Raw genomic sequence first — 144,179 nt, 5'->3', positions numbered from 1 at the left:
TTGGCATTTGGAAGTCTGCATACTTGAGGATTCATTGTTTTGAGGCTCTGAGAAAGAATGAGTTAAAGCAGCCAATTTAAGCAGAGAGTACAATACAGCAGAAGCTGGTCATTGGTCAAAGGTGTTAGAAAATTTTTTGAGTCACCATTATCAATATTAGATGGACAGATTTTTGGGAAGTGCCTCCAAACTAAGTTGAGCTCAACCTTGAGTAATATTTGAAGGTAATTAGCATATGTGGGCTCCAGAGAGGTTTCTAGACGGAATTTGAAATGGTTGCCATCCCATAGGGATATAATTAGAGAGCAGAGCGGTAACTATTTGAGGAAAATAAGGAAGGACAGACCATCCAAAGTAATTTATCAACGCCATTGAGATTGAAGAACTTACTTTCTTTGAGAAGTATGAGGATTTGGAATGAACATAAAAGGGATTACAAAAACATCAGAAACACAGCAGATAGCCCTGAAGGGGGAAGGTGAGGCCTGCAGGTCAGTTTTACAGAATAGAGGAAAGAATCTGAAGGTTGGGAACAAATGGAAAATGATTGATAAAATATAGAAGTCAGGAATTAATTTGATCCTCCCTAACCAAAAGAATAAAGACTGGTAAACCAACTTATTACTTGAAGTTATTGTAAGTATGATTCTAATTACATCTCTTTGTATGGAGCTGTGCTTAGTATAATCAGTTGAATCAGAAATGTACGAAAGACTATGCAGTCAGGGTGAGAGATAGAGTGTAATGAACATTTGGATTTATATTGGTTTGAATTTACTAAATAATGGGAATTGAACTGTAGCACATTTATGTTCCTAGCCATTAAATTATTATTTTCAAGGGTATTTTTAAGTGCACATTTTGTATGTTCTGCGTGCTTCATTAATGTGTTCACTTGACCTCATCATAACAAGAAACTTGTTAATTTACGAACAAAACATGTAGCTATAAGTAAAATATATTCATAAACACAACCAAAATCCTTTCCCCTTCAACTAATTCCAGTTAAATGCTGAGAAATTTGTAAGTATATTTGGTGTTGATCTCATCCATATTCACAACACTGCGATTTGTTTCTCAAATTGGAGACCTGTGACCAGTGGTGTTCCACAGGGATCTGTGCTGGGACCACTGTTGTTTGTGATATATGTAAATGATCTGGAAGAATGTGTAGGTGGTCTGATCAGCAAGTTTGCTGATGACACTAAGATTGGTGGAGTAGCTGATTGTGAAGGGGACTGTCAGAAATCACAGCAGAATATAGATAGACTGGAGAGTTGGGCAGATAAATGGCAGATGGAGTTCAATCCAGGCAAATGCGAGGTGATGCATTTTGGAAGATCAAATTCAAGGGCGAACTATACAGTAAATGGAAAACTCCTAGGGAAAATTGATGAACAGAGAGATCTGGGTGTTCAGATCCATTGTTCCCTGAAGGTGACAACACAGGTCAATAGGGTGGTCAAGAAGGCATATGGCATGCTTTCCTTCATTGGGCTGGGTATTGAGTACAAGAGTTGGCAGGTCATGTTGCAGTTGTATAGGACTTTGGTTTGGCCACATTTGGAGTACTGTGTGCAGTTCTGGTTGCCACATTACCAAAAGGATGTGGATGCTTTGGAGAGGGTGCAGAGGAGGTTCACCAGGATGTTGCCTGGTATGGAGGGTGCTAGCTATGAAGAGAGGTTGAATTGATAAGGATTATTTTCATTAGAAAGACGGAGATTGAGGGGGGACCTGATTGAGGTCTACAAAATCATGAGGGGTATAGACAGGGTGGATAGCAAAACGCTTTTTCCCAGAGTCGGGGGCTCAATTACTAGGGGTCATGAGTTCAAAGTGAGAGAAGGAAAGTTTAAGGGAGATATGCATGAAAAGTTCTTTACACAGAGGGTGGTGTGTGCCTGGAACGCGCTGCCAGTGGAGGTGGTAGACGCAGACACGTTAGCGTCTTTTAAGATATATTTGGGCAGGTACATGGATGGGCAGGGAGCAAATGGACACAGACCATTAGAAAATAGATGACAGGTTAGACAGAGGATCTTGATCAGCGCGGCCTTGGAGGGCCGAAGGGCCTGTTCCTGTGCTGTACGTTTCTTTGTTTCTTTGCGCCCATCTGGGTTAAATACCAATTGCACAATGTTTGATCCATTCCCTCAGAGCCTTCATGTATACTTGCAGAGACCCTTTGGGGGGTGGTGGGTAGTTTTCTGCCTCAGTGGTAGACTGATGTTCTGGTCCATGTAAAGGCTGCTGAGACACTGTTGAGTCCTCTTTGTCTGCACAAACTGCCTGGCATCCCTCATTGTTGCTGACACCACTGGTTGCAAGTACACCTCCTTGCATCCAGCTCATCTGAACTCAACCACTTTAATGAATTCTATGGATTCTCTTCCTTAGTGTGCACTATTTGACGACTGTCAATGTAGAAGTTCCTTTACCTAACCCTTGGATATGAGCGGTCAGCTCTGGAAAACTGAAGAAGCAGCAGTAAGACTGTCCAATTCACAATCTGTGCTGTAACACTGGGTATTCAGCATTCTGTCCTGTTTACTTGAATTACATGCACGACTTCTTATCAATGTGCCCTCTCTGTTCTCTCTACTGCAGCTTTCCTTTATACAGCAGTAAACTTATTTGTCTGTCTTGACAGTGCCTTGCTATATGGCTCCCATATCTTAAATTCCTCCCTGTTGATATTGCTTCCAGGTCAATGGTAACTAGATCATATGAACCAGTATTTCTTCTCATTCAAAAGATCACAACTGATTCCTTGAGAATTAATACAAACGCTTAGAAGTCATTTTTAAACACTTTAAACTATCATAGATTTCACAAACATTTTAAAGAAAATATAAACGTTCTTTATTGCACTTGTTCCGGCTCAAATGTCATCACAATCTTGCCATATGTCAACTTACAGAATAAAGAAATGTGCTCACAAGTCCATCTTTGGGCTTCTGCTCAACACTGAAACAATTCTGTATCACATGAATTCTCTCTTCCATATAACCCAATTTAATTCATTCTCTGAAGGATTTGTGACTTTAAATCTTCTGGGAGGAATAATATTCTTCTACATTGTTATTGTACTTAGCCGTTGTTGTTTCTTTTATTTAAATGATTCACTTGAAAGCTGTCACAAGATCATTTTAATTATTTTGCAGATGTAGCTCATTCCTTTGCTCAGAATTGCTGCAAATTATTTTCTTTAATTACTGGATAACTGAAGGAAATAATGCTTTATCATTAATATGCTTTACTTAAGCAAGAATATTTAACTGTAAATTAAATTTGAAAGCTTCAGTGTTTCAAAATAAACTCCTGTTTTCCTGAAAATAAATATTTCAAAAGTTTGAAGATCATTGAAATGCTTTAAAATGGGTAATAGTACGTATTTTATTTTGTGCCAAGATTTTCTCCTGAAAACAATTAGCATCACATTATTAATTAATTTTAGAGATAATGGGAACTGCAGATGCTGGAGAATCCGAGATAACAAAGTGCGGAGCTGGATGAACACAGCAGGTCTAGCAGAATCTTAGGAGCACAAAAGGTGATGTTTCGGGCCTAGACCCTTCATCAGAAAAAGCTTTCAGTGTCAGGGATCTCGGCAGTGACAACAATTTCTAGTTATGGCATGTGGCACATGTCAGCCAGCATCAGATTAATGAGGTGCTATGGGGCAAGGTGTATGGTTAATGAGGCAAGTTGGGGAAATTGTACGAGAAATCTCACTAGGCTTTGTTTTTTTACAACTGAACAATTTGCTTTATACAATGTAAATGGCAAATTAGTTCCATTAGATTGTTACATGTTTAATTTTTAAAGCTACTTTTAAACTAATTCCCTTTGCTACCTAATAGCTCCTGACTGCTATATAGGCTATGAAAATGAATGAGGGCATGGAAGGAGCAGGGTACCTTAAGGGGGCATGCAAAATGTGTAGTGATTGTAGTGAGGTCAGCCAGTTGGACCCCATAGAATATGAGTTCCTTGGGAGCCCTGGCTGACAGTTATAAACAGGAGTGTCAGAGGTTCTGTTCGCACTGACAGCTGGCTCTGAGGGAGTTGCATCAGTGTCAAGGACTCTCCGTGTGTAAATAGAGGGTGATTTGGTGATGGGATATCAGCCTCTGAAAAGTTATTTCAGAATGTATCAGTTAAAAGTGGAATTTAAGGACCATGGAGACATGAGAAGTGATGGGTGGGCGGGCAAGGGTGCATGTGTAGGGGTTCAGGGTGGGATTTAGGGGCACAAATTAATTACATTGAGAGCGAAGTTACAGTACCTGAGAAGAAATGGCTTTCCAACCAACATGCTTCTGCACCTCACTCCTACTGCTCCAAACCTGCATCGTGATTCTGAACCCTGCAAGTGAAGCTCATGAGCAACTTCAGTCATAAGTAGGGTGTGTGTTTTCGAACCTTGGAAAGGACCCAGCTCATATTCACACCCCTAAATAAAATAAAACAGCATTCTGTTTCCAGCTAAGCTCCACATCATACTTAACAGAGACCAGAAAACCTCAACATCTAATTTCATTCCTGACAATCAATGAAGTAATGATTTTTGTTTAAAGACACACACACACCTTTTAATTTGCATGAATTCTGCCACATTATTAACATGCAAATTTTCACATCTAACAGTTGCAACAAAAATTGCATAATTTCTAAGGTGAGTAACAACATTTCTCATGAAATTATATAGTGGCTGAAAAAAAAGTTGTTCAAATGTAATATATTCTGATGCTGAGAATCTGAAAATGAACTTTTCAAATGCAGACAATCATTGTCTGTTTAAATTAAGCTTGTAAGGCTGGCTATCAATCATATATAATTATACCATCATTTAACATGCGTATTTATGGAAACAGTTATGCCATTAAGGCTCTCTATTATGTGTGATTAGCCATGCTCTACAAACCAAATGAAGGGCTGAGCCATAGAGTTTTTTATTGAACACCAAACTGTATTGATACACGATCAAAATTAGACGTATTTAAGTCATTACTCTTTGATGGACATATTTGATGGACAAAATAAATGGACATATTTACTACAGAATAGGTCAACATGTGATTCATTTAAAGTATTAGGTTTTAAAAGTAAGCAAAGCCTGCACTATCTTTGAAACATGTCCATAGTTTATGGGGTCAAATCTGAAGGCATTGAACTTACAGCAGTATTTCCATTTATGTAAGGACACTCATAGTTTTGTTATAAATTTTTTATTCTTTAGTTACATTTTAGCCTCTGAGTAAATCTTCCCTCGTGTTAGCCACAACCTTCTTTTCATTATGAATGATATTCGTCAGGTTTACAGGAGCACAGAGACCATTCCTTTCAAAGGGGGTTGTTTAGCTCAGTTGGCTGGATGGTGCCAATGTGGTGGCAATGGAAAGGTTGCCAACATTATCAAAGACCCATCCCACCCCGGTAATGCTATCCTACAACCTCTTCCATTGGGCAGAAGATACAGAAGCTCAAACACATGCACCAACAGGTTCAAGAACAGCTCTTCCCTGCTGTAATTAGACTGATGAATGGATTCCACAACATTAAATAATGTTGATTTTGTCAATGCTGATCTTGCCTCATGCTTGTCCTGTGTGTGTAACCTGTATGCCTCACTCTGTCCAAGCTTTTTTCATCCTGTGACCAGTCTAGGGTTAGGGTCTAACATGATACACATGGATTTCCAGAAATCATTTGTACACACTTGTGCGTGAAGCTATAGCTCATGGAATGAAGAAGACAGTAGCAAACTCGATATGAATCAACTGAGTGACACAAAACGGAGAGTAATGGTTTTTGGTTGTTTCCAGATGGGATCAACTGTTGTAGTATGTCCCTCAAGCATTGGTGAGGGACCATTGACTTTTCTGCTAGATATTGATGATTTAGATCTTAGCGCACCTTTGTGTATGATGCGACACTTGGAAATATTGTGACCCATGAAGAAAATAGTCTTGAATTTCAAAAGGACATATATGGGGTGGTGATAAGCTGTTTCTTGAACTGCTGCGTTCATGAGGTGTGGGGATAATAACAGTACTGTTAGGAAGGGAGTTCAAGGATTTTGACTCAATAGAAATAAAGACCAGATATATAGTTCCATTCTCTTTTAAGTTTAAGGAGAACTTGCAGATGCTGGTGCTCACACCCATTGGCTGCTCTTGTCCACCTAGGTGTTCATAGGTTTGGAAGGGCCTAGGTGAATTATAGCAATGCATGTTGTAAATTCTACTGCAGCAGTAGTTGTCTGTTAATGGTAAAGGAATTAAATGTTAAATCTAGTGGATACGGTGTCAAACAAGCTCTGGATGGAGTTAAGCTTCTTAAATGTTGTTGGTGCTGCTCTCATCCAGACAAGGTGAACAGCATTCCATCATGTTCCTGAATTGCACTTTGAAGATGGTGAACAGGCACCAGGGGAGTCAGGATGTAAGTTATTCACAACAGGATTGCCGCTGATCTGCTCTTGTTGCCCGCTTCATTTCTGCGTAATGGTAAACCTCAGGATATTGGTAGTGGGAGGTTCAGCAATGTTATTGACATTGAACCTCAAGGAGTAATGGATGGATTCTCTCTTGGCAGGGGTGGTCATCACCTGACACTGTGTGGCAGGAACGTTACTTGCTGCATTAAAAGCTCAAGCCTGGATATCATTCAGGTCTCACTGCATTTGGACAGGCGCTTCTTCAGTATCTGTGGTGCTGAACATTGTTCAATCATCGGTGAACAGCCTCACTTTTGATCTTATGATGTTGGGATCATCATTGTTGAAGCAGCTGAAAATGGTTGATTTGAAAACACTAACCTGAGGACATCCCACAGAGATTTCCTGGAGTTTAGATGACTGATCTCTGACAGGCATAACCATGTTCAAAGAACAAAGAATAATATAGTACAGCAACAGGCCCTTTGGCCCTCCAAGCCTGCGCTGACACATTTTGACCTTCCATGCAAAAACTGTCTTCACTTACAGGATCCATATCCCTCGATTCCTTTCCTATTCAGGCATTCATCCAGGTGCTTCTTGAATGCTGCTATTGTGTCTGCCTCCACGACCTCCTCTGGCAATGCGTTCCAGGCACTCTCCACCCTTTGTGTGAAAAACTTGCCTCATGCATTTCTTTTAAACTTGCCCCCTCACATCTTGAACCTGTGTCTGCTAGTAATTGACCCCTTCACTCTGTTAAAAAGCCTCAACTGTCCATTCTATCCATGCTATTCATAATCTTTTAAACTCTTATAAGGTCACCTTTCAACCTTCTGCATTCCAGTGAAAATAAATCTAGTCTAGCCAGCCTTTCTTCACAGTTAAAATCTCCCATACTGACCAAAATCCTGGTAAAATTTTTCTGTACCCTCTCCAGAACATCCACATCCTTCTGGTAGTGTGGTGATCAGAACTGTACACAATATTGCAAGTGTGGCCTAACGAAAGTTCTATAAAGCTTCATCATAACTCTGTCTTTATACTCAGTGTACCTTCCAATGAAGGTAAGCATGTTGTAGGCTTTTTTGAACTACCTTATCACCTTGCACTGCCACCTTCAGTGAACTGTGGAACTGCACATCCAGATCCCTCTGCATATCAATACTCCTAAGGGTCCTGCCATTCACTGTCACTTTGTAGCAGATGTGAGTCCAACCATTGAAGGCATTTACCCCTGATTCTTGTTCACTGCTGATTTGCTCAGTCTCCCTGATACTCAAATAAATCTTGAAGCCAAAGACAGACATCTTTGCCACACTTCTCTGGGGCCCTGACAAAACACTAACTCAGCATCAACGAGCAGATTATTCCTCGTCCAATGCTCTTGATAGCACTGACAATGACCCCTTCTATCATCATGCTGATCGTCAGGAGTGCACTAAGAAAGTGGTAATTAACCCTAGTTGAATTTGTCCTGCTTTTTTGTGCCCAGGCCATGTTTTTCACACTGTCAGGTAGATGCCAGCATTGTAGCTAGACCTGAACAGCTGGCTAAGGACTTGGTTAGTTCTGGAACACAAATCTTCAGAATTATGCCAGAATATTGTCAGGTCCACAGTCTTTGCAGTATCTAGTGACTGTAATCATTTCTTTATTTCACTGAGTGAATCAATGTGGTCGAAAACTGGCATTTGTGAAGCTGGGGACCACAGGAGGAGTCCAAAATGGATTGTCCACTTGGTACATGTGGCTAATCATACAAATAATTCAACCCTGTCTTTTGCACTAATGTGTCGTGCTCCCTCATCCTTAAGGATGAATACACTTGCGAAAGCTCCTCGTCTGTTAACTATTTAATTGTACTGCAACATTCATTACTAGGTGTGGCAGAAATTTTATTTATTCATTCATGAGATGTGACAATCACTGGCTAGGCTGACATTTATTGCTCATCACTGATTGCCCTTTAGAACATGGTGGTGAGCTGCATTTTGAAATACTCACTCCATTTGGTGCAGGTTTAGATCGGATCTCTTAGTTTTGAGATCATCCTGGGGATGAGGAATTTCAGTTACCTTGATACGTTGATGATGTTGGAACAGTTTTCTTCATGAAAGAGGAGATTTGAGAAACTTGAAAGAATTATTTAACATCATAAGAGATCTAGACAGAATAGCCAGAGTAGGGTAAAAATCTTCCAACTGGTGAAGGTATCAAGTGCATTATGCTCAGGTTTAAGGTAATTGGGAAGAGAAACAGTGACAACATGCAGTAGAATGTATTTACACAGTGAGTAGTGAAATGCATAGCCTCAGAGTGCAATGGCATTAAGTTCAATCAAGACATTCCAAAGTGAATTGGATTGTAATCTGAAAAGGAAGAATAAGCAGAGTTGTGAATAGACATCGGGGAATGACACTGATTGATTGAAATGCCCTTACTATCAGTAGTGCAGACATTATGGACTGAATGGCCTCCATCAGAGCTGTAATAGCTCTGTGACCATGAGGTCATTGAGGAAATGGAATATGATGATTAGACTTTTAACTAATAGTTAATAATGAGAAGCCTCAGTAGGCTAGTGAGAATACAGGTGATGAGTGAATGGGTCCTTGTGTGAATAAGGATAAAAAGAGTTGAGCCTTGGATGATCTCAGATTCATGGACAGTAGAAGATGGATTTTATTTAACTGATCAGGTTAAATGATAATAAAGCCATGAGAGATAATGGGAACTGCAGATGCTGGAGAATTCCAAGATAATAAAATGTGAGGCTGGATGAACACAGCAGGCCAAGCAGCATCTCAGGAGCACAAAAGCAATTCCTCCGCCTCCACCGCATCTGCTCCCACGATAAGACATTCCACTCCCGCACATCCCAGATGTCCAAGTTCTTTAAGGACCGCAACTTTCCCCCCACAGTGATCGAGAACGCCCTTGACCGCGTCTCCCGTATTTCCCGCAACACATCCCTCACACCCCGCCCCCGCCACAACCGCCCTAAGAGGATCCCCCTCGTTCTCACACACCACCCTACCAACCTCCGGATACAACGCATCCTCCTCTGACACTTCCGCCATTTACAATCCGACCCCACCACCCAAGACATTTTTCCATCCCCACCCCTGTCTGCTTTCCGGAGAGACCACTCTCTCCGTGACTCCCTTGTTCGCTCCACACTGCCCTCCAACCCCACCACACCCGGCACCTTCCCCTGCAACTGCAGGAACTGCCACACTTGTCCCCACACCTCCTCCCTCACCCCTATCCCAGGCCCCAAGATGACATTCCACATTAAGCAGAGGTTCACCTGCACATCTGCCAATGTGGTATACTGCATCCACTGTACCCGGTGCGGCTTCCTCTACATTGGGGAAACCAAGCGGAGGCTTGGGGACCGCTTTGCAGAACACCTCCGCTCAGTTCGCAACAAACAACTGTACCTCCCAGTCGCAAACCATTTCCACTCCCCCACCCATTCTCTAGATGACATGTCCATCATGGGCCTCCTGCACTGCCACAATGATGCCACCCGAAGGTTGCAGGAACAGCAACTCATATTCCGCCTGGGAACCCTGCAGCCATATGGTATCAATGTGGACTTCACCAGTTTCAAAATCTCCCCTTCCCCCACTGCATCCCTAAACCAGCCCAGTTCGTCCCCTCCCCCCACTGCACCACGCAACCAGCCCAGCTCTTCCCCTCCACCCACTGCATCCCAAAACCAGTCCAACCTGTCTCTGCCTCCCTAACCGGTTCTTCCTCTCACCCATCCCTTCCTCCCACCCCAAGCCGCACCCCCAGCTACCCACTAACCTCATCCCACCTCCTTGACCTGTCCGTCTTCCCTGGACTGACCTATCCCCTCCCTACCTCCCCACCTACACCCTCTCCACCTATCTTCTTTTCTCTCCATCTTCGGTCCGCCTCCCCCTCTCTCCCTATTTATTCCAGTTCCCTCTCCCCATCCCCCTCTCTGATGAAGGGTCTAGGCCCGAAACGTCAGCTTTTGTGCTCCTGAGATGCTGCTTGGCCTGCTGTGTTCATCCAGCCTCACATTTTATTATCATAAAGCCATGAGTGAGGGTTTCGACAGCGGATGAACTGAAACGGGGTGGTGATGATGCAGCAGGTGCAATTGATAGACTGAGTAATGGTGTAGGCATGTGGCTTCAGTGAAAAGGAAAAAAATCTGGCAAATGGAGTAGAACGGGAGAAAATATGGAATTGTTCACCTGAGCAGAAAAAGGAGAGGCTTAGTTAAATGCTGAAAGACTGCAAAATTCCAAGGTACAGAGGATCAAAGGTATTCTTACACATGAATCGCAAGGTGTTCAAATACAGGTACATTGAATAATTAAGGAGATTGATGGAATGCTATCCTCTTTACAAGAGGAATTGACCATAAAAATAAGGATGTTATGTTTCGGTTTTACAGAACATTACTGAGCCCATATCTTAAATATGTAGTCTTGGTCTGCTTCGAAAAGATGCGTGTAAATAATCTGGAGACAGTACATGGGAGGTTTATTGGATCTAAAGCTGGAATCAACAAGTTGCTTTCTAAGGCTGGACGTGCTAGATCTATTTCTATTGGTGTACAAAGGCTGATCAGAACCCTAAACTATTTATTGATGTCTTTCATTTTTAAGATAAGGACAGCTATAGAAAAATATACTGTGAATCTAATGCTGCACCTGTAAAGTATCAGGGAAACTTCAAACAGGGTGACATTAAGAGGAAGGAGAATGAGGGAAATGAATATCTTCTGCTCAGCAGAAAGCAATCTCTAGCAAACAGCAGTTGTGTCTAATGGGATAGTAAAATAATATTCAAAGAATTCCAAGATTTGGAATTCAAATTTAAGAAAAGGAACAGTGTGGCTTAGAGAACAAAGTGCAGACATGATTGCAGGATGGGCAATAGCAGTTTAAATCAACGTTTAACATCTAGTTAAAGCTAATGTGCAGTCTTAGTCATCAAAATACATTGTTCAATACCACATAAACTACTGCTGTCCAGATCCTGCAAGGAGATCTGTCAAAAAACAGACTACAAATTGCTTTTCAGGTGTAAACTGAAGAAACTTCTTATGCCCCAACAAGGTTCTATTGTTAAAACACAGGTCTTGTTAAAACTCTAATAACAAATCAATTCATAATCTTGCTATTCAATAGAAACTAGAGGGCTTCTCGCCCATCGCTAACGAAAATCTCAATCTTTTGCCTTTCGCAGGGGAACAAAAGAAGTACCTTTATATAATTTACATGATAAAACAGAACAAGGGTCTGTTGTCAAAGAGATAGTAGGAACTGCAGATGCTGGAGAATCTGAGGGATCAAGGTGTAGAGCAAGATGAACACAGCAGGCCAATCTCCTCTGATGCTGCTTGACCTGTTGTGTTCATCCAGCTCTACGCCTTGTTGTCTCTGTTCTTTAATCCTGCTCCCATTAAATAGCCTGCATTGGCCACAGTTGAGGCTTGCATGACTCTGATAGTCAGATGTCAGTTAGTTCAGCTAGCTGGACAGCTGGTTAGCAAGACAGACTGATGCCAACCATGTGGGTTCTATTCCTACACTGGCTGAGGCTACTGTGAAGGACTCTCCTTCTCAACCTCTCCCCTTTGCCTGACGTGTGGTAACCCTCAGGTTAGACCACCACCAGTTGTCTCTGTCTCTCTGTCTCTGTCTCTCTGTCTCTCTCTCTCTCCTTCTTGTCAAGGAGCTGCTCTTGTCTTGTAGAACAATGGTAACCTAATCTTTAAAGCTTAACAGTTCTTAGTAAAAGACAGGGTTGTGTCTTCCAGAGTAATGTGTCCAATTCCCGGAATACAGAATGGGAAAGATTCAAAAGCATTAAAGAGACTGCAGAAAAGAATTAGAAAATTGGTCAGGGTTGGAATTAATGCAGGTCCTGTAGTGGTGAAGGATTGGCCATTTCTTGACAAAGCTGCTATTGGATCCCCCTGAGCATTTTTATCAGATTCTTTTGTTTTCAAATCTTTATTTCAGATTTGCAGCTCCCCCAGTATTTTGCCTCCGTGCTGTTCCGATGTTGCACGTTAACTCTGCTTCTCTCTCCACCATCAGAAGTCACATGACACCAGGTTATAGTCCAACAGATTAATTTGAAATCAAATGAACTTTCCATGTGTAACCCCTTCGGCAAGTGAAGTGAGACGGCAGAGCACACAGATCCATGGTTTATAGGCTGAGAGATCAAATGACTAGAATAGCATGATGCATATAAGAGTCGCATGCCAAGGGTCGAATCAAAGTACTAAGTATTTCAAAACTAATTAAGATAGAGAGATCTTAACAATTTATCAATGTGATGCTGTTAAAACAGGACAGTTAGGAAGATTTTACAGACACAGAACACTACAGTGGGGTCACCTGCAGTGAACCCAAGATCACAGTTGAGGTTCATGGGCGATTGTGTTGTTGTGCATCCCTTTGTACAAGGAACCCCAAGCCTCTGTCATGACACTAACGATTTCTTACAGAAGCTCAGCACCCATGGACCAGTCAAACTAGGAACACTCCTCAACATAATGGATGTTTTGGCACTCGACACCAGCGATGACAGCATCGCTACAACAGCCACAGTACTCAATATCAACAACTGCCAATTTCTATATATCATCCTACAACTCATCTATTTCATCCTCAAGCACAATGTCTTCACCTTTGACAACCAGTTCTTCATCCAGACACACAGAACAGCCATAGGGAGCAAGTTTGCTCTCCAATAAGCTAACATTTCCATGCACAAGTTTGAGCACGAATTCTTTGCTGCACAGGACCTCAAACCCTACACACCAGATACATTGGCAACATTCTCTTCTTTTGGACTCATAGCAAGAAATCACTGAAACAACTACATAGTGGTATCAACAAGTTTCATTCCCACCACCAGACTTTCCATGGACTACTCTTCAGAATCAGTCTCATTCTAGGACATATGCGTGTCCATCAAGGATGGATACCTCAGTACCTCACTCTATTGCAAACCCATGGATAACCTCACGATGTTGCACTTGTCTAGCTCCCACCCTAAACATATTAAAGACATACATCAGAGAGGATGAAGGGTCTAGGCCCGAAACGTCAGCTTTTGTGCTCCTGAGATGCTGCTGGGCCTGCTGTGTTCATCCAGCCTCACATTTTATTATCTTAAACAGACCATTGTTTGCAGCAAACCACCCAGCCTTCAGGACAACAGTGGCAACAACAACATCACACAACCCTGCTATGACAACCTCTGTAGGATAGATCAGGTAACCAGCATGGACACTACCATCACATTTGGGAACACCACCCACCAGGTACACGACAGAAACTCATGTGAGTCAGTCAATGTTATCTATCTCAAATGCTGCAGGCAAGGATGTCCCAAGGCATGGTATATTGGTGAGACCATGCAGATGCTACAACAATGGATGTATGGATGCCACACAACATTCACCAGACAGGAATGTTCCCTCCCATTGGGGAACACTTCAGCAGTAAAGGGTATTCAGCTTGTGATCTTTGGGTAAAGGTCCCCCAAGGCAGCCTTGGAAATACACAACCATGCAGCATTGTGAAGTAGAAGCTGATAGCCATGTTCCATACCCATAAAGATGGCCTCAACCATGATCTTGGGTTCATATCACACCACAGGTGACTCCACCGCACTGTTCTGTTTTCCTTTCAGTCCTGTTTTGACAGCAACACCTTGACAAATTGCTAAGTTCTCTCTACCTTAATTAGTTTGTACAATTTTGAATAACTTATTACTTTGATTTGACTCTCAGCATGCAACATTTATACCTATGGTGTTATTCCAGTCATTTGGTTTGTCTCCAGCACCACCTTAATATTTTGTAATTACCTCTCTGCCTGACTTAATTGGATTATAGGGCATCCCTGGTTATTCAGCTGTTGACACTTTAAAATTCCATCTAACAATCTTGGTCATCTGCAAAGACTTAAGATCCGACACTCCATTCACACCACTTATATGATCGTTTGATCTCTCTGGCCTTGATCTTTCTGCCTGTAAACTCTGTGCCTATGTGCTCTGCCCTCTCACTGTACCTGACAAAGTGGCTGTGCTCTGAAAGCTTGTGCGATTTCAAATTAATCTGTTGGACTATAACCTGGTAGCGTGTCATTTCTGACTTTATCCAACCCAGTCCAACACAGGCACCTCCGCATCATCTCTGCGCAGATGCTGCCAGAACTGCTGAGTTTCTCCAGCACTTTCTGTTTTAACTTTCAGTTTCCTTTTCTTTCGAATGCTCTCTCTCTTCAATCGGGGGTCGAGTTGATTGTTGGCTCAGGAGGAATTGAACACTGACACTCTACAAAGTGGAAAGAAAGTGATATGTAGTCCTGATTGCCTACGTTTTACTTCGGCTATTTCATCAAATTGACTATAAATATAAAATCCCCATTTGTGAATATGCGTGTGTGTGTGTGAGAGAGAGAGAGAAAGCACATCGTTACGTTTCTATTGAGCTTTTGATGTACAATTAGGACGGTCGCTGTCAAAATACAGCTGTTGCCTCTTTGATCTGAAGCTCAGAGTGAATGAGTAATCGGTCCAAATCGTCCTCTATTGCTTGGACCATACATGTAATTTGTCAAAACTGACAAATTGCTGAGAGTGCTTAGGGGCGATCTGTGTGCAAATACTTGTTATCTTTTTGTGTGTGGGCATTCTGACTCATGCAGGGTGGTCGGTTGCTCGACGATCTGAACGCCCTTTGTTCCCCATATTCCTTCATTAATAGCGCTTTTAAACGCTACTGTTTCAAAACGGTTCTTTATGGAGAGAAAATTACACTTAAGTAGGGCTGAATCGATGCGGACAGGAAGAGTTTCTGCTGGCTTTGTTTGCTCTCTGTACGTCGGCGCTGACACAGCCTGATGTCCGTGCTGCTCCCAGTGTACTGGGGCTCATTGCTTGAAGTGTTCTTCACTGGTCTCACTGAATAGTGAGGCGTTTGCATTGAGGTTTCTAGCCACCCCCACCCCCCCCCCCCAATGCAAAGCAGGGAAATGCACACATCCGCTCCAAGATTTGAATTTTGTAACTTCAATAAACTTCAGTAAAGTAATATGTCCTAGCAGTTTTATGAAGTTTTCAAAGTTAATGATTAAAAAAAGACAATATATTAGACACCGGTATATATTAGCGTTGGAGATAGGGTCCTGATCCGAAACATCCACTCTCCTGGTCCTCTGATGCTGCCAGGCTTGCGGTGTTCCCCCAGCTCCACGCTGCACTGAGCATATTATCATTGGAGAGTTAGCTTAGTCAAACTTCTAATGTAGAAAGCGATATAAGGGCGTGTGAATAATATTTTGTATGCATTATTTTAAAGCAAAGTTACGCGGTTAACTGCATATTGGTGAAGCGGTTCCGTTTAAAAAACGACCTTAATCCCTACTAATATCAGTACATAATGTAAATAAGAGTTTAGGAGTGACGACTTGATACATTATCACCACGAGAGTAAATGCAACAGATCAACGTGATTTTTCGCTATCAAATAGTCACCAATTTAATCTCTTATTGTGTTTTGCTTTTGTTTGGCTCGGCTGCCAATTTTATTTTGCTCCAGGCGCATTTTCACGGCTCCGAATTAGCTCTAGGAGCCCGGTTTATGGTCATGTTTATGAGAGCGAGAGCGATCAAAAGAATAACGGAGCTGCAGCTCAAGAACAGCGTGAAATGTCATTCGCAAAAAGGAGCCCGAGAGCGCGATCTTCTCAAAGGTGCGAGCGAAAGCCCCCAGCTGGAGGAGATCACCCCTCCCTGAAAACACAGGACCTCGAGAGACACTGCGGGTCACATGTAACAAGAGAGATCTGCGGGTACGACACGAGATAGAGAAATCAGCTGGAGTCCAGTCTAGGAAACACTGCCCATGGCCACAAATCTTGGCAAAGCTGCGTCGTTGCTGGGATTCATTCCTGATGAAGAGGAATATTAAGATGCCCAGAACCAAACGAACGATTTTTAGAAGCAGAAATTGCTGGAAAAGCTCCGATTTCTCTCCACCAGACCTGTGAGCTTTTCCAGCAATTTCTGTTTTACAGCACCCGCGGCTCTTTTGAGTTTTTTTTAAATGAAGAATAATTAGAAATGATTAGAAAATGAAGAATTAGAATAATTAGAACAGCACCTCAACTGTAGCAAGGTTCCACAAACGACTGAGATAAATGGTTACAAAATCAGAAGTCGCTGGTAAAGTTCACCAGGTCTGTGATGCTGCTGAGCTTTTACCAGCAATTTCTGTTTTCGTTTTGTTTCTGATTTACAGCATCCACAGTTCTCTCAGGATAATTCGACGTAGGTTGAGGGACCCCAGGTGAAATCACACCTTCTCGTACTGTTGAAGGGGTCTCGGTTCAACCTTTCGCTGAAAGACGGCACTCTACCTTCTGACAGTGCTGCACTCCACCAGTACTGCACCCAAGCACTCAAACCGCTGCAGCGCGGATTCGAGCCCAGAGCCAGCTCTCTCGCGGTGTTACCTGCAAAAAAAAACCACAGCTCCGAAACAATGACCATGCCAGTGCCCAAGATCTGTCGGGCAGCCACCGTTTCAGCTATTTCTAAGAACTGAAAGTGCTGGAGAAACTCAACCTTCTCTCGTCATATTTCAGTTTGGTAGCATCTCCGCAGTATTTCACTTATTATAAATCGAAGAAGTCAGCTGTATCAGTCTAAATCGATTGTGCCAATGAACATGTTACTTCTCTCAAATTGAAACGAAGCAGAGAAATGCTGGGAATACTCAGCAGGCCCGGCAGCATCTATGGACGAAACAAAACCGGTTTAATGTTTCTGCTGAAAATGATTCATATAATGTGAATTTTCTCTCGCCTCAGGCCAGGTGACAATGCTTTCCGTTTTCTTCCAGGAAGACAATGGTCTCTTGCATGCTTGTTGCAAAGCTGCGTGGTTGAGCTGGGCAGAAGAACCCAAACAGAAAGCACACCATCTGCTGAACAGTATTTCTACAGAAGGGTCCAGCTTACCTGCTCCTCTGATGCTGCTGTGTTCATCCAGCTCTACACCTTGTTATCTCAAACTCTAGCATCGGCAGTTCCTACTATCTCACCGACTGCTGTGGGTTGGGAATGGGGAGCAACAGTTAATTCAAAGCATACTCTATCATAGACGTTATTAAAACAGGTATTTAGCTATTTATGACGGAGCCCTTTTCCCTAAGGGGTGGAAATAGCCAGCATTAGAGAAAACTCGGCTGTCCTGCAGAATGTGACACACTGTAAAGATCAACGCTGACATCGAGCAACTACGACTGACATTCCGAAATCAGAGGGAAAATGAGGTGCTGAATGAGGACACTTTGTAGCCCTCTAGTCTGTGCCTGTGGGTGCGTGTGATATGTTACAAACCCGAGTTCAATATTCATATATGGCTGAGGAGTACAAGAGTATAACAGTCATAGGTAATTCAAAATGAAGGGATCTTATCCATTTAGTGCAGTTCAACTTCGAGGGATTTCTGTATTCATCATTTAGTATCAATTACTATGGATTACATTGTCGATTGATCAATTGGACAATTATTTTTGGTAATAACAGCAGTCCCTTACTATATTTGGTTTGCAAATTACCTTCATTTTCCAAGCGCTCATACTGGCATCAAGTATTTGTTTAGCACGTTGCAAGCTGTGTACACAGCAAAGGTTTCCCGACGTCTCATCACTTTTAATCTGGCGCTGTGCATCCGAAACTGTATCTGCTTTAATGAAGGCGAACCAATGCAAAGGCAGCAAAGAATAAAAGAGCTTGCAGTCAGATGGCATCTTTCACGGCCTTGGGCTATTGAAAGCTCTTCAGAATACAGGAAAGAGATAGAGTGCTTGGTGGCTGCTGTCAAGGTAACAATCTCTTTCACAACGTCGGAAAAAAAAACACGAAAGAGCTGGTCATTGACTTCAGGAAGCAAGATGGACCGCACGTCCCGATCTACATCAGTGGAGCTGAGGTGGAGATGGTCAGGTATACCATGTTCCCAGGAGTGGTGATCACCAACAATCTGCGCTGGCCTACCCACGTTGATATGAGGTCAAGAAAGTACAACAACTCCACTATTTCCTCAGGAGGCTGAGGAAATTCGGCATGACTGTAAAGACTCATCAAATTTTTATAGATGCACCAAGAGAAAGCAATCTATCTGGGTGTATCAAACTTAGTACAGCAACTGCTCTACCCAGGACCGGAAGAAACTACAGAGAGTTGTGAATATAGCCCAGTCCATCCCACAAGCCAACCTTCAATCCATTGACTCCATCTGTACCTCCTCTTGGGAAGGCAGCCAACATAATTAAAGACCCCGCCCACCCCAGTTACAATCTCTTCCAACCTCCTCCATTAGGCAGAAGATTCAAGAGCTTAAAACACACATACCAACAAATTTGAGAACAACTTCTTTCCCACTGTTCTTAGACTTTTGAATTGATCTCTCAAATTTCAAATCTATAGTTAACTTCGCTCTCTGTGCACCTTCTCTGTCGCTGTAACATGATAATCCTGGCTCTGTTATATAACCTAATGCACCTTGTATGGTATGCCCTGCCTATACTGCATGCAAAACCAAACTTTTCAATGCTCCCAGATACACAAGACAATAATAAATCAAATCAAATCACAATCAATAAATTATTCACCAAATCACCATCTCCAACACCATTCACGACCTCATCACCTCAGGGGACCTCCTACCCACAGCCTCCAACCTCATTGTTTCCCAGCCTCGCACGGCCCGTTTCTATCTCCTTCCCAAAATCCACAAACCTGCCTGCCCTGGTTGACCCATCGTCTCAGTCTGCTCCTGCCCCACCGAACTCATCTCCACCTATCTGGACTCCATTTTCTCCCCTTTGGTCCAGGAACTCCCCACCTACATCTGTGACACCACCCATGCCCTCCACCTCCTCCAGGGCTTCCAATTCCCTGGCCCCCAACACCTCATATTCACCATGGACGTCCAGTCCCTATACACCTGCATTCCGCATGCAGATGACCTCAAGGCCCTCCGCTTCTTCCTGTCCCGCAGACCCGACCAGTCCCCCTCCACTGACACTCTCATCCGCCTAGCTGAACTCGTCCTCACCCTCAACAACTTCTCTTTTGACTCCTCCCACTTCCTACAGACTAAGGGGGTGGCCATGGGCACCCGCATGGGCCCCAGCTATGCCTGCCTCTTTGTAGGTTACGTGGAACAGTCCCTCTTCCACACCTACACAGGCCCCAAACCCCACCTCTTCCTCCGGTACATTGATGACTGTATCGGCGCCGCCTCTTGCTCCCCAGAGGAGCTCGAACAGTTCATCCACTTCACCAACACCTTCCACCCCAACCTTCAGTTCACCTGGGCCATCTCCAGCACATCCCTCACCTTCCTGGACCTCTCAGTCTCCATCTCAGGCAACCAGCTTGTAACTGATGTCCATTTCAAGCCCACCGACTCCCACAGCTACCTAGAATACACCTCCTCCCACCCACCCTCCTGCAAAAATTCCATTCCCTATTCCCAATTCCTCTGCCTCCACCGCATCTGCTCCCACGATAAGACATTCCACTCCCGCACATCCCAGATGTCCAAGTTCTTTAAGGACCGCAACTTTCCCCCCACAGTGATCGAGAACGCCCTTGACCGCGTCTCCCCTATTTCCCGCAACACATCCCTCACACCCTGCCCCCGCCACAACCGCCCTAAGAGGATCCCCCTCATTCTCACACACCACCCTACCAACCTCCGGATACAATGCATCATCCTCCGACACTTTCGCCATTTACAATCCGACCCCACCACCCAAGACATTTTTCCATCCCCACCCCTGTCTGCTTTCCGGAAAGACCACTCTCTCCGTGACTCCCTTGTTCACTCCACACTGCCCTCCAACCCCACCACACCCAGCACCTTCCCCTGCAACCGCAGGAAATGCTACACTTGCCCCGCACCTCCTCCCTCACCCCTATCCCAGGCCCCAAGATGACATTCCACATTAAGCAGAGGTTTACCTGCACATCTGCCAATGTGGTATACTGCATCCACTGCACCCGGTGTGGCTTCCTCTACATTGGGGAAACCAAGCGGAGGCTTGGAGACCGCTTTGCAGAACACCTTCGCTCAGTTCGCAACAAACAACTGCACCTCCCAGTCGCAAACCATTTCCACTCCCCCACCCATTCTCTAGATGACATGTCCATCATGGGCCTCCTGCACTGCCACAATGATGCCACCCGAAGGTTGCAGGAACAGCAACTCATATTCTGCCTGGGAACCCTGCAGCCTAATGGTATCAATGTGGACTTCATCAGTTTCAAAATCTCCCCTTCCCCTACTGCATCCCTAAACCAGCCCAGTTTGTCCCCTCCCCCCACTGCACCACGCAACCAGCCCAGCTCTTCCCCCCCACCCACTGCATCCCAAAACCAGTCCAACCTGTCTCTGCCTGCCTAACCGGTTCTTCCTCTCACCCATCCCTTCCTCCCACCCCAAGCCGCACCCCCATCTACCTACTAACCTCATCCCACCTCCTTGACCTGTCCGTCTTCCCTGGACTGACCTATCCCCTCCCTACCTCCCCACCTATACTCTCTCCACCTATCTTCTTTACTCTCCATCTTCCGTCCACCTCCCCCTCTCTCCCTATTTATTCCAGTTCCCTCTCCCCATCCCCCTCTCTGATGAAGGGTCCAGGCCCGAAACGTCAGCTTTTGTGCTCCTGAGATGCTGCTTGGCCTGCTGTGTTCATCCAGCCTCACATTTTATTATCTTGGATTCTCCAGCATCTGCAGTTCCCATTATCTCCAATAAATTATTCTTGAAGTGCAGCCACTGCTATTAAATTAGGCATTGTTAGCAGCCCAAAAGCATTGAGAGAATGACCAACTGGTTTTAGCTGTTGTTGTTTGAGGGATAAGTATAGCACTGTACACAGGAAGAACTCTCTTGTCAAAATAAAATTATGCAGTCTTCTGGGCAATTGCTGAGGATAATTACAATTCCATTTTAATGTTATTTCTGAAAGAAGGCATCTGCAACATTGCAGCACTCTCTCAGCACAACTCTGTACTGTCAGAAAGAATCAAATGCTCAAATGTCTACCTTTGTCTGAAATAATAATCTTCTGACTCAGAGAGTGATGTCCCCCCAGATCACCAAGAACTGACATCGTGAACTAGTCTCACTGACAAAATAATTAATCTTAAAAAAACAAAAGTTATTTTAGTTTTATGAATTTGAAGGCATGCTGTACCTTATATCCAATAATCTAAATATCACTGTGTAGTGCACTATTTCAAAATTCAACATTAATTACACAGCAGTAAAATTCAACTGCTGACATTGTGACATTAATAATCTAGGTGTGCTCTCTGCTGCATTTCATTAAATCACCTTGAAACTTATGTACCACATTCAGTCTCACAAATTTTTTTTGGAAAGGTGGATTTTGGGGAGAAATGTTTTCTCCCTACACAATTTTCTAACCAATTTTTATAGATGCACCATAGAAAGCATCCTATCCAGATGCATCACAGCTTGGTATGGCAGCTACTCTGCGTAAGAGCACAAGAAATTGCAGAGAGCTGTGAAAGCAACCCAATCCATCACAAAAACCACCTTCCCTTCATTGACTCCATCTATACGTCCCCCTGACTTGGGAAAGCAGCCAATATAATCAAAGACCCTTATCACCCTGGCTATATTCTCTTCCACCCTCTTCCATCGGGCAGAAGATACAAGAGTTTGAAAACATGAACCGTTAGATTCAAGAACATCTTCTTCCCTGTTGTGATCAGGGAACAACCTCTCATAGATTAAAGTTGATCTTTCACTGCACCTTCTCTATAGCTGTAACACTATTTTCCACATTCTGTTCTGATACCTTGAAGTACTTATGTATGGTGTAATTTCCCTGGATAGCATGCAAAACAGTACTTTTTACTGAATCTCAGCACATATGACAATAAAAAAGACACACCAAATCAAAAATTGCCTGAAGTTTTATGAAACAAACCATACCCTTTAAACTCAATTATCCATTAACTCACTCCAGCAAGTTAAGGTTAATACTTAATAGTGTAAGGATCCTTTGAGTGATGAAATTTGTATTCACTCAAAGTTATTTAACCTCTCCTTCCAGAAAGGAATCAATTGGAACTGTGGAGTCTCATTTTTGCATGTAGCAATTTGATCTTAGAGACTTTTAAAATTAATATTTTGCATCTTTTCTTACTCTTTTCCCTTTTCTTAGTCCTATTACTCCTCCCTCCTTGTATTTCTTTATCTTGGTGTCTCTCAAATTGACCATACTTCCTTTTTGTTATTCTCCCATTTCTCAATTCTTAAATCAATTGGGTAAAGAGACGCATCATCCTCCGACACTTCCGCCATTTACAATCCGACTCCACCACCCAAGACATTTTTCCATCCCCACCCCTGTCTGCTTTCCGGAGAGATCACTCTCTCCGTGACTCCCTCGTTCGCTCCACACTGCCCTCCAACCCCACCACACCCGGCACCTTCCCCTGCAACCGCAGGAAATGCTACACTTGCCCCCACACCTCCTCCCTCACCCCTATCCCAGGCCCCAAGATGACTTTCCATATTAAGCAGAGGTTCACCTGCACATCTGCCAATGTGGTATACTGCATCCACTGTATCCGGTGTGGCTTCCTCTACATTGGGGAAACCAAGCGGAGGCTTGGGGACCGCTTTGCAGAACACCTCCGCTCGGTTCGCAATAAATAACTGCACCTCCCAGTCGCAAACCATTTCCACTCCCCCTCCCATTCTTTAGATGACATGTCCATCATGGGCCTCCTGCAGTGCCACAAAGATGCCACCCGAAGATTGCAGGAACAGCAACTCATATTCCGCTTGGGAACCCTGCAGCCCAATGGTATCAGTGTGGACTTCACCAGCTTCAAAATCTCACCTTCCCCCAATGCATCCCAAAACCAGCCCAGTTCGTCCCCTCCACCCACTGCATCCCAAAACCAGTCCAACCTGTCTCTGCCTCCCTAACCTGTTCTTCCTCTCACCCATCCCTTCCTCCCACCCCAAGCCGCACCTCCATCTCCTACCTACTAACCTCATCCCACCTCCTTGACCTGTCCGTCTTCCCTGGACTGACCTATCCCCTCCCTACCTCCCCACCTATACTCTCCTCTCCACCTATCTTCTTTTCTCTTCATCTTCGGCCCGCCTCCCCCTCTCTCCCTATTTATTCCAGAACCCTTACCCCATCCCCCTCTCTGATGAAGGCTCAAGGACCGAAACGTCAGCTTTTGTGCTCCTGAGATGCTGCTGGGCCTGCTGTGTTCATCCAGCCTCACATTTTATTATCTTGGGTAAAGAGACGGACTGTTTGTCCTGTGATATGCCAAGTTCCCTTAAGAGCTGTTTCTCTTGCTTTTCCATCACTAGCTTTTAATTGCAACAATTTACAGGCAGCGATATTTCGAACTTAAGGTTTCCAGAAAAGGTATAAATCATGGGGTTGCTACTGCAAACTCTGCACCAATGGTCTAATGATAGTACATGTCGATGATATCCTTGAGATCTGATTGAAACTGACTGTCAATGTATGGAAATATGGCTGCGATTATAGAACAACTTATTCGTATCCATTAAATTTTTTAGCACTTGGGCAGCAGAACCAAACTAGATGTTGTGAGTATAACCATTTAATCATTTAATGGCATATTGTTAGGCTCAAAATACCTTACAGGCTCTTTAAGGTCTGATCAAAATTACCACATGAGCATATTAATATGAATCAAATTTATTAACTTAAACTATTTAATATATGTTAGAGACCTATGCGAACTTATGAGTGAATCTATTAGCTTAAACAATTTTCTGAAAAAGGGTCTAGGCCCGAAACGTCAGCTTTCCTACTCCTGTGATGCTACTTGACCTGCTGTGTTCATCCAGCTCTACATCTTGATAGCTTAGCTTAAACAACATAATGTATATATATATAAAGACAAATGAATCTCACACTGCCTTCTATCCATAGGCTACTTGAGTGACGGTGGCACTTAGAGTTCTATTTCAGAATACATGGCATTGGACTTGTGAACTCCAGCCCAATGGTAAGAAATCTGATGAGTGGGGCAAAGTCCCCGATATTAATACAATTCTGAATCTAGATGATTTGCTGAATGTCCATTTCGTTACGACTGCAGTGCTTTTCCAACCTTCAAAACAGTCGAGGAAACAAATCCAAGTGAGCCGGTGTGGTACTACATTAGAACAGTTCTCACAGTGTTTTGTGCTTACCTCCCAGTCAAAACAGACAGTTTTTGCAATAGGTCTGCTGCTTTTTAATTCACTTTTCCACTTTATTTCAATTGCTCATTGTCAAGCCCAATTAACACTTAATAATCAATCATTTATGGTCTAATTTGAAGATATCATTTTTAGCCCAACTCTTCACACTATTCTTTGATATCTTCAAAGCAGATGTTCAAAACTTTATGCAAGCCCATATATATTGTTCTTTAGCTACAACTGATTACACATTTTATGCAGTTAACTAGCCATCAGACAGAAGAAACAAGCAATTAATAATAGCACAACAAATGTAGGCCAAAAGAGTGACAGTGCTGTTGAAACCTCAGGTGACCACCCCTTAAATATGTTCCATCAGTTATATACAGTGAGTTCTTAAATTCTCTGCTATTTGGACCATTTGATCACATCTGTTCCATCGCCAAATGAGATGGCTGTGCAAGGAATGTCCTCAATTTCTTAAATGTTTCATAGAGAGGAACCCTACTCAATCAACTGGTAGCGCAATATATGGTTATCACCTGCCATTCTTTAATTATGTAGGGTTTATATACAATTGCATCATAGATAATATAAATTTTGTCCTTTCATAAGTTGATGGGCGTTTTCTCATTAATAGACAGTATGAGTGCTGGTCACACGCACGTGGTTAGGACCAATTTCATGAATGATTAAATCATTGAATGGTAATTTCTTCCATATGCAACTACCTCTATTCTGCTGCAATATACACAGTTCAAAGGTAGGGCTATGAAAGGGGCAAACTAGGCCTTCTAGCCATTGTCCACAATCATTTTCCTGATGATTTTGGTTATTATCATAAAACAAAGGCATTTGGATGGCTATAAATGGGTTAAATTCATACCATTACATCAAACCATATACCTCTAACAATTGCAACGCATTCATCTAGTGTTGGCACAAAGATCCATTGGGGCATAATACATTTCCCAGATTTTGGTATTAGCAAACATCCAAACCATGTTGGTGAGAAAACAATTTGCTAAATATCTGTGTGCTAATGTATGGCCCACACTGCAGATAATTTCATCACTTTCCGAGTTATTTTCCCATGTTATGAACCAGACCAGACTTCCTCAAAATATTTTAAGAAGGTAGTCTGCACCTTGACATTTTCTTATTTTAAAAGGTAGATGTGAATTGCTATGTTCCAGATGCAATGCAACTGGTCAAACTACTCAACATTAAGCAAAACAATTTATTTAGGCACTATAGTTAAAATACAAAAAAAGGAAGAATTTAGAATAACAACTGTTGGAAAACTTAACCAAATAATAGACATTGTACCTATTATTAATTAGCTGTTTCAATGTAGTAACATCCCTTTGCAAAAAGGCAAATTCTTACACAGATTCTCTTGTGCAGTTCTCCAATTCAGGAGGGAAAAAAATAAAAGAAAATTCAGGGAAAGTAGCATCTAGGAGGCATTCAATGAAGGTCCAACTATTTTAAGATCCCATAGGCTTTTGATTGAAACTAAACCTAAAGACTGAAAAAAAGACCAGAACATCTGGTCTGAGAGAGCTGGCCACACCCAGGTATTTCCATTGTTTCAACTTTAAAAAAATATCCAAGGCCTGTAAATTGTTTATTTTCTTAGAGACAGTTCAGTACTTCTGCCTTACAACCTCTCATCAAAAAAAATCTGGGACAAAATGACCTCCTAAAGTGACAGCATCATCACACCAACCTTTGCAATCTTATTTTATAGTGTCTCAGTATCGATAAAATTGAGTGCACCCGTGACTGCTTTCGGTAAAGCAGCAGATATGTCCATTTGTGTACCTTCTACTTACGTTTTCTGCCTTTTTCCACTCTACTCTCCTGCACCATCTGAATCTTAGCATGGACATATGCTAACTGTTCTGACACATTCCAATTTCACCTTTTGGTTTGACCAGTGGGCTAAAAATGTGCCACACAACTGCTGAAGACAGGTTAACTGTATATCAGCTGATCGGCGCTTCCACTCAGCGCACCCTAACTCCCCCCAGAGCCCACATTCCTTCATCTCTGTGACTTTTTGACACAATAGCCAATTGACTTTTTAAATTTTAATTTCACCTCCTTTTCACTCATATCATTTATGCTGTTTTAAAGTCAGTTTCTCTACAGTTATGTGTCAGTGCCTTATCGTTTAAGCCATGTGCTTTTGTGCTTTTCCAGGCCACAGTAGCAAATTTGTCAGACAGATGTACATGTCTGAGACCTGCTCTTCAGTGCATTTTCACCATGTATTCCCTCATGTTTGTTCCTTCAGATGTAACAATCACTTTTGCACATTTATGTTGGTATCCCACGATCATGCCACGCATTCTTGACTACCAGCTGATCATTCATAGCTCAAAGTTAACGGACGCTGCCTATACATTCTTCCTGCCTGGTCCCAATATTTCATGCGGTCACTGAATCAGCAATTCAGGTCCCTTTAAAAATCTCACGGGCAAGGGCACACACATCTCCAAGACAACTATTAATTATCTAATTCTATCTGCAATTTGACTTCATTAGACATATTCCATTTAACTACACCCCAGGTGAGTCATTTCCCATTTCCATTTGATGTTATGTCCCTTTTCGCCTGTCACTATTCTTTTATTCTCAGTGTGGCCCCCATTAATTACCATTATAAATGGTTCAGGAGAAAATCTTACTGCCCAGAGTAAACAGCAAAAGGAAGCATCTTTCTGGGATGACTTTAAAAGAGACAAACATTTTTATGATGTGGTTTCAAGCATAACTAAATTTTGCTTGTTTGGCCTTTCTTACCAAACTGTGCATACAATTTTCTGAAATGCAACTCAGCGGATTATTGTTGTCTTTCTTTCATTCAATATGATTTCAAATTCAATTTGACAACAACAGATTCAAGTTTATTTTGTGTATAGCCCCAGCAGTGTTGGTGGGCTGACAGGTTTCATTAGTGGTCAATTAATTTCTTCGCAAAAATACAATATTTTGATTTCTTTTCCACAAATTAAAACCACCTAGGCTGTTCACACCGGCTCTTGTTTGAAATTGAAATTTGAAGATTTAAATATATTTGACCTTCAAAATTCTGTTAGATTTCCCATTGTACATTTGAACTAGTAAATTATATCAAGTAATTTTATCGATCAGAAACAATTACATCCGGATTTGGCAGTTTTAAACATTGCTGCTATATTGAGGATTCTAGAGGTTGTCGTCACTTCAGGGTCCTTCTGATTTTAAAGACTTTATATCTGCAAGACTTCAGGTTATTTGCTATGTTCTTGAAACCCATTCAAAAAGAAATAAATAAAATTCAATGTAGCTCAGGAAGCAGCCCAGTGAGTTAAACAATCTCCACACAACCCATCTCATCGCACAGAGGTTGTGTGAGAAGATCTAAAATTGTCAGTAGAAAACTTAACTCCGGAAAGGGATAGAGCCCAAGTAACCAGGTGACGTCAAATACTCAGTTTAAAAACTGTCAAACAAATGTTTCGATAATTTCAAACTGGCATTTGAAAACTCTGAAATAGCAAGAACTGCAGATGCTAGAGTCAGAGTCAATACAGTGTGGAGCTGGAGGAAGCAGCATCAGAGGAGCAGGAAAGTTGACATTTCAGGCCTAGACCCTTCATCAGGCTTGTGGAGGGGGAAGGGAGCTGGGAAATAAACAGAATGAAGAGTGGTGGTTACTGAGGGAAGGTAGGTGGGATGGTGATAGGTGGATGCAGGTTGGGAGTGGTGGGGATTGGTCAGTGGGAAGGGTGGGGCAGATAGATGGGGAAGGAGGTGGACAGGTAGTGTCAGGTCAAGGAGGCAGGGATGAGAAGGAGGGTTGGACGTGAGATGAAACCGGGAGTAGGGTGATTTTACAACTGGTGAATTCTATGTTTAAGCCATTGGGCTGTAGGCTCCCGAGGCAGAATATGAGGTGTTGTTCCTCCAGTTTGCATGTGGCATCATTGTGGCACTGGAGGAGACCCAGGATGGACATGTTACCCAGGGAGTGGGAGGGGGAGTTAAAATGGTTGGTGACTGGAAGATGTTGTTGATTATTGTGTACTGAGCGCAGGTGCCCGCAAATCAGTCAGTCACCGGGTCTACTCTTGGTCTCACCAATGTAGAGGAAATCTCTGCTCCTGTATTTTTGTATCCCCCACACAGATGACCTAAAGGCCTCCCAGTTCTTCCTCTCCCACAGGGGTTTTCCTGTACATCCTCCAACCCGGTCTGCTGTACCCATTGCTCCCAGGCATCTCCTCTACATCAGTGAGTCCAAACGTAGCTTGGTCACAGATTAGCAGAGCATCTGTGCTCTGTACGTGATAATCAACAACACCTACCGATTGCCAGGAATTTTAACTCCCCCCTTCTCACTCCCTGGGCGACATGTCCATCTTGGGCTTCCTCCAGTGCCACAATGATGCGACACACTAGCTAGAGGAACAACGCCTCATATTTCACAGAATTCAGCAGTTACAAAATCTCCTCACCACTGGCCTCATCCCACGTCCAAACCTTCCTCTCATCCCCACCTCCTTGACCTGATGCTTCTCCTCCATCTCCTTCCCCACCTATCTACCACACTGACAGGCCCCACCATCCCAACCTACATCCACCTATTGCCATCCCACCCACCTTCCTCCAGCCCAATCCCTCTTCCGTCTATTTACTTGCCAGCTCCCTTTCCCTTCCCCAGTCCTGATGAAAGGTCTAGGCCCAAAACATTGACTCTCCTGCTCCTTTGATGTGCCTAACGTGCAGTGTTCCTCCAGTTCCACACCAAATCGATTTAAAAACTGTTGTTTCAAAGAAACATTTTCTACATCTTCCTTCTAAGACCAGCTTCAAAAAGAACAATGCAGGTATACAGACAAAGCATTTCTCATTCCAAGTTCTGTGCCTTCCAGAAATGCTTACCAATATTTTGTGAACAAACTATATCATCTTTTTTCACAATATCTTTAATACAGCAGTTTGAAAAACAGTTTAAAACTTTCAATGATAACGAAGTGTGGAGCTGGATGAACACAGCAGGCCAAGCAGCATCTCAGGAGCACAAAAGCTGACGTTTCAGGCTCCACACTTTGTTACCTTGGATTCTCCTGCATCTGCAGTTCCCATTATCACTAAAACTTTCAATAAAATGTGATTTGAATGTTTGAACCTATCAGGCTTTCCAACTATTTCTTGTTTTAACACACATTTCAATTGACTATCAGGAATGCTTTTACTATGTCTTGCATGGGAACTCATGGAGCCGTACAGCACAGAAACAACCTTTTCAGTCCAACTTGTCCATGCTGACCAGATGTCTTAAATTAATTTAGTCCCATTTGCCAGCATTTGGATGATATCCCTTTAAAACCATTCTACTCATGTACTCATTCAGATGCCTTTTAAATGTTGTTATTGTACTAGCCGATACTGCTTCCCCTGACAGCTTATTTCACACACACAACACCTTTTGTGTGAAGAATTTAGGTCCCTTTTAAATCTTTCCCCTCTCACTTCAACCTATGTCCTCTAGTTTTGGACTCACCCACCCACGGGAAAAAAAACCTTGGATTTTCACCTTATCCATGCCCCTCATAATTTTATAAATCTCCGTAAGGTCACCCCTCAGCCTCCAATGTTCAGGGAAAATAATCCCAGGCTATTCAGCCTCTCCAATGCCAGCATCATCCTTGTAAATTTTTCCTGCACTCTCTGTGAATACAAGTCAATTTTCATAGTGAACCTCTTCAACTTTGCTGAAAGGAAAGGACTTGTTGACTTCTTGCTTGAGGGTCCTACTCCTTTGCTTGCCATTTCCAGCTTCTGGGTTTCATTACACATTACTTTTGCCTCATGTTGTTCCCTCTGTTCTCAAGCTTACCTGCCTTGTCTTGCAAGATAACATTCCCAGTTGCTGTCTATTCATGAATTTCTGTCTGGCATGTTTTGATTTTTGCTATATCAAAAGAGAAATCCATCTCATCATCAGCTTCAACATAAACATCCAGTGTGTACTCAATGAAATCCTAGAAGTCTGCAGACAAAATCAGAAATTTGAAGCTGTTGAGAAGAAACAAACCTTCTGCCTCTGCCATTATCTGAAAAACAAAGCAGCATGTATCCATCCGTCTTCAAGCAGAATGGGTGAACTAGTTGAAATATCTCTGTTCAAAAAAATTGCAGTTGTTGTACATACAAATTCTCCCAACTGGTGCAGACAGTTTACTGCTGAATCAGAGGGGCAGGGTGAAGAATTACATCAACACCTTCCAGCTGGTCAGAGAGAGGGGCCCATGTGTTGTCAACTTTTCTGCTCCTCTGATGCTACCTGGCCTGCTGTGTTCATCCGGCTCCACGCTGTGTCATCTCTGGCTCCAGCATTGGCAGTTCCTATTATCTCCACCGTGTATAATGATCCTTTTTTGAACAAGTGATAACTCTACCTCCTTTGTTAGATTTTACTTTCTCAAACTCTTTGACATTTGGTTTTCTTGGATTTTAGCAGAGGGAATTACCTTCTCAAAATTACAATTGTTCTTTTATTTTCAGAGCACTAACTCACACCAACAAACATTTAAGATGGGAAAATCTCACTATCTGGAATTTACAAAAAAAAATCACTACTATATTAGAATAATATTTGGATGTTCACTCTGGCCAGAAAATGAAATTCCAAATGCAATAATTCAGTCATAAAGCTTTTGAAATTTTCCAGTTAGCTAGGACTCTTTCCTTAAACTAAACACAACGCAAATAGTACATCATTTAAAAGAAAGGGGCAATAAATTATGCCACATATCTTAATTTTCTTTCTTCACTTGGTTTCATATGACAGCAATCAATTCCGAGAGGCATCTTTTTTTTACCAAGTCCCTAAGAAACGAATGCCACATGCGAATGCCACATGCACACTCTGTAGCAGAGTGTTTTTTACCCAAACACTGATGATTCCTTGAAAAGACATCAACTTAAAGCCTCCCTAGATCTTGAGTTCCAGAAAGAACAACACTCAAATGACACAAGACAGCCTGTTGGTAGCAAAAAAAAACAAATGAATCAGATCACAAATCATTAACAGTTAGTTCAGACACAGTGGCCAGTCGAGGAATTCAAACCAGATGGAAAAGATGTATTACCTTGATCTGGCACCTCTGAGATGTATTACCTCTCTCCACTACAATTTGTAAACTGTTTCCTCTTTTTCGCATAGTGAGAGCATGACATCTAAGTAGTTTTGCGTTCAGTGGTGTACATTCCAGAATAAGCAAATATAGTGTGCCATCATGACATTACCTTGATGTTTGGTTTTCTATATACTCGCATCTATTCAACTATCAGTTGCGTTAACTCAACTTTTCAGTCAAATCCTGCCCATAGGCAACCACTCCCAGAGGTCCATCTCTCAAGACTTGTAGCTGCCGCGTCGACACAAATTTCAACTGTCCAAGAGGTCATGACTATGCCCTGTAGGTTCACACAACTACTTTGTTATCTACCACCCTTTGAGCAAGCATGGACCAGTGGAATGACTAAATGAATTTACTCAATACCCAGAGTCCACTTGCGGGATCAAACATTGTAGATATCTCTCTGTCTCTCATTAAGGTGAAGCTAAAAAAAAATCGGATTCACCTTCCATCATTAGGAATGCAAGGAAAATGAGGTAATTGTTATTCTCTGAACTTTGCAGCAGGAGACTCTCAGGTTTATATGCGAATATTTTAGGAATGTCCTCAAAATATCCCTGAAGACATCAAATATCCACACCAATTCAGGGAAGTCTCTGGTTTGTCACTTTCCAAACCAATGAAGGTTAACTCAGGAAAGAACTATAAACACACAAAAAAAACGTTGTTGGAAACATGTGGAGGGTAAATAAATCATTGGAGATATTGCGCATTTCCCCAAATACCCCATCACCTGATATCTTCAAGCACTACCTATGCCATATCTAGCAGCGTCTGCAGGTGATGCATTTCACACATCAGGTACCACAGATGCCATCAGATCAAGAATCATAGTTGATCCTGATGGATCCTCTAAGAAAAAGAGAAAGGAAAGCACCTTCCAAACCCATGACCACTACCATCAAAATGACCGTCTTCTGCAAAGTTCCTTTCCAAATTACTCACCATTTTAACTTGGGAATATTTTGCTGTTTCTTTAGTGTTGCTGGACAAAAACTCTGGAGTTATCTCTCTAACTGCATCGTGCATCTACTTACATCAGATGGACTGCTAGGGTTTAAGAAGACAGCTCACCATCACCCTCTCAAGGGCAAGAAGAGACAGTGAACAAAAGCTGGCCCTATCCAGTAATGTCCATGTGCCATGATTAAATGGAAAGAACTCGAAGGGGAGGAGAAAGTCACAGCTTAACTTCCAAATGCTGGGTCGCATACCAGTGCTATTGAGGACTATTGCAATTTCAATAAGCATTTCATCTTAATTTAAAGAAGTATAATTTAAAGCTCTGTTTATCTTAATATTATGCATCTACACCTTCTTCAACAGAATTTTCTTGAGTAGTATTCCAGACAAATATTTCTGACATTTCTAGTATGCCATGTTAAGCTAATATATTAGTTTCTTAGTTTTGCTCATTTTTATTATAAGTTAATAATTAGTGCACATTGTCCTTAAAAATCAACCTAGTGCCTAAATACTTCCTAGATTTTCCTTCAATTTCACACATGAACAAATGAACAAAAAGATCTGCCATGAACATCCCCACAGTTGAGTCAGACTTCTGCACAGCATGATATGCACCCTTGCTGAAGCAGGATTTTATGTAAATCAGGATACATATAGTTTTGTTTTAAAAATAAAATTACAACAATAATAACAATGTGAATTTCTAATTATTTTCAGCAAATTATTTCCAGTCCTTCAAACAACTATAAGTGGAATTATACAAATATCAAGAGCATTGCATTTGTTAATTGCAGCTAGCAGTTACCATACGACTATGCTAATTTCTTGATTCTAAATATTAACCTTAAATTTTATACGTATTCTCTGAGGGAATCTATAATTTTGATGCAGAATATCATATGAAGAATTGCAGCTATGATATAAATCACTGGTGACAGACACTGATGATAAAGAAAGGAATGGGTTCAAAACTCTCTGAAAGCATTGGAAAAAAAGGCAAAATGAAAATGATTGGGGAGAATAAAAAGAATGTAGGTGATGGAAAAGTGAAACTTGGGATCAACCAACAGAAAGAATGGGGATAGTTAGGTTTGGCATTAAACTATGTAGACAATTTGGGAAGGAGATTTGAAATCAATTAATGTAATGATGGGGAAAGGTGGGTTTGAGTTCAAGCTATGTGTGCAAAATGTAAAGTTGGGTGTAAAATGCCTCACAGCACAAGCGATGGACAAAGTTGGATTTCAATTTAATCAGTTCAGTAGATGAAGAAAGTTGAGATCAACCATTGTGAGAATGGGGACAAAATGGAATCAGAAACAATCAGTATAAGCAATGGGAAGATAACAAAGTGTGGAGCTGGATGAACGCAGCAGGCCAAGTCAGTCCTAAGTAAGGAGCTCACCTTTGTCCCCCTCCATCCACAGTCAGTCCTAAGTAAGGGGCTCACCTTTGTCCCCCTCCACCCACACATCAACGAATGCCAGTCACGTTTGGACATTGAGGAGTTTTTCCGCCGCCTTTGCCTTTACGCGTACTTCTTTAACTGGGAGCCCTGGACGGACCTATCCCCTCCCTACCTCCTCACCTATACTCTCCTCTCTACCTATCTTTTCTCTCCATGTTCGGTCTGCCTCCCCCTCTCTCCCTATTTATTCCAGTTCCCTCTCCCCATCCCCCTCTCTGATGAAGGGTCTAGGCCCGAAACGTCAGCTGTTGTGCTCCTGAGATGCTGCTAACCCTCCTCCCATTATCACTAAGCAATGGGAAGAGTTTGATTTTAGCTCAAATGATACAGACTTTGGGGAACAAGTTCCAAATTCAATTATTAAACAATAAGGAGAAGTGAAATTCAGGATCAAAAGTATAGGTTATGTTTAAAGGTGGATTGATCTATGTAGGTGATGAAGAAAGTTCAGATTTTATGTTAATCAGTGTGAAAATGGCGAAGAGTGGGCGCAAGATTAGTCAATATAGGTGATATGGCTGGGGTTTTGGATCAGAAGTATAGTTCATACTGAAATTAGGATTGCAGCTTTCTGCATTTAACTAATACAGGTGTGATACACATTGCGGATCAGTGTCGTGTTTGGCATACAGATTTTGCCAAAATCCCAATGCTCTTAGGGCTAACAGCATATGTAATGAGCATGATACTCAGTCAAAATTCCTTGCATTTAATAAAATTCCATGCTGATCATGAAAATAACTCCAGTCAGCAGCTGATGGGCTCGATCTACTGAGGGTGGAAACAGATTTAGTTGGATCATTATGTGAAAGCTGTAATTTATGAAGAATGAACTGGAAAATAAACTATTTAATTCACTGTTGATGCGTTTGTGTTACAGTTTCGATAAAGGCGTGAAATGACACGTAAATATTAAGTAGGTAAGACGTTAATCTTACTTTAACTAGAGTATTATTCAACAGTAATTCATGTTGTGGGCCATTAATTATCTCATTACAAGTTCAAGTGCTACTTAACCCTTGTCACGCCGTTTCGACCTGTAAGAAAATTACTTGAAAGGTTTTATTGAGTTTGATTTAATTCAAGCTAGTTTCTGAGTTGGCTTTAGACCTCCCAGAACCGCAAATTTCTGTGATATCCACTTCTGTAATTTTTTATCCTTCCCCTGGTGTTGGTCTGTAAACAGAACGGCAGGTTCAGGGGTTGGAAGCAAAAACAGAGATCGCTGCATCCGTGGACAGAAAGCAGAATTAACGTTTCGGGTCCGGCGACCATCCGTCAGGTTTCTCTTTATTCAGGAGTTAGAAGGGAATTGCCCGGGCCTGTCAGTATTGAAGCTTTCCGTGCAACGCCAACTGTGTCGGCAGACATGTATATCTAAGGAAAAAAATCCCCTGTTCCAGTTCCTCACTCGGTAAGCTTAGACCGTCCAAACTGTGCCTTCGTTTTGTTTCTGAATTTGAAAATCATTTTGTTGAGCAGATGTCCTCCCAGCCTGGAAGTGGTTGTAGTAAATGCTCAATGTTTTATTTGCCCCTGATCTTCCCGCTGAGTGGAACCGGTGCTCTCCCCAGGAGCGGAATTGTTGGGAGAGATTGGCTCCTGGTGCTCGGATTGAAATTTCCGATTCTATTCACTTCACTGCGCTTTTGTCTTCTTCTTCTTCTCCCTCACAAAACAGGGGACCTCTCTGCTGTGAACCACCTGGTTAGATCTGCAGGGATCTTGCAGCATGTACGAGCACGCCGCATTGTGCAGGACAGGCTGTAGGAATGCCACGGCATTGGACACTGAATGGTTGCAAATAACATTCGTGGGAATTGTCTCCGTTGGGCGACAAAGCCAGTAATACGGGTCTCAGCCAACATTATAACTGCTGGGCATTTGAGATAAGTGCCGGAGAAACTTGGCGACCCTGCGGAGACACAAACAAACGGAACCCTTTTAAGTTCGCAATGACCGAAGTGTTAACACCGCTGCTCTCTTCCCCACTCAGCTGCCGAGTTTCTCCAGCGCTTTTTGTTCCCAGACCAGAATCACAGCGCGGAATGAGGCCATTCAGCCCGTCCTGCCCGCATTCCAGACAACGTAGTGACCGGCAAGGGAGTGGGGATGAAGGGGTGGGGGTGGGGGGGGGGGGGGGGGGTAGCGTTGATATGGACCGCGCTGGTAAAAGCAGGCCCGGGCAGTAAGAGTCTGCAGAGAACTGCATGGAAGGATCAAATTTGGTGGCGTGGGGAGCGGAATCAGGATTAAGAGGATTTTCACTGTAGGGGAGAGGCGGGGGGCCGGGGGACCCCACCAAAGAACTAAAGTAAGTAAAAACAGAAAGTGCTGGAGAAACTCAACAGGTTCCGGCAACATCTGTGGACAGACAGGGAGAGAGAAGGAGAACTGAGTTAAGATTTCGAGCCCGGGCGTCCTTCTACAGAAGCTAAGCGCTGACTGATCTGTGTAGCTTGTGGAGTCTCAAGACAGGAAGGGGTCAGAAATGTGCTGAGAAGGTTCGCTTGGAGAGGGCGAAGGGTGGCGGACAGCCACAAGCCGGTTTGACAGAGCACTGGTTGCCCCTGCGCTGGGAGAATGCACACGGACAGCGTTGTTGCTAACGCAGCTTAGCCGAGGTTTGAGTTGGGAGGAGGCGGCTGAAGGGTGGGGGAAAAGAAGACGAACTGTTTGCTCAACATTTCGGATAATCCAGAGGCGAGAGGGGTGTCAGATAAGGAGATGCAGGCGGTTGACGTAAGAAGGAGGTTCCAGCTCCCGGTGATAAATAGCGGACGGTGGGTACAGAGGTGGCGAATTTGCAGCCGGAGATTCAGCAATGAATTCTTCATCGGCCAAGGGTTTCCGCAGGACTGTGTCCGAGCTGGACTCCAAACAGGCTGAGGCGGTGACGGTGAGGCTCCTGTCTTCAATTTGTGTGTTTTTTCCCCCCAGTTTGTACGAATCTAGGGTGCATTCCCTTCTCGTCCTGAGCTGAGTCTCCATGCAAAGGCGACGAGTGTTCTGTGCCAAATCTCGCCACGTCCAGCTCAAAGCAAATCAGCCCATTCCCCAGAATTCGGCATCTTACCAGCTGCTTCATAAAATAATAACCAGAAATAAGGTCTTGCCCGTAAGTATCTTGGAGAGATTCCCCACGTTCAGTTTAAATTGAAGGGCATCTTTAGGTCCTGCCTTGAGAGGTCAGAAGCGCCCTGAAACAATTCTTGCTGGTTATAATGGAGATGGTATGTTTACTGGATCGAAGCCTTCACCCCACAATCGGGGCTGGTGGACCCTTTTAGCTGGAAGCCTTTTTAAAAATGTTTCTTTTTTAAACTTTATGCTACACGATTTACAACAGCAGCACTCGCCCCAGAACGCGAGAGCAACTCAGAGGCAAACATTTCATCAGAGGTATTAGTTACTGTATCAGATATGCCTCCTGGCTATAATAGAGACACTATTACAAAGTGTTTACAGGCTGTCTGTCCTGGACAGCCACACAGGGGGAAGTAATATTTGAAAAGAAATTGGCCATAGATCGGGATAACTAAATCTAACTCATTCAAAGTCATCGTCCCAAAACGTGAAAGTTGACACACACACACGCACGCGCGCGGTCTCTCTCTCTCTTTACAGACGCAGCCTGGCCCATTGAGTACTTTCTCTACTTTTTTTCCAAATACTCGTTCGGTTGTGCGAAATTTCAGACTTAATAACGAAACAAAAATACCGTCTTGCTCTCTGCGGGACCTACCTCCGTGACTTTCTATTTACTTTGCGAATTGCCCTGATAACTGCAAAATTTTTTTTAAAAGTTTTTTTTCAGTGATAACAAAGTGTGGAGCTGGAGGAGCGCAGAAATTTCTGAGGAAGGATTCCGACCCGAAACATCAACTCTCCTGCTCCTCTGATGCTCCCTGGCCTTCCGGGCTTCCTCCAGATCCATACTGTGTTACCTCAGACTCCAACATCGGCAGTTCTTACTATCTCTTTTCTCAGCGAAACTCACTTTTCTGCTTTATTGGTCGAGAGTGATCATGTCTCGCTGTAATGCTGAGCTGACGTTGGTAGTTAGAACTTAGACTCCTACTTTATAAAGAAAAAAAAGGAGTGATCGTTTTTAAGTTGGAAATATTTGGAGGCAGTTATGCTTATGTTGGCGGCGAAACGCAATGACTAGCCCGTGATGTGGGCGGGTATTCGAATCACTTGGCTTTGCTTCTTCATAAGGAATGAAAATTATCGTTTCGTTTCCTCTGTGTGATGTAGGGTGTATCTGTGTTTCTCCCTCCCTCCCACCTACCGCTATAAAAGCTAGAGTGGTAGGGTTGGAGAAGATGCGCTTGAATGTTAGGACTCAGGCTGCATTAGTGACAAGAGCTTCCCTTGGCCGTAGATGGTGGGATTCCAAAACAATTAGATACGTGGGAAGGCTTTTTGTTTAAAATAAACAATCATCTTGCAACAGCCAGAAAGAAAACAAAAATAACAAAACTTATAGGTTTTTGCTTAAATGGATTCCTGAACAGCACCAACTCTCTGGCAGTTTCTCTGTTGTTGTATCTGGTTTCCCCACAGTTCGAGGCAATGCAATAGCCAGGGCCAACTGTGATGTGGTGTTGGTCCGCGTTTAACATAGTCGGGTGCCTGCAGCTACTAAATGATATTCCTACATCAAATGCCCCAGGTGCAGAATGTAACACCACTGTAGAATCTTACTGGATTTGAATAGAAATGATTCCATGATTTATTTCAGTCACAAATGTACGCAAAGCCACAAACTTTACCCACGTCCTTCATCCCTGTCGATAAATCACCCCAGTGATCACTGTGATAGCACAGTGTGGAGCTGGATGAACACAGCAGGCCAGGCAGCGTCAGAGGAACAGGAAAGCTGATGTTTTGGGTTAGGACCCTTCTTCAGAAATGTTCCTTTGAAGCTGTGTTCCTCCAGCTCCAAACTGTGTTATCTCAGATTGCAGCATTGGCAGTTCTTACTATCTCCAGTGATCACTGTGCTTGTCTTTAACCCCAAACATTTGCTTTCCTGGTTGTTCTTTGTAAGTAGAACAAGATTGTCAATCTGAAAGCAAAATAGAAATGTTAGAAACACTCAACATGTCAGGCTGCAAGCACGGAGAGAGAAATAATTGATACTTCAGGTTGGTCAGTGTATGCGATTCACCATTTCTGTCTGGTAATGTGATCCCTCATCTCAGTCTTTCTCCCTGCTGTCTCTGACAACGATCATTTCCAGTTTCACAAATTCCTCGATGACTTTGTGTGTATGCTGTCTGTGTGATGTCTGTATCTCATGGAGTAGTTCCCTCATTTATCACTTTCTTACTTTGAAGGTGATCTTCTCAACCTCTGTGTCTTTAATATACCTCTCTTTACTCTAATTTCTCTTCCTATGATTCCTCTCTCACTTTCTTAAATTCCTCTCTCTACGTTTATGTCTGGTGTCTTTTTGATTTCTGTCTTTTGACTGTCACTCTTTCATTCCCCCCCTCTCTCTAATGCCTCTTTCCCTCTTTAATCTCACAAATCTTTCTCCTTTGTTTTTATCTATCATGTTCATGTCTCTTTCCGATCTTTTCATTTTCTAATGCTCTGTCTTTGATTCCACTCTTTAATTTCTCTTAATATCTAGTTATTACAATTTTCTCATTCATTCTTTCTTTTGTTTCATTCATGACCTAATTACCCTTTCACACAGGCTCTTCTCTCTAATGTTTCTTTGTGTGATCTCTTTCCTGAATGTCTTTTCTTTCCTGAATGTCTTTTCTTAGCTGCTTTTTCTCTCTCTGATCTTCTGGAGCAGTCCATCAATCACCTTCTGCTACGATTCAATGTTTTTGATCCATTTTCTCCAGGTCCTCATTGATTTGTGCCATTATTTTGATTTGTCTTTTCTTTTGCACCATGATCCTTTATTGCTTTCACTGTCCATTCTCCCTCTTTGATTCACGTCCTGCATTTTTCACTCTCTCTGTTTAATTCCACCTTTTCCCCCAATGGAACCTCTTTCTGAAATGTTCAAAGTGTCAATGAAAAATCTTTGACAAGTTCAAAAGGTAAATTATTTCCAATGCCTGACAATTGGCCACAGGAGGCCATAGATTTAAAATATCATCAAGAGAGAAAAGTAGACCTGGCCCTAAACCTAACCCTAACCCTAACTAATATAGTTAAGATTGTTTGAATAAAACACACCTGTTTTACATCCCTATTCCATTATTTTAATTTCTAAATGTCACTTTTACTGCGCTTTCTGCTTATCTTTTGATCTTTGATCCTTTCTTTCTGCTCTTTATTCAACCACCATTTCTCTTTGTATCTTCTCTGCATCAGTCTTTCTAATGCTGCTTTCTTTTTTCAGTACTCACCTCAGGAAATCACCTTTTCCCTCTGATTTCCCTCTCTCTGATCCCTCTATCCATGTTCCCCCTCTCTCTAAGCCCCCTCGCTCTGTCCCTCCTCTCTCTGGTTTCCCCCTTCTTACTTATTCGTTCTTTGGTTCTCCCTCTCTGATTTCCCATCTGTCTGAATTTCCTCTCACTCTGATTTCCTCTCACTCTGATTACCCTTCTCTCTGATCCCCCTCACTTTCACTGCCCACTTTTGGATTCTCCGGTCTCTGATTCCCCTCTCTGACCCTTATGCCACTTTTATATCTGGTACAGAGCTTAGTCCTAAATCATCTCTCTGATTTTAGCATTGTTAATTTCTTTAATCCCATTGACCTCCAGGTTCCTCTCATTCTGTTACAGATATTTTGCTCAATAATCTCAAAAGAGTTGCAATTCTGATTCTTCCACAGCACTCACCTTTGCTGGTAAATGTTCTCTCTTTTGTTTTAGATTTCTCTCTTTCTGTATGCCTTTCCTCCCTCTCCATTGCTTACTTCCAGTTTGGCTTCTCGATTGTGTTTATCTTGTTTCCGATTCCACTCTTTCCCTCAGATCCCCTCGCTGATCTTATTTCTCCTTCAGTGATTCTCTCTGTTGCACCCTCAGTTCCTCCCAAATCTCAACCTAGAGTTGGCTGTTCCTGGCTCTGGTTCAGAAGATTGTCTACCTTGCTCAGGACTGGTCACTGGTTTGGCCCTACATCACCAGGGCCTTTGCTGGCTTCACTCTGATCCTTGCTTCTTGTTTCTTTGTTGGTGATAGTCACCCCATTTCATCGGGCGCAGGCAGTCCCTGATTGAAGATGCTCGGAAGGAGCGAGAAGCGGCGGCTGCTGCTGCTGCCGAGTCGGCAGATCCTGGGGAGCAGCTGGTGTTCGAGGAGGAAGGTGGCAGGGCCATGGTGAACTTATTCTTCACGGTCCGGGGTACCAAGAGCTCTTCACTCTCCCGGACCCTCAAAGTCTTCGAGGTAATTAACCATTGTCTATAAAGGGTGAGACAGAGGTACAAAAGGTATATAATATATTGAATGTCTTTTAAAGTTGGACTTAGATGATTGGATAGAGAGCCATTTCAGCTGTAATTGGTTTGCTGTGTCTGCCTTCTACATCTCTCCGGTTGTTATTTCCCTCCAAAGATGCACAGGGCCACCAACCTCAGAGTAGTCAGTCAGGTGGGAGACATGCTCAAGCTGTCAAGCCCTCAAGTGGGATTTGATCTGAGCCTGTCAATCGCAGAGGTGGGATGCCCCTCACTGGGCCAGTGAGGTTTAAGGGCTATTGGTTGTGCTGATGTCAGTGTTTAAGGTATGACGATGTCAGCAGAGCTGTGCAGCACTGGAAACTATCAGGGAGTCATGAATAAGGGAGTTTGTGGACCTTGCATCAAGACCATAACAGTAGGTCATTCGGCCCATTGAGTCTGCTCCCCAATTCTGTAGGATCAAGGGTGATCTGATCATCGTTAGCTTCACTTTTCTCTCTTTTCTCTGTATCCCTGATTCTCTCACTAATTAAATCTCTGTCCGCCTCAGCCTCGAACATACTTAATAACTCTCCCTCAACTGCTCTTTGTGATAATGATTTCCACAGATTCCTTGCCCTCTGAGAGAAGAAATTCCTCCTCCTCTCTGTCTTAAATGGCAACCCCTTATTCTGAGCTTATCCCCTCTGGTCCTGGACTCTCCCACAGGGGAAAACAATCTCTCCACATCTGCCCTGTCAAGCTCCCTCAGAATTCCCAATGTTCCAATAAAAGATCCCTGTCATTCTTCTAAACTCCAATGAGTACAGGCCCAACATACTCAACATCTCTTCGTAAAATAGTTCATCCAAGCCCTCTGGTGCATGTGGTGTGTTGGAATCGATTTTGCTCAAACTTCAGCTTTCTTGTCCATAATACTTTTACACAAAACAAAAACTTTCTTCCTGACCAATATATGCTCACCAACATGTAGGTAGTCATCTACTTTTTACAATTTGGAAGTAATAACAAACAAAAATGTGTGAAACTACAACAAAATCAAAACTTTTTAAACTGAAATACTGTTTTGGAGGATAATGACGAAGTGCTGAAGGGTAGCTTACCCTCCAAGGACACATTGGTGCAAACATAAGCAAGGAAGGCAGCAGGCAGTCAGGAACAATGGTTTTCTACAAATATATTGAAAAATCAGCACTTAAAGGTTCCTAAAAGTGACTTGATACGTCATGTTAAAATAGTAAGTTTGTACCTGGTGCTAACTCAGACAGGTTGAGAATTAGTCTTCCACAGTTGGTTCAGTCAGATGTTACTCCTGCTGTTTCTGAGTGCTTTCTGAAAAAGAGTCATATCGGACTCAAACTGTTAACTTTGTTTCTGTCTCACATTGATGCCAAACATGTTGAGTTTCTACATCACTTTCTGCTCCCGTTGTTGAGTTGATATGCACAAAATAACATGCACAACCCCCTAACTGTTATGGGAATGGACTGTCAGAAATTTAGCTGTGAGCCTGCTTTAATAAAATTAAGTCAGCACACAATCATTAACTTTGTAGGGCAAACAATAGCTATAAACCCAGACAATAATTTACTTCCTACATGAAGCCTGGACAGGTAACTCAAGAATGACTCATCTTCTTGTGGCTTTTGGGCTTCAGGCACTTAGAGTCATTGAGCCATAGAGCTGTACACCATGGAAACAGACCCAATTCATACTTACTAACCAGGTATGTGAAAATAATCTAGTCCTATTTGCCAGTTTTGACCCATATCACTTTAAACCCTTCTCATTCATATACCAATCCAGATGCCTTTTAAATGTTGTAATTGTACCAAACACATCCACCCCCCCTGGCAGCTTGTTCCATATATGTATTACCCTCTGCATGAAAAAAATGATCCCCTAGCTCCCTATTAAATCTTTCTCCCCTCACTTTAAACCTTGCCCTGTAATTTTGGATTCCCTTACCATGTGAAAAAGACCTTGGCTATTTACCCTTTCTATGCCGCTCATGATTTTATAAACCCCCATTAGGTCACCCCTCAGCCTCCTACGCTCCAGGGGAAAATAGCCCCAGCCTATTCAGCCTGTCCCTATAGCTCAAACCTTCCAATCCCAGCAACATTCTTGTAATTCTCTTCTGAATCCTTTCAAGCCTAACAACATTTATCCTATAGCAGGGAGACCAGAACTGAATGCAGTATTCCACAAGGGGTCAAACCAATGTCCTTTACAGCTGCAACATAACATCGCAGCTCCGATAGTCAATACACTGCCCAATGAAGGTAACTTGCCAAATGCCTTCTTCACTACCTCCAACATCACTTTCAAGGAACTAAGCACTATGCACGTCTTTCCCTGTTCCTCTCTCACTCCCTTCCTGTTCTTGCCTTATTTTCTAAATTGCCACCATACCAATCTGATCTGGAAGTCCTCTTTTGCTTTGGCTCTTATCTAATTCATTTCTCACACTCAGTACATTCCTCTTCAGATTCTGCTCTTGAGCACACTTTCCTCCCCTAATTGGCAATTCTTTCATGCGCATCTCATATTCAAGTTTTCCACATCCGACTTTCATTCAACTGCCTCTGGCCTTATCGCTTAGAGGGACCTAGATATTCAAATCTGATGTTTTTGCATGCACTAGCAATTCCCACAGATTACCACAGGATCTCAGATTTTGGCTGCAAGTGTCTGCTTTTTTAAACAAAACTTGATATAATTTTCCTGGACTACCTGAGCATCTTTTCTACATTGTGTCCCATTCCTAAGTTTTCTGACTTTACTAAATTAACAATTTCTTCATTAAGTTATGATAGTTTCTAACAACAATGTTTGACTAAAAAAAAAGTTGTACTCTGGACACAAAACATTAAATGCAACACCTACCTGCAGGATGACCCAATACTGCCGTTCCTTGTTTTAAGAATCAGATCGCAGTGTGATTGCAGATTGCAACAATATTAAGCTACATCCCAGGACCACTTCACACTTGAACTTTGCACCTAGTGCAGTCTAATTCCAGCAGTGTTAAGATAAATGTGGTCAAGTCTTGACATTTTTACTGTTGATGGCTTGAAAATAAGCCTGTGTGGATTCCCACCCAACCTTGCAAGAAATTCCAACTTTGTTTCTAGGGTTTGAGTATCACATTCACTCATGAGTTTTACAGAGGATTTGCTAGCCGAGGGCAGCCTGCTGTATAAATTAGGGCTTGCTGAGTCCAAATTGTATTTTGCAGCTGACAGGCCTGCATTTCTGCATGGCCTATCAGTCGTTCCAGTACAGGTGAGAGTTGAGCGTAGGGACCCTGTGGAACAAAGAACAGTACAGCGCAGAGTCAGACCCTTCAGTCCTTCAACCTTGTGCCAACACATTTTGCCCTTCCATATTAAAACTTACAGGATCCGTCTCCCTCTATTCCCTTCCTATTAGCTATTGCGTCTGCTTCCACCACCTCCTCTGGCACCGTGTTCCAGGCACTCGCTGTCCTTTGTGTGAAAGACTTGCCTCGCACATATCTTTCAAACATACCCCCTTGCACCTTGAACCTGTGTCTTTTACTAATTGACCCTTCCACACTGTGAAAAAGTATCATACTATATCCATACCATTCACAATCTTATAAACTTCTGTCAGGGTGCCTCTCAACTTCTCGTGTTCCAGTGAAACCAAACCCAGTCTTTTTGGATGAACACAGCAGGCCAAGCAGCATCAGAGGAGCAGGAAGGCTGACATTTTGGGTTTAGACCCTTCGTCTTTCCGGGCGTTCATTCAGCTCTACACTTTGTTATCTCAGATTCTCCAGCATCTGCAGTTCCTACTATCTCTGAACCAGCCTTTCTAACCTTTCTTCATAGCTAAAAGCCCCCATACCAGCCAACATCCTGGTAAACTTTGTCTGTTCCCTCTCCAAAGCATCCACATCCTTGTGGTAGTGTGGTGGCCAGCACTGCACTTAATATTCCAGGTGTGGCGTGATTAAAGTTCTATTAAGCTGCAGTGTAACTCTATCTTTATACTTAGTGTCCCTTCCAATGAAGGCAAGCATGCCATAGGCCATTTTAATACCTTATCTACCTGCGCTCCCACCTTCAGTGACCTGTGGACCTGCACGCCCAGGTCTCACTGCATATAAATAGTCCAAAAGGTTCCGCCACTCACTACTTAATCTCCACCTGTACTTGACCTTTCAAAATGCATCATGTCACATTTGCCCAGATTAAACTCCATCTGCCATGTTTCTGCCCATGCTTCCAACTGACCTATATCCTGCTGCAACCTCTGAAAATTCTCCTCATCACTAATCGCAACTCTACCACTAGTTGTATCGTCCACAAACTTGCTAACTAGACCAGCAACATTTTCCTCTAAATCATTTATGTAGATCATGAACAGCAGAGGTCCCAGCATTGATCCTACTAGTCACAGCCCTTTATTCGAAGAAGCATCTTTCGACCGCTACCCTCTGCCTTCTATGATTAAGACAGTTCTGTATCCATCCTGCCCGCTCACCCCATGTGGCTACCATGTGGATCCCCCATTGTAGCAGACTATGGAAAGAATTGCCCCAGAAATTGAGGTTTCTTCAGGATAATTTGTCTCTGACTTGTACTCTCCAAAAGTCTCCATTTAAATTGGAGAATTTGGAAGGCTCCAATGAAATTAAGTAAAACTGCTTCACAGGAGAAGTTACTCGAGTAAGAACATAGTCTAACTCCTAAGTAACTATTGAACTGACTCATTACTTACCTCACAGACCTCCATCTACACCTCCACCCTAGACCATGACCCATCACATCCCATGGGCCCACACCCCATTCTCCTAATGCTAGACTCAAGCCCTCACCAGACCTGACCTGACCCCTCAATGTTATTCCCCCTCCACCAGCCTGGGCTGAACCCCACTACCAGATGCAACAAAAACTCTCACACTTCCCCCACCCCATCACCAGATCTGGACCAAACCCCCCTCTTTCACTGGACCTTTCCCAATCCTGTACTCCTGATGGAGCTGACCTAAACCCCCTCCGCTGAAGCATGAAACCCCAAAACTGACCCCAACCCTCCCTTCCCTTCCTGTTGGATGCTACTGCATCCTATCCATGTGACCTCCTACCTCCAACATGGCTGGTTACCTTATCCACCTAGCATCCTACTCCTTACTAATCTGACACACTATCCCTCTGGCATTCCAATCACATTCTACCCTTTTTACCAGGACCCTGTGCTCTGCTTTTCTAGCATCCTCAGCACCTCTACGCACCTGGCAGCCTCCACATAGCATCCTACCTTCCAGGACTCCAACATCACACTTACTTTATGTATTTATGGATCGACAGCAGCTTTCAAAGTGGTGGTCAGGGCTATTAAATGTCAGGGTTCAGCAGCTGAGTTGTGTGGAAAGGGGAAATGGTTTTTCAGTGCTGCGAAAGAACTGTCAGAATGCACATACAGCTCAGCATTTCTGAAGGGGCCCTGATTAGAAAATCCTGTCAGAAATGCAGAGCAACCACCTTTCATAAAAAAAGGCTGAGCGGCCATCAGCATGACGTGGTCACTGCTCACAAAGCCCAGCCTATGCCTAACAGATATCAGGTTCAACCAAACACTGCTAAGGCGGGAGATGCTTCTTTAATTATATTGATTGTATCTTTCAAAGTGGCAAATGGTTGCTGAGGTATTACCATCAGTGTTGAAGATGAGGAGTGAGGGATAATCTTGATCCTGTTGTGCCGACATTAAGCAGGCTCAATTCTCAGACCATGATCCTGTACCCAAAGAGATCTGTCAGATTGTGGGCTCAAAGCAGGCCCAGATTAATTTCTTCCTTTGATCTTTCCAAGCATTTGCTAATAATTTGAAATCAAAAGGTTTTCAGATGTCTTGGACTGAAAACAGGGTCTAGTTTTGTGGAGTTTTGTGCTAGCCACATTGGCAGGAGGTCAGTTTGGGACTCCTACCAGCCTTATAACAAACATGACAGTGATCAGTATTCATTAATATACCGACATGTAATGTGTCAGGCAGTGAAGAGGAGGCTGGTGAGGGACTCGGGCTGGTATTCTGCTTCACAATCCCACTCAATATTAGATTCAGATGCATCTGAAGATATGACTTGCCTCCACCTCGTTGTCCAATCTGTATTTCACCAAATCACCCCCAGGAGGTTACCGGCTATACCTTCCTCCGCAGCAGCTACATGTGAGTAGCAGTGGGATACAGACGGGGTAGGCAACTTGAGTAGATTTCCCTCTATCGTATTGTTACTGCCGTGGTCCAAATGACAGACTCCAGGAGGAGTGCTGCACTCAATCAGTATAGGGAATGGGTTTTCCTGCAGTTCATCTCCTTCCAGTTCAGTCGCAAATGATACTTACAGAAGGCCTCAGTCTAATGCAGGAGACTAGGATATTATTCACTTCTATCACCTTGAGGAGGTAATATTCTTCCTTTTGAATTGATACCTATGTATAAAACTTTCCATCAAGAAATATCCTGTTTGATCATCTGGGAGAACCATTTTAATGTCACTAGGTCATGGATCCAGTAAGATCCTGATTTAACTGAGATCCTTATTAATGTGCTAGCAGTTACCCTGATTTCAGGAGCAAGTTTCAAGTTACTGTGTGGAAGTTGTGAGAATATTAATCCACTGCACTGTACTGAAAGAGTGACAGTATATGATTTTCCCAGATTTTGCTGAGATACTTGACTTCAGCGGGGGCTGTTTTAAAAGCGTCTACAGTTGCATTCAGAAACTCAGGAACTGAGGAAGGGAAGGTCATTCATTGTTTCCGCTCTTGCACTCTACGCAGAGACTTCTGCTGGAAAAACACATGCATGAATTTCGGATGAGTATGTTCAGAGGTGCCCGATCAACAGAAAAACTTATTATTCCGCACCTTTCAAGATCTAATATGACGAGTCACAACATGACTTTTGTGAGGGTGTATTCAGTAAAAATGGAAGTGCACCTCAGCAATCAATATTGGGACAATTTTTACTTTGTACAGTAGTGTTTAGGGAACAGTGCCAAGAATAAACAACTCCAAAACTATCAGATTGGATAAAAACTCTGTAGTTCAACCAAAGCTAGTTATGAAAGATCATAAGAAATTAAATGGGGTGGTGGTGCAGGGTTGCATTTCAGACTTGGAGTCTGTGAACAGTGGTGTGCCACAGGGATCAGTGCCGGGTCCACTGCTTTGCATCATTTATATAAAACGATTCAGATGTGAATAGAGGAGGTATGGTTAGTAGTTTACAAATGACCCCAAAATTGGTGCTGTAGTGGACAATGAAGAAGGCTATCTCAGAGTACAATGAGACCTTAATCAGATGGTCTGACAGGCTGAGGAGTGGCAGACTAAGTCTAATGTAAATGAATGTGAGGTGCTACATTTTGAAAAGGGAAATCAGGGCAAGACTTATACGCTTAATGGTAAGGTCCTGGGGAGTGTTTTTGAACAAGGGGATCTTGGAGTGCAGGTTCATAGCTCCTTGAAAGTAGTGTCACAGGTAGACAGGACAGTGAAGGAAGTGTTTGGTATGCTTGCCTTTATTAGTCAGTGCATTGACAAAAGGAGTTGGGAGGTCATTTTGCAGCTGTACAGGATCTTGTTTAGGCCTCTTTTGGAATACAGTGCTCAATTCTGGTATCCTTGCTATAGGAAGGTTGTTGTTAAACTTGAAAGGATTCAGAAAAGATTTACAAGATGAGCTGGGGTTGGAGGGTTTGAGCTATAGGGAGAAGCTGAATAGGCTGGGGCTATTTTCTCTGGAGTGTTGGAGGCTGAGGGGTGACCTTATAAAATTTTATAAAGTCATGAGGGGCATAGATAGGGTGAATAGTCAAGGTCTTTTGGGGAGTCCAAACCTAGAAGGCATAGGTTTAAGGTGAGAGGGGAAAGATTTAAAAGGGACCTAAGGGGGAGCTTTTTCATGCAGAGAGTGGTGCATGAATGGAATGATCAGCCAGAGGATGTGGTGGAGGCTGGCACAATTGCAACATTTAAAAGGCATCTGGATGGGTATATGAATAGGAAGAGTTTGGAGGAATATGGGCCAAATGCTGGAAAATGGGACTAGATTAATTTAGGATATCTGGTCAGCATGGATGAATTGGGCTGAAGGGTTTGCTGTCATGCTGTACTCTATGACTAACTGGCTTCAAAACTATCTCCATTCTTAATGAAGGGTGAGCCTGGCCTTTCATTGCAAACAACAAGCCTGAAGCATTTCCAACTATCTTCAGGCAGACTTTGTTGAGTAGATGATCTATCTTGGCCTCTTCCTGATGTCACAACATTGAATTTGTCAGTCTCAGACAATTTGATTCACTCTCCAGGATTCCAAGAAAGGGTTGAGGGCAAGGGACACAGCAAAATCCAAGAGCCCTGACAAAATCCCAGCTTCGCATTGGATACTTGGACTTCAAAACTAACAGTGCCCCAAAGCCAGTTGTTCCAGAACAGCAAGATCACTGGGATCTAACCATAAAACATGATCCTGGTTAGTCACCACCTTAACCAGTGCACTCTAAATCATTAGCAAAGCAATGGAAGTGATTGTCAACAGTGCCATCAAGCATCATTTGCTCAGCAGTCAAAATGCTCACTGACACTCAGTTTGAGTTCTGCCAGATTTTATAGCCATCATTCAAATTTGGACAAAAGAGCAGAACTCCAGAGGTGAGATGTGAATGACTGTCCTTGTCATCAAGACAACGTTTAACTGAATGTGATATCAAAGAGCTCTAACAAAGCTAAGTAAATACGAATCGGGAGGAAACCACTCCACTGTTAGCATCATAACTGGCTCAAAGTAAAATGGTGTGGTTGTTGGAAGTGAATCACCTCAACCCTAGGATATCAATGTCCAGCTCCAAAGTGTCTTCAGCTGCTTCGTCACTGAGACCTGTCCATTGTTAGATCAGAAACAGAGATGTTTGTTGATGACTGCTGTGTTTATTACCAATTACAACTCTGCAGATTCTGAAGCAATCCATGACAACACACAACAACACCTGAGCATCATTCAGGCTGATAACCAGAAAGTCAGATTTGAATGACATAAAAAGCCAAGAAATTATCTTCTGCAGCAAGAGGAAATGTGATCATCCCCCTTGCTGTTCAACTGTATTGGTGTTGTTGAACCACCAACATTTTGGTAGTATAGTGGTTAGGTAGATTGGCCATAGTAAATGAAGGATTACAGCGATGGGTAGGGCATGAGTCTAGGTGGAATACTCTGCGGAGGGTTGGTGTGGGCATGATGGGCCAAATGACCTGCTTCCATGATGCAGGGATTGTCTGATCAAGACTGGCAAGAACTTAACTAGGTCAGTCACATAAATATTGCAGGTAAAGGAGCAGGTCAAAGGGTGGGAAATCTGTTGCAAGTACATTCACTTAACATTACACAACAGGCCCCAATGGATAGTGTGGTGCTTAATGATAGAATCCCTACAGTGTGGAAACAGGCCCTTCAGCCCAACAAGTCCACACCAACCCTCAGAGCATCCCACCCAGACCCATCCCACTTTAATGCACCTAGGCATCCCTGAACATTACAGGCAATTTAGCATGGCCAATCCACCTAACCTGAATATCTTTGGGCTGTGGGAGGAAATCGGGGCACTGGAAGAAACCCACGCAGACACGGCGAGAATGTGTGAACTCCACACAGGCTGTTGCCGGAGGGTGGAATCAAACCTGGGCCCCTGGTGCTGTGAGGCAGCAGTGTACACCATTGAGCCACCGCGCCCTAAATTACCTAGGGGATTTCTACTGTTGCACTGCCCACATTTCTGTATTATCCATGAGAAGTCTGTGCCGCGATCCTCTGAGGGTAACAAATTTTGGAGTAACTCACCATCTGTCTTCCCTAAGCCTGACCTCCATCTACATGCCACAAGTTCAGAGAGTGACGGCGTATCCTCCCCTTCCTGGATGAATACAGCTTCAATGACACTCAAGAAACTTGCTCTGGGAAACAAGCAGTCTGTTTCCCCAGAATCCCATCCAGCACCTTGAATGTTTACTCTGCCATCACAAATGCACAGTGGCAACAATGTATGCCATCTGCGAGATGCTTTGGAACAATTCACCCCCAGGTTCTTTCAGATCTGCAACTTTACAACAGAGAGGACAAGAACAGAAGAAGCATTGGAACACCATTGCTTTGAAATTTGCCATCCAAGCTGCACATCATCTTGACTTTTAGTTATATCTCCATTCCTCAAAAGTCACTGGGTTAAAATCCTGGAACTCACTTCTGAACAATACTACAGATGTGAGTGCAATAGTTCAAGCAGGCAACTCACCACCCCCTTGTCCAGGGCAGTAAGGGATGCAAAATAAATGCTGGTCATGCCAGTGATGACAATAACCCATTGAACGCAAAAAAGGAAACATGGAAGAAATATTGGAAGAGGTGTAATCGGGAAGCCTGAATTCTTTCTCAGTTTAGCTTCCTTTTTTTCTGAGTTGCTACTCCTGGTTCATGTCATAATGTAGACAAGGCAGGGCAAGGCTAGAAGGCAGCTTCCAAGAACTGTATCCTCTGGTACAGGGATAGGAGCTGCACTGTTGAAGTTATTCTGCAGGGCAGTCTAGTCATCTGAACCTACTGACCCTTTTACAGCGTCATTCCAGCAAAATTGCATCCTAACATGTTGAGAAGATATTCGAATTCTTGTCTTAATCCAAAGTGTAAATGTACTGTTACAAAAAGGAAAAATCTGTGCTGATTTCTCTGCAGTGAGTAAAGGAAAGGGATGATTTATCCTACCAGCCAGCACATGCACAAGTTGGCTCAGTGGTTAGCACTGCTGCCTCCCAGTGTCAGGGATCTGGGTTCCATTCCATGCTTGGGCTACCATCTGTGTGGAGTTTGCACATTCTCCCTGTGTCTGTGTAGGTTTCCTTTGAGTGCTCTGGTTTCCTCCCACAGTCTAAAGGTATGCAGGTTATTTGGATGGGCCATGCTAAATTTCCCATAATGTCCGGAGATGTGGAGGCTGGGGTGGTTAGCCTTGAGAAATGCAGGGATAGGGCGTTGGGTCTGGATAGGATGCTGTTTGGAGGGTCAGTGTGACCTTGATGGGCTGAGTAGCTGGCATTGGGATTCAATGAAAAGCCTAGTAGATGTCTTTACTGCAGCTTTTTGCATTTCAACATTTTACTGACCACATGGCAGAAATGCAAGAGAAATTTCCCAGTTAAAGTTTCCTGTGCAAGGGTGTGCTTTGTAGCAGGTCTCCATGTTGGGGTTGAGAATTCCCTGCATAATACAGCCAGAGTTGTAAAAAGTAGAAGTGGATCAAAAAGCCAAACCAGATGGATGAAGGATCCACAGACAGAGAGTCTTATAATTTGAAAGGCTTTGGCATGGAATTAATTGGAGTGCATTGGACTCAACATGGTAAGTTTTCACTTCCATTGTCAGGATACAGGGCAGAGGAAGAGTGCACATTTCTAGGAAAATGAAGTTAATAAAAAGTCAGGCTTGTGTGCTGAGGCGTATGATGGTGATACACTGTTTCAAATTGGAGTAATTAGCTTAAGAGATCTGCAACCCCACATGAGTGATAGCAACATTCATTTCAAGGCCCCTTCTGGCAAAACAAATAACTTGTTGAAACAGATTCAGGTATAATAATGTTTGTATGCTAAAGTACAGCCGCTGGGGCTACAACCAGAAACCAGTCTTACATTATTGTAGTCACACAGAAGGATAATTTAATATTCAACATCAGGCTTTTTTTGTCCATCTAAATTGATTGAACAAGTGGCTCTAACAAGGGTGGGAGGCTGAATGCCACACATTCAGAAATTGTACTGAGATATGGCATGACATTTTGCTGATTATATCAATCATGTGAATTTACAATGTTTTCTTTTCCTGATATTGGAGTTGAATTAAGGGAATTCAAGGAATTGAAGTTACTTGCTTTAATATATTTTTCCGTGAACTGTCAGCCCTCAGTTTGCTGATTTCAGTGAAGGTGACAATCGGGGGATGGTATTGCAATAAGGCTCTGGACTAGGGAAGAGGAAGCATAGCCTCAATTTGTGTTCACTCTGCAGTAACTTGTGACTTAATGTCAATTGCTGTTGAGGACAGTCAGGCATGGGTTAGCTCAGTTGTCTTCACATGGATGACTCAGGTGCAAGATTAAAGCGCATGGGATTTGAGGAGGTGTATTGAGATGGGTAGGAAACTGGTGGGCAGAGAGGAAATAAAGAACAGGAATTAATGGCTCCTTTTCAAATTGGCAGGTAGTAACTACAGGGATTGGTGCTGGGACCCTAGCTATACGTGATATATATTATTGATTTGGATGAGGGAACATAATGTAACATCTCCAAGTTTGCAGATGACATCAAGTTGGGTGGGAGGGTGAACTGTGACGAGGATGCAGAGATCCTTCAGCATGATTTTGGCGTGTTGGGTGAGTGAGCAAATCAATGGTGGATGCAGCACAATTTGGATAAATATGAGATTAATCACCTTGGGAGCAAAAATAAGAGGGCAAGTACCTGAATGGCTGTAAATTGGGAGAGAGGGGTGTGCAACAGGACCTGGGTGTCCTTGTGTACCGGTCACTGAAGGTAAGCATGCAGGTACAGCAGGCGGTATAGAAGGTAAATGGTATTTTGGCCTTCATTGTGAGAGGTTTTGAGTCCAGCAGCAGGGATAATTTGATGCAGTTGTAAAGGCCTTGGTGAGACCACACCTAGAATATTGTGTGCAGTTTAGGTCTCCTTTTCTGAGGAAGGATGTTCTTGCTCTTGAGGGAGTGTAGCGAAAGTTTACCAGGCTGGTTCTGGGGATGGTGGGTCTGACGTATGAGAAGAGATTGAATAGGCTAGGATTGGTTTCATGGGAGTTCAGACGAATGAGGGCGATATCACAGAGACTTATAAAATTCTAACAGGACTGGACAGGGTCGATGAAGGGAGGATGTTCCCAGTGATGGGTGTGCCCAGAATCAGAGGTCACACTATGAGGATTCAGGGTAAACCATTTTGGATGGAAACGAGGAGACATTTCTTTACCCAAAGAGTGGTGACCCTGTGGAATTCATTACCACGGGAAGTAGTTGATGCCAAAACATCAAAGGTATTCAAGAAGTGCCTAGTTATAGCACTTGGGGTGAATGGGATCAAAGGTTATATGGAGAAAGCAGAATTAGGCAATTGAGTTGGATGATCAGTCATGATCATGAAGAACGTGGAGCAGGCTTGAAGGGCTGAATGGCCTCCTCCTGCTCCTATCTTCTATGTTTCTATCTGGTCCCCTTTGATTGAGGTGTGTTTTTGATGGGACTACGGCTCTGTGTGGGGATAAGTCATTGACCCCAACTGAGGTTTTGGTCCTCGAAGGCACTCACATCATCAAGATGGGCTCTCAGCAATGGGGAGTTGAACTGAGAATTAGACTTTTTAACTTTTTTTTACAGATCTATTATTTATTCACAGTCTGTGGGCATTGCTCATTAGTCCAGTACTTGTTGCCCATTCCTAATTGCCTTTGAGACCAATTAAGAGTTCACACACATTGCTGTGGATCTGGAGTCACATGCAGACCACTCTACATAAGGACAGCAGGTTTACCTCCTTAAAGGACGTTAGTGAACCAGATAGGTTTAAATAGTTGATGATAATTTCATGGTCACTATTACTGAGACAGGATGCAATTCCAGATCTTTTGTAAAAAATGAATTTAAAGTTCATCAGTTGCCATGGTAGAATTAAAACCCCAGAGCCTGAGCCTCTGACGTATTAGCCCAGTGATATTACTATTAAGCCCCAGTATCAGTGAGAATGGGAGAAATAAGTGTCAGGGTGGTGGCTTTTCTCATTGGTGGTTACATTTATTTCCATAATAACCTGTGCTTCCCTTTTGATTGGTGAAATGCAGCACTCTGAAAATGCCCACCCCTCCCAAATGTTCTTCAGCACCTCTGCTAATCTCAGAAAGTTGGATCCAGATCATTATGTTAACAGGTGGACTTTGTGGTGCCACTGCTGGCCAGCAGAGATCTGGGTGGGTGGAATTTAGCATTGGAGGGTGGTCGTGCATAGAAGCAAGGACACAACAGAGGGCGCACCTAAACAAATGTCCACCCATCCTGGTCTCAGATTTACCCAAAGAGGAGAATGGCTACTTGGGGAAAGTTTCAGAATATTGTCACTGCTCATTGACCCATATCCTCAGGACGTTTTCGGGATAGGGGAGAAATCTTGGCAAAAGAGTGGAGGGAATGTTGTAAGTTTCAAAGTTAGCAAAGGAACCCTCTGCCCTGTACTTTTTTAAAACATAGAATAATTCTTCAACGTTTACAATATGTATCTTTATCATCTTTGCACAAACCTAAGAATAAAAAATACCTTAGACATCTAGGAATGAGTGAAGATTATATTTCAGCTAAAGCATTCAGTGATAAACTTAACAACTTTATTCTCACACACACACATCAATTAAGCCTCAGTGTCAACAGCAGCAGAATCCTTAGATTGAATTTATAGGTTTCTGCTCATTCCTAATGCATATTTTTAGCCATGCTCTAAATCATTAAAATGAAATGGGCAAATCCTTAGGATCAATGAGTTAGAAGGAGTGAATGTTGTGTATTTGTTTCTTCAGAAGGTGTTCAGCAATCTTTTACAAGTTTTTTTTTAATAGAAAATCAGCATACTTGAGTTTGGGGTAATATATTAGCACAAACTGAGAATCTAATAATTAGACAGAAAATAGAGACTTGGAATATCTTTCAGCATGCAGGGATTACTAACAGAGGGATGCAAGGATCGGCACCCAGCCTTCAGTTGTTTTCAGTTTATATCAGTGCCATTGCTTAGTGGATTAAAGCATCTGGCTGGTTAATATGAGATCCTATGGATTCAGTGGCACAGTATCCCTGCCTCAGGATTAAGAGACTTAGGTTCAAGTCCCCCATCTGCTGCAGTAACATCTCTGAACAGGTTGATTAGAAAAATATCTAGATGGGGGGCTTTGATAGTGTATCGATAATGCCACCACTTCAAGTCCCACCTGCTTCAGGTGTGTGTAATAACTTTTCTGAACAGGTTGGTTGGAAAAAAACATTTGCACGCACGTCTTTACACTGCACTCAATGAACACAACCCCCATTTGAGGGGCTTTTACGCTACATTGGTAGTGTTCCTACCTCTGTGTCAGAAAGCCTGGGTTCAAGTTTTACCTGCCCTAGAGGCATATCATAACATGTCTGAACAAGTTGTTTAAAATTTTCTAGATAGTTGAATGAGTGAAAAAAAAGCTGATGATACAAAACTAAGCGAGAACGTAAACACTGAGAAGGATGTGAAGAATCTAAAAATGGAGTGAGGTAAGCCAAGTGATTTAGCAAAGTGCTTTGTATAAATTAGGTTCATGTTCTCTGGACTTTAAAAGAATTGGAGATGATCCTACTGAAACATAAACAATTCTTAGAGTCCTCGACAATGAAGACACTGAAAGGTCATTTATCTTGTCTAGAATAAGAAGCCCCTATTTATGGCTGAGGTGGTGAAAGAAGGTTTCCATTCAGAAGCTTATGAATATTTTGGAGCGTGAGTACTCAGCCAATGTGCTATTCAAGTCTGAGATCTCTAGATTATTGGACACCAAGCAAACTAAGGGGTATGGGATAAGGCCAGAAAGTGGAGTTATGCAGAATTTCAGTCATGTTCTTATTGAATGATGGAGCAGAATCAATGAACCATGACTCTCCTGCTCCTATTTATTACTACATTAGGTTATTATGTGTAAAAATTGCAACATGAGAGAAGTGGTCTTAAAACTGATTATGATGTTTGACCTGAAGTGATTAAGCAGCAATGTTTTTCCAAGATAGTTTATTAGGCATATATAAATACTCCACAAAATATTGTGTAATCAACGAAAGTTGCCTTCAAATTATATAAGAAACTGAAATGTAATTCAATGATTCAGAGGGTTTTGCTTTTTAAACATACCACATAGTGCAACAGAGGCCAGAGAGCTTCTCAATATTTGCTACAGTGGCTAACCTCAAGCTGGTCAACAATTAATATGTCAAATCTGGCCTCAGCAACACTAGGGGGAGAGGAAATGTCCAAATCTTGATCAAGATTGAAAGACACCCACTGGATATGTGTCCGGGTAGCTAAGGGTAGAATGGGGTCAACCAATGTGACCTGGGATTGAGTAGTTTGCGTGCAAAAAACAAACACATCGATAAGACATTAGTAGCTAGCCAGCATTTGTACCCTTTCAGTTTTTTATTTGATGGCAAAAAGAGAACACAGGTGATAGCAAAAACATTTGCATGAGCCAGGTGAAATTGGCAATTCAAGATAATAAAATGTGAGGCTGGATGAACACAGCAGGCCAAGCAGCATCTCAGGAGCATAAAAGCTGACGTTTCGGGCATAGACCCTTCATCAGAGAGGGGGATGGGGTGAGGGTTCTGGAATAAATAGGGAGAGAGGGGGAGGTGGACCGAAGATGGAGAGAAAAGAAGATAGGTGGAGAGAGTATAGGTGGGGAGGTAGGGAGGGGATAGGTCAGTCCAAGGAAGACGGACAGGTCAAGGAGGTGGGATGAGGTTAGTAGGAAATTGGCAATTCTGTGGTTTTGGTGTTATCATGGTCAGTGATAGTGGCTGGCATGGAAATCTATATGGATCAAAACCTGAGAAGACCCATCCCTCCAACCTCAGTATTGACCTCATATTTTGAACAGAAAGCATATACATTGTGAGTGACAGTTGTATTTCAGGACTCAGATACAGATTATAAACCTTTAAACCTTCACTGCAGTGCTTTCAGAAGTTGTCCAGATATCTTCTCAGAATACTTGCTTGTGTCTAATGTGCTTCACGAGTCAGAATACAGTATTCAACATAATGCTATGTTAGATCTGAGAGGGGTTTTTTCTTAAAGAAAGACACTTTTAAAGAATCTCAAAAGACATATTTAGAGTCCATCATTCACCAGTCAAAACATTTCACTGAACTCATATTTTGTCTGTCATAGAGCTGCAATTGTGATGCAATGTTGCAAGTTACAGCTGTCAGCTGTGAGTCAGATGTAGCACTCATGCCTCTGAGTCAGAGATTTGTGGGTTTTAAGCAACATTTATGCATGAGATGCAGGCTAGTATCTAACTGACATAGAAAGCCAAGACTTCATCAGCCTTTTCAAGAAGGTGCACAAGATCACGTGAATCTATTCAAAGAAGAGGAGAGCAATTGTCATACTGTTTCAACCAATATATGTCATCAAATCAATGTCACGAAAAAGCATGTTATCTAGTTTCCATCTCATTGTTGTTTCTTGTACCATTCAGGGTGCTTTGAGGTACTTCATCAAGCCATACAACCCAACCACACACAACATCCTGAGAAAGGAATACTTACCATCTACAGTATGACATTTTTACTAATGGCTGTGTTTCCTGCCAAGCCCGTGATATCCAGTGCGATTTGTTGCATTATAATTTTAAAATCTGTAAAAGAAAAATTTTGCCAGTAATGAAATAAAAACAACTCAGGAACAGGAGTGGCAAAGGTACAATTCCGGCTGGTCTTTCTTTTACATGTAAAGGCAGGGTTCCACCCTGTGGAGTAGTTGGCCATTGAATTAAATCATTCAAACATTACTTAACAACAATTTATTTTGTGGTCTAAGAAATATGCTGACTCATACTAGTAGATGAATAATGCAGTATACTGTTATTCATAAGATGAGAGTGTTGCTTATAAGGCCAATCATGACTGCACTTGACACAGTTGGTGGCTCGCTAGGCTATTGAAGAGTAATATTGCTGTAGATCAGAAGTCTCAAATCAGCAAGACTTGGTTGAGACTGCAAATTTCATTCATAAAAGACATGAGTGAGCCAGATGGGCTTTTACAAATGCTGTGCTGACAAGAAAATCAATTGTGCACCACTGAAAATATTTCTAAACTGTACAGCAGTCCTGGGCTGGAGATGGGTTCCATTCTGGAGTCCACTTGCAAATCGATTTGCATGCAAGTTAGAACATAACCCAGGACAATATAAAGCTGATGTTTGTGAGCACAGGAAATGTTCTCAGATTGGGTCTATAAAATTAATACCCCTGAAAGGGGTACTTGATGATGACCAGCATCACAGGAGAATCACCAATTTGAAACATAGATTATGTGAAGTAATCCACAATTATATAAAATGAGAAACCATCAGAATAGTTAAAAAACACTATAATTGTGACAAAGAGAAAACGTTTGCATATTCCCACGAAAATGTTTCTTGACAATTCTTTTAATATTCAGTTAACCTCTGACTCCGTTGTTTATAAGGGCAGTTATCAAGTATTCTGTGAAGTTTCCCTCCTTTCAGAAAATGTACAAATCTGGCAATATGTTTCTCTGGATAGTGATGAGATGCTTCAAGCTAATTTACAAAGAAAGGTTAAGCAACTAGGGAAATAGGCTGAAGATATGATGCAAGTGTTCAACAGAGTAAAAACTGTCAATATGGGGAAAGAACTGCTTATCTATGACTAGATGTCCTCAGCATAAAACTCAGAAACCTAAAACAAGGATATGGCTTAGAAAAAATATCTTTGAATTGTACATGTAGAATTAACTCTGAGAAAATGTATTTGAAACAGTGTCAATTTGCTGTGCATTTAAGAGGCATTAAATTCTGCAAATTAAGAAGGAAATATACATTATCTAAGGTGGGGGTCAGTGGGAAGTAGGAAGCGTTTTCTAATAAAGACTAATTGTATTTCAGATCTGGATTAGTTGGACTCAATATTGCTCAGGGATTGTTTGTTTAAATTCTGTATTTTCTATTATAATTACAGAGTATTGCTCAGTTTGCTCACATATAACGTACCTGCCCCCTTTCTTTTACACAGACGTTTGAAACTAAAATACACCACATTGAAACAAGGCCATCCAGGAAACCAAAAGATAAAGAGATATTGGAATTCTTCACCCGTTGTGAAACAAACGTCTCAGATATCAGCACCTTGGTCAGTTCCCTGAAAAGAGTTGCAGATGATGTAAAAACAACAAAAGAAGAGAAATGTAAGAATGATAACCTTTCAGCCTCTATGACCACTGCGTGTTTTCTCTTCAGCTTTGGTGGATACAATTCTTACCCAGTCATGTGCATGAACTTTTTTTATATATAACATGTTTTATTCAATTTTCCCAGATCCTCTCCAATGTTCTCCTCTGCTGAAGATCTGATTCTGTGCACTTGCTTGCGGAGGTGTGTCATGGCACCTCTGAACAGATTGGCTAAGGAAAATATCTACTAAAGGGGTATCTCAACAGGATATTAATCATGAGTAGGAATCATGCATCATTCCTTTTAACCCTTCAAAACTGAAAGGAGCTGTACAGCTTTACTGCTGTCCCAATGGAGACCAGGAAACTCAAGATGAGATCAGCAATTAAGTCCTTTTCTTTAGAAACTGCTGGATTCAATAGCAATAGCAAAATGCATTTATGTCGAACCAGTAAGATAATAAGATGTCCCTCCCTCACACAGGAGAATGATTCATCAAAATTTCATTCTGATCTACATTAGGAGATGTGTAAGGAAGTCCATAAGGAGATGTGACATGTGACCTGGTTACTGAAGTATGTTGTAAGTAACTGATGGAGGAATGGCAGGTGCAGAGGTTAACACAGGCATTTCCAGAGCTCAGGGCCCTAGTCAGTAACGCCATGACTGCCAACAGGAGACCAATAGAATTGGGGAAGCTCAAGAGGCCAATATTGAAGGGGGTCAGATATCTTGGAGGGTTACGTAGCTGGAGGGAATTACTAAGACAGAGAGGAATTTGTAATCGAGGAGAGGAATCAAAGTAATGGCATTCTGGCAGCTAGTGTGGATCAGTGAGGACAGAGTTAAACAGCACTTGGTGTGAGGTAGCACTCTGGCAGCAAATTCAACTTTATTAAAAGTGGAAAGTGGTGGGTTGACCTGAAGTGCATTGGAAGAGTTATGTCAGAGGTAACAAAGACATCACTAAAGATTTCCAATAACATATGAACTGAAGCAAGAGCAGAGATCGGTGCTTTACGCATAGTGATGTAAGTGAGTTTCATATAATCCTTCATAGAAGGTAGGCATTCCTGGCCAGGCCAATATTAATTGCCTAATTATTGATTAATTGCCCTAGAGAAACTGGGGATGAGCTGCCTTCTCAAACTGCTGCTGTCACTGGGGTGTGAGGACACACATTGCTGTTGGGAAAGGAGTTCTGAGATTTTGGCCCAGTGACAATGAAGGGGCAGTGATATAGTTCCAAGTCAGGATGTTGGTGGCTTGGAATGGAACTTTTAGGGAGTATGTTCCATGCACCTACGCCCCGGTCTTTTCAGATGGTAGCAGGTTGCAAGTTTGGAAGGGGCCTTAGTGACTTACTGCAGTGCATCTTATAAATGGTACACATTAACTGGACTATGCATCTGTGAAAAGAGTGAATTTTGAAGGTGAGGTGTGGAGACCCATGAAACAAGTTTCTGAAGTGATGGAAATGTGGTCAGAAGTTTATTTCATTGTTAAATTAGCCGCCAGATTTCAACCACATAAGGTACTTCATTTTCCCTGCCAAAGCTGTCAAATTTGTTTAAAAACATCCGTGGACCTGCATTCAGTTTGAAATATCACCTCCATCCCGAGAAGGGGTGAAATGAGAAAATCTGTAAGAAAAATATTGGAAAGTTTAAGAAAAACAAAATTGCTATACTTTTTGAGTATGATGCATTAATTATATGGCAGGTTATCATGAATGTGAATGAAATGTAGACAGCATGTGAATTAAAAAAGATATGTAGGACTGCTCATAAACTGCGGCAATGTTTTTAAAGAAATTACATTAATATGATGCCTCATTGCAATGCTGAAGAATGACATGGCATGCGTCACATTCAATGAATTGTAATTAATATTCTGACCAATGAACAGGACACAATAACGGCATACAAGTAGCAACCAAATGAATGTTATACAGGTGAGCTGAGGAGAACCTCATTCTTCCTGGAATTATCAAGGATGTTCACCAGAAATAAATAAATCAACACCGACAGTGCAACATTCCCTCAGCGCTGCACTGAAATATTGGCCTTGTTTATGTGTCCAAATCCTGAACTAGGTACTAAACAGCCTTCTGACCATGTATCACAGATGAGCATGTTGTCAACTGAGCTAAGATAATGCATTCCAGATATTTGTTATGCACTGTCATATAATAGTGTTATTTTTTAGCTTTTAAATAGCAAAGAATTGTACTCAATTTCTTTCAATTATACCATTTAAAATACATTATCTATATTATAATGTATAATATATAGATATCAGTCAATATATGTATTCCAGTTAATGCTTCAAGCTTCCACTACTTTCTATAGCATAATGGAAAACTGAGAGGCTGGAAACGTAAGGCAGTAATTCTTCCCAGCTATCTTCATGCCCCAGAGCAGAGTTTATGCGTAGCACGGGTTCTACAATTGGACCAGGACAAAGATTAAATAATATTAAATGACTGCTGCTCCTCTGATGTTGCTGATAATTAAATTCATTCAGTGACTCATTGAGTTAAAATCATCTACAATCCTGATGGGACAAACAGATTTGCTGTAGGTACGTACCAGTGACATGTTACATTACCCTACCCTTACTTAGTTCCTCCATTTATCATGCTGATCATTTGAAAATACTGCAGACTTATTCTGTCCATTACAGGGTCTGTATAAAGTGGTTATCTTCAAATAATACTCTGGTTCCTACATTACAGGTTCTTTCGATACTTTGAAATGCTCCAATTAGTTACCTTCTTCCCCATTTTGTTTCCCCTTTTTCTGCTTCTAGTTCATTGGTTTCCAAAAAAACTGTCAGATTTGGATAGATGTCACCAATTAGTTACAAAATATGAGCCGGAGCTGGATCTGGATCACCCGGTAAGGTTGGATGTTTACATGAAGGAATCTTTGCTGGGGATATGTGACGAACCAAAATCTTTCAATTCAAAGGAATAAGAGTTGGTAAACAGATTGGGAGGAGGCCCATACGGAACACATTCATGAACAAAGACTAGGCAGGACAAATGGCCCGTTTCTGGGCCATCAAACTGATGTTGCCATGCCTGCTATAGTTAATAGCAACAGTTCAGGTCGCACTGTTATAGAAAGGATATCACTAAGCTGGAGAGGGATCAGAAGAGATTTACCAGGATGTTGCTGGGAATGGAGAGTTTGAGTTATAAGGAGAGACTGAATAGGCTGGGGCTTTTCTCGCTGGAGCGCAGAAGGTTGAGGTGTGACCTTATTGAGGTTAATAAAATCGTGAAGGCCATAGATAAAGTGAATGGCAGGTGATTTGCCTGAGGGCAGGGAATTTCAAGCGTGCACATATTTTTATGGTGAGAAGAGAAAGATTTAAAAAAAAACAAGGAAGGCAATTTTTTTTTAATGTAGGCAGCAGTTCATGTGTGGAATGACCTTCCAGAAGATGAACGCAGACACAGTTACAACATTTAAAAGACATTTGAGCAAATATATGAATAAAATGTTTGGCGGGATATCGAACAAGTGCAGGAAAGTGGGAAGAGTTTAGTTTGGGATTATGTTCACATGGGCTGATTGGAGTGAAGTGTCTGTTTTCATGATGTGCGACTCTTAAACTTACTGAACAGCTACAAAATACAATGAAAAGAGATGTGTGTCTTTTGCTCGATACTGTTCACTTTGTGTTCATGCTGTATGCTGTTGCATTCCTGCTTGCAGATAGGATTATATAACCTGTGCTAATATAATTCTCCTCAGCACAATTCTATTCCTTTCTGTTCACCTGTAAGAAGCAAGTGCTATCTGTTGCTCACTACCTTAAATCTCGGCATTTCTGGAATAGGTACTTTGGAGGTGCTTGGCATCAAAAGAAAGATTAACACATGTGACAAAGAAATAGCTAAACGCATACAGCACATTCCACATAAAGTGGAAAGGCCAGCTCTCAAGCAAAATTTCTGTAGTTTTGCAGTCTTCATAGGTCTGGATGTGTAGCCTGCCAATAGTGTTGGTGGTCAAGAATTAGTTAGTGATTCCATCACCTTGCATTCCTCTGTGTCTATGAGTCTCCAAGCACCAGATCAGCAGACATACGGTCTGGAAAATGAAATTCAAATGATTGGAGGAAGCATAGTAGTGGGCAGCGGGGACAGCTCTTAGCAGATGTAGCATTGGAGTGAAGTTTAATGCCAGCTCTTGCAGTAGTTAATGATCAATGCAACTGGATATAACTTATGCTGAAAATTAATATCATTACAGCCACTACAAATGTACTCTGAAATATCTGAGAAAAACTAGAATGCAGACGACAACTTGCATTCATATAGCATCCTACAAGTGCTCAAGTTGTCCCAGATCTCTTCATAAGCAATAGATGCTTCCATGGTGAGGCCACTGATGTATTGTAAGAAATGTGACTGCCTATTTAAACAAACTGAGCTCTCCCAAACAGCAATGTGACAATACCCAGATAATCTGTGTAACTGTTTTTACTTTTCACGTTGTTGCTTGAGGGATACTGGGTTCTAGGGAGGGGTCCCCTGCCGTTTGTCAAATTGTGGTAAGGGATTATTTACATACACCTGAAAGGTCAGAGAGAGCTTTGGTTTAACATCTCCTTCAAAAGGCAGAATCTTGAACAATGCAGTCCTGCACTAAGAACATCACACTTGATTTGTGCAAAAGAAGCAAATGTGATGTGAAAAAAAAACTTTCACACAGCAAGCAGTTAGGGTATGGAATATGTTGCCGGAAAAAATAATTTGATTGGATTTGAATTGATCTGATTTACTATTGTCACATGTACCAAGGTACACCTAAAAGTATTGTTTTGTGAGCTAACCAGACAAGTCATACCTCACGTAAGTACATCAGGGTAATAGATAATAGGTAATAGAGTGTGGAATATAGTGTTATAGCTACAGAGGAAGCGCATCAAAAGATCAACTCTAATGTATGAGAGGTCCATTCATAAGTCTGATACCAGCAGGGAAGAAGCTGTCCTTAAATCTGTTGGCTCATGTTTTCAAACACTTGTATCTTCTGCCCAATAAAAGGGGGTGGAAAAGAATATGATCAAGGTAGGAAGGGTCTTTGATTATGTTAGCTGCTTTCCAAGGGCAGCAGGAAGAGTCATTGGAAGGAAGGTTGGTTTTACCAGTATCAGTTGGGGCCATAACAATTCTGTGATTCCTCATTCAAAGCAGTGCAGTGCGACTTAAACCAATGACCTTGGATTCAAAGGCAAGAGTTCTACCATTGGCCATGGCTGGGGGAAAGGAGAGACTGAGACTGTTCACAGTTACGGCCAAACTCACTGTCTTATTAGCGTCTGCATTTAAGATACCAGCAGATGGCAGTATTGCCCTGGAAAAGTGGACCCTGCTAAAAACATCTTTGGACATTGCTAGAATGTGTCCACAGCTGCATGGCAAAAGCTAGCTATAAGCATTCTACTTCTCATACAGTTGAACCTGCCTCTTATCCATCATTTTTTATTCCTCAAAAATGAAGCACTAAGAGCGTGCAATTCACTGCTCTGTGGTAAGAATTGCAATTTCAGCAGCAAATCAGCAAAGTGTAGAAGTTAGGAAAACTGATGTAACGGAAAATGATGGAAATATTCAGCAGGTTAGGCAATATCTGTAGAGAAAGAAGTTGAATGAATGCTTCAGGTTGATAGTCTCTGATCAAAATTCATTCAGCAGATTCAGCAAAATGGCTTTGAATATTTACTTCCGCCTGCTTAATATTGATCACTTAACGTGGATAAGCAGAATGCATATAAATGCAGAATGTGTTAGAATGGATTAAAACAATCTAAAGCGTAAGCCTGTAAGTGAATCAGTTGCAGACGCAGCAAAATTACTTTCCAGCTCAATGCTCTAGCCCTCATTGTAAATTCCTTGCTGGTGGAATCCTTGCCTTTTGTCATGATGTATCTCTGAATCTTGGATTATATCCCAGAAACGTCCTGAACAAAAAATGCCAGAACGCTGTATTATTAAGTGATAATAATGACATATTATAAAAAGCATGATTAACTGTGAAGATTTGTTCCATTTGTCACCCTACACTCCCCAGTCATTTCATGCGTTTGTCAACAGAGGGCAGCAAAAGACGTGATGTGATGTCAAGAACATTCCCAGCTTTTAGCAAGGGGGATCGTGCCTTTGACAACTATGGCTATGTTTTTAATTTATTCCTTCATGGGATGTGGACACGGCCGAATTCCTCATCTTTCATTGCCCTCGAGAAGGAGATGGTGACCTGCCTCCTTGAACCACCGCAGTCCTTGTGATGCATCTCCATCCACAGTGCTTTTCGTGAACAAGGTCCAGGATTTTGACCCAGTGACGGTGACGGAAGGCAATGTAGTAAGTCAAGGCGTTGTGTGGCTTGGAGAGGAACCTGTCGGTGGAGGTGTACTCATGGATCCACTGTCCTGTGCTAGCTGTTAGAGACTTGTGGGTTTGGAAGGCACGATGCATTTTGAAGACAGTGCACACTGCTGCCACTGGGCATTGGGTAGTGCAGAGACTGATTGCTGACACTGGTGCCTGGAGTACCAATGAGGCCGCTTGTTTAGTCCTGGAAAGTGTCAAACATTTAGAATGTTGTTGCGGTGGGGCTCATCCAGGCAAGAGGAGAGTATTCTATCACTTTCTTAACTTGTGCCTTGTAGATAGTAGTACTGGTGAGTCAGGAGCTACTCACTTCAAAATTCCTTGCCTCAACCTGCTCTTGTAGTGACAGTTTTTTTAATACAGCTGATCCAGTTCAATTCCTTGTCAATGGCGAACCCCAGGATGCTGATAACTGTATTTCATCAGGGGTCATGCCATTGACCATCAAGTGGAGATGGCTAGCTTCTCCCTTGTTGAAGATGGTCATTGGCTGGCATTTGTGTGGCATGAATGTTATTTGTCATTTATCAGCCCAGAAAGATTGGTGAATGATACTCAACATTGTGCAATCATGGACGAACATCCCCCGCTTTTGACCTTACAATGGATGAAATGTCATTGATGAAGCAACTGAAGAGAGTTGGACCTGGCCCTGAGGGACTCCTGCAGAGATGTCCTGGAGCAGTGATCATAGGTTTCCAGAAACCTCAACCATCTTTTTTTATACTGAGTATGACAGCAACCAGTGGAGACTTTTCCCTAATTCCCGTTGACTCCAGTTTTGCTAGGGCACCTTGATACCACACTCGGTCAAATGAAGCCTCCATGCCAAGGTTAGTTCTCCTCCTGATGCTCATGGTGCGCAGACATCTGAAGTCAGCAGGTGTGGGATCTTGGAGAAACCTTGGAGAAGGTGTGCAACTGAGATTGAACAGATCAGAGGCCATCACTCCCATCTTACCTGTGGTTCAGCTCATTTGTCCATGTTTGGAGCAAGGCTGTAGTGAGGTGACAGGCAGAGTGCCCCTGGCGGAACCCAAACTGAGCATCAATGTGTAGGTTGTCACTGTTACTGATTACTCTGTTCAGGACAATTGAGTTGTCAATGGCTTCATCCCTCACACCATAAGCAGGTGATGCAGAATCATTCTGTAGATCTCGTAAAGCATCTACGTGATACAAATGAGACTGAACAATTGTCAATCAATAGTCAAAAAACACAAGCATTTTCCAAGCAGACAAAGCACCTTCACCGATAATAAAATGTGAGGCTGGATAAACACAGCAGGCCCAGCAGCATCTCAGGAGCACAAAAGCTGACGTTTCGGGCCTAGACCCTTCATCAGAGAGGGGGATGGGGTGAGGGTTCTGGAATAAATAGGGAGAGAGGGGGAGGCGGACCGAAGATGGAGAGAAAAGAAGATAGGTGGAGAGGAGAGTATAGGTGGAGAGGAGAGTATACGTGGGGAGATAGGGACGGGATAGGTCAGTCGAGGGAAGACGGACAGGTCAAGGAGGTGGGATGAGGTTAGTAGGCAGGAGATGGAGGTGAGGCTTGGGGTGGGAGGAAGGGATGGGTGAGAGGAAGAACAGGTTAGGGAAGCAGAGACAGGTTGAACTGGTTTTGGGATGCAGTGGGTGGAGGGGAAGAGCTGGGCTGGTTGTGTGGTGCAGTGGGGGGAGGGGACGAACTGGGTTGGTTTTGGGATGCGGTAGGGGAAGGGGAGATTTTGAAGCTGGTGAAGTCCACATTGATACCATTGGGCTGCAGGGTTCCCAAGCAGAGTATGAGTTGCTGTTCCTGCAACCTTCGGGTGGCATCATTGTGGCACTGCAGGAGGCCCATGATGGACATGTCATCTAAAGAATGGGATGGGGAGTGGAAATGGTTTGCAACTGGGAGGTGCAGTTGTTTATTGTGAACCGAGCGTAGGTGTTCTGCAAAGCGGTCCCCAAGCCTCCGCTTGGTTTCCCCAATGTAGAGGATGCCACACCAGGTACAATGGATGCAGTATACCACATTGGCAGATGTGCAGGTGAACCTCTGCTTAATATGGAAAGTCATCTTGGGGCCTGGGATAGGGGTGAGGGAGGAGGTGTGGGGGCAAGTGTAGCATTTCCTGCGGTTGCAGGGGAAGGTGCTGGGTGTGGTGGGGTTGGAGGGCAGTGTGGAGCGAACAAGGGAGTCACAGAGAGAGTGGTCTCTCCGGAAAGCAGACGGGGTTGGGTTGGGAAAATGTCTTGGGTGGTGGGGTCGGATTGTAGATGGCGGAAGTGTCGGCGGATGATGCGTTGTATCCGGAGGTTGGTGGGGTGGTGTGTGAGAACGAGGGGGATCCTCTTAGGGCGGTTGTGGCGGGGGCGGGGTGTGAGGGATGTGTTGCCGGAAATGCGGGAGACGCGGTCAAAGGCGTTCTCGACCACTGTGGGGAGAAAGTTGCGGTCCTTGAAGAACTTGGACATCTGGGATGTGCGGGAGTGGAATGCCTCATCGTGGGAGCAGATGTGGCGGAGGCGGAGGAATTGGGAATAGGGGATGGAATTTTTGCAGGAGGGTGGGTGGGAGGAGGTGTATTCTAGGTAGCTGTGGGAGTCGGTGGGCTTGAAATGGACATCAGTTACAAGCTGGTTGCCTGAGATGGAGACTGAGAGGAAGCACCTTCACCACTTGACAACTTCTCAACCAGCTCTTATACAGGTGCTGACATTAACATCACAACATACTGTAGCAAGGCAATGATTGAATAAATGAATCTGACCTTCTTCTATTAGCACTGTGCCAATGTCCTGGTTTATTCAAGCTATTTGCCATTCAAAGCTGAAAACCAGACTCGCCGAAGTGAGTGGAATAATGCAGAAGCCCAAAACCTGTGACAAGGAATGACAATAATTAAGAAGCCCCTCAGTAAAACTCACCTTAACACTGAAAAACAAACTACACACAATTTCATTAATAGCTCCATTTAAGCATAAAATGTTGCAATATGATTTGTCATGGAGTTATAGAGTCACAGAATTGTACAGCAAGGAAACAGACTCTTCAGTACAACTTGTCATGCCAACCAGACATCCAAAATCAATCTAGTCCCACTTGACAGCATTTGGCCTGTACCCCTCTAAACCCTTCCCATTCACTTACCTATCCAGATGCCTCTTCGATGTTGTAATTGTACCAGCCTCCAGCACTTCATCTGGCAGCTCCTTCCATACACACACCACTGTTTGCATGAATAGGTTGCCCCATAGGTCCCTTTTAAATCCTTCCCCTCTAGTCTTAGAGTCCTCTACCCTGGGGAACAGACCTTGCCTATTCACTCCATTTATGCCCGTCATGATTTTATAAACCTCTACAAGATCACCCCTCAGCCTCTGACACTCCAGCCCCAGTCTATTCAGCCTTGCTTTATAACTAAAACCCTCCATTCCCAGCAACATCCTGGTAAATCTGAGATAGTAAGAACTGCTGATGCTGGAGTCTGAGATAGCATCGTGTGGAGCTGGAGGAACACAGCAGGCCAGGCAGCATCAGAGGTGCAGGAAAGCTGATGTTTCAGGTCAGGACCCTTCTTCAGAAAATAAGAAACCAGAAACTTTGTATAAAGTTGACAAAGTGTAATTTGCCAGGCACTTACTAAGAGAATAAAGCAACAGGATTTTAAGGGTTTGAATAAATAACAAAAAAAAAATTTAGAACAGTGATATAATCCACAATATACACAGACAGCTTATTTCCAGCATCCAGAACTAACCTCAGGTATATATAGATAATAAATTAACTATGGTTGAACATCCATAATGGGATCAAGACAGATGCCATGGGTTTTGCCATAATTCCACGGTGTTAGTGCTGCTGTGGTTCATCAAACCTGATTAAACTTTACAAGTGATTCCAATTTCTTCTCTTTCAAAGATTTTGGAGCTCTTTCAAAAACAGATTGTTTCTACAGTCGCTCACATTCTGGTCATTTGCTCTTCCAACTGGGACTGCACTCTCCTGGTTTCTGAGGCACCTGCTCACAGGCACATTTTCAGCTTTTCACAGATAGCTGGCTTTGCCAAACTGCTACTGCCTCCTGTATTGCTCCAAGTTATAACCTTGGTCAGATCCATAAAGCAAATGCTGCTGGTGGACTTTCTTCATCCTTGCAGTCAATTGCACTGAACTATTAACAGCATTTACAACTATAGCTCCCAGAGCTTTTCCTGAGCCTGAAACCCAACATTTAGCTGCACCTCCTGCTCCTTTGGACTTCTGAGCCTTAATAATTTTAAGCCTGCAATAGCAGCATCTTTTCAAGATGGTACTTCTCCTTCCTTCTCCTATGTATGGGACTGACGAAAAACCCAAAGTTAGCATCATTCTCCTCTGATTGCTTCCACTAACTCGTTAACCTTGACTGTTCATTAACCCTTGAACTGATCTGTATGATGAACTGAGACATTGCAACAAACCCCACCCTCATTGCAAGACGGTATTGAATGGACTGCTTTAAAATAGTTAAATGGAGCAACTCCTTGAAACTGTCTCTTTCTTGAATTTTACAATAGTCACAGCCTGTTGACTTGGGCATTACAAAATGGAGACAAAGGAAGATTTCATTACACTATGCACTTATTTGATGAAAGCAGAGTATAATGTTGAATATTTTTATGTCTTTTTAAACGACTACATGGTTCAATGCAATGCAAATGTCACTCAATTTAAATGGTGGTTTATTTAAAATAAACCATCTTTTGACATTGAGTTGCTACTTAGTCCATTCACCTTTTAGGATGGAGGATTATGTGGTCCACCCTCATTCAGTAGTTTATTTTGTTTTGGTCACTGCCTGGTCCCTGTTGTGTATCCTGAAAGCAAGAGCCTGCCAAAAAGATCAGCGTAACATTTTATGATTTGTTTTAGCTGAACTACAAAACAGGGTCTAAAATCCTATAAACTGTCAGCTTCGACCCTGCAGAACTCAGGAAGTTTATGGGACTCTACCCAGACTCAACATTCTACTGAGGCACATCGTGTTCTTTACATCTGTTTCTGTGCACTCAAGTTTATTGTAGCTGCAGCCAATGTCTCCCTCTCCACGTATATTGTAAGTACGCGCATTTGTTTGTGGTTTGGACTGGACTGATTTTATAGCCACGTCTGGGTTGCCCAGAAAGTCCTAAAATGTAAATCAGACTCCATAGGGGACGATGTTTAAAGGGGACTGAGCCTGGAGCATATCCCAGAAAACTGCACATTTTCAAGGTTGAGGAACTGCAAGCTCGAGGTTTATTTATTTGGAATTTTAAACAGCATTTGATATGCCACCACGTAAGGGACTAATGGGTAATAGAGCGGAACGTGGAATTAAGAAGGAATACGGCCATATGCATGACAGGTAAAAAGAGCGGAGTGATGAGATGAATGATGAATCACAGGCTTCATCTGTGTGTGGGGTCCCTTTGATTTGCACAACTGAACTGACCTTCGGAGCTGAGGGAACAGCATTGAAACTTGCTGACGACACCGATTTGGGAGCATATGTTTTCAGGGCTGCAGGAGGAGTTAGAAAGATTGCCTGATACAATTTGACTTAGAAGACTGTGGTCATGTATTTTAAAATTGCTAAAGAAACCAGGCCTTAGATAATAACACATAAAAAGATTGAAAGGAAAGGACATTTAGTGTGCAAGTACAAAAGCTATTAAAGATGATAGAGTAAATAGGTAAAACAGCAAAAGGAAAGGGAAAAAATGGTTTAGTCTTGAATTCTTATAAAGCAAAGATAGAAATATTTAACTTCTGAAAGATCATAGTTAACCTGTGTTTCTGTTCATATGTAATTTAGCCATCCCGTCATAGGAAGGATGTAAAAGCAACAAAAGGTGGAGAGATGAAGAGTAATGGTTATGAAGCAAGGAATGGAAAGTTAAGTTATTCTGCTACAAAGTTAAGAAGATCAGGAGGTAATTTGACAAATATCTTGAAGAGAATAAAGACTTCTGACAAAGTGAAAAGCAATCATTAGAAATCCGTCTTAAAGCTAATGAGAAAACTAATAAAGGGGTGAAAGAAAACAAGGTTTCTACAGGCAATGGTTACAGCTGGTCATTCTTTATACTGTGAGCCTTTGCTAATTCTCATTTTCTGAAATAAAAAATACTGATGTTTGCTTGAATAAAAATGACATTAATAATAATGGGGAGTCAGCAGTCAGATGGATTTAGTCTATGCGATTTATAGAGATAAACACCATTGATCACATTGCTAGTTTTCAAGTAACAAGGTTTTGTCATGCTTCTTAATCATTTTCTTCTCCAATGAGATGGAGGGTTTATGAAATCTAGTTGTTATACCTGTGGGTATAAGTGTACTTATCATATTCTCACAAAATTCCCATGAAGGTGTAAGTCTATTTAAAATGAATGGGTAACACCTGCACTAAAATATTGTATGCATTAAAAGCTTAACAACATGTACATAATTTGTCTACTAATTGATGGTGTTTGTTTCGAGACTTTAATCTCCACAGTTTATGTGCTGTTTGAAAAGAGTTCTGCCATTGTTTGGTCAACTGTAGCTTTACTGTATTTGAACAAGACAAAAGCCACATTCCACATTCCCCTGCCTTGTGAGTATCTCTGTTGGAGTTCGACTGATGTAACCCTAAATACCATCCAAAAACAAGAAGAGTCGTCAAGTTAGTGCATTGGCAGTTCTTACTATGCCTGAGAAGAGTTGTGAAGTTGTTTATCGTTGACAATCCTGGTTCAATCATATAAGACAATGATAATAGAATTATTCACAAATTATTGAAATTAACCCTATCAATTAAACCAACATGTTACTCTGACGTTTTGTTCCAGAGGTGGGAGAGAATACGTCTAAACTTTTACACCTTACTGGATTGTGCAGTGTAACTTTGCCATTTTGCTACTTCATTGTTTTGTCTTTTGATGCTTTATGGCAGGGATACGCGGATGCTCAGTACAGGGAGCGGCGAAGGCAGATTGCTGAAATTGCGATAAATTATAAACAGTAAGTACACAGTGACTTCAAAGGGATTTAATGGAGCATAGGGGTCTTCAACCCCTGACAAAAGACCTTGCCTGAACCCTGACAACTTTTCTCATGGCAAGGCCAAAGTCAAGGAGAAAGAGTTGGAAATATTTTCGCGCTACACAGGATGAAGTTGGTGTTATCACCATGCTAAGTTAGAAGCCTCAGTGAAAGGGAAAGGAATGTGAGACATTAGGATGGACAGGGCAGACAAAAAGGGCAACTAGGGGAAGAAAATGACACGGGGGAAGGGTACTGCCATCTAATGGCTTGGTGAGAGGGGTCCAGTAATGAGGTTACCACCCTGCCAAAAAAATAAGATTCCCAGAGCATTTTAGCACCGACTCCACCGCATCCCTAGCGATTGGTGAACTGTAAAATCTAGCCCTGAGTGTCTGTGCTCCTACTTCCCATATTGTGAATTAATTCAGTCTCTTTCATCGATTTGCCTTGCTTACTACAACGATGTCAACTAATGAATGTTAACTGATGCTTTTTTTCACAGTGGCCAACCAATTCCCAGAGTGGAATACACCCCCGAGGAAACAGCAACATGGTCAGTCCACTTCCTCATTTTTTGTTTATTAAAGTTCCTTGGAGAAAGATTCTTATTGGCAACTAAAGAAATGGGCCTGAATACAAAATGGAACAGTCATAAGAAACATTGTAGTCAATAAAAGAACATTTGGCCTAACTAAGCTCATCCATCATGTATCTCACCTCTTTATTTAGCCTGGTTCCCCTGTGCTCCCCTTCCTACAGATTGTTCTGCATTAATATCCTCAATTAAATGATCTACAGGAGGAATTTCACTTCCTTTGAACCTGATATTGCCTATGCATGAGACTTGGAAGGATTTGCTTGTTAATAATTCTAACATTATCCATATTGCTTAAACTCTACTTTCATGAATTGTCCTTGTCCATTGACTTGAGGAACATTAACATGAGGCATGAAGTGACTTCCCACTTTAGGTAACCACTGTGTTGGGAATGCAGTGACCTGGTGGTATTATTGCTGGATTATTAATCCAGAGACCCAGATAATGTCTGAGGGATGCTGCTTGGCCTGCTGTGTTCATCCAGCCTCACATTTTATTATCTTGGAATCTCCAGCATCTGCAGTTCCCATTATCTCTAATGTCTGAGGGACTTGGGTTTGAATCCTGGCCATGGCAGATGGGGGAATTTGAATTCAGTAAATAACGATGACCATGCACCAATTGTTGGGGAAACAAACATCTGGTTCACTAATGTCCTTTAGGGAAGGAAACCACCTTACTTACCTGGTCTGGCCTATATGTGACTCCAGGCTCACAGCAATGTGGTTGACTCTAAGTTGCCCTCTGGGCAATAAATGATGCCTGGTTAGTGATGTTCTCATCCAACGAATAAAACAAAAGCTTTTAAACATATAAAAGTCAGCTGGTATTCAACCAGTCGCAAATATCCCCCTATTCCTGTTGAGAGGCTATTCTTTCAATTTCAAAACATTACATTTTGAAGCTTTTGGTTCGGCTTTCCTTGGGTCCTCCTTCCTTGTAGTTCCCAGTTTTGTGCTCATTAAGGAGCCATTTTGGTTCTAAGAGAGTACAACATCTTTGCTAAAGCCATTAGATTTGTATCAGAAGTCACATGACACCAAGTTATAGTCCAACAGGTTTACTTGAAATCACAAGCTTTTGGAGTACTGCTCCTTTGCCAGGTGACTTCAAAGAAACCTGTTGGACTATAACCTGGTGTCGTGTGACTTCTGGCCTTGTCCATCCCGTACAAAACTGGCACCTCCACATCATCAGATTGTGGTAATTCGCTGCTGTAATATACTGCTGTGTCTACCTGTGACCTGTGGTGTCAGCCTTGGGTCAGTCTGTTGACTTAGGAGGTTATGGTTTCAATTACCAGTCCGGGGACATCAGTGCATCATCGTGGCAGACACTCTGTTGCAGTACAGAGGGATTGCTGCACTATCAGAAGTTCGCTGTTTTAGATTGAGGTGTTAAAAAATAGCACTTGAAGAGGATTTGAGATTTCTCCTAGAGATGTGACCAATATTTATCCATCAAATCAAGTATATCTGTTCATTTCTTTCCCTGCATTTTTTGTGGCATTTTGCTGTGTTTGTTTCTCTATATATCAGCAGTGCTATATTCAATGCGTGCTCCAACACTTTTTAATCAGAGATTTAAAACTGCAGCTAGGCAACACTGCTGATCAGTCACTGGTCAAATATATCACCTGATAAAAAAGAGTTGAGCTTACGTTATCTGGTCTCAGCCAGTGCAGTACAAAATTGACCTCCATACAAATGTAAGTGAAAAGCCTTTGTGTTCTACTGCATTGAAATCTCCAACCAAGAATGCTACTAGCAAATGGACACCTACTGATCTCCAAAGTATTGGAGACCCACATTTGTCGGCTGATGTTGGCAACTCTTGAACATTCAGTTTTTTTTAATGAAAAGCATAAATCTCACAGGGGAGAGCAGCACTCTGGTGTCATATACCTTCTATCTCCATTGGCCCACAGGTTATTTATATTATTTACAGCCATTCAGGGGTTTCCAGGTATCACTGGCCAGGCCAACATTTATTTCCCAGAAGGTGGTTAAGCATTAATCACATTGGTGTGAGTCTGGAACCACTGGAGGCCATGCCAGGTCAGGATGGCAGTTTTCTTCCCTGGAAGACATTAGAGAACCAAATGGGTTTTTCCCCAATCAGCATAATGCCAGATTATTTCATTGAATTCAAATTCCACCCTCTGCTGGGACAGGATTCCCAGAATGTTACCTCACGTTTCTGGTTTGGTTCAACGGTGTGGTGATTGTACCACTAGGTCACCATCTCCCCTACAAGTAACCTTATCTTTATGGTATCCGTACTTCAGCCAGGAGGATAAGGTCAGCAGCAGAGGGTAAATCTGCTAGGCCAGGAGCATAATGAAAAAACTTGGAATGCTCTAATGCTTGCTGAGCTAATTGCACGCATTGTTCATCTCTTTGGCATGTTGCTACCCAGGAGAGAAGTGTTTGTGAATCTAAGAACTTTGTATCCAACGCATGCTTGCGCCGAACACCTGGAGGCCTTCAGACTGCTGGAGAAACAGTGTAATTACAACAAAGACAACATCCCTCAACTTGAAGATGTCTCCTGCTTCTTGAAAGGTTTGCCTTGAGTTACGCTTTAATATCCGACCAAAGATATTTAATATTTTCAACATTTTGCTTGCAATTTGTACATCAGCTTTAAAAGTGGTGAAACGTCCTAAGGTGGTTTGCAGGAGCATTATCAAATTACAAGCAACACTAAAGCCAGCGAAGCAAACATTACGACAGATGACACTTTATCTAAGAAGTATTGTTTGAAGTTGAATCTTAAGGCTGTAGAGACCTGAAAAGGAGATTGAGGAGTTCAGGGTGTTGACGATTGAAAACCTGGGTATCAATGGCGGTCTGAAGTAATTTATGATTGTGATTCATGAATGCTGCAACCTGTCAACTGAAATTCACTGCTCTAATTGTAGGCATCCAGACCTAGGAACATGTGACATTGTAAGAGATATCAATTCATCCTCACTCTTTTAAAGAGTGAAATAAATGATTTTGCAAGAATGTTAATTTCAATTCCTGTGCTGAGAGAGCCTGCAGATACATAGCGCTAGATTTTACAGAATTGTGGCATGCACTCACTGCCACCATTTCTCCCCTCTCCGTCTGAACATGGTAAATCAAACATCAAACAGCCAGTTAAGAACCAAATTAGGAAGTTTGGGCCCAGGGGCTGTCCACACTCAATCAGGTAGCAACTGTGAGACATTAGGTGGGAGAGGAGGGAAGCGACGAACCAGAGGTCAGTCCTGACCACCAATGTGAAGACTGCTGAACGTCCTGATGGAGCCTTTGATGGGCACTTTCATGCAGTCCACTGCATCTTGATAAAAGGGAGGGATGGAGCAGTCAACTAGAAACTGTCGGCCAGTTAGCCTATTTTTCTCGCAGGGCAAGTGTTAGAATTAATTATTAGAAAGATAATAGCTGTATGTTCAGAAAACCTCAAGGTAATTGGAAAGATTCAACACGATTTTGTCAAAGTTAAATCATTTTTAACCAGTTTATTGGATTGTTTGCATTCGTAATTCATGCTGTGGATAAAAGGGAGCCTGTCGGTGCTTGGATTTATAAAAGACATTTTATAAGTTGTCACATCAAAAGTTATTGCAGAAAAGCTCATGGTGCAGTGAGGTAACATGTTATTTTCCATAGAAAGTATACATAAATGGTTCTTTGTTTGACTGACAGAATATGTCATGAAGGATCTTTGCTGGGGCCTCAAGGTTTCACAATTTACATCGATGACTTAGCTCTTGAAAGTAAAGGCGGAGTGATTAAATTCACTGATGTGGTCCTGACTACCAGCGTGGCACAGTGGCTCAGTGGTTAGCACTGCTGCCTCACAGTGCCAAGAACCTGGGTTCAACTCCAACTTTGGCTGACTGTCTGTGTGGAGTTTGCACATTCTCCCCATGTCTGTGTGGGTTTCCTCCCACAGTCCAAAGACGTGCAGGTTAGGTAGATTGGCTGTGCTAAATTGCCTATAGTGTCCAGAGATATGCAAGCTAGGTGGATTAGCCCTGAGGAAATATGGGGTGGGTCTAGGTGGGATGCTCTTCAGAGAGTCAGTGTGCACTCAATGGGCAAAATGACCTGCTTCCATACTGTAGCACTCTACATTCTATGATCTAAGAGCCAACGACAAAGTTGCTGGTTTCATGAGTGGCCCAGAGAGTCTGTCCAACTATGCTTATCTCTTTAGGCTCTATTCTATTTTTATGCCCTACCCCATCTCCCTCCCCTTTTCTGTTCATATAAACTGACGTTTTCCCAGCTACCGTCAGTTCTGAGGAAGGGTCACTGGACCCGAAACGTTAACTCTGTTTTTGCCTTCACAGATGCTGCCAGACCTGCTTAGCTTTTCCAGCAACTTCTGTTTTTGTTCCTGATATGTAGCATCCACAGTTCTTTTGGCTTTTATGAGTGGCCCAGAGTCTGCCACATGGAGTATGGTGTGGGGAAAAAAGTAAAGGAAGAATTAAACAAAAAAAGCAGAGTATTACTTAAATAGAGAACATCTGCAGAGTTGTGAGATGCAGAGGGATTATGATATTCTGATGCATGAGTCACAATAAATGAGCAAGTTTTCTGATGGACAGGCTGGGCTTATTTCCACTAGCAGTTAGAGCAGTGAGGTGTGACTTGATGGAAGTGTATCAGATGCTGATTGGTCTTTTCAGGGTGGATGCAGATAAGATGCTTCCCCTTGTGGGTCAGTCAAGAACTAGGGGCAAGGCATTAAAAGTAGAGGTCAGCCTTTCTGGAGAGAGATGAGGAGAACATTTTTCTCTTTAAGGGTTATACAACTTTGGAATCCAGCAGGTGCTGGAGTTTGGGGGGGTCACTGAATATTGTTTTTACAGACAAAGGTGGATAAATTCTTCTTGTACAGGGGAATCAAAGGTTATTAAGGGTTAGATGTAAATTTGACAAACAAAAACAGATCACCCAGGATCGTATTAAATGGTCGAGCAGGTTTGAGGGGTGGAATGGCCTCCTCCTGCTCCGATTTCATATGATCGGGGATCTAACATTCCATGCAAAGTCTCTGGTTCTTGGCCTGACTTAACTGATCTGTGGAGAGTGGAATGAAGTCATTTGCTCACCTAAGCATTATATATGTCATTACTTCGATGCAGTGGTAAACTGAAGTATGTGATATGCCACAAAGATCTCTGGCTGCTGCCGGGATTAACTCCAATGCATAAGTTTGAGACCACTGATAACATGAGGGCAGTAAACATAGAATGTCCATCTATGTAATTTAGACTCAACTCTCCAGCAAATATTCATAATGGGAGAATACACTGCACTTACCTGGATGGATGCGACTCCAGCAACACTCAAGAAGCTTAACACCATCCAAGACAAAGCAGCCTAATTCACAGGCATGAGAGCCTCAAATATTCACTCCCTCCCCAATGACCTTCAGTAGCATCAGTGTGTATCAACCAAAATATCATCATAGAATCCCTACAGTGTGGCAAACAGTCTCTTCAGCCCAACCAGTCCGCACCAATCCTCAGAACATCCCACCAGACCCAACCCCCTATTCGACATATCCCTAAACACTATGGGCAATTTAGCATGGCTAATCCACCTAGCCTGCACATCTTTGGACTGTGAGAAGAAACCAGAACACCCAGAGGAAACTCACGCAGACACAGGGAGAATGTACAAACTCCGCACGGACAGTCGCCCAAGGGTGGAATCGGACCCATGTGCCTGGTGTTGTGAGGCAGCAGTGTTAACCACTGAGCCACTGTGCTCAAGGAATTCATCAAAGCACCTTCTAAACCTATGACCACAGAAGGTCAAGGGCTGCAGAGATTTGTGAACACCACCACAAGCCATTCACCATCCTGACTTGGAAATAAATTGCCGTTCCTTCACTGTTGTTGTGTCAAAATCCTGCACCGCCCTCCCTCTTGGTTGCATTTACACTGCATGAAGTACAGTAATTCAATTTGGCAGTTCACTACCAATCTCTCAAGACCAACCAGGAATGGGCAATAAACCTTGGCCCAACCAGCGATGCCCACATCCCATGAATGAATGATTAAAAGATAATCAGCTTCATGGAGAGATTCAGTCATTGAAGACAGGAGTGCTCTGAGTTCTATTTCTATATCTAGACGTTTTGTACAAGATTGTATCTGATCCTACCACAGACTGGCTGCTGTAGGTTTCTGTCCTATCCTGGTCCAAGTACAGTAGCAGGTCCATAATCTGCCTGAACTCTAGGGCATACCTATCCCTGGTCACTTGGCCTCCCTGTCTTCCTCTCTTCATTTTCCCCTCCTGAGTGAACATTCTCCATGGGAACAATAGGAGTCTGGTTCCTCTGATGTAGTCTTTACCATCTAGGATATCTCTATCTGTCAACCCTGTCAATGGGGTGGCATGGTGGCTCAGTGGTTCAGTGGTTAACACTGCTGCTTCACAGTACCAGGGACCCGGGTTTGATTCCACCCTCGGGTGACTGTCTGTGTGGAGTTTCTACATTCTCCCCATGTCTGTGTGAGTTTCCTCTGGGTGCTCTGGCTTCATCCCACAGACCAAAGATGTGCAGGTTAGGTGGATTGGCCGTGCTAAATTGTCTGCAGTGTTCAGGGAGGTGTTGATTACGGGAGCATGAGTCTGGGTGGGTGCTCTGAGGTTCAGTGTGAACTTGTTGGGCCAAAGGGCCTGTCCCCACACTGTAGGGATTCTATGATTCCTTCTGTCCTTCACTTTGTCCTTGCTTGATAGGGCCTTCTAAAATGAGAGTCAAGAATGTCCAATAACATCCTTCTGCAGCTATGCCTAGCCCTTGGTCCATCCTGCACTTCTGTTCCACTTGGTATAAATCTCTCCCAATGATTTTTGCACATTAACTACTGAAAACCAGTGTGGGAAACCGAACATTGCAATCAACTGCCTCTTTGACAAGTTCAACAGCTCTTCAATTGTTCCCCTCAAATGGTGCTCACTTACCTTCAGTAATACTCTCATTTTATGCACACACATGGGTTAGGGTTTGACTACAACTTAGGAAATTTGGGGCCATAAAATCCAGCCTATATAGTTATTGGTCTCAGGCAAGAAACAACAAAAGTTCCATATAATATGACGTAAAAATGTCAGACTGGATTTATACTGTTTCCAGCACCTTACTGCAGACTACTTTGATGATAGCAACACAAGACTTTTATGTATAGATCTGTACATAAGTCCAGATCCACCCTGACACCGACCGCGTAGTGTTGGAGCCAGCAACTATTAAGTTAGAAAATAGTAGTATCAGTTTCCTCAAATTAAAATGAAACCAAACAAGCAAGGCTTTTAGAAGTTCCTGGAAGTTGTGCTTTCACACGCCAGCATCAACATTTTTAAAGATCTCAGCCAATGCAATGTTAGGGCTGTTATTATCAACCCTGGACTTGGGTAGGGAAAAGTCTGCAGTTTTCCCATTCCTGATTAATGATAAAATACAAGTTTGCAAGAAATAAGGGCTGACCAGTCCCTCTAGACTGTTCTGCTATCCAATGTGATCATGGCTGATCCTGAACCCCAATTGCATTTCTCTGCTCACTCCAGCTGTGCCTGGATTCCTTGAGAGATCAAACATTTATCAATGTCAGTCTTGAATATAATCAACGACAGAGAATCACAACCTGTCAAGGCAGAGAATTTCAAAGATTCACAACCCTCTAGGTGAAGGAATTTCTCCTCATCTCGATCTGAAATGAACTATTCCATTATCTTGAGGCTGTGACCCTTCCTTTAGCTTCTCAGGCAAAGGGCAAAACCCATTAATTTTCAATTGTGTCAAATCCTTTCAGGGCATGTTTTAATTTTTCATTGTTTAATTTTCTAATTTTTCCAAACTCTAGAGCGAATAAGCCCAATTTACTACATGTCTCATCACAGGTGCTAATTGAGTGAACAATTTGGTCTGCAAAAGAGTGAGGGCTGCATTGAAAGATTATAATGCGGTCAAGACAAATACTCAAATTTAAACTTCCCAGAAGGAAAACAAGAAGCAGTCGTGCTGAACTCGTAGAACCAACCAGTATTTCAAACCTGAAGAGAGCAGGAAATCCTGGAAAAAATGGTTGGAGAGAAATTCCCTCCCAGTTCTGGGCAGACAGCACCAGTAATGTTCCAGAAAATGGGTACAGTTGTGGCTGGTATCTAGCAGGTACCTATGAATATACGAACCAGAGCCAGGCATCCCTGCCCTTTGAGCCTGCCGTGCCGTTCAGTAAGGTCAGGAGCAGGTAGAACACAGCTCTCTGCTTCACCCTCCCTTAAAAAGCTGCAGCATGCTTCCAGCTCAATGTGTGACATACCCTACCTCACCTGGAACCGACTGGCATAAGTCAGGCCCTAACTTGCAAATAGGGCTGTTGTGACATGGATGTTTTGTTTTGGCCTGCTCAGATGTGTTCTGACACATCTCTGGAGCAGGTAGGACTTGAACTCAGGCCTTATGGCCTGGAATAAAGGACTACCATTGTGCAATAAGTCCCTTAGAACTCAACTGTTTTATATAGCAGCTGGTCAGATTATCATAGCCTATCACGATCGAGTGATTTGAGATATTTTCCTAATCAACCTGCTCAGAGATGTTAGGACGCATCATTGGCTTGAGCAGAGGTCTCCTGGTTTGGGGGCAGGGTCACTACCACTGCACAATAAGAGCCTCCAGAACTCAGCTCTTTTTATAACCGAAGGTGTCATCACACACAACCGAGCGGCTTTCCCTCCATCAGATCACCACCATGACCCTTCCTTTTGGTTTTCCTTTCTAAAGACTAGCCACCACCAGTAAAATACCCATGTAAGATCTCAGCTCTTTCTTACAAAAGTCCAATGAGCATCTCGATCAGCTCTAGAGCTAATCTGTATGAGCCTTAATAGGAACTTGCATTTCCAACAGGAAAACTGGAAGGGAGCAATCAGGAGGGAGGCAGTGCTAGAGGTCATGGTCATGATTGGTATGGTGGAGGCCAAACAGTGCTCATTAGCAGCCCCTACATTGAAAGTTCCTCATGCTCCAGCTTCACCTTATGGTAAATATTTTGTAAAAAAGAAAACTTACTTTGCATATACAAAGTTGATAACACTTACTTACGTTGAGTGTCCCACTTCCCTTCTTTTATCCCCAAGTCATAATCAACATTCATTCCTTTCCTGCCATATCAGGGGGGCGATTGTGTGCCTGTGAAATGGGCGCGTGGCATCAAATTTCTAGGCCTCCATATGCCTTACATCAATGTTTATCTATAAAGTCATAAAATCAAAAGTTTAATGTTTGTATAATAAAAAAAAAGAAAACTGCTGCTAATTTTATTACACGTTGATATTCAAAGTAACAGATGTTCCATGTTTGTCTGTGCCAGAACACTCAGGATTTCAGCTGTGGCCTGTTGCTGGGTTACTTTCAGCCCGAGACTTCTTGGCGAGTCTTGCTTTCCGAGTTTTCCAGTGTACACAATATGTAAGACATGCCTCTTCGCCAATGCACACTCCTGAGCCGTAAGTACGTGTTATAAAATAAACGCGAGTGGCAAGATTTAGGAATGAATTGATGAAGATTTGTAACAAAACACAAAAGTGCTGGAAATGCACAGCAAGTCTGTCAACGCTTTGTCATTTAGCTGGAAACCCTCTCCATCTTCCTTACAAATGCTGACTTACCTACTGTGGATTCCAACGTTTTTATGTTCCTGTTTCGGAGTGCCATCTTTTCTTTGCAGAAATTGCGTGAGCTGTGATTGTTTCTTCACATATAAAGCATAAATAAGACACCTAAAATGTCAGGTGTTGGTATTTCTTAAAACCTCACTTTTTGGTAACCTTGAATCAGAATTGCTGAGTTTGTTTTAGACTCATGCGCACATATTTAAAAATGAAGCACAGAAGATAGGGTTGCAAATGGTTTTAATATCCAAGGGCGAGGGAGTGGATACATTAGCCTGGTCACAATGTCTATCCATTGACCTTCACGAACAAATGACTGAGTATTTAATGGGAGAGGATGCCAATTGTTGGACATATTTTCTATGGCACACCTGGGGTAATTTGGCTTTGAATCATAATAGGAAACACATGATATTGGATTCTTGTCAATGCAAACAAACATTGGAAAGGGTGTTTGACAGGCAATGAAGACAATAGTGTTCAGTGATCTAAAACCAAAATGAGGCCCTCCTCAACAACTGTCAGCTCAATGAAGTGCCAAAAAAACAATTGGTTCCTGTGGGGCCCATTTTGCATCCAGCATCACGTTTCTTCAAAAGGGATGAGGAACATAAAGTAGGCCAAAAGAGTAATTTGCAGTTATCCAACAAGAAACAACAACTGGCTTAACAAAACAAAGAACTGCGAATGCTGGAAATCTGAAACAGAAACTGGAATTGCTTGAGAAACACAACAAAAGTTGGTGGCATCAATGGAGGAAGAAAAGAACAGATTTAACATGTTGAGGCCTGTGGCCTGCGCCAACTACTTGTTGGCAGCTGTTTAAATTCTTGTTTCAGGAACTTGGAGCTGGTTGGAATGTACAAGCCAATGGAAGGCATATAATTTTTACGGCAAATTCAATTTTGTAATTCAAGCTTATTAATCCACATATTAAGTAACTGCAGTAAACGGACTTCTGTGGGTAAGATTCTGCTGTAATATCCTCCTTTTACTTTTCCATCTGGTGGTGTCCATTTTGTTACCACTCCAACAGGGTACATGTCCGGGAGGAGAAATATGCACCCGGCAGTCTCAGATACCTCAGATAATAAGGTATTGAGCTGGATGAACACAGCAGGCCAAGCAGCATCAGAAATGTTCTCCATTTCTGAAGAAGGGCCTAGGCCCGAAACATCAGCCTTCCTGCTCCTCTGATGCTGCTTGACCTGCTGTGTTCATCCAGCTCTATACCTTGTTATCTCAGATTCTCCAGCATCTGCAGTTCCTACTATCTCAGTCTCAGATGCCTCTCTGTCTTGCAGGTTCTCCCTTAGCAATCCTGCGCAGCACATCTTCACTAACTCTTCAAGTGATGTTTCGGATATTACTTAGGCAACATGAGTAGATCACATCCAACTGATGTGACCTCTTTGCTATTCTCTTTCACATCTCACTGGTTTAAATTGCTGCATGCAGCCACAGATTCACGGGAATATTGATGGTGCTGGATACCCAGACTATGCAGAGGTGCAGACTACTGCTGGGCTGGTTTAGGATCTTCCAAAATATTCCACCTACCTTGTCTTCTGTTCCTTGTGTATCAGTGGATTCCTGCAGCTCTTGTATTGGATTGGTACAGTGAATTTGCTACTTGGATGAATTTGTTCCTATACAACCCAATACAGGATCTTGGAGTCATTCTAATTTGCTGCTTATTGTGCCTCCCTGCCTTTCAATGCTATTCATCCCCATCTGCCTGTCCTCCAGCTCTTTATCCATGGTTTTATCTAATTTTTTCTGTACTGACCATCATCTTTTCTCCATATTCTTTCCCTGACCCCTTTTGCTCTTTGTCAGCTTTATTTCATCAGCCAGTTTCCACGCTGGGTAAGCGATCCATTTTTCTTTATGAACTTTCCTTCATCACTCTTTTAAACATTTCCCACTGTTCCTTAATGTCTCTTGACCTCGGTGATACATTGACTCTGCGGAGTGTTCCAGCTGGAAATTGTCTAATCTACCCATGTTTTTCCATCGATCACATATGGTTGTTGTCTTTTTCCGCTTTAGGTAAATTCTGCCCAACACAAGGTACTGGTCATAACTGACATTAGCTGCTCAATAGGTTTGGGGATCTTATATGTCTATGTGCTACTGACGCGGAAACACTGGCAGACTGTTTGGACATTCCAGGTCTGAAGATTGGGCTAGTCAGGAATAAGACATTACTTTCAACTTTCATCCAATTCCATGACATGTACATCATTTGATATGCCATCTTCTTTGCCAAGGCTTGTCAGTTTGGCCACTTCCTGCAGTTTCTGGAAAAGTGATAGGTTCTTACAGGGTGAGGATACTAGCCTCAAGTCTAATCCTCCTTCTTTAGCAAACATACTTGAGACGATTGAATTCTGCGGACTATGCTTCTCATCGTTCCTCATTGCTCTGCATAATGGTCCTAAAAGATTGCTCTGTGGATGCTGCGTCAACTCAAGGATCCGTTGAGTTGTTGGAAGCAACTTTTTCAGACGGTCGAGATCTGAGAAAATCTGTAGTAATTAAAACACTTCACCAAAGCAGAATAATGTGAGAACAAATGAGGGAATCTTTATAGTCGCTCTCACAGCGATAAGAATCAATAAAAGAGTGAAAGTTTGGTTAATGCCTGAATGAGAATGTTTCACCAATGAACGGAGATGGCATGAATGGGATGAAGATTGTTGTCAGCTTGGCAATGGGATTGGGAGTTAAATGCAGCCTAGCTATACCAAAAGGCATGGAGATATTTTCTATTCAACTTGTTCAAGGACATTATTTCACATGTCTGGAAAAGGTAGGACCTAAACCTGGACCTCCTGGCTCAAGGGTAACAACACTACCACTAGACCACAACAGCCTCCCAAATGGCATGTAAGGAAGTGTGGTCAACAACAACCAGTTGGGCTGGTAACGCTGGTGAACTGGGATTGAGAGAAAGCAAACAGATCATTTTTGCAATGTCACGTTGATGAACTGCATGTGGAAATTGGTGGAGCTGAAGGATATTCGAGTGGTTTGCTTCACAGGGACCTTTTGGTAGCATTACTAAGGACACATTTCCTAACTTGGAACAGCAAGAAATCCTGTAGTATACCAGAGTCCGAGAATCTAAGCATTCCGTGTTTGTTTGGCGTTTTCTAGATTAGTTATGCTTGCTCTCTTCAAGGTTAGGGAGCCTAAGGACACAATGAGTAAGACAGGATTAATGACTCTTAACACTATATAACCAATAACAGGCTTTTGGTAGTCATCGTACCTGCCCATTACTAATGATTAAGCTCAACATCCTGTGCACTCCATGAGTCCTTTGGCCTAATACAGACACTCAGTCAATGTGAATGACTGTTAATTTCACAGCTTCTTGACTTTTCTTCATTATTCTGTTATGTCTTTGTTTTCTTCATCTTTCATTGTAAAAAGAACAGGATGGTCTGATAAGGACTTCTTCTGCTCAATTTGACCAACACAACTAGCAGCTGAGCTAACTCATGCATTATCAGCTGCTGGAGGATGCAATAATGGAACCAGGAAAAATAAACTGAAGACTCCTGTTGTTTTTTTGCACAGTCATCAGAATGGTCTTGCATATCAACAATGAAGATTCTGACATTATAGTTTCCATGATAAACATATAGTTTCCTAGAACAAAAAGGGACAAACTCTGGCTGTTTTTGGAAGGGAAAAATGGAGCAAAGTGACAGAATTCAAGTTATACACCGGAGATAGTTCCCTAAAATGGTGAACATGCTCATTTCAGTTCCAAGCAGAGATCAATCCTTCCTTTAGCAGTCAAGCACTTGCATTTTGTTAACTGAACACTAGATGACCCAATTTGACAAGAATTGACAACACATTGCAGCAATCATACTTCATACACATTCATTACTTCTGATTTGCTTTGTCAAAATATTCTAAAGGAGCTTAGAAGTGATTTTGGATATTATCACTAGGTTTCAGTGTTTATATGTACATAAAGTATAATTCAAGGAACTGATAAGAATTATTATTAGAAAAAATGGACAAATCTGAAACGGGAGATTCATGAAAGAAATTTCAGTTTCTGTCCCTATCTCTCCCATATCACTTATACCTTCTTAGAAGTACCTGTGATCCTACAGTAACTTGCCCAAGTACCCATCCTTCACTTGCAAGCCTGGATACTGTGACAGTAATCTATTTTACAGTCAGCCTTTGTCATTGTTTGCTGTTACAAAGGTACTTTCAACAGGGTGACTTCTTTAACACAAAATTAATAAGACTCTTTATGGTACATCAATTGCTATCCTAACTGGGAGCAGCTAACAACTCAGGATAGGAAATGAACAAGCGATCTTTTACTGCACTTGGTTAATACTATGATGGATGGACTTCCTCATTAAACGATCAGGGAGCACATACAGATTGTGCATTTCAATCACAGTGAACACATAACGTCAACAGCCACCAAACTTCCCCATAATTAAGAAAATAAGCAAAAGAGCACCATGATGGCTTATTGGATAATTTATTACCTGCCAGTGAAACACAACCAAAAGAAGTGTCAATTTTGGTTCTTTAGATATTACTGTGTTAGCTAGATTAGTTATTAGACCAGTGCAATTGTCATATTTGGTCTGTGTGAAATAGAGGAGAGAAAAGATGGTTCCTTCACTAAAATGTTGTTCTATGAGTATGAATGGAATGCACTTTAAGTGTTTGCAGGTTGGGAGCACCAATGACATCGCAAGGACAATTATCTATCAAAATTCAGGCCTGAGATCCCAGAGGATTAATTTGCTGGCAAATATGTAACAAAACAGAGCCCTCATCAAACCAACCTTATTACCATTGCACCCCTACCCCACCCTAACAGCTCCCTTACCACTGTCTTCTTTTCATCCTGATGGTTACAATCATTATCCCAAATTGCAGAGATGAAGTCATTTGTATTGCCTTGACTGGTACATCCTGACTTCTGTAATCCCAATCAGGGATGCCAATATTAGAATATCACTATGCAAGGAGAAAGTGGTGACGAGTTAACAAGATTCTTCTGCTCCACTGGAGAACAAGCAGGTCTTAGGCAGAAGATAATCTTCTCTGGTATTTATCTCCTTCTTAAATGTGACTTCAGACCCAATGCCTTCACTCTGACTCATGCCACCTCCCAGCTGGAATTTTTTGGGCAGCTGGAGACTCTCTTCAACACCTCCTCTTGACTTAATAGGCTGAGTCAAAAAAAAGTAGCCAATTCACCTCTTGTTGAAATAAAAAGGGCAAAGCAATTGGAATCAAGGGTTCCACCTCAAATTCCTGCTTCCCCAGGATGGAAATTAGCAATTGTGTCTTCATACAGATCAGAGATTTACTTTCTAGGCTCACACATGTCTATCGAATAATGGACTGAAGTACATGTGATGCCAATGATATCATCTGTCCCATAAAGCTAGAGAATTTTAGAGATTAAGGTAAAAACAACATAATGAGAAAACGTTCATTGTTTGAAAGTACGGACTAAAATCAAGGTGTACTATTGAATGGTGTTAATCTTCTTGCTCTTTATATTTAGGGATTGCTGCCATGAGCTGCTGGGACATGTCCCTATGCTGGCTGACAAGACATTTGCTCAATTTTCTCAGGTAGTTCCATCTTTCTTTGCAATGAATATTTACCCTGTGCAGCAGCAAACAAACAGCACATTAGTTCTCTTTAGGTCACTGAACATTAATGGTAGTTTTAGCAGAGATGTTCAAAATAACGAAGGATTTTGACAGATGAACAACGAAGAAGCTTGTCATTGGTAGAAGATATGTAACCATTACGACAAAAAGTTAAAGTAATTTGTGAAGGCAGGATAAGCACAATGTGCTCTTACACAGCAATTTTTTAAGGTCTGAACTGTCAAGATCTGGAAGAGCAGTGGAAGCAAAAAACATTCAAAGGGGAATTAGAAAAATACTTGAAAGGAAAATATTTATGATGCTGCAGGGAAAGAGGGAGATTGAGACTAATTTTATGATGATCTTAGTGATTTTGATCTTAAGTTATGCAATTGTTGTATGGGTCATAATGTTTTAATTGCATTATTATATGACAATGTCTACACTGCAAAATAAATGGAATGAGTATCATAACACAGTAACCCCATTCATATGTCTGAGTTTATTGCTGGTAGAAGCGGTTTAGCCGTAAAAGTAGTCAAGACGTATTTCCACTCCCGCACATCCCAGACGTCCAAGTTCTTCAAGGACCGCAACTTTCCCCCCACAGTGGTCGAGAACGCCCTTGACCGCGTCTCCCGCATTTCCCGCAACACATCCCTCACACCCCGCCCCCGCCACAACCGCCCTAAGAGGATCCCCCTCGTTCTCACACACCACCCCACTAACCTCCGGATACATCGCACCATCCTCCGACATCTACAATCCGACCCCACCACCCAAGACATTTTTCCATCCCCACCCCTGTCTGCTTTCCGGAGAGACCACTCTCTCCGGGACTCCCTTGTTCGCTCCACACTGCCCTCCAACCCCACCAAACCCGGCACCTTCCCCTGCAACCGCAGGAAATGCTACACTTGCCCCCACACCTCCTCCCTCACCCCTATCCCAGGCCCCAAGATGACTTTCCACATTAAGCAGAGGTTCACCTGCACATCTGTCAATGTGGTATACTGCATCTACTGTACCCGGTGTGGCTTCCTCTACATTGGGGAAACCAAGCGGAGGCTTGGGGACCGCTTTGCAGAACACCTCCGCTCGGTTCGCAATAAACAACTGCACCTCCCAGTTGCAAACCATTTCCACTCCCCCTCCCATTCTTTAGATGACATGTCCATCATGGACCTCCTGCTGTGCCACAGTGATGCCACCCGAAGATTGCAGGAACAGCAACTCATATTCCGCTTGGGAACCCTGCAGCCCAATGGTATCAATGTGGACTTCACCAGCTTCAAAATCTCCCCTTCCCCCACCGCATCCCAAAGCCAGCCCAGTTCGTCCCCTCCCCCCACTGCACCACACAACCAGCCCAGCTCTTCCCTTCCACCCACTGCATCCCAAAACCAGTCCAACCTGTCTCTGCCTCTCTAACCAGTTCTTCCTCTCACCCATCCCTTCCTCCCACCCCAAGCCGCACCTCCATCTCCTACCTACTAACCTCATCCCACCTCCTTGACCTGTTCGTCTTCCCTGGACTGACCTATCCCCTCCCTACCTCCCCACCTATACTCTCCTCTCCACCTATCTTCTTTTCTCTCCATCTTCGGTCCGCCTCCCCCTCTCTCCCTATTTATTCCAGAACCCTCACCCCATCCCCCTCTCTGATGAAGGGTCTAGGCCCGAAACGTCAGCTTTTGTGGTCCTGAGATGCTGCTGGGCCTGCTGTGTTCATCCAGCCTCACATTTCATTATCTAAGACGTATTTTGACCTCTGTTTTATGATACCTCTTTCATTTCAAAAGTATACTTCATTCATAAAAAATATCTTTCTCCACATACACGGTCACTAACGCAGTTTAGACCTATGCAATAGTATACAAAGAAATGAACAAACATTGGAGTTTGGTTCTATCCAGCAAATAAACCCAACACATTTCTTACTTGTGATCAGAGATAATGGGAACTGCAGATGCTGAAGAATCCAAGATAACAAAGTGTGGGGCTGGATGAACACAGCAGGCCAAGCAGCATCTTAGGAGCACAAGGGCTGACGTTTTGGGCCTAGACGTGAAGGCCCGAAACGTCAGCTCGTGTGCTCCTAAGATGCTGCTTGGCCTGCTGTGTTCATCCAGCCCCACACTTTGTTATCCTACATTTCTTACTTGTACAAGGTTGTGTTTAGATATATTTGAGACACCGGGGATCCAATATTTGTATGGACCCCCAACAAACTTTGGTAGAAAGTTAGACAGTGGTCTTTCCTCACTGAGCCTTGGCCCTGAGCTTTAGTGTGTCCCTCAGCCCGTCGTCCTAGACTTTGAAATGTGCCAGTCTGCAGCACTTGGTCGAGATAAACCTGTTGTTTAGTAAGACCAAGAAGTTTTGGGCAGAGCAAAGAGTGTCTTTCTAAGCAGAGTAGATGTGTGTACATGTATCCTGTTCACTTAAAATGTCATGCTATTGCAATTACAGAGAGCAATGATAAAGTTAGAGCTGGCAAAGAAGTCATTCTTTACAAGAATGCTTACTGTTATCCAATCCAATGGTCATAGAATCAGCATAATCTGTGCAATGGAATGGACAGACAGGTTGCATTTCTGGGACTACTTTATGATTCCCTCACTTCAGAGTCTTTTCTCTGCCCCTTTCATCAACATCTTTAAATAGTGTGAGGACCTCATGACTTATCACATGTATTGTTAATTAGCTAACTCCCTTTCTTCTCCCTTCTACATGATGTATAAGACAAGTGAATAATGAGACCATAGAGCAAGTAATGGATGCAGTTTGGGTAGTTCCCTGTAGAAAGGACATTAAAACTATACCTTGTTTACAGCATTGATTCAGCATATTGAGGCCAGGGATGAAAATGCACTCATTATGACCAGAAATCTGACATACTGACTATTTGCTTCAGGCCAGAGAAGGCTATTGGAAGACATAATGAAGACCTTTTTATAACTATGAAGCATTCTAGTAGGTTTAATAGAGAAAATAAACTTTCCTCTGATTGGAGTGTCAATGGTGAAGAGTCATTAAAGTGAAAGTAAGGTGAGAATGTTGTTGTATAGGTTGAGCCAAAAGACTAAATGTGAATGATGATATTCAACAGCTGCATGGCAAGATAGATTGTATAAGATGGGCTGAAGGGCTAAAATTGTTGATGATGCTTGACAAGCTGCATTACTTTGGATGAGCCCTGAGAACATTCCTATACGTGCCACGGACAGCACAATTAAAAAACATGTTTTCTGTATGAGCCAGCAATTTCATCTGTTGTATCTGTTGTTTTTTGTACTGGCTGTTTGCCACACTTCATGAGGGAGAGAGAGAGAGAGAGAGAGAGAGAGAGAGAGAAAGAGATTTTTGTTCCAAGGCTGCTAGACTTCACTTCGGCTTAGAATTGTGAACAGTGCCAGGAATAAACCCAAGCCTCCACCAGCCATCGATTGAGGGGTCCCCTGGCAGGCAGAAAATCATGAGACTTGTTGTTTTATTTTTCTTTTTTCTTTTCCATTACCACTATAATTGTTTATTATTGCCATTATAATCATTACTATTACTAAATAAACATTCATATTTAACCAAATTGCTGTGGTCAAGCCTTCTCTTAATTATATTTAACTGAATCTGAAAAGAACAGCTTGGATACTGCCATGATTCAGGACAATTTTTGGCGACGAGGACAGGATTCAGGAAAATATTTCAGAGAAGGGAAAGGCAACCTGATGCTCCAGAGACCTTCCCTATTCCAGGATGTAATGCAGAAGACTCCAGATTCAGGTCTGGAGCTAGCTTGTTGGCACAGTTAGGTCTCCTGCAAGAGTGGGTTATCACTGGAAACATTCATATTTAAGCAAATTGCTGTGTTCGAGCCTTCTTCTGAATCCAAAAGAACTGTTTGGATACATGCTGTGATTCAAGATACTCATTACAGCATGGAATGCTTTGTTATGACAATTGTTGAGAAATAGACAGCAGCATTTTTAAGGGAATATTATGTAAAAGAGACAGAGATACATGTTGAAAATTGCAAGCAAGTTTTTAATTTTGCTCAAGCATTCCAGGTCTTCGGCTCAACAACAGTGAAGGAATGGCAAAATCTCCTCAAGAAAGATGGGAACTTAGGAAGGAACTGGGAGGTTATGGTGTACTCATAAACTTGTTGTCTTGTCAGTCTAGGCAATGGAGCTCACTGGTTGTGCATTTACACGAGCTTAAATATGGGAGAAAAATAACTCCAAAGTAGTAAAGAGAAAAAAAGGATCAGTTGATGATTAGCGGTGATTAGTAGTGATGATTAGTATTACCAACTCACTTTCATCACTGTAACATCTAATATCCTCCTGTCATCTCAGAATATAGGTCTTGCCTCCCTAGGAGCAACTGAAGAGGAAATTGAAAAACTTTCGACTGTGAGTATACCACATTTGTATCAGAATGCAATTCAGAATGAAAACAAAAAATACTGGAAATCACAGCTGGTCAGGCAGCATCTGTGGAGAGACAGCAAGCTAACGTTTTGAGTCTAGATCACTCTTCATGAGATCTGACGTGAAGTACGGAGGGGGCAACATTTATGCAATAGTGTAGGGGTAGAGTGCTGAGGGAGGAAGGATGTTGATAGTGCAGATTAAGTGTTGGAATGTGGGAATGGCAGAACAATGGTGTGTCCAACTGCATAAAACAGAAAAGAACAGCCATTCCCACAGGAGTTGAGAGGTGGGGGAGGGGAGAGAGGACATGATGTCAGAGACTGTAACAAGTAAAGTTAAAAGAAAGGGAAGAAATTGAAATGAGTTCACAATCTAAAGGTGTTGAATGCAATATTAATTCCAGAAGGTTGTAAATTGCTGAGTCTGAAGATGAGATATTGTTCCTTCAGTTTGCACTGTAATTCACTGGAGCATTGCAGCATGCCAAGGACAGACGTGAGGGCGTGTGAGCAGGGCGCTGTGTTAAAATGGCCAACTATGGCAAGGTCAGGAACATGCTTCTGCACAGACCGAAGGTGTTCTGTGCCTTGTTTCTCCAATGTAGAGTAAATTCAGATTGTTCGTTAAATTACTTTCTCAAGCAAGCCATGTAAAATGAAAATCGTCCAACCTCATTGATGAAGCCATGTAAAATGAAAATCTCATTGCATTCTCACACTGCATTGAGTAATTATTCTTTGCAACCTATCTGTTGTAGCTTTACTGGTTTACTGTGGAGTTTGGACTGTGCAAGCAAAATGGAGAAATTAAAGCATATGGAGCTGGCCTGTTATCGTCCTATGGTGAGCTAATTGTAAGTGGTGCTGTATTCACTGGGTTTCAAACAAAATGACAATCAATTTTCTTGCAGTTTACTGTTTTTCTTCAAATTAGCAGCTTCAACAGGTTTTTAGGAGTGACTTTGTTGTTTTCTTGTTCTCTCCCAGTTTTTCACGAGAAATTCCCATGACTTTGTGCTTGACCAATAGACATTCATGTCAAATTTTGTGTAATTTTGCAAGCCATTGCAGCATAGCACAAATAGGATTTTGTTTCGTTGAAGTGGTTGAAGAGATTGACCAGGCAGCACCTTCCCCTTCAAGGTGGATGATAACTACTGAAAGCTAGGTCATTAGAGTGCAGGTTGTTTTTATATTTTCTTTTGACACTATAACCGGTTATGATCTCCTGACCTCTCCAGAGTCCAGTGATTGTTTCAGATTGATTGTTGATACATTTCCATTGGCCAGGCTTTCTTCAGTGCTGTGGGCAATATATTGTAGGTTCTTGGGGTGGATGAAAGCAAAGCCATTGTTTATCTCTTTAGGAGAGATCATGGTGTTCATTCATTCCTTGTAAATATTGTGGTCATTCTGAATGTTTACTATTTTATGTTGATCCTCCATTTCAAACCCATGTTTAAATTTTAATACCGTTACCCCATCTCTGATTGCTGTCTTACTGAGACAGTCTTCCTTCCTGGTTTTGCCTCATTGTATTCAGATCCTTGTGCATCAGGTAAAGACAGTTTTGGTTTTTGTTCCAATGTCCCATTATTGAAACATTATGCCATTATGGGCTCACGTGAAGATACTGTTTGTACTCCCGGATCTGTAACCCACCAAGATTGACTTACTCAGCACCTTGTAAAAGCATGTTTTAGAATGTACACATTTTGGGTGATTTAGTGAGGGGGAATAAGGTCTTGCTTCTTTTATATCACAAATTATATCTTCTATGGCTTTGTACTTTTAAAATCTGTGGGTTCCTTTATATCTGAAAGATATCAAACCTGTACCACCACTTTGACAGTTTGGTTTGATTGATTTTTAACCTGAAATTGAATTTGAATATTGTGTACACAGCACGCCCTGTCTGACGAACCTGAGTTACGGGAATTTGACTCTGAGGCTGCTGCTGTGCAGCCCTATCAGGATCAAACATACCAACCGGTGTATTTTGTATCAGAAAGTTTCAGTGATGCTAAAGACAAATTGAGGTAAGTGGCTTTGTCAAAATGTAACAGCTCATTGCTTGTACAGTTAGCTAAAGACACAACATTTGCATTGACCACCCGTGAATTTACTGAAGAAATCTGCTCTAATCACAACCATCTCATTTTTGTATCAAATTTTTGATTGGATTAATAATCCAGAAATCTGGATTAATGATAGATCAGACTTTGATCATTTAAAAATTATCTGGAAGTAAAAAAGAATGCTTCGGATTAAAACAGTCAGAAAAATTCTGAAATTGGGTTAAAAACCCAGTGGGTTTGCTGAAGCACTTTGAGGAGGAAAACCTACCATCTTTACCTGATCTGACCTCAGTGTTAAGCCTTTTCCACACCAAGGTGTCTGACTCATAGCTGCAGCCCTAACAGCACTATAATGCAAGGACTGTAGCAGTTCAAAAGTTGGCTTACTAACACCTCTCAAGGGCAATTAGAGGTAAAGAATAAAAACTGGCTTAGCTAGCGATGCCTACATTTTATGAATGAATTTATAAAGGTGCTCTCAAAACATAATCTCTTTGGTAAAATAGTCTTGAAGAATGTAATACTATTCTATAATGGGGAGAAGACTAAACTAACTGACTATAACTCAGTTAGTTCTCAATAGAGGACAAGCTCTGATGTTTCATAAAGGTGCTAAATTAGTAGCAATTTTGGAGAATCACATTCAGTCCTCATACAGATTGGTTAAAGCCAGATCATGAATGACAAATTTGATGATGCAGAGGTGCCGGTGTTGGACTGGTGTGGACAAGGTCAGAAGTCACATGATACCTGGTTATTGTCCAACATGTTTATTTGAAATCACAAACTTTCAGAGCGCTGCTCCTTCATGAGGTGAAGTCACTTTGCTTGATGAAGGGACAATGCTCCAAAAACTTGTGATTTCACTTAAACCTGTTGGCCTGGTATCGTGTGAGTTCTGACCTTGACAAATTTAATGTGATTCTTTTGACAAGGTATGTCTTGATATATTCATATGTATGGCATTTTAAAAGATTCGGTAAGGTATCTGGCCGGAAGCTCGTTTTATAAATTCAAGTATATTGTATTTGAGAAAATATAACAATATATTTTGACACTGGTTCGCCAGCAGAATATTGAGGGTTAAGGTAAATAATTACTGCCTGATTGGAAAGGGTTGAAGGAGCCATTTCTCGCTCTGATTACATGGGGAAAGCTGTATTTTCTTTTAAACTCAGTTGGTCACTTCCACAATAAGCTGAAATTTGTCAAACACAACTTGGTCATTAACTTTTTCTTAAACTTTTTCCGGTTCAAGCTTTGTGGATATTATGCTTGCTGAGGTTAACCATTCTGAAAAGTGAAAGACTGTGGTATAAAAGCTGATACACTGAAACCAACATATAATAATCTGAATGAAGCAGTTGTTTGCACTGAACATTATTTCTGACTGAAGTTTAGCTTTTGCACTTATAGGAAGTATGCAGCCAACATCAAGCGGCCATTTTCAGTGAAATACAATCCATTTTCCAAGACCATGGAAGTATTGGACAATCCTCAGAAAATCAAGACATTTTTGGACAATCTGAAGGATGACTTACAGTTGCTGACTGATGCACTCGATGTTTTATCCTAACCTCTGCATGCAATCATAGAATGCAGATGTACTTCAACTCTGTTACTGCTGCATTGCTAGCTTCATCATTTGTGAGTTGGATGTTTTAGTGTTCATTCTGATGTAGCAACATATGTGAACAGGCGTGAACAAAAAGTTCAAGAAAATGGACAGTTTGCTTCCCTGCCTCTGCTGGTGGTTTTTATTTCTTTTGCCTCTTGACATGTGGAACGTTAGAGGAGATGCAGGCAGGTAAAATTGATCATTATTGCTGTAGACAAAGGGCTCATGGTGAGTGGGCAGCTTGCTTAACGTGAGCAAAGAAAATGATAAGTATTGTTGAGTTGGTTATTGCAACACACCCAACTTGGATACAAATCATGCAAGTGCATTGTCTGTTTGAATGAATGGGGGTCTAACTTTTATGTTGTGACTGCAATACCCTTCCCTGATTGTGTTCTTAAGTGTAGAAAGGGCCGACCTGCTCTCGCATCCCCTCTTAAAATTACCTCTCTGTATATTTTCTGCTAAAGTGAATAACTTCATAACTATCACATTAAAATTGCATCTGCAATGCGCCTGCCTGATTCTATCCACGTCCTCCTGAAATTTACTTCTGCCCTACTCAGTAGTTTCCAAGTTGCCAGGTTTCTATCATCCACCACATTGAAAGTTGTGCTCCCTTTACTGAAGTTCATGTCATTTATATACGTAACAAGAAAAACAGTGGTCCTAATTCTCATCAGAGGTAATGGGAACTGCAGATGCTGGAGAATCCAAGACAACAAAGTGTGAAGCTGGATGAACACAGCAGGCCAAGCAGCAATTCCCTTTCTGATGAAGGGTCTAGGCCTGCAACGTCAGCTTTTGTGCTCCTGGGGTCCTGATTCTCATCCCTGGGGAACACCAGTGCACACTTATCTGCAGTCTGAAAAACACCCTCTTTGTCATATCCCATAAGTTATCTTGCGCTCATTGTCTCTGTCCATTTAGCACCACTATTTTCTGAATAAGTCTGTCATGTGGAATTCTAATCCACGACTTTTGTAAGCTTAAATACACAAAATCTACTGCTGTACCTTTATTAACTCTCTGCTCCTTCATTAAATATTCAATCGAGTTACCTCAACATGAGTTACCTTAAATAATATGTGCATTGTCTGTCCCTTACTAATATTTAAGGCTTAATCTTGCCCTGTCAAATAGCTTGGTGCCTTTGTTAATAATGTCACAAGGTTCTGCTTTAAATGCTGTTAGTATTGAGCTTTGGGAAGTTGACCTGTTTGTACCAGCCCAGGCCAATGGTCAACCCTCATTCAGAGTGTGCATTCTCACTGACAATCCTGTTGCTGTCATGTTGACTTATGCTGTTCTCTGTATTGTGTGGCAGTGGTCAAGTCTGATGTCTCTCACAGGAATCTTCAATATTTAACGTAGAATATTGGCTCTGGTCTGTCAATGTAATAAATGTTGTCTTGGTTGGAAAGAAACATGTAATCTGTGATTTTGTATTGAATTACCTCTCCAAAGACTTGTTGCAGTGTATCACATGAGGAACCATGTACAAGCCAAAGTCCAAAGCACAGACACCCACATGAATCGCAATAAAAATAAACACAACATGATTAAAATGCGAAACAAGCAAGTTAGAATCTGAAAGAGAAAAAAGCACAAACACTTCCTTCATCACAACAGACAGTCAACATGGTAAAACAAGAAGCAGCAAGAAGAAGCAACAAGAAGAAGCAAGCAGTTATTAGCCTGAGAGCTAATAAAGACTGCAGATGCTGGAGAATCTGAGATAACAAAGTGTAGAGTGGATGAACGCAGCAGGCCAAGCAGCATCTTAGGAGCACAAAAGCTGATGTTTCGGGCCCAGACCCCTCTAGGCCTGAAACGCCAGCTTTTGTACTCCTAAGATGCTGCTTGGCCTGCTGTGTTCATCCAGCTCTACACTTTGTTATCTCAGTTATTAGCCTTCCTGAATTGGAGTCACCAAGAATTGAAAGCTAGTCTCCCAAAGATTTCTGTGAGCAAGTCAGGAGAAACAAAGGATACGCAGTTTAAGTTTCAAGCAGTCATGTGTCAACTCTATGGTTCACACGTGGACTTCTGACATAACCCAAGCTGTTCAACCTCACTTCATAAGATAAGTCCTTCATCCCAGACATGAATCAAATTCTGTTTCCCTGGTGATAACTCCTAATCACAGTTTTTCACAACTTCCAGGTGAGTTGGGAAACTTGGAAGATTTGGTAGTGGAACATGAAAGTGTCACGTCAGAAGTCCCTCACATGTGAACCATAACAGGACATATACAATTAATGGTAAGTTTCTGGGGAGTGTTCCTGAACAAAGAGACCTTGGAGTGCATGTTCACAGTTCCATGAAAATGGAGTCACAGGTAGGTAGGATAGTAAAGAAGGTATTTGGAATGCTTGTCTTTATTGGTCAGTGCATTGAGTGCAGGAGTTGGGAGGTCATGTTGCAGCTGTAGAAGACATTGGTTAGGCCAGTGCCAATTTTGGAATGCTGCACTCAGTTCTGGCCTCCCAGCCCTAGGAAGAATGGTATGAAACTTGAGAGGGTTCAGAAAAGATGGTTGCCAGGCATTGGAGAGTTTGAGCTATAGGGAGACACTGAATAGACTGGGGTTATTTTCCCTGGAGTGTTGGAGACTGATGGGCGACTTTATAGAGGTTTATAAAATCATGAGGGACATGGATAAGGTGAAGAGCTAAGATCTTTTCCCCGGGGTAAGGGAGTGCAAAACTAGACAGCATAGGTTTAACCTGAGAGGGGAAGGATTTAAAAGGGGCCTAAGGGGCAGCTTTTTCACACAGACATGGTACATGTACGGAGTGAACTGCCAGAGGAAGTGGTGGAGGCTGGTACAATCACATCATTTAAAAGCTATCTGGATGGGTATACGCATAGGAAGAGACTTGCAGAATGTGGGCCAAATGCTGGCAAATGGGATTAGATTAATGTAGGACATTTGGTTGTTATGGGTGAGTTGGAACAAAGGGTCTGTTTCCATGCTGTATGTCTCTGACCCCATGACTCTAATTGATTTGAAATTTTGTAGCTTTTGTGGTGGGATCTGCATCTATGTCTCTTTAGCATTCATTGAGTAACACAACTAATGTGCATTAAAAAAACCCAAAAACTGCAGATGCAGGAAATCAGACACAAAATCAGAAATCGCTGGAAAAGCTCAGCAGGTCAGGCAGCATCTGTGGTGAGCAAGCAAAGCTAATGCTTTGGGTCCAGTGACCCTTCTTTAGATTAAGGAGTTTCTGAAGAAGGGACACTGGACCCAAAACATTAACTCTGCTTTCTCTCCACATACACTGCCTGACCTGCTGAGTTTTTGCCCGCAATTTCTGATTTTATAATCATTGTGCCAGGTTACTAGTACCTGAGCATGGATGTCAAGTTTGAATCAGGTCGACAAACTGGTTAAGAAGGAAATTGAGTCAAAAAAATTAAGCTAGAGATGAGGAACTAGTTTAGACAGACTCTAAAATCTGAGATGAACTTTAAACACGGAGCTGTTGTAGAAACAGAATTGACAGTTGTAACTGAATTTTGGTAGAACACAGGCACTGGAAATCTGAAATGCAATGAGAAAATGCTGGAAATGCATTGCATACTTGGCAACATCTGTAAAGGCACACATTGAAAAGCTGTGCCTCTGAAGGATGTTAAAAGATAACAATCCCGCTGGAGTGTGATGTAATTTTCAGTGAGAGGCCAGGACAGAGGACATCTTATTACACACCTTCATAGCAGGTGGAGATTGAACCCAGCACAAGGACCTTCTTTGCCTGAGTCGACCATTCAGTGAGTTCATTGTTAGTTCATGAACTGATCCCTCAGGAGGCTTTTTGAATTTCAGAAATAAAGAATCGTTACAACGCAGAAGGAGGCCATTCAGCCCAGTGTGTTGGTGCTCGCTGTCTGAAAGGCATTTAATGCCATTCTCTGAGAGATAGCAAGAACTGTTGATGCTGGAGTCTGAGATGACACAGCATGAAGCTAGAGGATACCCGAAAGGCCAGGGAGGATCAGAGGAGCAGGAAAGTTGATGTTTCGGGTCAGGACCTTTCTTCAGAAAAAGTGTTCATTTTCCTGAGGAAGGGTCCTGACCCAAAATGTCAACTTTCCTGCTCCTTTGATGCTGCCTGGTCTGCTATGTTCCTCCAGCTCCACACTGTGTTATCTAATGCCAATCTCTTACCCATTTCTTCATAGCCCCACATATTCTTCCTTTTGAGACAAAATACTGATTCCCTTTTGAAAGATTTGGTTGTAGCTACTTGCACCACACTGTCAGGCAGCCTAGTTGAGATGTTAACCGCTCACTCTGTGGAGTTTTTTCTCATATTGCTTTTGCTTTTATTGCCAAGTGTTTTAAATCTGTGCCTTACCATTCATGATCCTTTCATAAGTGCAAGCAACTTTTTCCTATCAGGAAGCAAAAGATCAGAGAGTACTTAGGATTTGTCAGTGGGGAGCTGTGATCCCTAACTGATGCACTGATCACTATATTTAACAAATGGGGTTGGGAGGGCAACATACAGTTGCTCAACCGAATGGCACAGAGACACCATCATTTGCGTTTGTGAAAAGTGAGACTGATGAGAAGCTGTTGATTCACATGGACAGCAGACATTGGTCGAAGAAGATCTTGTGACCAAATGACCGATCAATGAGGGAGTTGAAGCAGGTTGACTTCGAATTGGATGGAGCTTAAAAAGGAGCTACAGCAGAGGAATTCTGTTCAGACAACACTACAGGAGTGCCATAACACTAAATTTTTAAGTTTGCACCAGAGACCAGTGACAGACCTATTCATTTCTCATGATAATTAGTTCATAACACAGCCACTATGGTCACAGTTGCAATATTCTATCGGGTTCAGGGGATTACATCCATTTGTGACATATGTGTATTTATAGGCACAAAGGCTATTGGGGTTTTACATCATCAATGGATATCCACCAACCCAGCGGATCATCTATTGCTCCCAAACAGAAAATCAGTCATCAAGATCCCTCAACAAAAAAGGTTTCCATTCACTGAATCTCCAGTTTGTCTGTGACCACACCAATTTTATCATGTGGGGCTGCTCGTGATTCAGTTCATGGGCAGCTGACATAATAATTTTATCCTTCAACTTCCATACCTCTTCAGGCCAAAATCCAATCTCCATGGGAGATTGGTGGACAATACGGATTATTCTCCGAGGAGTTGACACCTGATGTAAATGTGGTACCTGAGGTATTACAGCCAAAACCATCTACAAACACAAACTTGTATTGGACAGACCCTTTCTTTTGTTCATTTACAGGATGTGGGCATCCCTAATCGCCCAGAGAACAGTTAAGAGTCAACCACATTACTCTGGGTCTGGAGTCACATGTGTGTTGGTTAATGATGGCAGTCACCTTCCCTAAGGAATATTAGTGAACAAGATGGGTCTTTCTTGGCAATCTCCAATGTTTTCATGGTCACTATTGGACTCTTAACTTCAGATTTTCATTGAATTCAAATTTTACCATCTGCCATGGCAGAATTTAAACCCAATGCTCCAAAACATTGCCTGGATCTTTGGATAATAGCCTAATGATAATTTTACTTCACCCTTACCCGCCACCCCCCCCTCCTATTCTGTGGGCTGGTGCCATCTACCATCAGCTATCAAAGGTTTACTGTTTCATGGTCATTTTGCTACATACAGTGACAAATCAAAGAGGTTCAGGAATTCCACAGCATCTCAGGGCATGGTCTGTGGGCATAAGCTGCATGCACCCATTGAAAAAGAACATTACTCACAGCTCCAGAACCGAGAACACAGACTTGTGGAGTCTCTACTTTCTGACTGAACTGCAAGCCTCAATTGAGGTGGGTGTATTTGAACTACTCTCCCCTTCCCATCACCTAACCCCCTACCCCTCACCGCAACATTGAGTGGGGGGGCAGCAACAAATGGGCTAGTAGACTCTGTGCCCCTTCAATATCTGTTGTGAGCTCTCTATTCTTCAGAATGATGAGAGATTAATGGACATGCAGAATCCTAAGTAGTGACAGCGTGTTCCTCTGTTCATAGAATCCCTACAGTCTGGGAGCAGGACATTTGGCCCAAGAAATCCAAACCTACTGTCCAAAGAGCATCCTATCCAGACCCACCCCCTTATAATATCCCTATAACCCTGTATTCACCTACGGCCAATCCACCTAACCTGCACTGTGAACGGAAACCACAGGATCCGAAGGAAACCCAAACTGACATGGGGAGAATTTACAAACTCCATGCAGCCACTCGAGGTTGGGATCGAATTGAGTCCTCTGACAATGTGAGACAGCAGCACAAACCGCTGAGCCACAGTTTCGTTCCTGTGCTCCAAATGTGATGATGGTTGACTTCTCGAGTGATTCAGACGGTCACTTGCTCAGTCAATCTAAGGGAGAACTATGGGTATGATAACAAAGTATGGAGCTGGATGAACACAGCAGGCCAAGCAGCATCTTAGGAGCACCAAAGCTGACGTTTCTGGCCTAGACCCTTCATCAGAAAAGGGGGATGGGGAGAGGATTCTGAAATAAATAGGGAGAGAGGGGGAGGTGAATCGAAGATGGATAGAGGAAAAGATAGGTGGCGAGGAGGCAGACAGTTGAGGAGGTAGGGAAGGGATAGGTCAGTCCGGGGAGGACGGACAGGTCAAGGGGGCGGGATGAGGTTAGTAGGTAGGAAATGGAGGTGCAGCTTGAGGTAGGAGGAGGGGATAGGTGAGAGGAAGAACAGGTTAGGGAGGCGGGGATGAGCTGGGCTAGTTTTGTGATGTAGTGGGGGGAGGGGACGAGCTGGGCTGGTTTTGGGATGCAGTGGGGGAGGGGGAGATTTTGAAGTTTGTGAAGTCCACATTGATACCATTGGGCTGCAGGGTTCCCAAGCGGAATATCAGTTGCTGTTCCTGCAACCTACAGGTGGCATCATTATGGCACTGCAGGAGGCCCAGGATGGGCATGTCATCTGAGGAATGGGAGGGGGAGTGCAAATGGTCCATGACTGGGAGGTGTAGTTGCTTATTGCGAACCGAGCGTAGGTGTTCTGCAAAGCGGTCCCCAAGCCTCCGCTTGGTTTCCCCAATGTAGAAGAAACCACAACGGCTACAGCGGATGCAGTATACCACATTGGCGGATGTGCAGGTGAATCCTCTACATTGGGGAAACCAAGTGGAGGCTTGGGGAGTCCTCTACATTGGGGAAACCAAGCAGAGGCTTGGGGACATCAAGCAGATGTTCACCTGCACATCTGCAAAGTGGTATACTGCATCCACTGTACCTGTTGTGGCTTCCTCTACATTGGGGAAACCAAGCGGAGGCTCGGGGACCGCTTTGCAGAATACCTCTGCTTGGTTCGTAATAAACGACTGCACCGCCCAGTGGTGAACCATTTCAACTCCCCCTCTTATTCTTTAGAAGACATATCCATCCTGGGCCTCCCACAGTGGCATAATGATGATACCCATAGGTTGCAGGAACAGCAACTCATATTCCGCTCAGGAACCCTGCAGCCCAATGGTATCAATGTGGATTTCATCAGCTTCAAAATCTCCCCTCCCCCCACTGCATCCCAAAACCAGCCCAGCTCATCTTCGCCTCCTTAACCTGTTCTTCCCCTCACCTATCCCTTCTTCCCACCTCAAGCCACACCTCCATTTCCTACCTACTAACCTCATCCTGACCTGTCCGTTCCCCCCGGACTGACCTATCCCCTCCCCACCTCCCCACATATTCTCTCCTCTCCACCTATCTTCTCCTCTACCCATCTTTGGTCCGCCTCCTCCTCTCTCCCCATTTATTTCAGAATCCTCTCCCCATCCCCCTTTTCTGATGAAGGGTCTAGACCCGAAACGTCAGCTTTTGTGCTCTGAAGATGCTGCTTGGCCTGCTGTGTTCATCCAGCTCTACACCTTGTTCTTAGATTCTCCAGTTTCAGCAGTTCCTACTATCTCTGAACAAATTTAATAAGACAATTTTAATAACAAATGCAAATTGCTGGCTAATTTCAAGTGATTCAATGTTACCTGACTAAAATCCAGAAAAACAGTTCTCCCATGCCATCACCTCTCTTTTCTTGAGCTTATCCAATGCAGTGCTTGCAGAAGTGCTTCTTGATAATGCCACTTAAAAATCACAAGCACTCTTAACCGACCTATCTCAATATGATTGTTTGGAACAAATCCATGACCTTTGCAAAGTACAACAATAATCTTAATATTACCCATAACAGAAGTGATTATTTTACTTTTGATGATATGTTTTTGTTAAAACTGTCACTTCAAACAATCTTGACTGTTACTTTTATCTTTTAAGATTAAAGCCTTATGTTAAGGAATCTGAGTGCCCTCCATCAGCTGTAATTCTACAGTGCCTGAATAACCTATAGTATACCACATACTATGAATGATGTACGATCTAGGGTGGCAATATTGATTCTCTACTTAGTACAGTCTGCAATTCATGGAACGCCATCTGTTACAGTACTAGTCCTCTATCTGGTAAAGATCATCACAACAGTTGGGTACACTGTCCTTACAGTGGTGTACTGCACTACCTGGAATGCTGACAGGAATGTATGGCAGTATGACACTATTGTAAAGTAATATATAATGTACTAGCATTCAGGAAATTTGCAGATACAGTCCTTCTCAACACTCAAACATAAGGCTTTCATTCTAAAAGACATAATTTAATAAACCACATCGCATGGTATGACTGATTTAGTAAAAATATATAACCTAAACTATAAAATGATCACACTGCTTATGATAATATTGAGATCATCATTGTATATTGCAGCTTCATTGATGAAGATTCTATGATTCAATGAATATCAGAACCTCCCTATCTAGTTGAGTATGTCACTGTGGGAGGACCATACACTTCAATACAATAGCATTAGTATTTCGTCTGGAGTAGTACACCACAGTCAGCACACCAGTTGGTCGGTCCAGCATGCCAGGGCCAGAACCTGGGAAGCAAAGTGCATCATGACAATCTGATAGAGAACATGACTGCCAACATTGTAACTGTTACAGTACAACACTGTTGGCACACAACTGGAAAATCCCAGAACAGCGGATCTACTTGTCCTGAGCAGAGAACAAACAGGCAAATGTAGGCCCATACTCAGTCAGTTTTATGCAAAATGTGCTGCCCCATACACAGCAATCAGACCAGTGACCATGGTGTGCATGTACACTGGTACCTTAAGGTGCCCATTGTCAGCTATTAATGGTCCCCATTGTTAACTCTCCCAGGCTGACCATTACCCATTCCACTGTCTGCCCAGCTGCTATTCTTACAATCTGGGCTCCATTCCACCTATCATTTACTCATTGCCTTCCATCATCCCATCCTCAGCGTATACGTCAATGTTTTGCTAATTGCAAACAGCTCTGAAGAAGGCTCACTGGACCCAAAACGTTAACCCTGCTTTCTCTCCACAGATGCTGCCAGACCTGCTGAGTCTCTCGAGCAATTTCTGTTTTTGTTTCAGATTTCAAGCAATCACAGTTCTTTAGCTTTTGTCCTTTAAGGTGTCTGAACAAGTGGATGAAGTCATTCATACACCCATCAAGATGCTTTTTTAAATGTAACCATACTGGCCTCCACCACCTCCTCTGGCAGCTCATTCCACACACGCATCACCCTCTGCTCGAAAAAGTTGCTCCTCTTGTTCCTTTTAAATATTTTCCCCTCTCATCTTAAACCCTCTAGTTTGGACTCCCCCACCCTAAGAAAAATACCCTATCCATTCCCCTTGTGACTTTATAAACCTCCATATTCGAGCAATACTTTTTCGCCAAGTTGGGAATCTGGAACTCATTGCCTGTAAGGGCGGGAGGGTCAAAACTCCTTACAATATTTAAGGAGTATTTAGGTGTGCATTTGAGATGGCAAGGCACACAAGGCTATGGATCAAGTGCTGGAAAATGGGATTAGAATGGTTGCTTTTGACCAGTGTGGGCACAATGGGCTGAGGCCTTTCTCTGTTCTGTAGATTTTGATGACCTCGTGACTCTATGATCGACTTTTGTTTGCAATGGTTAAAAATAGATAAATGATGTTCAAGATACGAGGAGGACTCCCTTCTCTACTTGTATATGGGATCTTTACATCCCATTTCAGTAGGAAGTTGCAGTCTCAGGTTCATCCCTCTTTAGAGCTATGTATCTCTGGTACACTATAGTGACAGGCTTGAGTAATGGCACTTGATGGTCTGGCTTAGAGTGAGAGCACCATCATAAAGCCTTGGTTCACATGAGAGAGAATAGATATTAACTGCTACTCCATGTAAGAGGAGGATTTTATGCCCTGGATGGACAGAAGGGTCTGTTTCCATGCTGCATGATTCAATGATCTCTTGGGCTGTACAGGAGGAGCCCAATGCAGGAGAGTTGAATATCAGGTCAATAAATAAGGAGGGGAGGGGAAAATGAGCTCAGTAGTGAACTGTTATTTTCGGCTGGGAGGTATATTTTAGGTATGGCGCCACCTAAAAGGGAGGTGATAGCCTAATGGTATTATCGCTGGACTGTTAATCCAAAGAACCCAGTTCACGTTCTGGGGACCTTGGTTAAAATCCTGCCATGACAGATGGTGGAATTTGAATTCAATAAAAAACAAAATCTGGAATTAAGAATCCAACGATGATCATGAATCCTTTGTTAATTGTCAGGATAAACCCATCTGGTTCATTGTTTCCCTTTAAGGAAGGAAACAGCCTTCCTTACCTGGTCTGGCCTACATGTCACTCCAGACCCACGGCAATGTGGTTGACTCTGAATTACCCTCTGGGGCAATTAGGTATAGGCAATGAACGCTGGCCTAACCAGCGATACCTTCATCCCATGAATGAATTTTAAAAACTTGGAGGGCTTTTGTTGCTGAATTTTAACTACAGTGATGCTGTCCATGCTCTGAATGATGATGATAAGTTAGGGCAGTTTGGAGGCATATAAGCAAGAAGTTATTGGATCCCTTGATTCACATTACAATCCCTTATCAGCTGCAAAAGACAGACCGACCTTGTCTCAAATCCACGAAGCTCAGTGCACTAAGAATGATGGTGTCAGAACAAGTGGATGAAGTCATTGTGGGAAAGAGAAGACTTTTCATGCAGAAGTCTCATCCAGAAGTAAGCTTCCTCTTTCAGCTGCCAACAGAACCAGCACAGAATACCAGAACGTTCCAGTTTTATATTCAGGCCTGGATTTCGTACTGTTCACCATTGTGCCAGTAGAGGGAGCTGACAGCAAGAATTATATTCAACCAATTCATGACCAAATGACTTATTGACATGTCCATGTGAAATTCCTCTCTTTTAATGTTAGCTGCTATTTTAACGTTCTCCTCGTCACATTTATTCTAAATGAAGTAATACTTCAGCTAAAACAGAAAACAGATGAATGGAGTTTGAGCCTGTTAAATATTCCTCAACTAATACTTCAACAAGTTGAAAGCTTATTCACAGTCATCACCAACAGGCCAAAATAAACCACATAAATAATGCTGGATTTCCATTCAGATGGAAAACATTAAGAGTGTTATTGGGCCAAAGAGTTAATAAAAATGACAGTAAATGAATTCTGTGCTAATAAAGGAAGCGCATTTTAAAGTTTGTTTGGAACATCGTTCTTTGTATTGATTACCATAATTGGATGATTCGATTTTTCTCCCATTCCCTCCTTCCCAGAACAATAATGAAGTTTCACTTGCCCTCCTTTTTCACTCACTAGTCTCCACATTCCAAAAAATCATCCTCCACTGTTTCTGCAATCTCCAGCAGGATTCCACCACCAAACACATCTTCGCCTCCCCTATCAGCACTTTACAGGGATTCCTCCCCCCGCTGGCACCCCAGTTCACTTCTCCATCACTCACAACATCACTTAACCCACCGTGACACCTTTCCAAGCTATTGCAAAAGGTATGACACTTGTCGCTTTACTTCCTCCATGCTCACAGTACCACCAAATATACCTTTCAGGTGGTATAGTTCTTTTTTCCTTTATTTATTAATGGGATGAGGGCATTGCTGGCTAGGTGACATTTATTGTCCATTCCCAATTGCTCAGAGGGCAGTTCAGAGTCAACCACATTACTGTGGGTCTGGAGTCACAGGCAGTCCAGACCAGGTAAGGATGGCAGTTTACTTCCCTAAAGGACATGAGTGAACCAAATAGGTTTTTCCGACAATGGACAATGGATTTATAGCCATCCTTAGATTCTTACTTCCAGGTATTTTTATTGATTTCAAATTCCACCATGTGCCGTGGCAGGATTCAAACCTGCATCCCCAGGACATTGTCTGGGTCTCTGCCTTAACAGTCCAATGGTAATACCACGAGGCCATTTTCTCCCCCTTACTGAGCAGTTACCATACTTGCTGCTCAAATAGAAGTCTCCTCTGTGTTAGTGAGACCAAAATTAGATTGGATGATCACTTTGTGCAACATATCCACTCTGTTTGCAAGAATGACCCTGAGCTTCCAATCATTTGCCATTTCTATGCACCATCTTGTTCCCATGGTGCCATTTCTGTTCCAGGCTTGCTGCAGTATTCCAGAGAAGTTCAACACAAGTTTAGATACTTTGTAGCCTTCAGGGCTCAACAGTAACCTCAACAAATTTAGAATATGAAGTCTACCCTCAATTTTGATTAGCCCTCCTCACTCCAATTCCCACATCTTCCCGCCCAAGGTCTTAGAACATAGAATATAGAACATTACAGCACAGTACAGGCCCTTTGGCCCTCGATGTTGTGCCGACCTGTCATTCCAATCTGAAGCCCATCAAACCTACACTATTCCATGTACGTCCATATGCTTGTCCAATGACGACTTAAATGCACTTAAAGTTGGCGAACCTACTACCATTGCAGGCAAAGCGTTCCATACCCTTACTACTCTCTGAGTAAAGAAATTACCTCTGACATCTGTCCTATATCTTTCACCCCTCAATTTAAAGCTATGCCCCCTCCACTGTTGCCAATGGTTTGCTCTCAGCTAAGCCAACATGTTTTCTGCCGTTAACACCCATTCCTCATCTGTGTCATTTCACTACTAATAATAGTTGTCCCTTCGTCTTTGGCTCCAGGCACTTGGCCATCTGCTCCACTTATTCTCCCACCTCCATTTTTCAAGGCATTAAATCTTATCACTTTTCCAACTGCCTTCAGTTCCAAAGCAGAACCACATTGGACTTTAGACATTAACGCTGTTTCTCTCTGCACAGACGGTGACAGACCTGCTGAGATTCTCCAGTACTTTCCATCTACAGTATGACTGGAAATTGTCTGGAAATGCAAAACAAGAAACCTGCAGGTTTAACACTCAAGTGCTGCTTAGACAAAGTTTTCACGGAGCAATGTCTGGGCCCTCTTCTTGCTTACATCCGCTGAAGATGTAGAACTCTGTGACTTGCATGCAGTGGTACAGGACCTGAAAGGCAGTGCAGTATTTCTCAGACACAGATATGAAGATTCCGTCAAAGGAGATTGAGAGGAGGGGGCTCATTCTGTACACACCAAGGGAAAAGATGCCACTTTTTATCCTCCTCCACATTCCACACACCCCCCACCTCCTCCCCCCCCCCCCCCACCAACCCCAGCTTCATGACCTCTACATATGCCTTATCCAGAACAAGAGTTCCCAAAACTAATGTTTCCAAAACCAAACACATCTTTTCTGCTAGTGACTTCTATTGAGAGGTTATTAAGAACTTCATCTCCTTCAGTGATGTCCTGGGCATCTTTTCTGCAATAAAAGCTTCACATAAAATCAAATCATATCAAATATACAGAAAGGTCATTTTGTTTTTTATCCACTCATGTGGTGTGGCCTGACAATGAGGCAAGCATTTTGATGTTGCTTGGCCTGCTGAGTTCATCCAGCTCCACACTTTGTTATCTCGGCGTCTGCAGTTCCCATTATCTCTGAAGCATTTTTCTTTATTCCTTAATGGGATGAGGGTATTGATGGCTGACTAAGCTGCATTTATTGCCCATCCCTAACTGCTCAGAGGGCAGTTCAGGGTCACCCACATTGCTGTGGGTCTGAAGCCGCATGTAGGGCAGACCAGGTAAGGATGGCAGCTTCCTTCCCTAAGAACATTAGTGAACCAGATGGGACTTTCCAACAATCGACAATGGGTTCATGGTCATCATTAGATTCTTAATCCCAGACATTTTTTAGTCAAATTCAATTTCCACCATCTGCCATGATGGGAATCAAACCTGAACATTATCAGGGTCTTCAGATTAACAGCCCAGCGATACCATGAGGCCATCGCCTCCCATTTATTATCCTCCTTTAAGAAGGTAGTGCATTCTTGTATTGCTGTAGAATAACTCAGTGCAGAACAGTCACTAGACTCTGTGAGTAACTTATTGGTTGAAACGGTTTGAGAAAATAATTCACTCTAAATTTTAGCATATAAAATCTAATCCTTGCCCAAATATGTGCCAACAACTCAGACTTATTGAGAAACCTGCATACAGTTCCAGTCACCACACTGCCAGAAGGATGTGGATGCTTTGGAGAGGGTATGCTTGGTATGGGAGATTCTAGCTATGAAGAAGGTTTGGAATAGGCTGGGTTTGTTTTCATTGGAATGGAGGAGGTTGTGGGTTTACCTGATAGAAGTTTATTAGATTGAGAATGGCATGGATGGAATGGAAACTATGGGGCTTTTTCCCAGGATAGAAGGGTCGATTACTCGGGGACACAGGTACAAGGTGCGAGGGGGGAAGTTTAAAAGAGATGAGGGAGGCAAGTTTTTCACACAAAAGGTGGTGAGTGCCTGGAACGCGTTGCCAGATGAGATGGTGGAAGCAGACACAATAACTGCATTCAAAAAGCACCTGGATGAATACATGAACAGAAGGGAGAGGGATACAGATCCTGTAAGTGAAGACAGTTTTAGTATTCAAGGACAAAATGGGTCAGCACAGCCTTGGTGGGCCAAAAGGTCTGCACCTGCACTGTATTGTTCTTTGTTCTTTGTATTTATGCTTGCAGGTCTTCATCTCATTCTAAGGAGACAAATATTTGGGTGGCAAATTTCCTCTTTCATGCTTGGTAAGAGTCATGTCAAGTATGGATAAGAATTCTAAGATCAGACTCTTGATGTAGAGTAAAGTTTTTTCAAATTTCCCCTCAGGTCTTAAATGGCAACTTCAGTATCTCATCCTTGATTGGCGACTATCTTATTCCCACACATTTGCATTTTATTAAGACTTGCTAAATTTGCTTTCCACTTTCAATTCTCCTCTCCTTTCAGAAGAACATAGATGCCTTTAACAGGAGAAGCAGAAGCAGGATTGAATGGCTGGAGTTCACTGAATGCCTGTCATTGCCTTCTAAACAATGTTGCTACATACTCCAAGGCTACCATCCTCCTTGACCCTTGGTCTGTACAAGCTAACATTGGCAAACCACCAGCCTCAGATTGTTTTTATGCCTGCTTAGGGACCAACTCAGGCCCTCTCTGATGAAGGGTCCAGGCCCAAAACGTCAGCTTTTGTGCTCCTGAGATGCTGCTTGGCCTGCTGTGTTCATCAGGCTTGACACTTTATTATCTTGGATTCTCCAGCATCTGCAGTTCCCATTATCTCTCTCACTTTCCTTCAACACCTTCTTTAGAGCTGATGGACACCTACATTTTGCATTCTTCTGCTGGGTCAGTTTCCCAAGCATGGACAGCTATTCATTTTTAATGTTCTTGTCTTGCTTTCTTAGCATACAGGGTCTTTAGCTGCCAGCCTCTGCAGTTGAACTTGCTTTTTAGTGTAGAGGCTAACAGCTATGACAGTGGAGAGCACTGAACGATCAATCTGTCGGTCAAATATATATCACCCTGCGGTACCATATTCTGTCAAATTCATTGCTGCAGCATGTGCCATCAGCTTACGTAGCAAGCACAGTTTCTGGGCTTCAGGCAAATTGTTGCGTACAAAAGTCAAATGGGAAGAGTCCTTAGTAAAGTGAAGGGCAATACTGTGAGTCAGGAGATTACACCACAGACAGTCAGGGGGCTCTTACAACAGCTCCCCAGGGAGTTGGCAATGGTCAGTCAGGCACTTGGTCTGATGAGGGTACAGGAAACTGTGTGCTTCAGTTTAGGCATTGGGCTACAGTCAGCCCTGCATGTCAAGTGCAAGCAGCCCCAGATTCGAGTGTGTGCTGTTGAGACATTGATCTGGGGAATCACCTTCTGTCAGTCAGGTCTGTCTTGCCAAGTCAGTCTGGGACAAAAAATCAGATATTGCTGGAGACACTAAGTTGGTCTGGCAGCATCTGTGGAAAGAAAGCAGAACTATGTACCTGAACCCCAAGATCTCTCTATTCTACAACACTACCCAAGGCTTGACATTGCCCAGCAGCATTATCTCTAACCTCTGTCATCTCCTGGACGGTGATTTCACTCAAAAGGTTACAGCTGTCAGTGGCTCATTTCAGTGTGAAACTGAGGACCTGCATGATACCCCCAGTCCTCAAGCCATTACTGCAACTGGGATGTTACTGGTGTCATTGTCTTCAGAACAAACCTTTTTCCTCAGGACAGTGAAGGTCGAATAGCATGGCCAGTGGTGTTGGTTTTTGAAATACCTTAGCAAATTCGGGCTAGGTGACTGGTAGGTAGCCTCTGAGTTACAATTTTAGTGTTAGAGATCAGTGGTTGATTTGTGAAGAAATTTGCAGAGTGATTGTAATTGCTACTGTTTTCTCTCAGATCTTACAAACTGTTTATGTCAACTGGTGTGCTATCACAGGTATAAGGTAGACAGGTAGACCACATTGGCCATTCCTGCAGACATTCTGCATCTAGATATCGTGATGACTTTGTTCTCTGAATGCGATAACAGAAGGGCTTAATTGACATTACACTAAAAATTAGAGTGCGTCATCTTTGATGTCACATTGCATGGAACTAAGGCCGGAGTGAAGAAGGCTGTGATTGAGTTCTGCCATACCATGTCTAAATAAGTAATTAAGAAATGTTTGTTAGTTTGCATTAGCATGGTTTTCAGTCTTTATCTGTCAAACACACCAAGAGCCCAGTTGTTATATTTATACATGGTGACGGCAATCTGAGACTTATATACCGAAGGTCTTAGCTGATGCTAAGGACAACTATAGAGCACTGATAATGGGCACATTCTTACAGATCTTGCACCTTAGTTGAAAGCTGAGACGGGCAGTCCAAGAAAGGTTCCACGTGCTTTCTTACCTTAGGTCACAAAGGAGATTGAAGACTGTTGTGCTGGGGGAGACAGTGGGGACAGTCAGATCACTATCAATGAATCACTGAATCGCGATGCTGCAGAAGGAGGTTCTTTGGCCTATCGTGATACACTGAGTCTCCAATGAGAATTGAGACTTAATGCCATTCATCTGTCTTTCCTCTATGTTCTTGAACATTATTTCCATTCAAATAAACATTCAATGGCCTCTTGAATGTCAAAACTGACTCTTCCTCCACTATTAGATCTGTCAATCAACTTAAATCATGCCCACTTGATCTCTAGTTTTTTGTGAGAGTGGTCAAGTTCTCCCTACCTGCTCCTGCCCCTGCTGATAAGTTTTAAAAATTGTCTTCCACAGGTTAAACTTATCCAGTATCTATTGCCCATCCCTAACTGCCCAGAGGGTTGTTAAGAGCTGTGGGCCTGGAGTCACATGTAGACCATACCAATAAGGATGGCAGATATCCTCCCTTAATAGACACTTTTGAACTAGATAGACTTTCTTTAAACAATAATTAACAATAATCTTCATTAAGCCAACTCTTTACTCCAAATTCCATTGAATTAAATTCCACTTACTATGGTGGGATTTGAACTTTTGCCCCTTGAGCTTTAACCTGGGGTGCTGAGATCACAAGGTGTGGAGCTGGATGAACGCAGCAGACCAAGCAGCATCAGAGGAGCTTGAAGGCTGATGTTTCGGGCCTAGACCCTTCTTAGTCCGGAGGCATTACCACAATGTCACTGCTTCCACTCTCATATATGGATACGTGGATATATGTAGTGATGACAAAAGAGATGTTGTTAGTCACCTCGGTCCATGAAAAGTTCATAAACGATACCTAGTCTTAAGATAACAATTCAGAGAAATCACAAGCCATTGGAATTCTCCTTAATGCCAAAAAGCTGGAAAAATGTTACCCCCCAAAATCCAACAATTCTGATATATCATATGTGGTCTGATCCCTCCATGGAATTTATCAAAGCAAACTCAAGACCACCAGCTGATGATTTGTCCTGCATCCCTGTGGGAAAGCTTACACCGGATAATATCCAGTTAATTTATGATGTGGAAACTTATGTTTCTTTGTCAAACAAGTTCTTCCTGGTGACCGCTCGGAAGGTTGAAGAAATTAGTGGAGTTTAGAAGGCTGACACAGGAACATTTACAATATGTGGCAGGAATGTGTCATGGGATGACCTGCATATTTCCCAATTAATTCTATCCTAAATGAATGCTTTGACCAATGCTATCATTTTAGCCTCCAGGACAACCTCCTCATCTACAACAACAACATTACTCCTACAATTTCTCAGTTTGGACATTCACAATATCTACATCAGCACTACCTGGCCATAGGCAAGTGCTGAGCATGGGCCTACCTCTCTGTCTGGTGGCCTTTTAAAATATATATTTATGGGATTTGGGCATCGCTGGTTTGGCTAACATTTATTGCCCATCCCTAATTGCCCAAAGGGCAGGTAAGAGTCAACCACACATTGCTGTAGGTCTGAAGTCTCATGTAGGCCAGACTAGACAAGGATGGCAGTAACCACCTCTACAGGATTTTAGTGAACCAGATGGGGTTTTCCTGGTAATTGACAATAGTTTCATGGTCATAGTTAGACTATTAATCCAGATTTTTATTGAATTCAAATTCCACCATCTGCCATGGTGGGATTCAGACCCAGAACATTCCCTGTGTCTGTGGATGAACATGCCAGTGATACCATTAGGCCATCACGCCCCCTGGTATATCAAGGCCGCTGAATACTTATCCTAATTGGCCAATGTGTGATACCGATAGGCAGAAGGGCAAGGGGCCCCGATGGCTTTATCCTTTGTCAAATCTTGGGATAGTTCAGATCATCTTCAAGTTTAAAACCATCCTCATTCTCATTCACTACTACTTCTTATGATGAAGTTCAAGCAAGTATACATCCCCCACTCAACTGCTCAAATAGATTTTCATCACATACTACATTCCTGAGATGATCATCTGCAACAATGGCTTGCAATTAACTAATGATCGCTTCAAACAATTCTTGGAGTCCTAAGTTTTACATATGTTACCCATTCACCTTGATACCCACGAGGCAACGATGATACTGAAGACCGACTCTATATGGTCAAGATCCTGTTAAAGAAAATAACAACATTAAATAGTTTTATTATTAGTCGATATCTTTACACAATGGATGACTCCTTCAGAGCTTCTAATGAGTTGGATATTATACAGTTGGATTTGAATTCTACTGCAATACTCTCCAACCAGATATTACAGATGTCCACTTTGATAATATCAGGCCAGGCAACATCATACAAACCAGTCTGTGAATTTCAAACATCTCCATAAGATCCAGGAACACTCCACCCTGGGGAGCCTGTCGAGATCCAGGACCAGAACTGACCTGACCGAGTTTTGAGATTTTCGATTCATCCTCATTCCATAAGACTTTAAAACATAGGAACAGGGGTAGACCGTTTGGCCCCTCAAATCTACTCCACCACTCAATAGGCTCGTGACTGATCTGACACTCTTCATATCCATGTTACTTGCCCTTTCACTTGATTGTTACTGACTTAAAATTAGCCAAAGCATCTTCAGACTCAGCAGCTTGATGGCAGGTGTCTACAAGCAAGAGGTCATTGCAAAACTGGGTTGACTGCTCAGGTGAAGTGTGTGGTACCCTGAGCTTATATCAGCCTCCAAGAGAAAGTAGTAGATATTCAGGTAGATTTGTCAAGACCACCATCTTCCCTTCTGACTTGGAGGGTCCAACAGCACGTTCAGTAAGGGAGTGTAGTAGGTTTGCGGGCGAGTAGGAGTAGCATAAAAATGTAAATAGCTCATGCTGTGAATAGTTTATGGGTAGAATGGAAAATATGGGTGAGGTGTAACATAATCGATTAATACGTAGAGAGCATGTTGAATGGCATGAGATCATGTTCCATCACATGGAACTGAGGTAACCTGAGGGAAAAATATTCTAATGGAATACTAATGACCCTCTTTCAGTAAATAAGAACTCAAGAATTAAGAGCAGGATTAGGCAGCTTGTCTCCTCAAGGCTGCTCCACTATTGGACAAGTTCATGGCTGATTTTCCCCAGGCCTCAATTCTTCGTTCATTTCAGCTCACCATAGCCATAGTCTCCCTGATATTTCAAAAGTCAATCTCTCTTCTCTTTCGATGGTTTCAGTGATCTAGCCTCCACAACTCTCTGTGGAGGAGAATTCCAGACTTTCAATATTCTCTGAGGGAAGAAATTCCTTTGCACCTCCATTTTAAATGAGCACCCCCTTATTCTGTAACTATGCGCGTTAGTTTGCAATCGAATAATGGAAACACCTTCTCAACATCTAGCCTGTGAAACCCCATCAGAAGCCTATGCGTATATCGTTAAATGTTCATTAGTTTTTGCCCTCAGCATCCAGAACCCAGTTGTGGCTCTGACACAATTAACAGTTTGTGTCTGACATGAAACTGAACAATTAAGGCCAGATTGGTCCATTTTTGTCCAGAAATAGTTGGCTTGAGGCAGGATGTTAGAAGTGGGGGAAACCCAAGGGAGAAAGTAAAGGAGAAAATCCAGTCTTAATTTCATATAGGTGCCTGTATGTATCCCTGAGGCAGACCAAAAATCAGTTCTGTTGAAATGTCATGCTCTGTATAAAAGCTCATTGAGACTGAATAATAAGTTCATGTATAAAGACCAGCCACTTAGGCAAAGTACTGTATCAAAGGGCAGCTGCTTTCCATGTAACTATGGCATGTAGACCGTGTAATGGTAAATCAGCAGCCTGTCTGCCATTTCAATCAACAAATGGATTAAAAGTGGATGAGGTGCAAATAGGCAGTTTATTATCACCACATTATTGCACAGAATTGAGGTTAGCCCTAAAGTCTTGCAGGGACCGAAGGAGAAAAGGCTAGAAAAATCAGCAGAAGATCAACATTTCAAACAGCGCATGCATAACAATTTTTAGAAGGCAACACCATAAAATCCAATGAGCAAAGGCACCTCACCTCTTGAAGGAGGCAAGTAGGAGTGAGAAAAAGCAGGGAGCAAAGGGAAAAAGAAATAGCTGAACAGAGGGAAAAAGAGAGTGAGCTATTAATCACGCAGGTATGGGAAGATCGAGAGGATTCGACCTGTTACAGGAAGGTGATGGCAAAATCATCGTCTGATTCACGTCAATACAGTTCTGTTCAATTCCTAGCAAACTGCTACATCAACGAATCAACACGTTCATTAAGAAGTGCAGGCTGGATCTTTAAGTGCTTAGAAGTGTTCTCTTGCCATTACTGAGCCTAATAAGCAAAACAATGAAAATGTAGTTAATATATCAATAGCACCTACTAAGATGGCTCCAGTTGTTACTAATTGACCTATGGACAATTTCAGAGCTGTTCTGGAAGGTTTAACAGCACTTGAAAGTGAAATGATCTTGTTTTATGAGCAGCTTCTGATGCAGTGAATAAATGAAGGACAAAGATTACCAGTGCAAACATTTGCAGGGGATAAGTTAAATGAGTTGCAAAATGTAACAATTAACTAATGTGCAAAGATAGCAAGATTTTTACCAGAGGATAAACGTCGGTGATATTTTAAGAGCCAAACATCAAATTTAAAGCAAACAGCTGGATAGCTTGCAGTATAAATAAACTTGCTGTCTCAATAGACGGTGCACATTCAACAGGCTCAGAGTCAAGCTGCAGTAGACTGGCCAGGTAAGAATACCATGACATTTTCAAAGCTGAAATTTGAATGAAACTTTACTCTTGACTTAACGTATTTGTTATAAATTTGGTCAATTGTTCCTGAAAATTGCATTGCTCAGCACTTGTTCAAGCCCTTCTCTAGCTCTTGGACACTCAAACTAAGGCTGGCAAGAGTTGGCACAGTCTTTTGGGGAAGATGTTGGGACAAGAATCCTGAGCAGACTGTTCAATGTACAAGTGAAGATGGCCCTTTTGAAAGAAGACAAGGAGCAGGTCCTGGCCAGTATTCAATCCCTGAATTACCGTCACCAAACAAGATCATCTGCTTACTATCTGTGTGATCTTGCAGTGTACAAATGAGCTACCCTCCCTGCCTCTGAATTTCTCAATCCATGGCTTTATTCAGCCATGTGAGGTCTCACTAATGTACAAGTATTATCAAACATGTACAAGTACAATTCTGGAGCAACCAGGAGCAGGCAACATGACTAGTGTCCATTTTTTTAAAAAAATGGATACAGTATTTAAGTGATTGCAGATGCAGGGGGGACCTGGGTATAAATGTGTGCAAATCACTGAAAATGGCAGGAAAGATGGAGAGAGCAGTTATTAAGGCAGTCGGTAGCCTAGATTTCATTAAGAAGGGCACAAAAGTATGAATAGTCAACTTACTTGGAAGAACATAGGGACAAACCAGTAATGTGGAAGATATTCTGTACATGCAATTTATTTCTTTCTTTTATTTTGAAAGGAACCCTACATTTAATAATTGAAATGGTGCTTTGGAATCAAATTGTGCTGGTGGCGGTATTGTTCATCTTCTCTTGCCCAAAAGGAATAGAAACACAACCTTCACAGCACCTGTGTGGCTCGCAGCTTGTGGATGCTCTATATTTTGTGTGCGGAAGTAAGGGTTTCTACTATGAACCTAAAACAAGAAGAAGCATCGAGCAGCTTCTAGGTATGTTAGCCCAAATCTGCAGGCAAACAATAGATGGTTTTCTTTTGTGTATTACATGATGATTGGGAGTTTAATCTGAATGATGTACGGGGGTCAGAAATCACGTCCAACATTACCCCCTGAGCCGTAAAGGTTAGAATTTCACTGAGATTAACTTGGGCTGAGTTGTAGTGGAATGTTCAGGGGAGCTATTTGATTTTGTCCCACCTGATAGTTCCAGTAGAAGCAAATAACACATGGGCCACCCTGTTCACTGTTACATAGACCTTCAAATGATATGCACCACATAAATAGGCCATACTAAAAAATGACCCACCTAGTCTCCAATGTGCCCTACTTAATCTAAGGCTATCAGCATATCCTTCTCCTTCTTCCTCCATCATGTACTTACCTAGCATTCCCTTAAATGCACTAACCTATTAACTTCAACTACTCTATATGATATCAGTCTCTACAGTTGAATTACTTTGACAGTAAAAAATTCACCTTCATCCTTTCTGAGATTTATCTGTGATTATCCTTTTTTATGGGCTCTAGTTTGGCCTTATGAACATAGAGCACAGAATATTACAGCACAATACAGGCCCTTCGGCCCTCGATGTTGTGCCGACCTGTCAGACCGATCTCAAGCCTATCTAACCTACACTATTCCATGTACGTCCGTATGCTTATCCAAAGACGACTTAAATGTACCTAAGTTGGCAAATCTACTACCATTGCAGGCAAAGCGTTCCATTCCCTTACTAGTCTCTGAGTAAAGAAACTACCTTTGACATCTGTCCTATACCTTTCACCCCTCAATTTAAAGCTATGCCCCCTCATGCTCACCGTCACCATCCTAGGAAAAAGGCTCTCCCTATCCACCTTATCTAACCCTCTGATTATTTTATATGTTTCAATTAAGTCACCTCTCAACCTTCTTCTCTCTAATGAAAACAGCCTCAAGTCCCACAGCCTTTCCTCGTAAGACCTTCCCTCCATACCAGGCAACATCCTAGTAAATCTCCTCTGCACCCTTTCCAAAGCTTCCACATCCTTCTTATAATGCGGTGACCAGAACTGTACACAATACTCCAAGTGTGGCCGCACCAGAGTTTTGTACAGCTTCACCATAACCTCTTGGTTCCGGAACTCGATCTCTCTATTAATAAAAGCTAAAACACTGTATGCCTTCTTAACAGCCCTGTCAACCTGGATGGCAACTTTCAAGGATCTGTGTACATGGACACCGAGATCTCTCTGCTCATCTACACTGCTGAGAATCTTACCATTAGCCCAGTACTTTGCCTTCCGGTTACTCCGACCAAAGTGCATCACCTCACACTTGTCTGCATTAAACTCCATTTGCCACCTCTCAGCCCAGCTCTGCAGCTTATCTATGTCTCTCTGCAACCTACAGCATCCTTCATCACTATCCACAACTCCACTGGCCTTAGTGTCGTCTGCAAATTTACTAACCCATCCCTCTATGCCCTCATCCAGGTCATTTATAAAAATGACAAACAGCAGTGGACCCAACACCGACCCTTGCGGCACACCGCTAGTAACTGGTCTCCAGGATGAACATTTCCCATCAACTACCACCCTCTGTCTTCTTTCAGCAAGCCAATTTCCGATCCAAACTGCTACATCTCCCGCAGTCCCATTCCTCCGCATTTTGTACAATAGCCTACTGTGGGGAACCTTATCGAATGCCTTGCTGAAATCCATATACACCACATCAACCGGTTTACTCTCATCTACCTGTTTGGTCACCTTCTCAAAGAACTCAATAAGGTTTCTGAGGCATGACCTTCCCTTCACAAAACCATGCTGACTATCCCTAATCAATTTATTTTTTTCTAGATGATTATAAATCCTATCCCTTATAACCTTTTCCAACACTTTACCAACAACTGAGGTAAGGCTCACTGGTCTATAATTACCAGGGTTGTCTCTACTCCCCTTCTTGAACAGGGGAACCACATGCGCTATCCTCCAGTCATCTGGCACGATTCCTATAGACAATGATGAGTTAAAGATCAATGCCAAAGGCTCGGCAATCTCCTCCCTGGGTTCCCAGAGGATCCGAGGATAAATCCCATCCAGCCCAAGGGACTTATCTATCTTCACCCTCTGAAGGATTTCTAATACCTCTTCCTTGTGAACCTCAATCCCACCCAGTCTAGTAACCTGTATCTCAGTATTCTCCTTGACAACATTGTCGTTTTCTAGAGTGAATACTGTTGAAAAATATTCATTTAGCGCTTCCCCTATCTCATCTGACTCCACACGGAACTTCCCCCTACTATCCTTGATTGGGCCTAATCTTACTTTCGTCATTCTTTTATTCCTTAAATACCTATAGGAGGCCTTAGGGTTTACCCTGATCCTATCCGCCAACAACTTCTCATGTCTCTTCCTGGCTCTTCTGAGCTCTCTCTTTAGGTCTTTCCTGGCTACCTCATAGCCCTCAAGTGCCCTAACTGAGCCTTCACATCTCATCCTAACATTAGCCTTCTTCTTCCTCTTGACCAGAGATTCCACCTCCTTCGTAAACCACGGCTCCCGCACTCTACAGCTTCCTCCCTGCCTGACAGGTACATATTTATCTAGGACACACAAGAGCTTTTCCTTGAATAAGCTCCACATTTCTAATGTGCCCATCCCCTGCAGTTTCCTTCCCCATCCTATGCTCCCTAAATCTTGCCTGATCTCATCGTAATTGCCTTTCCCCCAGCTATAACTCTTGCCCAGTGGTATACACCTATTCCTTTCCATCACTAAAGTAAACATAACAGAATTGTGATCGCTATCACCAAAGTGCTCACCTACTTCCAAATCTAACACCTGGCCGGGCTCATTACCCAGTACCAAATCTAATGTGGCTTCGCCCCTTGTTGGCCTATCTACATACTGTGTCAGGAAGCCCTCCTGCACACTCTGGACAAAAACTGACCCATCTATAGTACTCAAACTATAGTGTTCCCAGTCAATATTTGGAAAGTTGAAGTCCCCCATGACAACTACCCTGTCACTCTCACTCCTATCGAGAATCATCTTTGCTATTTTTTCCTCTACATCTCTGGAACTATTCGGAGGCCTATAGAAAACTCCCAACAGGGTGACCTCTCCTTTCCTGTTTCTAACCTCAGCCCATACTACCTCGGTTGACAAGTCCCCAAACATCCTTTCTGAAACTGTAATACACAAGTGAAAACATCTTTATCTCCACCCTATGAAGCTCATTCATAATTTTAACAACTTTAATAATTGGGTCATCAAATAGCCTTGTCACATCTAGAAGAAAGATTTCCAACTGTGCAGTCTTTCCTGATAGTTGGAACATTTAAATTCTGGTCCCATCATCCTTTAAAATTTCTTGTTCCACCTTCCCCAATAGCCTTTTCATAATATGGAGACTGGAGTGGAAGACACTTCTCTAAGTGTGACCTGATCAAGGTTCCTGGCAAGTTTCATACAAGCTCTCTTCTCCTCCAATTTCACTATGAAAGCATTGTGTTGCTTGGTTTGAATTTTTTTTTAATCATCTCATTAACTGGCATTGATACAGTTAATAACTGAGAAATCTGAGCCTGCGGATTTATTTGCTCCTTGTCCTATTATCATTCCTATTTTCCACACAGTGCGTTGCCTTCTTCTTCTTTCTACCACTTATAACATCTCACACTGAACTATATTAAACTCTAAGTCATTTGCACAAACATTCTGCACGTTTATTAATGTATTCTTTAATTTTGTTCCATTCTTTTTCTATACTAAATATAGCTCCAATTTGGTGTCATCTGCAAATTCTGAAATTATTTTTCTTCTTTCTGAGTCTAAATTGTATAAATGGTGAACAGCAATGGTTCCAGCATCAGTTTGTGTGGAATAATACTTCTAAATTGATGTTTGTCTCAGTAACTACTGTGATCATTTGCTCTCTTATCTTCTGTTTTGTAGCCAGTTTGCTCTCTATTTTGCTGGTTGTCCCCTGACTCCATATATTCTAAGATTAGTCATAAGTCTACTACATAATCTCTTTTCAAAAGCCTTTTGAGAATGCCAGCATGTGGTATGTACTGCCTCGCCAACCTGCACACTTTCTTGCGACAGTGTTAACTTTTTAAGTGATCTGTTCAATTAGTCCCATTCACTTTCTTTTTCCCCACAGCACTGAATTTTCCCTGTTTCTCAGGTATGAACGTCTTCTTCTCCAAGCATTTCATTCCATTCATACATTGTATGAAAACAGCAATCTCTTTCATTATTGTATTTTGCCAGTGATCTTGTATTTCTGTCCTTTCGTTATGAAGTCTTCTTACACTGAAAGTCATCTCTAATTATATGGTCCACATCCCCCCCCCCCCCCCCACCCCCCCCGCCCCAGGGAAAACAATCTGAATCTTTTTCCCCAAAATTTTACTTGACTAAAGCCTTTTATACTTGATAGCATTTCGTGTAAATCTCTCTTGAAGAACTTCCCATCTTTTAAGAAGCATTAAAGAAACCTAGCATTAAAGGTAACACTCTAACTGAAGCCGAACTGATATTTACCAAAGATCAGCAGAATTCCCTTGCTGTAAAACATAAATTTACTGACACACACTGGAAATTTTGGCAAATGTACATCGACAGGTTTGCAAAGATGCCAAAACAATTACTGACAGAGTGAGAGCCCTCCTCCCTACTGTCTGCTTCTTTTCACAATCTCTGCTATCTTAACATTTCATGAAATTCTTCTGAAGACATCTATATTTGTGTCTAATACAGAATGTTCAAAGAAAAAGGCTTTTCAAGTAAACTTAAAGATGAAGACATAAGTGCAGGTTCAGGCGAAATCAGGCTTTCCTGTTCTCCCAACAGGCTTGAAATTTTACAGGGCTGGTTAGAGGTGTTAGAAAGCCCATTGGAGGTTTCCTTTATTGAGCCTGATAAAACCAATAAAGGGCCTCAACTTGCAACCAGATGTATGTTACCCCTGGTGAATGGGGTGTGGGGTGAGTGCCTACACCTTGATGGAAGCCTGGCACCTTTGAACTGCATGATTGATGGCAGGCAAATTGGCTGTTCTTCATTGCATTCGTCAATGGAGGGACACCAGCCCCATTCAACACTGCACTCAACCTCCTTTACAAAGTCCTCCACATGCCTGCCTGACACTCCTGGCTTATTTTGGTTTCCGAATGGCAAAGCTGGGTAGGCAGAGTTGCCAGTCTTGTGATTGACCGGCCGCTCTCTGAGGGGTATCCTTCAAATCTAGGAGTAAATACCTCACCTAAATAATTCCTCCCAATGTTAAATTGTTGTGGGCCAGCTGTCTGGATGGGATCCCCTGACCTGACCATTCAGGTCAGAGGGGTCCGAGGTTATAGCACTCAGTGAAATACGGCCCATTAATAGTTCTTTTTACACAGATCCTATGACTTTCTTAGGATAGGAGAAAGAAAATAAGACCACTTGTTGAATTATTCACTTTCAGGATTACGTGGTGAAGAGTCTGCTCAAGAAAATGAGGCTCAGCAGAAATTTCTATTCAATAAACTGCTGGGCCGGATGATGAAGAGGGGTATAGTGGATCACTGCTGTCACAATACCTGTTCCCTTTACGATCTCGAAGGCTACTGCAACCAATAAGAAAAGTAAAAATCATCAGTATCAGAAAGCGAGGTGTGCAGCCATCGTGTAAGAGGCAGATTCACTGCCAAATTATTTATTTGAAAAGAGACTAAGTTATCTCCAATCACATTCATTTCAAAAAAAGCTTTTGGCAAATTACATAAAAAGTAAAATAATTTTACATTTTGTTGGAAAAATCCAGCCTTTTATTTAAATGCATTCTGTCCATTGCTTTTGATCTCTCATTAACATAAATGCAACTGTCTCCTGTATCAAATCAAATCATACTGTTTATATCGATGACCTAGCACATTGTATGCACTTTCACAGATTGAAATAGTCTGTATCTTATCACTTATATTTTAATGTAAGAATAAAGATCAGCTTCTCTTGCTTGCTTGCAGTTTTCTTCCTTAATTGTATTCTCCAACTTTTTACTTTGATTCCACAGCTTCACCCAATTATACCACACATGGAACAATATACTGTGAAGTTGTTACTGGTAAACTGTGGTGACGTTGGGTAGAATACTTGTGGATTGGGAGCCAGGGCATTAGAATTTGGTATTTGTAAAATATTGGAGTTTAGAAAATGACAGGGGGAAAGCAGTGTGTGGTCCCTTTAAAAGATGGTGTGGATTTTCTAGGCTTGGAGATTTAACAAAACAAAAGGCCTAAGTCTTAGAGTAAGCTCCATCTAAATTTAATCAGTGAGAATGAGAACTGCAGATGCTGGAGAATCCAAGATAACAAAGTGTGGAGCTGGATGAACACAGCAGGCCAAGCGGCATCTCAGGAGCACAAAAGCTGATGTTTCGGGCCTGGACCCTTCATCATGCTCTCTGATGAAGGGTCCAGGCCTGAAACTTCAACTTGTGTGCTCCTGAGATGCTGCTTGGCCTGCTGTGTTCATCCAGCTCCACACTTTGTCATCCATCTAAATTTAACGCTGTTTACAGCACAAATAGTTAATGTTTCTGACAAAAGAATTCAACAGAGAAGGTGTTCCTGACCGAAGACCAATGAAGAAGACGCAGGACATTCCCGAAGACGTAATCCAGTAGTAATTCTGAAAAATTAAGTTCCAATTTTTTTTATATTTTGCTTTATGTAAGTGGTCCTTGTATTTATTGGACCAGCATAGCAATAGAATTTTGTTTAATTTGGGTAGTTAGAGGGGAATTGTTCAGTTTGTTAATTGCTCAGTTAATTTGTTCATAGCTAGCGTTAGATAAATCAGTTGTTACTTTTAGATTTATAGAGTGAGTGTCAAGAGTTTATTTCATTTAACCACTTGTTTATAATAGATTGGGAGTGAGAGGCCGTTTTGTAACAGATTATATGGTGAGTGAATATCTTCAGGTGTTTTGGCTTTAGATATGGGGGATGGATCAACCTCCACTTTGCAATGGATCGAGAGTTCGGGTTGGGGATTTTGATACATTGGAACAGCTCGAGTCTAGGATTTGAATGGCTCTGGACAGACTTAGGGCATGAACAGTCCCTCAGATTTAAACAGGCTTGGGGATCAATGCCCTAGATCTTTAAATAAAACATCAGTGAGAAGTGGAAAATCTGTTTGATTTTAGTTGATTGTTGTTGGTTAAATGAAAAGTAGAGAAATGGCTCTTAACATTCATGAAGAGGTTCTGGGGTTGAAAATTCTTCTCAAATTTGCCTAGAAAGATAGAGAAAGGAGACACTTTTAGAATTAGCAGACAGGCTAGAATGGGGTTTAAGTAGGTACAAAAAGAAAGATGAAATTGTATAGGAGTTACTCAAGCATTTAGGTATATCAGAGAAACAGTTAAATGCAGTGGAATTAGAAAAAATTGCAAATTAGACAATTGGAGTTAGAAGATAAAGAAAGGGGAAGAAGAGCCAGGGCAGAGGAAAAAGAGGGAGAAGGAAGGGAGGAAGAGAGAGAGCTTGAACTTCAGAAGTTGCAAATTAGTCAGGATAGCCGACTTAAAATGATGGAAATGAAGGTAGAAGATAGGCTTAGTGAGGAGGAGACTGATAATGAGCAAACCCATCATAGCCAAAGGCCTGGTAGGGATATATGTAAATATGTCAAAACATTATCAAAATTTGATGAAAAGTACGTAGAAGACTTTTTCATTTCCTTTGAGAAATTGGCTAATCAGATGAACTGGCCAGAGACTGTGTGGGTAATGTTAATTCAGGCCAAGTAGCTAATGATGTGTTTGCTGTGCTGTCAGATGAGATGTCAAGAAAACATGAAGAAATAAAACAGGCTATTCTGAGTGCCAGAGGTATATAGACACAGTTCAGGAATATAGGAAAAGAACCAGGTCAGACTTATATCAAGTTTGAAAGAATTAAACAGAGCAACTTAGATAAATGGGTGACAGCATTAAAGATAGAAAAAGACATCTGAGGTCTTTAGAGATCTTATTCTGCCGGAGGTATTTGAACACTCATTTCCCAATGTGATAAAAACTCATGTTGAGGAACAGAAAGTTAAAACAGCAAGAAGAGCTGCAAGGATGGCAGATGAATACACATTAGTGCATAAATCAAAATTTAGCTTCTGACAGCAATTTCATTCCATGAAGGATAGAAATTGGAAATGAGGGAGATCCTTTAATAAAAACCTAAAAGTGGATCACACTGGGAAGGGTTTACCACATGTAAAAAAAACCCAAGAGGGTAGAAAAGAGGTAAAAGTCCTCAGGTGTTTCAATTGCAATAAGGTAGGATGCACAAAGTCATAATACTCGTGGTTTAAGAGACACACTGGGGAAAATGATGTGATAAAAGAGGCTGTACTAGTGGGATTAGTTGAGGTAGTGAAGGAAATCCCAAGACAAGTCAAGTAGCTCCACGAGTGTGCCCAGCTTAGTCACAGGCTGGGTAGTAAGGCAGTGCCTAATTTTTTTCAAAGACTTCACCTCTGCGGGTAAGATTAACTCAGATAGAACAGGGTAAAGAAGGTAAAGAAGCAAAAATATCTAGAGATGCGGGAGTTGATCAGCCTGTAATTGTAAGAGATGAAAATCTTTGCACTCCTCCTGAAATGTTGCCTGAGAGAGTGACAATCTGTGGAATAAAGGCAGAGAGATTTAGCATTCTCCTGTGTAAGATAAGGCCAGAAAATCCAATTAAGACTGGGGAAGTGACAATAGGAGTGATTGAAAGAGTGGTTATTCCAGGAATACAGTTTGCTCTTGGAAAAGATATAACTGGAGCAAAGGTGGGAGCAAAGCCCATTGCAATGGAGAAGACGAAAGAAAACCAGGGAACTGAGTAGTTAAAAGGAAAATAACCTGGAATTTTTCTGGACTGCGTGATGACAAGATCCCACGGCCATCGGATAAAATGAGAAGTGAAAACAAAAGAGGAAGGTGAAGTAATTCAGGTCCAGTTCGCTGACACTCTGTCTGATGAGTTGGTAAGGGAAAAACCCAAGCAGGTAGAGGATTAGGCAGAGGTGTTTAGTTTTGAAAGATTAATGGAGTTACAACAAAAAGATGAGATGATAAAGGATTTATATCATAGACCTTACTCTGAAAAGGGATCAGAATGCATTCCAGAATGTTATTATCTTAAGGTAGAATCCTAAGGCGAAAATGGAGACCATGGCAGGTTAGTGCAGAGGGAAAATGAACGGAAGTTCATCAGATTGTGTTACTAGTAGAATACAGACAGGAAGTATTGTGAGCTGTGCACTTGCAAGTACCTGTAGGATGTTATCTAGAAGTGACAAAGACTCAGGCTAAGCTAACAGGGGGATTGAGTTTAAGAGTCGTGAGATCTTGTTGCAGCTCTATAAAACTTTGGTTAGACCGCACTTGGAATACTGCGTCCAGTTCTGGGCGCCCTATTATAGGAAAGATGTGGATGCTTTGGAGAGGGTTCAGAGGAGGTTTACCAGGATGCTGCCTGGACTGGAGGGCTTATCTTATGAAGAGTGGTTGACTGAGCTCGGTCTCTTTTCATTGGAGAAAAGGAGGAGGAGAGGGGACCTAATTGAGGTATACAAGATAATGAGAGGCATAGATAGAGTTGATAGCCAGAGACTATTTCCCAGGGCAGAAATGGCTAGCACGAGGGGTCATAGTTTTAAGCTGGTTGGTGGAAAGTATAGAGGGGATGTCAGAGGCAGGTTCTTTACGCAGAGAGTTGTGAGAGCATGGAATGCGTTGCCAGCAGCAGTTGTGGAAGCAAGGTCATTGGGGTCATTTAAGAGACGGCTGGACATGTATATGGTCACAGAAATTTGAGGGTGCATACATGAGGATCAATGGTCGGCACAACATTGTGGGCTGAAGGGCCTGTTCTGTGCTGTACTGTTCTATGTTCTATGTTCTATGTTCTCTTGGTCTGGCTTACAGGGAGATGTGGTTGAATTTTGCTGTACCTGTCATACATGTCAGATGGTAGGAAAGCCACAGGCAGTAATAAAGCCAGTGCGTTTGATGCCAATTCTCACATCTGAAGAACCTTTCATCTGGGCTATGATCGATTGTGTAGGATCCTCCCGAAAACCAAAAATGGGAACCCCAGAATTTGGTAACCATGATGGTTGTGTCTACCAGATTTCCAGAGGCAGTTCCATGATGGAGTGTCAAGGCAAAAAGGTTATGGAGGCGTTGGGCGGCACGGTGGCTCAGTGATTAGCACTGCAACCTCACACCACCAGGGACCCGAGTCTCTGCGTGGGTTTGCTCCAGGTGCTCTGGTTTCCTCCCACGGTCCAAAGATGTGCAGGCTAGGTGGATTGGCCTTGCTAAATTGCCCGTACTGTTCAGGGGTTTGTGGGCTATAGCGGGATGGGTCTGAGTGGGATGCTTCAAGGGGCGGTGTGGACTTGTTGGGCCGAAGGGCCCATTTCCACACTGTAGGGAATCTAAGCTAATCTAAAAAGTTGCACCCTTTCTTTACCCATTGTGGACTACCCAAGTGGATTCAGTTAGACCAAGGGTCCAATTTCACTCCCAAACTATTTGAAGAGGTCATGGATACCTAAGCATCCAACATTTACATCAAGTACATATCATCCTGAATCCCACTGAGCATTGGTGTCATCAGACCTAAAGACAATGCTGAGTGCTTATTGCCAGAATTACCCAAATTATTGGGATAAACATATCTCATTTATATTATTTGCTGTGAGGAATGCTCTAATTGAATCTACTCAGTTTTCTCCATTTGAATTGTTATTCAGACACAAAGTAAGACAGCCTTTAAAATTATTGAAGGAAATGTTGATAGGTCCAAAGTCAGAGTTCTCACAGTTGGATTATGCATCTGATTAATACGTGTAGATGAATTAACTAGACAACATTTGAAGGTGGCACAGCACCAAACGAAGCAAGAAGCAGATAAGAAATCTAAAATTCACACATTTCCCCATGGGAACAAAGTATTGGTGCTGTTACCAGTAATAAGAGATCCCTTCAAAGCAAGGTTTAGTGGTCCCTATTAATTGAGAAGAAGTTAAGTCAGGTAAAGTATTTAGTAAAGATGCCAGATAGGAAAAAATATCAGGTATATCATGTGAACATGCTGAAACCTTACTATGGGAAAGGGAACCGGAGAAACAGGCATTAGTTATTGCCATGCAGAGTGAGGAATCAAATCCAGATAATTTAGATTTTGATGTGCCTTGGGATAAATTGAATAACAAGGCAGCCCTTAAAGAATAGGATAGGGTAGTGAACTATCTGTCCCAGGAACAGAGAGCTGAATTGAAAGACTTGTTGCAGTGATATGAGGACATCTGTAGAAATAGAATGGGGAGGACTAATACCATAGTACAGGAGGTTGACTGTAGGGCTGTTTCAATAGAACAATACCCCTACAGGCTTAATCCTCTCAAAGCAGCACAGGCCCTGAGGAAGTGGAAGCAATGCTGCAAGAAGGCACCATGGAGTGGAATTCGCTGATTGTGTTGGTTCCCAAACCTGATGGTACTTAATAACTTTGCGTAGATTATTGGAAGTTCAACGCTGTGACTAAATCTGATTCGTACCCAATTCCAAGACTGGAGGGCTGTGTGGCAAAATTAGGACAAGCCATTTATATCACAAAGTTGGTCTTACTTCATAGTTATAGGCAAGTACCTTTGTCAGAGAGAGAGAAAGAAGTTTCTGCTTTTGTAAGGCTGAATCAATTTAAAGTCATGCCCTTTGGAATGAAAAACACACCAGCTATTTTTCAAAAACTTATCAACAAAGTTGTTGTTTGATTGACTAATTGTACCATCTACATAGATTACTTAGTAATATTCAGCCATTTGTGAAAAGATCAGATGGAGTATTTGGCAGAGCTCTTTGAGAGACGATGGAAGGCAAAGTTGTTCAAAAAGTTGGCAAAATCAGAATTTGCAAAAGCGGAAGTGACATTCTTTGGGGACAAAAGACACTGGGGAGCATGAAGATGAAAGCCATCGAGAATTTCCAAGACCATCATTGAAGAAGGAAATGCAATGATTTTCTGGACTGAGCAGATTCTACAAGAAATTTGCCCTAAATTTAGTAGAGCGGTGACACCGCTGATGGATTTGTTAAAAACGAACATGAAATTTTGGTGGGCAGACCAATGCCAGTAGGCATTTGAGAACTTAAAAACAGTGTTAACCACTGCTTCTGTTTTCATAGAATCATAGAATCCCTACAGTGTGGAACCAGGCCCTTTGGCCCAACAAGTGCACACCAACAATTGCAGCATCCAAAACAGACCCATCTCCTTATGATAATAAAATGTGAGGCTGGATGAATACAGCAGGCCAAGCAGCATCTCAGGAGCACAAAAGCTGACGTTTCGGGCCTAGACCCTTCATCAGAGAGGGGGATGGAGAGAGGGAACTGGAATAAATAGGGAGAGAGGGGGAGGCGGACCGAAGATGGAGAGTAAAGAAGATAGGTGGAGAGAGTGTAGGTGGGGAGGTAGGGAGGGGATAGGTCAGTCCAGGGAAGACGGACAGGTCAAGGAGGTGGGATGAGGTTAGTAGGTAGATGGGGGTGCGGCTTGGGGTGGGAGGAAGGGATGGGTGAGAGGAAGAACCGGTTAGGGAGGCAGAGACAGGTTGGACTGGTTTTGGGATGCAGTGGGTGGGGGGGAAAAGCTGGGCTGGTTGTGTGGTGCAGTGGGGGGAGGGGACGAACTGGGCTGGTTTAGGGATGCAGTAAGGGAAGGGGAGATTTTGAAACTGGTGAAGTCCACATTGATACCATATGGCTGCAGGGTTCCCAGGCGGAATATGAGTTGCTGTTCCTGCAACCTTCGGGTGGCATCATTGTGGCAGTGCAGGAGGCCCATGATGGACATGTCATCTAGACAATGGGAGGGGGAGTGGAAATGGTTTGCGACTGGGAGGTGCAGTTGTTTGTTGCAAACTGAGCGGAGGTGTTCTGCAAAGCGGTCCCCAAGCCTCCGCTTGCTTTCCCCAATGTAGAGGAAGCCGCACCGGGTACAGTGGATGCAGTATACCACATTGGCAGATGTGTAGGTGAACCTCTGCTTAATGTGGAATGTCATCTTGGGGCCTGGGATAGGGGTGAGGGAGGAGGTGTGGGGACAAGTGTAGCATTTCCTGCGGTTGCAGGGGAAGGTGCCGGGTGTGGTGGGGTTGGAGGGCAGTGTGGAGCGAACAAGGGAGTCACGGAGAGAGTGGTCTCTCCGGAAAGCTGACAGGGGAGGGGATGGAAAAATGTCTTGGGTGGTGGGGTCGGATTGTAAATGGCGGAAGTGTCGGAGGATAATGCATTGTATCCGGAGCTTGGTAGGGTGGTGTGTGAGAACGAGGGGGATCCTCTTGGGGCGGTTGTGGCGGGGGCGGGGTGTGAGGGATGTGTTGCAGGAAATACGGGAGACGCGGTCAAGGGCGTTCTCGATCACTGTGGGGGGAAAGTTGCGGTCCTTAAAGAACTCACTGTGGGGGGAAAGTTGCGGTCCTTAAAGACTCTGATACCATCTCCTTATGACCCACCTAAGCTACACATCCCTAAACACTATGAGCAATTTCACATGGCCATTCTACCTAACCTGCACAGCTTTGGACTGTGGGAGGAAACTGGAGATCCCAGAGGAAACCCATGCAGACACGGGGAGAATGTACAAACTCCACACAGAAAGTCGCCAGAGGGTGGAATCAAACCAGAAGAGGTAACCTGGTTGTAATTTCAAAAGACTAAGTTCTTTTATTTAATTTTGGTTTATATAGGTGCGATTGGTATTTATTAGAACAGAATACCATTAGAATTTTGTTTTTTCGTGAGCAGTTATTAGTTAAAGGGATAATGTTTGGTTTGTTAATAGTTCAATTAATTTGTTCACTGTGTGAGTTAGATAAATAAATAGTTACTTATTTGTCGTAGAGTGAGTGTCAGGAGTTTATTTCATTTAACCACTCCTTTATAACAGGTTGGGGGTGAGAGGCAGGTTATACTACCTTTCACACTTCTTTTAACAGATGAGTGGGTGAGGTAAGCCTCTCTGGTTTTAGATATCTGGGGGGGGGGGTGCGTGGGTTCGATCTCTGCTTTACAACAAAAAGCACCATGCGTGTAATTGAGGTGCAAAGAATTGCAACTTAGCATCAGGTAGGAAAGAAATTATACAAGGTCTCAAAAACAACAATTAAGGCTGTCTGGTAAATCAGATCAGAAATGAGAATGCAGCGATTTTTTGGCATGGACCTATGAAACAGAAATGACAAGGGAAACTAAGCCCTGTTGATTCGATAAGGCCATCCTACTAACATCTGGAGTTTAATGTCAAAACTATAAGGGTTGTCTCACAGACTGGCCAAGCAATAATGTGGTCATACTCAATCATACATTACAAACTCTTTCCAAGATAAATAATTCATCATCGCTGGGTATGTCATGGTTCACCGGCAGGGCAGACACAGCGGCAGTGGCAGTACAGTTAAACACTGTGGAAGAGGGTTCTTGTCTGGAAGTCCTCAACATTGACTCTCAACCCCATGAAGTGTCATGGCAAATATAGGCAATCAAATGTCCTGCTGATTTTGACAAATCGCAACACCGCCCCCCCCCCCCCCACCCACCACTCCCCTTTCCCACCACCCCACTCTCAGTTAATGAGTCAGTACTACTCCACTTGGAAGATGCATTAATTGTGGTAAATGTACTCTAGATGGGGGACTTCAATGTTATCAGCAAGAGTGGTTAAGGAGCATTACTACTTGGTCAAAGTCCTAAACCACGTAGCCGGTAGACTGGCTTGATGGCAGATTATTGAAGTAGCCTACAAGGTCAGGATACATACTTCACCTCATCCTCAAAATTTAGCAGGCGGAGTTTCGCGTGGATAGGTGAAATGCTATTCATTGTGGTCATTTGGTCAATACAATAAAAAGGCAACTTTTTGTCAACATGGAGAGAAGCTGCAAAATGCTTCAGTGCTGAGAGATCTGGTTGTCATGCAGGAGTCCCAGAAAGCTGGCATGCAGGTACAATGGGTAACAAGGAAGGCAAATGGAATTTTGACATTAATTGCTAAAAGAATGCAGTGTAAAAGTAAGGATATGTTGGTGCAACAGTACATTGCATTAGTGACACCTCATCTGGTACTGCATATGGTTTTGTTCCCCTATTTGTGAAAGGATACAATTGCATTGGAAGCAGTTCAGAGCAGATTCTCTGGATTAATTCCAGAGATGGAAGGCTTGTCTTATGAGGAGAGATTGATTAACATAGGCTTATACTCACTAGAGTTTAGAAGAATGGGAGATCTAATTGATGCATATAAAATGCTAAAGGGGACTATCAAAGCAGATGTAGACCAGATGTTTCTCTTTATGGGGAAATCTAGAATGAGAGCTCACAGTTTTGTGCTGAGGGGTGGCAGATTTGATACAGAGATGGGAAAGAATTACCTGTCCCAAAGGCTCATGATTCTGTGTAATTCATTATTCCAGAGCGTGGTGGGCATGGAGACCTTGAAGAAATTTAAGGAAGAGAGAAGATTTTTAATGACTAACAGGTTAAGGGTTTTAGGGACAGAGTGGGAAAGTGGAGTTGAGGCTGAGATGAGATCACCCATCATCATATTAAATGGGAGAGCAGCCTCAAAGGCCTGAATTACTTACTCCTGCTTGTTGTTATGTTATGTTCTCACCAATTTAGCTGTCACAGATGCATCTTTCCATAACAGTAATGTTCTAGGCCCAGCCATCTTCATCATGACCTTCACCCTTATCAAGATACTGAAGCAGTCTATGCCCAAATCCAGCAAGAACTGGACAATATCCAAGCTTCGGGTGACAAGTGGCAAGTAACTTTTGTGCCAGGCAACAAGAGAAAATCTGACCATCGAGATTCAATGGCATTACCAACACTGAATTCCCCACTAATATCATTCTGCGGCTTACCTTGACCAGAAATTAAATTGGATTAGCCATATATATACCGTGGTTACAAAAGCAGGTCAGAGACTAGAGATTTTAATTTGAGTACTGCACCTCGGTATCCAAATTGTATCCAATATCTACAAGACACAAGTCAAGAGTGCGATGGAACATTCCTTATTCAGCAGGATAGTAGCAGCTCCAACAGTGCTTGAGAAGCTTGATACCATCCAGGACAAAGCAACCTATTGGATTGACCCTGCATCCACAAACATTCACTCCTTCCACCACCGACGCTCAGTAGCAGCAGTGTTAAATATACACAAGATGCACTGCAGAAATTCACCAAAGCTCTTTAGACAGCACCTTCTAAACCAACAAGCGCTATCATCAAGAAGGACATTGATAACAGACACATGGGAACACCACCACCTGAAAATTCCTCTCCAAGCCACTTGCCATCCAGATTTGGAAATGCATTGATGTTACTTCGGCGTCAGTGGGTCAAAACCCTGAAAGCCCCTGCTTAACAGCACTGTTAGCACCTACACGAAATGGGTTGCAGTAGTTCAAGAAGGCAGGTCACAACCAACTTCTCAAAGCTCAGCTAGCAAAGTCAATATTCCCCATATGAATGAAGAAAGAGCTGCCTAAAGTGACCGAATCATACAGACGTCCCAGATTCAATTTCTGCCAGTACATTAGCTGCATTCAGCTCTGAGAGAAACTGTCTGCCACCCCATCCCCCAAACAGTCTTCAATATTACTATGCTAGGGGTGAGAAGTGTGAATGTGCTTCTAGCTTCTGATCAACAATGGAAAATGATTATCTCCATGGGTGATATTGCTACAGTCTCAACAATAAATAAAACAATGTCAGCAGCAGTCAATAATAGATCCTTCTTCAGGTTGTTGACTGTGTCACCTTCCTCCTCTGCCTACAGACTGTAATTTCAGCTGTTCTGCTACCCAGTGATGTATGAAGCAAGTGGTTCATTCTGGTTCAGTATTTACCCTGCTGCTAGCACCCAAACTACTGATGTAACAACTGATGATGGATTAGAAGCAGAGTAAGTGAAACAAAGAAGTGGCAGATGGAGCACAATGCAGGAAGATGTGAGGTCATGCACTTTGATGGGAAGAATAGAGGCGTAGACTATTTTCTAAATGGGATAAGGCTTTAGAAATCAGAAGCACAAAGGGATTGGGATCCTAGTTCAAGATTCTTTTCAGCTAATTATCCTGGTTCCCCATTATTATTTCCCCAGCCCTGTACTCTAGGTACCCATGTTCACTTTTGTCCATCTCGCTTTCTTTTGAAACATTTAAAGAAGCTCTTGCTGACAGTCTTGGTATTCCTTTCAAATTTACCTTTTCTCGCTTTATTATTTGCTTAGCTTTTTTGTTTGCAAAGATTTTCCTAATCCTTTTGCTTACCACTTTGTCACATTCTATATTTTTCCTTCTGATTTGATGCTATCCTCAACTTTCCTGGATGTTACTCATCGTCACCGCAGTACCAATTGATCACCCTTTTCCATCAACCCTTGTGAGCCAATTATTATTCTTCGAATCGTGCAGCATTTAATTTCCTCACCACTGCCTTTTTCTATCCTGTCTTAGACCTTCGCCTTCTCCCTTATTCCTAGCAATATCATCTCAGCACTCACCTCATCACATTTTCTTTCTCTCTCCATAACAATTAACCATATCACTTTTAACTCTTCTCAGCTACTTTCTTCAATGCTCCAATCTCGTTAGCTCCCTGACATGTTGGTTTCGGATTTTGTCCTTTCTTGTTACTCTCTCCATCCATCACAGCATCTGCACCCAATTAGCGTTCAATCATTGTCCTCTCCAGTTGATGTTGTCAGAATTCTGTGATATTAAACAAGGCATATAACCCTTTGTTGCACTTCTTCCAACTCAAACCATCATAACCCATTGCTTAATTGCTTTACTCTTACCTTCTGCCATCAATTACATCAGGTACTTGAAACTATTCATTTTCCCCATGCCTTCATTCATTATATTTATACTTCACTTTGATCCTCTTCCTTAAATTCAAACTGACAGTCCATTCATTGGGTCAGAGATAATGGGAACTGCAGATGCTGGAGATTCCAAGATAATAAAATGTGAGGCTGGATGAACACAGCAGGCCAAGCAGCATCTCAGGAGCACAAAAGCTGACGTTTCGGGCCTAGACCCTTCGTCCATTCATTGGGTCTTTGGTTTATTGATGCACGTGGCAATGTCTTCCAGAATTTTCTCTGAATGTTTCAATATTTAGCCATTTTTAAAAAAATTTTCCCGTCATATAGGTCAAAGCCATTTGCAAACTTCATCAGCAAAGACACAACTTGCTCAGTTAAAAAACATCAAGGATGATTATGAAGAGAAAGGGGCTCAGTATCAATGTATAGTGTGATCTAACTTTGGTATTAAAGTTCTAATTCTCTCATACTGCCTCTTCTTGTCAAGGTAGCAACATTTGGGCTTGTTGTTTTGATTTTAGCCCTTTCTTCACCCCACCTTCAGTCATTAACCATCCCTGTCATTGGATGGTAATTTGTGTCTATTGCTCCCAGGGTTCAGACAGAGACCAAATACATCACTTGGAGGATTAGCTCCAACACGGATTCCATTTCTACTCATGTTGACAATCATCTTTGGATCTGGCAGGTAATTTTATTTCTGTTGTTAACTGCCCCTAGTTACCAGGCTTGGAACTGGCACCAATTTACGAGTTGCATCCATGATAATTAACAGTGTCAGATCGGAGGCTATTTCTTCACAACTCCTGCAGGAGTTGCTTCAACAATATTTAACAATATAGTAAGAGTTGCTACATGTAAGTAGAGTATAACCCCTTAGCAAACATATGAAAATGCTTGACGCCGATTTGAACAGAATTCCTGTGACCAGCAATGAAACACCATTGTATCCAAGTTTCCTTCAAATCACATACCATCCTGACTTAGAAACATAACAAACTCCAAGAACCGTCTGTCTAACAACACTGTGGGAATACAATACACAATGGCAGTCTGCCAGCAACTTCTTCAGATGAAAATTAGAGATGGGTAATAAGTGCAGGCCTTGCTCAATAACATTCTAAAAATGAATTTAAAGAAACAAATAGCCATTGTTCAGATTGAATATGTCAAATTTGTGATATTGCTGCTGATTTATTGCATTCTTGTGGAAATGTAGCATCACAGTAGTACTTAATCGGATGATATTTTCCATTAGATTGGTCTAGCAATGTGAAAAATGGTAACAGGCGATTTTTGAATCATTGCTGTAAAAGAGATGATGTAGTAACAAGGTAGGTTCTGTACTGAAAGTGCAAGAAAAAAATCTCTCCCCAAATCAGTTTATTTTATATTCATGTTTACGACAGTACATATAAACATCCATTTGGTATTAATGAGGATAGGCTATAATGGAAACTGTCCAATTTGCAACCACCTTATCAACTTATCATTTCCTGAAAGGATCTGTACCTTCTGTCCATGATGTTTGAAGCCAATTTTGCAATTAAAATAGGATACCTCTGCCAGGAAGTTATAAATTAATGATGTAGGCTTTCTCCCTGGCTCAATGAATACAGATATTGCACAATATGCTTACAGGCCACTAACAGCTCAGGTTTGATCACTGAACTGTACTGAGTTTAGTTTGTTCATTCATGGTGACATCAGGCAGAAGGAATATGTTAGCTTACCCCATTCAGATTAAAGCTCAGACTCAGAAAATTCATTGAGTATCCTGGCAGTTGAATGAGCCTATTTACCACCAAAAATACTGATATAGACATTTTGTTAGCAACATTACAGAGCTTTCACAGGATGTAAAAAAAACCCAGCAAATCTACATCGATATCTTTAACATTGCTTAACCACGTAGCCTCACTGCTCGCCTTTGTACACAACATCATCTCCTGTGAAGACGAGAACATTAGTAAACTGTTATAATACATGATGGAGTAACAGAGACAGTACACAAGGAAAGAAACTGAAATGAAGCAATCTGCACTTATATAGCACATTTCACAACCTTGGTATGCCCCAAACAACAAGAATAGGGGAGCTATTAAATGGCAAAAGACTGCAGAAAGCTACAGAATAGAGAAAATGGGAGTCCTGGTCCTCAAATCATAAAAAGTCACCAGCCAAATTCACTAGGTAATGGAGTGTAGACCATTATTTCAAAGGAAGTAGAGGATAAGAATAGGGAGGTTTATCTTAAAATATATAAGACACTGGTCAGAAAATAGATGGAATTCTGCAAACAGTTTGGACCCATTATCCAAAGAAAGATATATAGGCACTGGAGGCAGTCCAGAGAAGGTTCATTGGATTCAGACTAGGTATGGAGTGATTGCCTTATGTGGAGAGGTGGAGGAGACGTGATCCGTATTCTTTGGAATTTAGAAGAATGAGAGGAGACAAAATTTTGAAGCATACAAAATTCTTAGATACTTGATAGGATAGATACAGACAGAATGTTTTCCCTTGTAGGACAGTTTAGGATAAGAGGGCATTATCTCAGAATAAGAAATCCTAAACTTAAGGTAAAGATGAGAAGAAATTTCTTCATTCAGAAAGTTGTGAATCCATGGAATTCTTTTCCACAGAGAACAGTTGAGGCTGAGTAATTAAGTATATTCAAGGTAAATGTTTGATCATGAAGGGAATAGAGAAAAGGCAGAAAAGTGGTGTTGAGGTTTGAGATCTGGCATGACTTCATTGAATAGTGGAGCAAACATGGGTTGAATTGCTTACTTCCCCTCCTGCACCTTATTTCAATTGCCTCTTCAAAACAATCCAATTAAATTAATCAGTTATAATATACGCTTCACAAATCTTTGGTAACACTTCTCAAGAAAACTTTATAATTTTAATAAAATACAGCATGACAATAAAGCCAATGTTCAACACTAATTAATATCTCTCTCAACAACAAAGCATTGTCAACCTTCTCTACTGATTTGCTAAACCATATCCCCTTTCAATTTTATCAAAGACAATAGATCACTAATTCACCAATTATAAAATATTAACAAGCACTGTGGTTCATTGCCATTTGGCCCAGAAAATTCTAAAGGGAATATTTCTGAAGTATGGTCCCAACCTGAAATGTCAACTTTCCTGCTTCTTTGATGCTGCCTGGCCTGATGTGTTCCTCCAACTTCACACTGTGTTATTTCACTCCAGCATCTGAAGTTCTTGCTATCTCTACAGGGAATAATGTAAACAAGGGATTCTGGACCATACTACAATTTATTTGGTTATAGTTTGGTAGCATAACTATTTATATGAGCATCCAATGCTGATTTCCAATTGTCCATGCAAAGGACGTTGTGAGCCATTGCCTCAAACTACTGCACCCCATGTAGATACACGCATCATTCTTCTGTCATCATAAGTTCCAGAAGTTGTGTTTCTGTGTGACTGCAAGGAGACTTACATGTGGTAATGCTCTTATTTGTGCTCATGTGCTTCTAAATGGTTGGGATCATGGTAGCTGGTCTTATTGAAGGAACATCAGTGAGTTTGTCCTTGGATGGTACATTGTGCTATCACTGCAGGGAGTGAAACTGAACACAGGGTGCTAATCGAGTGGTGCTTTGTTCTGGATGGTGTCAAGCTTCTCGAATGTTGTTGGAAGAATGATCATTCAGGCACATGGAGAATATTCCACCAAACCCCTGACCTGTGCCTTGAATATGTTGGGCAGGTATTGAAGAACCTGAACTCTTCAAAACATTGATCAGACCACTGTCAGAGTCTGCTAACATTTTTAACTGAGAAAAGAGTGGAAGTTCATTAACGTTTCATTGTTTTCTTTTTCAATCTTTGAGTCATTGACTCCTTTTTTCAGCCATGGGAAATGCAGGGTTGCAGGGATGGGGATGGGCATGGGTGGGATGCTATTTGAAGGGGCGGTGTGGACTCGATGGTCCAAATAGTCTGCTCTCACATTGTAGGGATTCGATGATCCTATGACCTTCTGCCACTAAGCCAATTTTGGATCCAACTTGCTGTGTTACCCTGGATCTCAAGTATTGTAAGAGTAAAAAGCAGACTGAGGAAAAATTCACTTTGGGTAATGTGCTGGGTGAGGACAGATTAGTATATGGTTGTCAAAGTGGTGCTTGGGAGCTCTAGGGCCTCCAGGATCCTCTCCAAGTATCACCTTGACTTTCATATATATCTCAATGCGTCACAATCCTGGAACTCTCATCCAGTACTATAGCAGTATCTTTGTCATTTGCCTCATAGCTGTACATGAAGAAGGCTCACCGACACTATCCCAAGGACAACCACAGAGTGACAACGAATGATGGTTTTGCCAGTGATACCTAAATTCCAAAAATGATGAATAAAAATAAAAATCAATTCAAATGAATTCTTCAGATGACAACCAAAATCTCAAGAGAAAAGTTCAGGAATGATTATTGCATTTTATTGATAACTTATTGATAGCATATAAATATCTAATTTGCTTTCATAGAAGAGTTTGTTTCTCTTACACAGATAGCAAGCTTTCGATGACAAATTTCACCTCTGATTTTCTCTATGACCTCCATTCCTGCACGGTAAGTGTGTCAAGGACGCATCATCCACACATCACTTATTGACTAGCAGGATCATGAATAATTTGGATTGAAAAATCTTGTTGGATACATTCTGCAACATTTCTTTATGTGATCACCTGTCTCTGAACTCTCCACCTCCATGCTGTCACCATTGGCTCCCCATCCTTGAGGCATATACCAGTTGGAAAGAAAAGAGAACACTGCTGGCTGATTCATGTCTATCAGGCAACTGTCTCTTTTCCTCAGAGCAGGAAATTTAAGATTCAAAGTTTTTTG

The 144,179-nt window shown here is 42.3% G+C and overlaps 2 protein-coding genes across 5 annotated transcripts; both read left to right on the top strand.

Annotated features, from left to right (window-relative positions):
* The first annotated feature begins 36,608 nt into the window (after positions 1-36,608).
* Positions 36,609-99,798, top strand: th (tyrosine hydroxylase). 4 transcript variants are annotated; one of them, XM_048545544.2, is made up of 13 exons: positions 36,609-36,713; positions 41,566-41,772; positions 60,708-60,879; positions 63,677-63,765; positions 74,228-74,295; positions 74,822-74,872; positions 77,336-77,481; positions 84,315-84,450; positions 90,185-90,254; positions 94,634-94,690; positions 95,469-95,564; positions 96,616-96,749; positions 98,190-99,798. In XM_048545544.2, exons 2-13 carry the CDS (start codon positions 41,701-41,703, stop codon positions 98,362-98,364), a joined length of 1,266 nt encoding a protein of 421 aa, XP_048401501.1. In that variant the 5' UTR covers positions 36,609-36,713; positions 41,566-41,700; the 3' UTR covers positions 98,365-99,798. The 4 variants fall into 4 exon arrangements, with proteins under 4 accessions (XP_048401501.1, XP_048401499.1, XP_048401498.1 ...); XM_048545542.2 differs by lacking the exon at positions 36,609-36,713 and adding an exon at positions 37,177-37,298 and having other exon boundaries at positions 98,205-99,798; XM_048545541.2 differs by lacking the exon at positions 36,609-36,713 and adding an exon at positions 37,177-37,298.
* A 20,577-nt stretch (positions 99,799-120,375) lies between these two features.
* On the top strand, positions 120,376-126,973 carry LOC125459458 (insulin-like). Its single transcript, XM_048545944.2, has 3 exons — positions 120,376-120,402; positions 121,145-121,354; positions 126,819-126,973. The coding sequence occupies exons 2-3, from the start codon at positions 121,168-121,170 to the stop codon at positions 126,971-126,973; spliced, it is 342 nt and encodes a 113-aa protein (XP_048401901.1). The 5' UTR covers positions 120,376-120,402; positions 121,145-121,167.
* The last annotated feature ends 17,206 nt before the right edge of the window (positions 126,974-144,179 follow it).

This window comes from Stegostoma tigrinum, chromosome 17 (genome assembly GCF_030684315.1).
Source record: "Stegostoma tigrinum isolate sSteTig4 chromosome 17, sSteTig4.hap1, whole genome shotgun sequence".
In the NCBI taxonomy this organism is placed as follows: Eukaryota; Metazoa; Chordata; class Chondrichthyes; order Orectolobiformes; family Stegostomatidae; genus Stegostoma; species Stegostoma tigrinum.
The sequence above is the reverse complement of the archived record's forward strand: the minus strand, read 5'-3'. Positions and strand labels throughout refer to the sequence as shown.

Coding starts and splice junctions, on each gene's coding strand:
- LOC125459458 (XM_048545944.2), top strand. CDS start 121,168: ATGGTGCTTTGGAATCAAATTGTGCTGGTGGCGGTATTGTTCATCTTC. Junction 121,355..126,818: donor AAGCATCGAGCAGCTTCTAG/GTATGTTAGCCC, acceptor ATTCACTTTCAG/GATTACGTGGTGAAGAGTCT.
- th (XM_048545541.2), top strand. CDS start 37,224: ATGAATTCTTCATCGGCCAAGGGTTTCCGCAGGACTGTGTCCGAGCTG. Junction 60,880..63,676: donor AACAACAAAAGAAGAGAAAT/GTAAGAATGATA, acceptor TTCTGCTTCTAG/TTCATTGGTTTCCAAAAAAA. Junction 74,873..77,335: donor CCCGAGGAAACAGCAACATG/GTCAGTCCACTT, acceptor GTTGCTACCCAG/GAGAGAAGTGTTTGTGAATC.